At 40.1% G+C, this 117,468-nt stretch overlaps 5 protein-coding genes across 9 annotated transcripts; 3 read left to right on the top strand and 2 right to left on the bottom strand.

The window, feature by feature from the left end:
• Window positions 1-22,691: 22,691 nt before the first annotated feature.
• Window positions 22,692-45,436, top strand: tet2 (tet methylcytosine dioxygenase 2). Its single transcript, XM_086034189.1, has 10 exons — window positions 22,692-23,126; window positions 35,376-38,188; window positions 38,259-38,349; window positions 38,437-38,530; window positions 38,633-38,841; window positions 39,935-40,085; window positions 40,194-40,283; window positions 41,911-42,048; window positions 42,158-42,512; window positions 42,624-45,436. Exons 2-10 carry the CDS (start codon window positions 35,419-35,421, stop codon window positions 43,979-43,981), a joined length of 5,256 nt encoding a protein of 1,751 aa, XP_085890315.1. The 5' UTR covers window positions 22,692-23,126; window positions 35,376-35,418; the 3' UTR covers window positions 43,982-45,436.
• Window positions 45,437-46,623: 1,187 nt separating this feature from the next.
• Window positions 46,624-53,498, bottom strand: ppa2 (inorganic pyrophosphatase 2). 2 transcript variants are annotated; one of them, XM_086032327.1, is made up of 12 exons: window positions 53,078-53,415; window positions 52,050-52,114; window positions 51,916-51,960; window positions 51,774-51,827; window positions 50,965-51,084; window positions 50,606-50,692; window positions 50,369-50,495; window positions 47,656-47,783; window positions 47,498-47,583; window positions 47,337-47,406; window positions 47,174-47,213; window positions 46,624-47,094 (listed from the first exon to the last, which is right to left on the bottom strand). In XM_086032327.1, the coding sequence occupies exons 1-12, from the start codon at window positions 53,268-53,270 to the stop codon at window positions 47,072-47,074; spliced, it is 1,038 nt and encodes a 345-aa protein (XP_085888453.1). In that variant the 5' UTR covers window positions 53,271-53,415; the 3' UTR covers window positions 46,624-47,071. The 2 variants fall into 2 exon arrangements, with proteins under 2 accessions (XP_085888453.1, XP_085888454.1); XM_086032328.1 differs by lacking the exons at window positions 46,624-47,094; window positions 47,174-47,213; window positions 47,337-47,406; window positions 47,498-47,583; window positions 47,656-47,783 and adding an exon at window positions 47,801-50,130 and having other exon boundaries at window positions 53,078-53,498.
• A 3,133-nt stretch (window positions 53,499-56,631) lies between these two features.
• Window positions 56,632-70,000, top strand: arhgef38 (Rho guanine nucleotide exchange factor (GEF) 38). The gene is made up of 14 exons (XM_086032321.1): window positions 56,632-56,914; window positions 62,704-62,888; window positions 63,508-63,625; window positions 63,723-63,870; window positions 64,564-64,581; window positions 64,660-64,859; window positions 64,946-65,076; window positions 65,186-65,290; window positions 65,368-65,472; window positions 66,420-66,791; window positions 66,892-67,029; window positions 67,847-68,048; window positions 68,782-69,065; window positions 69,434-70,000. The coding sequence occupies exons 1-14, from the start codon at window positions 56,710-56,712 to the stop codon at window positions 69,614-69,616; spliced, it is 2,394 nt and encodes a 797-aa protein (XP_085888447.1). The 5' UTR covers window positions 56,632-56,709; the 3' UTR covers window positions 69,617-70,000.
• Window positions 70,001-70,059: 59 nt separating this feature from the next.
• On the bottom strand, window positions 70,060-75,148 carry ints12 (integrator complex subunit 12). Of its 4 annotated transcripts, none has more exons than XM_086032325.1 (7): window positions 74,850-75,148; window positions 74,488-74,642; window positions 73,764-73,913; window positions 72,357-72,538; window positions 71,827-71,986; window positions 71,557-71,703; window positions 70,061-71,305 (listed from the first exon to the last, which is right to left on the bottom strand). In XM_086032325.1, the coding sequence occupies exons 2-7, from the start codon at window positions 74,632-74,634 to the stop codon at window positions 70,733-70,735; spliced, it is 1,359 nt and encodes a 452-aa protein (XP_085888451.1). In that variant the 5' UTR covers window positions 74,635-74,642; window positions 74,850-75,148; the 3' UTR covers window positions 70,061-70,732. The 4 variants fall into 4 exon arrangements, with proteins under 4 accessions (XP_085888452.1, XP_085888451.1, XP_085888450.1 ...); XM_086032324.1 differs by having other exon boundaries at window positions 70,062-71,305; window positions 72,357-72,535; window positions 74,479-74,642; window positions 74,850-75,147; XM_086032323.1 differs by having other exon boundaries at window positions 70,063-71,305; window positions 74,479-74,642; window positions 74,850-75,146.
• On the top strand, window positions 75,019-116,434 carry gstcd (glutathione S-transferase, C-terminal domain containing). The gene is made up of 11 exons (XM_086032322.1): window positions 75,019-75,788; window positions 77,420-77,851; window positions 81,154-81,411; window positions 89,706-89,799; window positions 100,007-100,122; window positions 100,356-100,400; window positions 100,468-100,596; window positions 109,769-109,902; window positions 112,296-112,326; window positions 114,796-114,865; window positions 116,179-116,434. Exons 1-11 carry the CDS (start codon window positions 75,378-75,380, stop codon window positions 116,331-116,333), a joined length of 1,875 nt encoding a protein of 624 aa, XP_085888448.1. The 5' UTR covers window positions 75,019-75,377; the 3' UTR covers window positions 116,334-116,434.
• The last annotated feature ends 1,034 nt before the right edge of the window (window positions 116,435-117,468 follow it).

Below are 117,468 nucleotides of genomic sequence, written 5' to 3'. Positions count from 1 at the left end.
AAATCTGATTGGTGCTACTGTTAACGGAGATACATTGTGCTTTTTCCTCACAATTCAAAAGAGTTCCCAGGTTTCTTATATTCTTCAGTAAAAATAGACAAAGAATAAAGAATCAGACCACATGATATGCAGTTGTCATACTTTGGTTCAAATGACCAAGTTTTGGGTTATGGTTTTCACTGCCAAGATGACCGGAGGCGGAGTTACCCTACTTGGTGTTGCTAACTTAGTGACTTTACTAAACCCTCTAGTAGGGTTGAGCATCATTTGAATTTGGATGATTTCGGTTCTGATTCCAGTTCTTTGATTCGAATCCGGGTCCTAAAGATTCTCGATTCCGATTCTTCCCCAAAAAAAAAAAAAAAAGTTATTTTTGGACAAAACATATGAACTTCTCTGTTCTTCAATTTCATGAACATTTTACTGTTTATGAACTTTACCATGGATTATTCAAAGGGATGTTTTTAACCAATATATTTATTTCAATACATTTTTTGTATTATTATTTAGTATTATTTTTCACAAGAGCTTTATTTTTGAGAAGTTGAAGACAATACAATAATGCAGTTGTTACTGAAAGCATGCTACTGAACACCAATTGATTGGCTAACCTTGTCTTGCTTTAGAAAGAAAATATATATGACAAACACAAAGCTGCACTTTAAGGGCAAATTCGCCGCGGCCATTACAAAGCGTGCGGAGGGCCTGACCGAGAGGACCATGACAGTTCGAGCGGGGGCAAGCTTCCGTGCTATTGCGACACAGCTTTGGTGGCAGGAGCCCTGGGCTGCACGCCGTGCGCGCGCACACACTTACATTTTTTTTTTTTTTTTTTAAATCGGTCGTACTTCGTTCGTAGCTCTTCTGCACGGCTAACTAGGAATCAAAACTTAGCACCGACATTCTCAAATTTGAACGGTTCCGGGAGAACCGGAATGTTGGACCCGGTTCCACTTGATGCCGGGTTCTCGGTGCCCAACCCTACACTCTAGTGACTACTTTTTAAAACAATGAGCAACATCGACTGACTTTGTGTGGTATTACTGGAGACCTCTGGAGACTCAGAGACGTCCTTTAGAGCAGAGGATGTTCATCATCTCATCCAGGCAGCGAATGGATGTTGTGTACAAAGCCACCAATGGCTAATTTAATCATATACAGTAGTGTTATACTCGTACTATTAGACTCTGTCAATTTACCTACTTAATGCAATGAGTTCCAATCAAGAGCAGTATCATAAATTCTGCCTTTACAACAATAATATGGCTTGTTTTGATTGGCACCCTTCAGAGAGGTATTCATGTTACAACAGTTTGCAGTGGCTTATAATAAGAGGATAATAAAATATAAACATCGTTCTCAATATAACGTAATGTAGTACAACATTAAATCAACATCTCTGTGTTACTGTCAATCAAAATGCATCTTTGATACAGTTCTCTCAAATCTCAGACATTTATCAGCTATGGGGAAAATTAACAATTACTCTTTTGATTGGTAAAGAGTAACAATGCATGGCTGCAACTCAACAGCCCATATGCAGTGTGCTGTGGTCTTTAAGAGTGAATTAATCATGTGGTTGCATTTGGCATTCTCATATGTTCTCAACACTGTTTCCATGCCAGTGTCATATTGAGTAGAAAAACGCATGGCTGCAGTTCAACTTGTTAAACTTCAACTATGGCATAATACATTTTAATGATAACTTAAAGGGACACAGCTTAACATTGGCACTTATATAATAGGTTTGCATGTAAAAATGACATCAGTACTAAAGTGCCCCCCCAAAAGACTCTGTAGTGATTTAAGGTATTTTTTTGTGATTAGATTTACAACATATTTCCCCGCCCCCTTTTGGGGCGTAGCCTATGTTATGTTTTCGGTCTCAGCGGTCTACATCACGGGAGGAAGGCAAACATGGTAATATTGCTCGCTTTGACAGTTGTGTTGTCTAAAACGGCGACCGATCGCCACCAAAATGCAAATGCACATTACTACTCTTGTCCACTTCAACCTGTGGAAGTATAAAGGTGTTCTGCACAATAGTTTGGATTTATTGACATAAAACGTGATCTCATCGTGATCACCTCCACAAAATTAAAAATACAGTGGCGATTGCTCCTCCACTTTCACAAGCTGAAGCGGACAAGAGCATCAATGCGCACACGAACCCCGACTGGTTATATTTCGGATATTTAGCTACGCTAAACTAGTGTCAACTCTCAGGAGGGAGACGGCGGCTTGCAGCAGCAGCAGGCAGATTGGAGCTTTACGCCCCCCTCTTCCCTCCCAGGCTGAAGGTAGGATAATAGGACGGCTAATGGCAACAACTAGCTTCAGGTCGTTAAAACAAAAGGTGTTAGCGCAACAACATTAGCTCCTTACTCTCCGTCCAGCCTGCATCGATCTTCATGTCGCGGGGTTGCCATCCAAGCAGTCGTGTGTGTTGTCTGACACCGCTTGCAGCCGCCAGAGAGTGAGGTAAGCCCTCATTGAACAAGCGTCAATGTTCAGCGAACAAAAAGTTCCAGCGAGGCTGACTGCACAGCCAGGTGTGGCTGCATTGGAACGTAAAATTTCGGCTGTTTAGGTTCCAAATTGGATGGCGTGTTGTAGGTCGAAAAACTGGGGCCATTCCTCATCCAAATAAATGTGCACGTCTATTCATTCCCAATTCAGTCTCTGTAAATATCCTGACTGGTGTTTAATGCCTTGCCCGTCCTAACCGTGATCAGCAAAGAAGCAGTGTTTTTTTTTAAAGCAAAGAAGCAGTGTGCGCTCGTCCCAGCCTAAATCTATGTAGCTCTGCTCACTTCCACGTTCCCTCATTGTCATATAAATTAGCGACGAAGAGGTTAATCCTTTTGATATGCTGAATTGGGCATTAGTAGGGATGTCCACATACATTTTGGTGCCAATTGAACGCCGTTTTTGGACGTTTTGAGCAATGAAAGTACAATGATTTCCAATTGAGTGTTTGGAATCGGTTCCTCCCGTGACTCCGACCGAACATGGATGAAACGGTAGGGGGCACGGCCATTGTCCTTGTTATCAAGGGGCGTTATTCATGGGGTTACTTATTTCCTAATTTCTCCCAAATGTATTGATAAAATAGAAAATGACAACTCTTTTAATTTTCCCGATCAAAAAATATCTAAGATGAACTTGTTAGTGAAAACATGGCCATCCCGGCCCCACCATCCCTTTAATGTTTCTCTGACGGCGTCAATCAAAATAGAGATTTTGATACAGTGTTTTGTTATATTCAATTCTAAGGATGGGCATTTGACCACATTTCTATGAGAGCTATAGAGAAAATTAACAAACAATAAAATTTTGATTTTAATGTGATAGGAGAATCTCTCTCTATGATATTTGCTCAACTCCTACTTCCGTGCCAGTGTCATACTGAGTAGAATAATGCACGATAATATCATATTGTTCAGCTTTAAGCATACATAAGCAAACATACACATTTTTAACAGCTCAACTAAATTTTAAAATCACCACGTGAATACTTATGTCTGTATGTGTGTATCCTACTTTAGACAGCAAACAAGACTGACTCAACGGCGCCTCTGCTGCTTGCAGTTGGCCCGAGTTTGGTGGCATAAGCCGCAACACATGCAACGACGATGACCGCATCGCTACGATTTCACGTTTTGACAATTACATGCTGAATGTCAGCTTCGAAAACACTCCCTAAGCAAGAGAGAAATAGAGGGACTCTGGATCACCTGCTGAAATATTCCCTTGCATGTCTCGCATGTGAAAGGTGTATTCATGTGTGTCCCAGAGCCCTGATGGATGAGGAAAAAAAAAACAACAACAACAAAAAAAAAAAAAACAGTCCACGCGTTCCGTCTTTGCACTCAGTGTCAGTCATTCTGTGAAGCAGAGAGGCATGGAGGGAGGGCGGTATCTATAAAGCAAACAGTGGAAGGGCAGACGTGGCAGGAAGGGAACTGCTGCCAGACACATTACAAGGAGCTCTAATGAGGGAGCCCACGCCAACCGACCCCCAACCCCTCTCCCTCTACACAGAGGAGCACGAGGCGGGAATTAATTGTGAGGGCGATGATGGCGAGCGAGCTGTGGAGCAGGTCATTACTGCACGCCTCCTCCTGGAGCGCCGCGGGCAGAGCGTGGAACGCCACGCTGCTTGCACAATTCCCATGATCCCACAAGAGGGAGGGGGAGGGGGAACGACGTGGATGCAGAAAAATAGGGAGTGAAAAAAAATAGAAGAGGAGGCATCCTCTTTGTTGGGTAGAAGGGCAAAATTATGGTAATGGTTATTCCGTGGAGATGGGCACTAATTATTATTGGAACATTGGGGAAAACACCACATTTGCCTCAAGATTGATAGAATGTGTCATTTGTATCAGAACCAAAATATAGCAAACAGTAAAACAAAAATATATGACATATTATGTGATTTTTTTTTTCTTTAAACAGATGATGCCTTAGGTGAAGATTTTCAAATGTGCACATGCGGTGAGTGATAAATCACCCTTTCCCTCATTTCTCTTTGTCAGGTTTGACGCCCTTGTGAAACCTATGACATCACTTCCAAAGCATTGGACACATTGCCCTCTAGCGGCCATGGCGTGCATGGTATGTATTAACATGCCAATCTAGATGGAACCAAGTACTGTAAAACCTTGGATGAAAACCTCCTTTCCTCAGCAAAAACACTGAAGATGGGTCTTCTCGCCATGACAACGATCCAAAGCGTATTTCTGGGCAACAGAGGTTGCGGCACAAGATAAAAAAGCATAATAAGGTCATGGAGTGGCCTTGAACTACTCAAAATTTCAATCCGAATGACAAAAAGTCTCCAAGTAAAACCAGCTATTGTGATTTCTGATCACATGCCCTGTACTCTTGGAAGTGAGTTTATCCTGTGCTGCAGTTAAATCTGCCGCTCCTGTTCAGAGCCATAGGATTGTTAACACTCTTCTTGCACGTCAGTTGTCTGCAGCCTGACAGTGGTGTCCCCTCGGTCTTAACTTCGATGAACACAAAGGACCTTCGCTCTTAGTTTCGCTCCTGCCGATTCATACTGGACACAGTGGCTCCATTAAAAACTGTGCAGCCCAAAACAAAATATGAGCCCTGGTTTAATGAGAGCACACGCGCAGCTAGACAGGAGTGCTGCAAAGCTGAATGCAGGTGGAAGAAAGACAAGCTTCAGGTTTCTTACCAAATTCTAAAAGACTTAGTACAACTAGCAGAGCACTGTTACAGAGGCAAAAAAACATGTCAAACCTTATTCAGTCCAATAGTCTATGGTGGCATTCAAAACCATTGACTCTGTTCTTAGCACTCTCCGCCTGTTTACTTCTGTTCTTTTTTGTGGGAACCTTTGTTGTGAAAATGTTGAATTTTTGGTCAATGGGAATTTGGGGAAAATTATTTCTAAGATTAATTGAATGGGCTCAATGTGTTGAATTTCAAATAGGGGATAATGTGAATCTGCTATGTTGATTGTCTGATTGGGAATGAATGAGCAATTTTTGGTTGAAAATGTTGAATTTTGGAAAAAAAAAACATGAACTTTTAGAATGAAAATAATAGCTTGCAAGGTATACATTTTTGGAAAATATTGAATGATGTGAATCGGATGAATTGTGTGGAAGAAGACGCTGATTATGCTATCATGATAATGCCAAAATAATGGGCGGAAGGAAAAAAAGGAATAAGAAGTGAGAATTCTTTAGCATTCAAAGTATAAATGCCACTGAATTTGCATGTCTCGGCTCATCAGGCACCTTTTCTAACGTCGAGAGGCTCTGATGAGAAATACTCTCTAACCCTTAGTTTTCAGTCTTGACTTTGGAACAATCAGACAGCCCTCAACAGAATATCTGAGACCGCGGGCTGCCTCATACGTGTCCTAGCTGCGGCATTCTGAACCAGCTGGAGGCCACGGAGTAGTTTTTTTGCACTAACACCTGATAATAGAGAGTTGCAGTTACTGAACCTAATATTTAAAATTAGGGGGTGAATCAGTCGTTCATGGTCAGGTTTACTAAACACTGATTCTATCCTGGTCATGGTGCTTATGTGAAAGAAACATGACTGGATGACTTATTTGAGATGGGTTGTGAAGCTTTTAACGATGAATAAAAAATGGCTACCATGTTTCTGGCAGCCTATGTGATGTACAACAACCAAACAAACATAGAAACAAAAAGCAATCAAACAAATAAGTATTAAGGTAGGTAGGTAGGTAGGAAGGAAATAATGCATGTAATCAAATGGGAATTCTATCTGGATAACATTTAACTTATGCAAACGTAAATGAAAAATTATGCAAAAAAAGACTTTCGGTACAGGGCAAGGGGGAAGTTGTTGCTTTTTTCAAAGCCGCAGCACAACGAGACACACCTCTTTGATGATGTATTTAATGAACCGACTCTGGGCTACTACTTTCATGATGAGAAAACCTACTGAGTACAGTTGCTGTTGCCTTGGGGATGGTTGCATGAGCACAAAGCATCATTTATGCCATATCGTGCGAAGTAGCATCATCAGGAAGAGGAAGCTTCGTGTATAAATGAGCTGAAGGAGCATCGCAAGGAACATTTTGTCAAGGTTAAACGAGGTGGGAGATGACATGTAGAGATGGAGGGGACAACTCTTAGCTACAGTATCCATTTTAGTCTTGGCTGTTTTAAAAAGATAATTACAGGCGTCCTCAGGTGTCTTCCCGACCAAGTTCAAAGACAGAGCCCTGCTGCGCAAAGCGAAAATACATAATACCACCTCAAATGTTTATGATTATGATTGCAGTTTAGTTTAAACTGTAAATATACCATCAACTATGATACCAAAACAGTTAAATATTTCAAACACATCTTATAATATTACTCCTGAAGAAATGGTCTACAGTTGAGTTTGAAAAAAAAAAAAAATGCACCAGAAGAGTGCGGGTACATGCACATGCGGTGAAGGCTCTCCACAACTTCTAATAACGACCCAGGCTAAATGCGTCTCCTCCCTGAAAATCTTTTTATCAGTCAAAAATTATAATTTCAAACAGACTTTCTTGACACCAATTAGTATACTATTTTTCTATTTGGATAGGGTTTTGGCAGCATCTTGTGGCATGTTAGTGTTCCAGAAAGAGTGCAAAAACACAAATAGGTGAGTTTTCAGCAAATAGCTAACGATTGGTTCCTGTTACAACTGCTGCCACCATTCTTTTGGAAACTACAGCATGAGCGCATCTGGTTTGTGTTTTCTTGCTAGAGTGTAATGCCTCTTCTTATTTCGCCCTGCTGGTTGGCAGCTGCCAAAACATGGATTGTCGCGGCACCTGCTGAATGGCTGTTGCTGAGGGGACCAATTTCAGATGTTTGGCAGTGTCAGAGAGGCCCGTTTCGACAGTTGTCACACCCCTCCTCGTCAACAACAACCTGTGTTTGAGACCTGTGTAATTTTTCGCCGTTGTATATTTGTTTTGACACTATTTAAATAAAAGTGTATTGTGTTGTCAATGGTCAGATATTTTCATTTTCATTTCAAATGTGTGTCTCCCGTTGGTGAACTATTTCTGTTTTTGATCATTTATTTTCATTTTTTATTATTTATTGAAGGGTGAACTGCCACTGAACATTTGTTTCGTGTTTTTGTTAGCTTAGGAAGCATGGCTGAACGATTTTAGGAAAACATTGTAGTGCGATTTTTCTGACTGATATTGTTATTTCGATTTAATTTGTGATTTTCTTGAAATTAGCCTTCAGTGCATTAGTCACAATGAACAGTAACATTTACAAACCTGACACAAAATGCCACTATAACATACATTCAAAGCTATTACTCGAATAATGCAAGTACACTAAAGAGATTATGTGAGGGTAGGCAGTCCTTTTTCTAATGTACATGCTCTTTGTACATAAGTCAATATTTTCCCATATTTTTGCTAGAGACTTGACTGCTTAGCTAGAGACTTGACTGCTTAGCTTGACGCTCATGGTATTATTTGAATCTTTTGGTCCTAACAGTAATGGTGGGTGTAAAAATCACAATGAGAATATTTGAGATTGTGTTATTTAAGCCATTGGCAAGTTCCGGCCGGTGTTAGAGCATGTGCTAAATTGCTAATGTAGCCCTCGCCTTATTTTTTGTCTAGAAGCGTGTTAATTGTAATACAACATTTGTGTTCATAACTGCTGGATCTCCACCCTTACGCAGTTTTAGTCAGGCTTCAGTATAAAGTCTACTGTACACCTAAGCACTTATTTTGCTATTATCGACTCTGCATTTCACTTTAGCCATTAGCACACTTAGCGACCCCTCGTTCGCCTCGGCGGTGAAAACGCTACTTGTTAGTGGGGTCACTTTTGACTTTTATTTGTCACAATTGAGGAGATGATGCGCAGCACGCAGCTCATTGCTGCTTTGCACCGACTTGTATAAATAAAGATCCTGATGCTACAGGACACGCTAGCTTAGCGCCTAGCATTCAAGCAGCCGCGACAGCGTGTAGTAGGACAGAGCTTTTTTTTTTTAACCAGTTCGGCGCTGGACCTGCCCACAGTAGCATGCCACTAATGGTGAGCGTGGGGGATAAGTGCCCTTTAAAGAAACCACATCTTTGGTGATCTCAAAATGATCCCAAAACGATAAATCGCTCAGCGGTATTAGGAAGTTAGGTTTAGTTAATATACAATTGATTCTGTTTTGTTTCATGTAGGGTTAGTAGGTATTTAGTTAGTAGGTATTTAGGGATATTTGGCTTTTGGGTGAAAATTCAGGACGAGCCTAAAATGCATTCAAACCTTTACAGGTGAGTTTTTGAATGCACATGTCCAGCTGTTAAATGTTTCAGTACTTTTTGCACAAGTTGCTGTTCTCTAACGAGGAGTTTAACTTATTCAGTGCCATTGACGTATTTATTTGTCATTTCACAGTCCAGCCTCATCGTGCTGCTCAGGTGTGTCCAGTCGGTACAGAACCGCCCCACACTTTGTGACAAGCCCATACTACCTGAATAACATCACTAATTCAGTAAGTGTGTCCCTACATGAACAACACAGGCCTAATTTCCTAATCTTCATGGACGACAATACTCCAGTTTATCGAGGTCGCATCATCAGGGAATGGTTGTTGGAGACTGGTGTACCTCAAATGGAATGGCCTGCACTTCCTCCAGACCTGAATCCTATTGAAAACCGGTGGGATCACCTGAGTCATCGTGTAGAGGCTCAAAACTCTGCACCCCACAACCTCAATGACCTGAGGGCTACCCTTCAAGTAGAGTGGGATGCCATGCCTCAGCAGACACTATGTCGACTTGTGAACAACATGAGTCGTCGTCGTCAAGATGTAATTGAGGCTCAAGGTCACATGACTAGTTGTTGAGACGTTGAATTTTCTTTGTTGTGGTGTATCCACCATTGTTGTTAAATTTGGTTTCAATGAATTGTTTGAGATGAGGAAATCACCAGTGCATCTTTCTATGTACTTAAATGTCCTACTTTCATGATATGATATCACTGTAAGCATTAACTTTTTACATTCACCTGAAAGCCAAATATCCCTAACTTTTTGTTGTGCATCTTTACTGCACTCCTCCAACTACTCATTGCACACCGTTTGAAACCTTCAAATGTCATAACTTGGGACCGTCGTAAACCAAGCAGCACCTGTATCAGTAAACAAGGCGTATGGCCACATGGACATGTGGCATGTTTTATCCAGAGAGATTGGAGGCCATTTCTAAAACTCATCCATCGGTATCCCAATAGCACTTTCCGTTCATTTATCATCCTCTATGGTTCATGAAGTTACAAACAAGATGTACGAAAATACTGCCAAGGTAAGTAAAAAGTAAATCTAGAGGTAAAATGGTTTAAATAAATTGCAGGGCTGCAGGCTAACTTTTTTACTCGGAGGATAGTGGCCCCTAAAATATAATTTTAGTTGCACAAGTAGAAAATGTAGGGGCGCACATGAATCACAAATTGACTTGAGAGAAGTAAATATTCACATTTCCACTTTTTTTCACTATGTTACTGATAAATGGGCAGAAGTGTCAGGCAGCAGTCCACAACAAAAAATATTGAATTGAGGGAAAAAAATATCTGAAAATATATGGGTCACACATGTTTGAGTAGATGAAAAATGTAGTTGTACCGTCTCAAATTTTAGGAGCAAATGCAACCCTTTAGGGGCAGTCTGGACTCCCGAATTGGATTTTCAACTGGTAAGAATCCGTTTTTACTGTAGATATTTAATGTAGATATAAGCACATAATGCCTTGAGATATGAGTTTAATTTGTTCTGTGAGCACGCTCATACAGTATCTCAAAACGCTGCTATTTCAAATCATCGTTCTCATTACAATGAATGGAAATGCAATTAATCAGTTTCAGCCTTCCCCAAAACACTCGCATTCATATTTTTAGGCATGTTTTTTTTTTTTTACTAGGTACAAAAACCTAGTAAGAATTTAACCTGCAAACACACAAAATGTGAGCTTAAAACATGACAGTTCTTCATGCCCTACTCCACGTTCTTCTGTGTGGTCTATTGGCATTTAGCAACCAGCACCAGGAGTGAATGATAGGGCCTTCGGCGCTTATGTTTGACCACCCCCTGATGAAGACACCTGGTAGCTGTAAAATTGCGAATTAATGCACTTTACCTTAAAATGTCTTAAAACACCCATCAAAGTCATTTTTTTACTCCTAAATAAAATCCTTCTACAGCCTGGCAACTGGCAAATAAACAGAAAGATCTGCCACCGCACCAAACAGGATAATTCATGCATGTTTGTTTGCATGTTTACCATTGGGAGGGTTGAGGGCATATCGCATCCGTGCTTCTAAATCATGTCCAACCACATTGCCGCCTATCTCGGTAAGTGTGCACACGGATGAAATTGATCGTCAAACAACTCCTGCTCATCGCCGGCGCGGGCAGAGTGAGCGCAAGGTTAAAGTCAAGGACTCGCACCAATCTCTGATGATGGGTTGCACAGGGGAGCTTATGTGTCACGCCACAGCTGCCACCATGCTGCAAAACATCACCTTAATTACTCTCTGAGAGTAATTCTGTACGTAATGCCGAAAAGCTGCAGCCAAGCGTCTTTCTCTGTCACATAAACAGTCATACCTTAACTTACAAATAAAATTAAGTCTTTGATAATGCGTGTAACTCAATTTACACATAGAGCAAAACAATTTTCACAATTGAAATGAACTGAAATGCCATTATTCCGTTCAAGCCCCGTAAGAAAAACAACAAAAATCAATTTTTGTTATGTTTTCTTTTCAATATGGAAAAACAGCACCGTGTTGCATAAAAACATAACATATTATAAAAAAGAATGGAAAGAAATCAACTGGCCTCATTATGTTTAAATACTATACATTGGGAAAAGCTAATATTTGTGCTTGGTGCAAAAATGCGTGATGGTTAGATCCTGAGCCCTATTGAAGCTATCGGCCTTATTCACTGCAATTTACCGGTTACTTTCCACTGTAACATGCTTTCCAGGAGAGGACTGTAAAAACATCAGTCACGAATTCACTCCTTTTTGGCAGCCAGCCCTTCCAACGGAAAAACGGATCTGGCAAAAGTAATTACAGTGATTTCATTACTACGTACCAGCCCCTCTAAAACACAACTTTTTTTTAATGCGGACTTTAATTGAATACAGTTATAGCATAACAGTCAAGAATGTACTCTTTGGATCTCAACTCTACGAAAACAACTGACACCAAATAACCAAACACAATTGCTATACTGTACATCTGTTGAACTACCTCACTCATTCATTGCTGTGGGATCCAAGGAGAGCTCTTGTGCGTAAGCACTTGTGCCATATTGCAAGCTACACCACTTGTGCAAATAGCACTTGGTCACTAAAAAGATAACAGACACTGCCACCCTTATCGCTAACAGCGCTCGGGCACAGAACTGCAGCTACAACTACTACAAACAAATTTTTGTTCATATCACTTGAGCAGCAGCGTATCTAAAGCTTGCTTGTATCTCAAAATTTGCCACGCAAACCAAAAAAGGAAAAAAAAAAAAATCCATCAAGTTGTAACTGGAAAAAGTCATAACTAGGGCCACTCATAAGTCAAGGTAAGAATGAAGACGGGAGTAAAATTAAGTAAAGTATTTCCTGTCTTAGATTGAAGTGCTTTATGGCTCAGTGGATTCGAGAAAAGAAGTTTTGCCTGATGATAGACAACATGGCTGGAGGCAGCTGCGTCGTGTTTGTGAGAGCCAACTCGAGCAGGTGAACGGATAATTTCACATCTGCGCAATCTCAGAGGGACGCTCTCAGCTGCCTGCATATAACAATCAACAAAGATGAGGCGTCTGCTGTTCCTGGACAGCACTACGTCTGTTCCCAAAACACACGCAGTAGACTGGAGCTGTAACCAGGACTACAGTAGTTTACACAACACTCAGAGAGTACATCGTGGGTCACATTTTGGGTTACATACATATACATATATATACATATATGTACATACATTATATACTCTGGTTGTGTTCAGTTGTATTTCAGAAGTGCCATAACTACTCTGTACTAAAGTAGAAATACAGATTCTTGTGTTAAAAAAAAAAAAGAAAGAATAAGACGCTGGTAGAAGTACAAGTACTGATCCAACAAAATTGATCCAAGTAAAAAAGGGGAAAAAAATATCTATTGTCAATCATATAATATAACCGTTTGGATAAATTGCACTTCTACAGATTTGCAAAGTACAAGCTAGTGAGCTTTGACTTACATTATAAGGCTATCAAAACAATGTGTTCCCATAGCTATGCTAAGGGTGTAAACCAGGAGTCTTCAATCCTGTTCCTCGAGGGCCGGCGTCCTGCCTGTTTTCCATCTCTCACTGCTACAGATATTCACCAAAGGTCTGCAGAAGCTGGATAACGATCCTGATCATTTGAATTAGGTGTGTGTTGCAGCAGGGACAGATGGAAAACAGGTAGGACACAGGCCCTCGGGGAACAGGATTGAAGCCCCCTGGTGTAAACTGATGAACTAAAAAGGCTGAATGAAGTCATAATAAAATAATTAGGGATGCCCCGATCATTTTTTTTTTAGCCCCAAAGTCTGCCAGTCCACTACTACGCAAATGCGTAAAGGTCTCCCAACATGACACCTTTTTGTATGACTATAAGTCTAGTGTAGCAGTGGTTCAAACCAAGTACACAAAATGTTTTTTATAGCATATAAGTGGTGCAGCATAAAATAATAATCACACAAAATATATTTAAATTTTCCATTTTAAAGAAACTAAAATACCCCCAATAAAATAGCAAAAATTCCAGTTAGTGCAGTCACAAAATAAAGAACTTATATGGTGCAGCTGGGGCTCCGTTGGTAGAGCAGGTTGGTCAGTGACTGAAGGATGTGCGGTTCGAATCCTGGCTACCGAAACCCTGGTCAAGACACTAAACCTGATGTGTGTGTGTGTATAATGGTGAATGTAAGCCTTGTAATGATGTAGATAAAGCGCTATACCAGTACGCTCCATTTACCATTTAAATGGTTGATGCTCTGCCATTAAGTTAATGTAATTCTCTTACTGTGTGTCACCTACAAGTGATGCCATCATGCAGTGCCATTGGAAAGGGTGTTAGTAGATGGACACATTTGTGACCCGACAGAGCAAAATGAGTCAGAAGTCGCACAGGTACATTCCGACTCATGAGGCAATAATGGTTCAGGAGGTGAAACTTGTGATTAGGCTGGGAATCAACAGGACTTTCCATCAACATTTCACATGAACTCTAGCATAGCAACAATTGCTGTCATTTCTAAACAGCCTTTCATGAGTTTTACTTTGCTGTCAATGACAAAGTGTGTACTATCAATATATACCATTTGAATAAAAAGCCTCCAAAATAGATTTTTACCTGTGAAAGGCTACTCCCAGTGCCCTTGTAGTAATTGCATGGGATTGTACGCAACCGTTTGAAGCATAATGTGGGGCATCCTTGGTCTTTGGGCTTTTTTACTTTGAAAATTCGCTGACGACTTTGACCCTGCTGGCCTAACATCGCCGTAGGCCTCGCACTTCAAAGGGGGCGTGTTGTATAGACCTACATGTAATGAGTAATAATAATGACATGAATAGTGTAGCGCAGTGGTTGATATATCATTGGAAACTTTAGATTATTCTCTTTTCATGTCAAAACCTGATTTCTGAAATACGGGTCACTGTGACTCATTTAGCTATGTCAGATCACATTTGCTATAGCTCCTCTTTTCTTTTGCCACTCAACTCACCAGATAATACTAACGGTCTTCTTTTTTTTGATTGATGAATGAAAAAAAAAGGTGCTCTGCAAGCAGACTTAAAAAAAAAAGTTGTGCCTTGAATAAACGACGAGCATTTTTGTGGAATCCCAGCACACCCGTGAGCGTGGTTTTCTCTCGTTTTTTTCACGACACCACGTGAAGACGAAACGTTACATTGTGTAACCTAGACTTAAGCAATAGTTTAAGTCTAGGTTACAGAATGCAACGTTTCAACTGGGCAACATCTTTGTACCTCAGAATTATTTTGTCACTTCACGGCCTTAAGTTACTTTAAGTTAATTTTTTTTTGACGTGATACAGATCATCGGAAAACTACGCGAACAGCCCCAACTTTTGATCACATGGGACAAGCCTACAAAAAAAATAAAATAAATACAACTCACCTGTACATTTTTTTTTTAGAGTGAAGGTAGTGTTTTTTAGGCTGCCACATGGGAACTCATTTGCCACAAATCATTCTTGAAGCCAACAACATCAAACAAGTCTCTTAAATAAGACGATCAATGGGAAATATTTGCTTTTCAGAAATTGTTGCATCATTGTTGCTGATGCTCACGTTCCTCCATGGCACTGCTATCCCTGTTTTTTTCCTGCTTTACATCATGCTGTCATTCACTGGGGTATAAAAAAGTAATGAGGCTAGTTTGACAAACTAAGGAGTGTAAAGTGCAGATATCGGTTTTGTAGGGAGTTACAGTAAGTACTGTATAGCGAGCAAAGCTAAAAAATCCAGTGTTTCTCTATACACAAATGCATTGGAAACACTAAAGAAAATCGCATCAAATGGGTTATCAAACGAGGCAGCCACAGTCGAGTCGTTAAAATAGTCGCCTGCCCCCGTACGGACCCTGGTTGAAGACCACCCAACCGCAACATACATTGGACACACGGCTGTGGTGTCCTTGCATGACACTGATAAACCAAACTGATCCCGGGCGCTGAAGTAGCCCCCTGCTCCAGCGTGTGCCGCTAACAGTCTGTGTTTGTTGTTGCCACTACCGTGAAAGGTCAAATACAAAAGTCAAAATTTGTGTACATGTGTTTACATGACAAATGAGGATGATTCTTCTTATTACTTCACAAAAAGTGAAGAAAAATTAATATTAGGCTGATCAAAAATCAGGGCGACACGGTGGTCAAAACTGTTTCAAAAGGATAAAATGGCAATTACTGAGTGTTTCCACTTCTTACAGTTAAAGAACCTTCACTTTAACTTAAAGTCAATGTAAACCCAAATAATGTCCTTGATAATGGAACAGCCGACCTTCGATTTTACCTTGTCAAAATTACAGTTAAAAAAAAAAAAAATAGGGCTGACCTTAACTTCTATAAGGTACTGTGTGTACAAATGGTAATAAAATATCAAAAGACGGTCTTATTCATGATTATTTTGCAGTAAAAACAGCAAACCTAATCCAACAAAGTTAAGTAAAGACCCAAGCTGCATAGAGCCTGTTTACAGGACAGTACATAACTACAAATGGGTAAATACAATTTTTTTTGGCTTTTACAAAGATACCAATGTCAAACAAAAAAAAAAGAACGTGTCCTTATTTGAATGTGAGTGAGGGTGCCAAAACCTGGTGCTTGACATCCACCTTTGGAGGAAATCTGACTCAGAAGCGGAGAATGATAGAAGGCTTCCTGACTCACCAGCAGGGGTCATCATCTGCTCCCAAGCCACACCAAACTCAAACTGCCTCAATAAAGCTCTTTCTATCAGCATGAATTGCTCTTATTAATCAACAATTTGATCTAAATAAGGTGTGTCCTGGAATCCAGATTTTATTCATTTGTTCATTTTAAATGAGAAATTAATAAAAAAGTGACTGATTATTTTATTTGTTTTTAATCCAACACACAAAAAACTTTTTTAAATTCACTATAAGGCTCAGGTCTAAAATATAAAACTGAAAAAACAGGTGGGTTTTTAAATTTATTGTGTTTACATTGCCCCAAAGTTTGGTAACAAGGTTTAGTAAAGCTGTTGTTGTTGTTGTTGTCCGCCACAATCAGTCTGGACACTGACAAGCCACCAAATGAATCAGCCATATTATATCAATAATGTATTTGAAACATTATTGTAATCGGACTTCATCCATTACGTCTAACACAGAAGCTAAGCTTTGGCTGCAGTCATAAACAGCTTGCAAACGTCTACAGTGCATCCAGAAAGTACTATTCACAGTGCTTCACTTTTTCAACATTTTTTTGTTACAGCCTCATTACATGGAATGAATTCATTTTTTTCCCTCAAAATTCTACACACAACACCCCACAAAGATAACGTCAATTTTTATGTATGTATGTAGTATGTATTTATTTATTCATTCATTCATTCATTTTATACAAAAAAAATGTCATTTATCAGCCACCTTGACTACTAATCATTATCGGTATCAGCCCTGAAAAAAAAAAAACATATCGGGGTTCAAGTATTTAAAAAAAATACAACTAATCCAATCTCCTCAATCTTTATAATAGTTCATAACATTAATGGTTCTTCAAAACTTGAACAAAATTGGTAACCTTGATGCTCTCTCATCTCCCTGATACTTTCCATACTCCTCTGCCTGTCTAGATGAGAAATGGCACCTGATTTATTGAGCTCTGCAACTTTCTCTGTGCATTCAAAATATGTTGGAGTGCCCCAGTGTTCAACAAAAAAACATTCCGTCGCCTGTTTTTCTTCATGACCGGGACTGAGTGACAGCACATCTTTTTCTTCCACTTGGTGTCAGTTCAGAATTACATTTTGCAGAAAACTGTCATGTGTCTGAGTTATGGCAGCCCATATGTGATTTTAGAAAAAATAAAAGGTGGTAGCTGCACTAATATTAAACTTTGATGTCAAGTTGGGGACAAAATATCATTCCAAATGACCTCCAAACCGTGAGTTTTAGACCACTGCTCTAAACAATACACAATTGTCCATGTTGTAATATGTATCGTGGTCCTAGTTGATCGTGGCCATTGAGAAGCTGACGCCTTTTTACTGACATTCGTGACCCAAATTTTCCGGTCACGGAAAACAAATGCATTTAATATTATAATCAAAATCAGGCCCTGGCCAGATATCCCATTTTGAACTTTTCATCTCAGTCCAAAACTGAAATCCAATAAAAAACAGTACTGTAGTAACTGAGCTTGCCTTCTTATGCTGCCCGACAACAGAAACAAAAAAACTCAAGAAGCAAGTAACAACGGGGGCCAGGTTAAGTGTTTTCCTCCTGGGATAAACAGTTGGAAAACTGGGTGAGAAGCGCACAGCCAAAAGGGTTTCCCACTCCTAATAGCGGTTTGTCCCTAAGGAGGCTTCAGATATGGGCAGTGTAAGCGGTGGTAGCACCTGCAGCCTGAATGCGGGAACTAGCTCTTAAACCTCTTAGAAGCGGTGGTCTCCACGGGAACAGCGGCAGCTTGTGATTGGCCTTGTCTAACCCTGTTAGAGAAACTCTGTCAATGTTTAGAGGACACATGCAGCAATTGTGGGGCAAAGTGTGACTAAGGTCCAAGCAAGTGGAAATGTTCGGAAAATGTCAAACAGGGACTCCCAAAATGTTTTCATTTCGCAATTCAACATTACGGAATGAGAAATCTACATACTACTCTCACTTGCGTTTCCAATTCCTTGCACTCTGCCCAGATCCCCTGCAGTGTCTTAAACAATTAGCCTATGTGAGGCAGACGCTAACGACTCTCTCTTTTCTTTTAGTAACTGCAGGAGGAGGGGCAGCAGCGGTTAGCATCTTCTTAGGGGGGAACCAACGCTCAGATGGTTGTGTATTATCCCAGGCAGAGGGCATGTTGTTGTTTCCCTAAATAAAGAGAGAATGTGTGTGTGTTTAGATTGCCCCAGGTGAGATGTATGCTAATCCCGGGAGCGATTATGAGAAGTGCTGCTTTTCTCAGCTTCCCGCCAAGTAAAGGACCCACTGTCATGTGTCAAAGATGTCACTGTACTCTAACGTCAGGAAGATTGTAAATCATTGCTTTTATTACCTCCTACTTAGGTCCAAATGATTTACCATGCCAAGACAGTGAGAAAACTCTTGAGTTTTGATCTTCGAATTTTTGGCAAAAATATGTATGACTATTGCAAGCTTCACTTTATTTCACAGATATTACAATCCTTTGCGCTAATTGAGAAATCACACTTATATTTGATTTACTATGCAGTGATCCCCGTTCATCACGGAAATTGTTTCAGACCGACCCATAAATGGTAAAAAGCTGTGACATATACGGAAAATAAAGTGTAGTTTAAACCTTAAAATATCACATCCACACACTTAAAAAACCTTTACGCTTATTAACAATGTCTGTTTTAAAACCCACTGTAATCAAATTTGGACATATAAAAAAATTGCCAGCAACTTGGCCTCGCTTTACCGCGTGAGTATGAGTGTTTAAATTCACCTCCCCCACTTGCTTGTATTGTGACTGGCCTGAATGCACGTAAAGGAAAGTGCGCTGCATTTAACCCGGCGCATGCAGGTCACAACAGGGTTGATTACTGCTAAACCATCACTATAAACCACGTCGACTGTCTAATGAGAATTTTGCGATAAAAAATGAGGTATGTTTAACAGAAATATTTGCAAAAGAACAGGACTGCGATAAGCGAACTGCATAGCAGGGGATTACTGTACAACACATACTTAGCCCTGTATGACCTGACAGGCAAATCAGAATCTTGGGCTCTGTAATGCATTGTAAAAAGTGATATACTGTACAGGGGGTCATTGAATTCCATGGCAAAATTCACAACAGGTATTTGATCCATGAAATGACTAATACCTGGTACATTTCCTGGTTCTAATAGAACTGGTATTTAAACATTTCTTCATCATGATGTTCACATCAACAGATGGCACCTACCAATCTATGTATAGTACCTCACCATAGTGAGGCTTCAAACAGGATGTTCTTAAGAGTAGCAAAGGGTAGTGATAAAGGGTCTGCCATCTTTGTGGAATTTTCTAAAAAAAATGAGAAATAATACCGTTTTACTCCAATCTGAACGTTTTTTTTTTTTTAAACAGATTTTCTGAGGGTGATCACACGCAAAATCCTTAAAAAGGCTATTTCTTTTCCAACACCAAAAACTCAATTCCTCAGGACCCCTATTGTCCAATTTTCAAAATTCTTGATGCATTATACTCAGGTTGATGTGGCCAATCAAACCAGACTCAGTATTTTGACAGACTATTTTTTGGGGGAATCTTATCACATTGCTACTTAGAGGGTCGTGACCACTGAGTTTAAAGTGTCACAGAGTCACCAGTGGGTTGCAAGAGAGATACAGAGAGGCTCGAAGTCACAGAAAGGCATAGAAGTGGAGATCCTTGGAAATGTGTTGATAGATTCATGGCTTATAAACCTGACGGATATTTTGTCATTCAGCTCCTCGTTTGAGGACAAGTTGTGCAAAACGTACTGAACCAGTGAACAGTTGGACGTGCATTCAAATGTTTAGAGAAGGTCAAAGTATGTTCACCAGTAAATGTTCCTGTGTATTTCAATGCATTTCTATTCCTACCTTTGGTTTTCATGCTTCATGCTTACCTCCTAACCTTCTATTCATCTGGGCAACAAGTAACACTATACTATAAAACATTAACCACTTTTAGTAGAGCCTGAATTTATTCACTAGTTTGTTTTAGAAAAAAAAAAAAAAATCACCCAAAAGGGACATTGCTGTGACCGAACTAGAATTGGCACCATAACTTAAGACGACAAATTCTCGGTTAAACTAAATTCCTTATCCTGCATCGGTACCTTACACAAAGAACCGTGAGAAAAGAAAAAAAAAAAGAAGAAAATGATCAGAATGTAAGGTGCTATTACTTGGACTTGAAAAGCACATTTTTAGGGAATCAAATCAACCTAAACTGTAACAAACCTCAAGTCTTAAGATGAGTACGGACATGATGGGAAAAAAAAAGGTGTGTGTATGGGGGTGGATTAGATTTGGATACAATACATGTAAACTAAAGTGTAGTTGTTGTAGATCACTCTTCATTTCACATTTCCAACCACAAATTACCACCATTTGGTTTCCTAAAGCCATGATCACAGCCTTGTCTTTCCCATAACTGAGTCCAAGACATCACGACAACTTACTACTGACAAACAGATCTGAAGACCTGAATACCGAATGGGATCCAGTCTTTGTTGCAGCTGAACATCAGATTCAACTCCTGTTAGATAATCCTCAAGTGCGAAGTCAACCAAGTGACAAGTGTGCCTCCATTTTGATGACCCAGGGTCAGCATGAGGCCACCACGCTGTGTTTACAGATGAGGTGATGGCACACGCCTCCATTCCTTTGAAATGTGACAGGGTGCGAGGAACGACAAGATAATCTCAGATTTACGAGTTACAGTAGCTCTTGGGGTGAGACTCTGACAAGTTAGTTATGACTTCCATTTTCGAAATGACATGCAATATTTAAAGATATGACTTCATGGGCTTTCTCATTTACAGAACTTGGGGTAGGAAACAGAGCAGTACCAAACAATCCGTTAAAGGCCTGCAGCAAGAATCTTTGGGACAACTCATCGGTGTGGTGATCAATTGACTGCGTTTCTGGGGGACACGCTTTGTGACAGTTAATGAGAGGAGAACACAGGGATCTTTTTCATTTACAGCTCATTTGGCAATTACAATTTCCCTGTCATCTACTTTCTAGCATCAGCTGAGCTTGCTGCAGGTGACATCACTTGAGTCTATGGGAGTGATCGAGTGAAAACCCGTGAATGTCTGCAGTTTTCAACATGAACACCTGAAATATGACATTCATGTTTTCTGACACATAAAATCAATCCTGAAAAAGTGCCATCAGTAAAATATTCTTCAGTTGTTAAGCAACACTCATAACTCAACACATGTAATAACTGACCCCACCCTCACCAAAAAAAAACCCATCGTTCCAGACTCACTTTCTTCAGTTCTTAGCAAATACCCCTAACCCCTACTCCTGCTGAGTCATTTTACACCCCCACCTCTATTAGTTTTTATACCTTTATTAAGTCTGTTTGGTTTGTTTCACACTTGCTGTTAAGAGTCTTTTCCCAGAAGTGAAAGTGCTGTGATGCACAATACAGATGACTTTTGACACGCCTTACTCTGCCAATCTGACCTATGCTTCTCATGTTCGAGGCATATTTTCAAAAGCCAACTGTTGACTGCCACTATTGCATCATGCTAAAACGTTTAAATACAGCAAAAACGAAGAGGACTACATTCACACAATTACAGCAGGTAAATATGCATCAGAGGCCAACTGCTTCAGATGAAAATGATTGGTTTGACTTTTTTAAAAAGAGCCTATTTTGTCCAGGCAGAATGTTTAAGAGCGAGAGCGACTCCTCCTTCCTCTTCTGGCCACTTCCCCTCCCCCATTCTGTGTAAAAACAAATCTCCTTTTCTGCTCTCAGCCTGAAACTATTGAGTCAACAAATGTCACTGCAACCAAGGCAGTGGCTGGTGGAAAAGAGGAGGGGTCTACGTTTAAGCTTGAGCTGCATTTTAAAAGCAGATTATTTTCAAACCCACCTGTTAGCAGGGAGGATTAAAAACAAATCATGATAAAGCTTGCATGTTAGACTCAGTTGTTGTTTTTTTTGAATAAAGTGTGTAATGTAAAAGACTTCACTTTTTAAAATATAAAGTGTGCAATGTAGATCTGATTCAGGTGATTGTTCAGGCTGCTTAAAATTGTGTGTTCCAGATACAAGCTGTAACTCAAATTCGGACATTGCATGTGGTCATGTTAGGTGTTCAGCACCATTCATTATTAGCTTATTTTTGCAACTATCCATTGATTTGAAGGGTTTCACAGTGTCTCTTGAAACATCCACAAGGGCATTCCCTTTCTGCCGTCTATCTCTTACAAGTCCACGTGGCCAGTGTCAACAGGAGGAGGGTCTTGGCATGCACACAGAGCAAAAAATGCAGCCTGAATGCAGACCGGAGAGTTGCCTTACGCCACACTCTAAAATTGAGCCAGCCAGACAGCCGAGGCGTACCAAAATAAGACACAGCCTGTGAAAATGAGTCCATTGCTAAACTGGTTGCACTCCAAACTGGCCCGGTATCTGATTATTACTGCATTGCTCTCAAAACATTGGCACTGTTAAAGGGAAACTTGCGTAACCGGCGGCTGATAGACAGAAAATGGAAGGAAGTCACTTCACCAAGAGAGAAAAAGGAGGGAAAAAAAAACAAGCCACTTGGCTTCCTCCCTTAAGAGAGAAGAGGGGTGGAGACATCTTCTTACCCTGCCACAGTTAGACAGTTGAGACCAGTGCAATATTTAACAAAATGTGGGGGGTGGAGTCCTGTCCTGAATCCACTCCATTGCTTGAGGGCAGCCATCATAGTGTTCACTATTGTGCGCGGCTGAGAGAAGAAGAAAAAGAGAGGAGGGCGCATAAGGGGGGGGAAAGAAAACCTGTCCCTTTGTGTGGGAAAGACTCAGTAGGAAAGTGATTTTGTGACTATTTGAGTTTGCCGGCAAAACAAGGATCTTCCCCCTTGACCTGTACACATATTTTTGGACAACTCTGTGTGCTTCGTCTGCCTTAAACTAGAATCACCTTCGATTTGGATTCTCCAGCCGGCAAACAGCGACACCCCGGCTTCTCCTGATGATGAGAGCAGACGTCAGACTGGTTTGCATGAATATTGATGTGGAGGATAGTCTGTTTCATAGAAGAACAGAAGGAGGCAAGATGGCTGCCCTTTAGGATTTGTTACAGGGGAGATCCAGACGGTTCGTTGGAATTTATACAAAGTGGAGGGACGTGAAAAGGTGAGGATTTGCTGAGAGGGTTATTGCTCTGCTTGTGTTTTTTTCCCTCAACACTGGATGTATTTTAGGAGCTTTTGAGAGCAAAGCTAGGTGTAGCTAATGTCTCCACCGCAAAAAGCAAGAGCAAGAATAATAAGGAGGGGATTTTAGATAAAGCTACTCCAACATGGCTGACATTTTTCTTTCTTGTTCTGCCAGCTGAAACCAAGATACACATTTCTCGGTTTTTTTTTGTTTTTTTTAAGCTTTGTGTTTACTTATTTTGAATAGATATTGGAACATTTTCATTCTCCGGCTCCTTAATCTTAGTTTTTCCATAAGAATGAACTCCTTTCTGCTGCCTCTCCTTCTCAGCGTTCCATTTAATTTTTAAATGTGTGGTTCAGAGTGACTGCACCTTATTTAGAATGTTTACATTTGGACTATGAGAGAACCATTTTAACTGAATTCCAACTAACGAACACTCGTCTGATGTTAAATTTAATTGAATGAACCACTATCTGGAGCAGTCTTTTGCACATCTGTGTGTTTGTTAGCCTTGCGTTGTGTGCAGACTCAGTGTAAGAGAGCAAAAGTCCACGCTGGACATATCTTGCAGCCGCCTTCTGAACGGCAGTGCAGCTGGACTACCTTGTATATCTTTGTGAATCAGCTTTCAGTGCTTTTACTGGTGAATGACAAGCAGGCACAAAGGCAAATACCTTAGAGACGTAAGAGAAAGGAGAATATTAGTGGCAAGGGTGCAGTGGAAGCCAGGAAGGTCAGAAAGCTTTGACTTGAAGAAACGCAAACCTAATATACCATTGAATTTCTGCCCACAGGGATCTACTGCATGATTAATATCTTGTTTTTCTATATTTGAGATAAGAAAACAGTACCGGACATAACTCAAAAATCATAGTTTTGAAGGAAAACGGAAAAAAGATTTCTACTTTTCTTTTTTTTTTTTATTTAACTGTAGATTAATGGCACAAGAGGGCTGAGCTAGGATAAAATAACAAAAACACAGACCTAATATCCATTGATAGCATTATTCAAATCGATGAGTGTGACAATGGTTTGCAAAACAAGCACAATTAGTCCTGAAAAGTCACAATAACATGTCAATTCGGATGTGTTGGGCCTTAACAGCAAATAGCTAATTAGGTGCTATTTTTTCTGCATTCACTAAGTGCTACTTAATGATTAACATCTGGTCAATTAGAATCTAAGAGATCTCTCTCAGCTTTGTGTATTAGACTTGTGTATTCCACTGACACAGTGGAACTGATGTCACAATGTGCCTCAGGTAAAAGGCTAATGCCTACTTGCTTCAAGGTAGAGAATTTTGATTGGACCTTTTACCTGGTAATTTAACACACTGGCATTGGTTGGCTGTAAATGCAGGAAACAAGGCAACGTAATCCTCACCTATTTAAGTTAAGACTTGGTTAGAATGTTCACATAAATTGGACAATCAAAACACTATGTGGCCTTCGAGTCAGTTTTTTTTTTTTTTCCAATATGCTTCACTAGAAAATAAGAGAACAAATGATTATCAATGAGCTGTCAGAAAACTTTGGAAACGTATAAAGGGTGCACCGCTCCAAATGGTTGTTTTGATATGGTATTCAGACAGTGTGCTCAACATGCTCTATGCCTGTATTATGATTCTAATGGCCATTTATAATATTGCATTAAAAGACCAGACCAGAAATCACTTGAAAACGTTTTTGCTGTATTTTCAGCGTTAATACCGCATCTTTATGAGTATCTGCATTGCTGCTGTTAGCTCACCACCCGAAGAGGCACCGAGAGCTTTCATAGGCCCATGGGGGCTGAGTGGGGGAAGGGCCAAGTAGATCAATCACATTCACATTGTTGCTCTCATCTATCCACACCTACAGATAAAGCCGTGCGGTTGGATTGCTCCTTCGCCGAGGCTCTAAGTCCCCTTTATGTCACTTCCAGGGCAAAAGACAATTTCACCTTAAAGAAAGAATGTCCAGTTGCCATAGCACGCCACAACAATGCTGGCTTCTTACAATACCCAAGCCCTCACCTCTGACCCTGCTCTGTCCAGCCCACGCATCATATTTCCACCCAGAGGTAGTTGCACAAATAACACAGGAAAACAAGCCCAGTGGTAGGCTAGATGTTTCAGAATGCACTGCTTGCTTGCTGGTGCTAGCTTCACTGCTTTCCTGAAACGAAATGGCGATTATAGAGAGTGTTGTATTGATTTCTTTAGTATTGATTTTCCTTGTGTGTTATTGGAGGGTTGTTTTGCTGTATGGGGAAGCAGAGCAACACTAGAACAGAAAGTAATCAGCGAGGGGATCGTGCTGCAGCTTCATGACATTTGCATACTTTAGGACGAATAAACATGACAAAAAGTATTTATAAGTATCATATAAACTATGCAGCAAACGGGAGCTTGATGAATAATCCAGAATAAAAAGAAGTGAAACTGAATGTGTGACTATCATATAGGAAAATCTGCAAAGTCTTTATAATTATAACAGCAGATGACTAAGTGCAATGAGGCCCAGTTAAAACAATGGAGTGCGCTATGAGGTTCTGTTTCAGTGACCAGTCCAAGGTGAGTGATCCAGGCCTTGATTAAGTATCGATGTCCATATTTACCCTGAGGGTTGAGACAGTGAGGGCAGTGACGGAAAAACTTCCTCCGCATGAGCGCACGCACATGGCCGCTGTGTTTACAAACACTATCGTAGCGTTCGGTAACGTGGCAAGCACGAGGTTACGTAAGCATCCCAAATTAAACACCATGTTTACTCGCCTATATGCAGACTTCCGACGATTCGCTAACACAATTTTCTCGAATGTTTTTACGAGTTCTACTATCTGGAGTTTGAGTTAAAAGTTTAAAGTACAGTACTACTACCCGCGTAAGGACCGACATGAAAATGCTCTGAAAAGGGACTAATTTTTGGACCTTGGAACCTAAAAGAACATTTAAAATGACTAGGGAACAGCCTGTTAATACACGATTCTTTTAATTGGCAAATTTTGACACCCAATTTTGATCGTGTGTTGCATTTCCTGTAATGGTAACCAATTTCAAATGGTGCCCATAGTGACCTGAACAACTGCACGTGTCGGCTGTTTGCCCCTTTCCAAAATGTCAGATATAGAGGATTGCACTGCTAGAAGCTGTCATTGAAAAGGTTAGTCCCCCATTGGCCCCCTGTTGTCCACACATGAAGCAAAAAGACCGACAGCTGGTTCTAAATGGCATTCAGAAACAACCGAACTAAAGCCTTTGAATGACATCACCGACTACTTCTGTCAAAGTCAAGGCGTTTGAGCCCAAAAAAGGTTTCCGAAGTGGAACCAATCCAACAAGTGGTGCCTTTTGAATTGGATTGCCCAAGGAAAACTACAATGCTTTGCGTCCTAAAGTGAGATAATCGACGGGTTTAATTTCAGATCTGCTCAAGCCTGTCTGCATATCTTAATGAGGTGGTTACTATGGAAATGATGCTGGAACACAAGGATTGAATTGAAGGATTGAATGTAGCTCATTTTAGTCATTTTCTAATAAACACAAGACTTTGGTATTTTTGGTTAGATTTTCTTGTTTCGTTGATGACACTTTAATTGGAAGTATTGCCTACACTTTTTCAGAAAATGAAATTGCATAGTTTTGCCTATAACATACCAGCATGAACTCAGACTTTTGAAAAAGCAAAAAAAAAAACAAAAAAAAATCGAATAGGCTAAGCATTGTGTCTACTCAGAAATAGGTCTGTTATGCTGTGGGCCATGTTGATATTTTCCCTTTATAAAATATTTCCATTGCCTCTGTTTACTGTTCAACCCTATTTCCTGTTTATATTGAAGCTGGCGTAAAACTGGTCATGCAAACAGAAGGAAATGTTTTACAAAATGCCCATGAGTGTATCACAGCTCTTCATTTGAAGGCAAGAGGCTGGACAGAATCATTAACATTAAAAGGTGCAATTGTGAATCACTTGACTTCCCACTTGAATTCAGTGCATTATATTTATTGAAATAAAGCGGTACATAGGTTTCTTCTTAATCACTTTTCTTTCAATAGCAACAGCAATGTTAATTTTCAGATTTTAGTAATCATGAATGTAATTTTAGGTGTATTGTAGCAGGGTTGATGATACTGTATGAATAAGACATGTACATCACAGCAGTACAGCCTATTCTGTAGTCAGGAGCGCTGGGCTAATGTTCAGACCAGATGGTCTTTGGAGCTCTCATAAGATGGTAACCATGGCTACCATGTGGCCTGAAATAAATTAACTTTTCTCCGCGCACAGTTCATCAAGTTAGTCAGATATATTGACTGCTGCACAGACAAAGGGGTTGAGGGCAAGAAGACAAGCAGCTTGGAAGGAGACATGCAGCTTTGTGAGGGGTTTGGGGGCATGCTAGAGGGGTTGTACACAGTCTGAATCAGTCTCCATGCAATGAAGCCTTAAGACCAAGCAAAAGGATTTTGATTTATGTCTGCATGCTTTGCACAGAGTGTTTCATAAACATAGGGTTTCATCTGATTAAATATGATAGATAGATCAGTGATTAATTGGTTGACAGAGTTTGATATAGGCTAAGGTTCAACTGCTGTTTATTATCAGAAGTGACCTGCTCTGGAAAAGAGGAATGCGAAAACGACGACCCCCCCCCCACACACACACAGTTTTAGCCAATTCAATTGTCGATAGAAGGGATTCTCATACATTGTAGTCTCATCCACAGTGCCATGGTGCCAGATTTTTAAAAAACTTTTCTTACAGTTTAACAAAAAAACACACAAGATCAATTTTTGCCCTCATTGATAACTGTCTCCTTCAAACCTAAGTCTAAAAGAGAGAAAATACTGTATAAGGGTTTTACATTTTCTTTAAATGCTTTAACTTTGCTAACTTTATACAACAGTAAATTAATTGCAATTTCTATTTTTATAAAGGCTTGGGCTGTTAGCAGTTTGGCCAGTTCAGCAGGTTCAAGCAGTTCAGCCTCACCCTTCACAGGCAGTAAAACCACTCATGTCAATTCTTTTTATAAAAGTTTTAACAAATCACTGACTTTTAAACCCATAATGGTTCTTTCATTGACAAAATCATCTGGAAAAAGTCCAACATGACCAATTGTGTGGCATTTTTATGTTTATGTAATGGACACGTGTATGAATGGTACTGTTAGATGTGGTTTTTGGATGAGTCTTCGGTTTGCAAGGAAATCTATTCCCATACAAAAGAATTCTCTGGGGTCCCTCAGATTACTATACTCGTTAGTACATTCAAACGACCTGACCTAAGACAAAAACAAACGGTATGGAAAAACCTCTTTGGCGGAAGTACTGATACTAAATATAGAAATATATAAAAATACATATACAAATTTAGATAAGTCATAGTAATATAGAAAGTCATTTTAACAAAGTTGTATTGTTCAAATATAATGTATTCAGTGAAATAGAACAGGCAACTAGACAAGTAAAAGTAAAGAGACTAGTAAAGGTGAAAAAAAAAAACACATGAAGGCAATTACACAAAAAGCTGCAGGACAACAAAGACAGAAAAAAGGGGAATCTCCCGCCAAGTCGACTACATCTGTTCTACATTAAACATAAAGAACAGTGATGTTGGTGTGGAGGAGGAGGAAGTTCTCTTGGGAACAAAATTACAAACAGAAGAGTATTTCCAATGCATTGTGATTGGGGTAATATATTAACTTTACTCGTTGGCTTTCAGAAGAAAATGAGGATAGAGCAAATCTATCTGTTTGTATATGATGTGGAACATGTATATTGCCCTACATATTTGTAAGGCAAAATATTACAGCATTCTCACTATTCTCAGTCCTGACATAGCAGAACAAGAATTCCTTGTAGTAAAAAAACAAAACAAAAAAATAGTCTTTTTTTTTCCTCAATGGGTAAAATCTACCCACAGTGTTTATTTTGTATTTTATTAATTTATATAATAACCCATCATGTGAGAGGAAAAGAATACATCAGTCATACAGTTTCTTCAGGTTACCATATGGTCCAGATACTCTTACATCACATTTAACTAGGTCAGAATAACAAGATAGTGTTCTACTGTACCAGAATGGAAAAGTAGACCTGCTGTTGTTCAGAGAAGAGTCACGTTTGCTCATTCTTGGTTCCACCCGCCCCTCACCCCACAAAATAAAAAAATAAGAACATTTGAGCGGCATGAAAAGCGGCATGAAAACCTAACATGTCAAGTTATGACCTACTTATCATATAAACATGGTTTACAAAGAAGAGAGTAGCTACTTTCCACCATACACAAGTCCAAAATTGTCCCTATAGAAGAGGCCTGGTCTATGTCTTTTAAAGTGAAGAAAAAAAGTTACAAGCTAAAACATTCTCAACATTCCAACACAAAACCTCTGCCTGTTTCACAGCTAAGAATACATCAATACACAAACCTTAACCAAATGTACTTTTCCTTTTGGGACTAACATGATCATGTTTCATCAAATTCATTTTAAAGTATTCTACATTGAATTTATTTCTTCTGAACCCGCCCCCATATCAATTTGAAGGGTTAAGGAGATGACACAAGAAACAGGAGCCTTTTGTTTCTTAGCATATGTGGAGGAGTATCATATGTTCATACCGATAGTTATGAGTGACCATGTGAGGTACATTTGGAAGCATTGCAACAGTGTGCCATGTGACGTGAATCACAAGTGTGAGGGGCTGGACCAATTAAGTTGGTGAGATGTAGAGCATGAATGAACATCTGTCTTGACATGCGTGACTAGCAGTTGACCAGCAGTAGGGGCATATCAGGGCAACTGGCACTTTGTGATGAGGATTGTTGTAACCGTAGTCCAAACAACTGACTCTTTTCCACAGTCTATACTAGTGATTCTGCAAGTGTGGTACAAGTACCAGTAGTAGTACGCAGGCTCCTTCTAGTGGTACGCAAAAGAATCAATAAGTACAGTTAAGTTGTATTGATAAGTACAGTTAGTTTGCATTTAATCTGGATGGAATGTCAGGATATAAAGTTTGATTTTAGTGTAGTTAACAAAACAAAAATTCTGCAATACAGTTTGACTGAATCATTATTTTTTAAATTATGCTATATTTAAGCAAATTTTAAACTGCATGTTACAGTGGCATGCTTAATTATAAAACAGTCTTTCTTCCATAATATTACAATTGTATTCTTTTTATAATATTTCAACAATATTCGAGCAAAATCATGTCTTTTTTTGTTTTTATTTTCCTGAAAAACTGACGAGGATTTCCTCGTAATATTATGACTATATATTTAAGGAATTTAGAGGTTTTTAGGAAGCCATAAAATTGGACTTAATTCCTGCAAAGATCTGAGTTTTTGCTCATATTATTTGGACATAATTATCGTAAATTACAAATGTTTATCATGTAATAGTACAACTTAATTTTTGTTTCATTTTGAGTTTTCTTTCTCTTGGCATACATTTTTTAAAACTATATTTGTGTAGCATTCATATTTCAATTAAATTCCTGTAAACCTGGGGGTTGTTTCCCCATGATATTAACAACCTTACACTCCTATAATTTTGTCAGTCTTCTTTCTTGTAATATTTAAACTTTATTCAATTAGAATTTGAAGATTTTTTTGTAAATGTTATTTTTGGAATTCTTTTTCAACTACAGGAATAAAACCATTCTCGTTTTTGATAAATAATTAGGCCTAAGATAGTGCATATTCATGTTGGTTAACAGAGGTGGGCATTCCAGCAGCCTGACGGACGCCCGTTTTGCTGACGATTGACGTGACACCTTTTAAAAAAGGATGGACTGATGAATGACAGAAAAGTGTTTTCATCCATCAGTGTAATCCTCACTAACAGGTCTGACGGACCATCACTGACGAACTGTTAGTCTGTGACTGGCGGACGCCCGTTTTTCTGACGTTTTTTGGCGGGGACCGACTGACGGTCCAATGGACTTCTGACGGACTTAACTGACGGACTGACCATTAAAATTCAGTTCGTCACGAAAAATGACGGACTAACAAATGACGGAGGGGGTCCCCTGGCCGCTGACAGATGACAAATGACAGACCAACAAAATTAAGTAAAATGCCCACCTCTGTTGGGTAAGATGGTGGTACTGGAAGAGTTTAGTATTTTTTTAAGTGGTAAATGGAGTGTAACGTTTGGGAACCTACGGTCCATACAACAGAGTCTATACTGTCATGGTCCATACAACGTAGTCGATATTGTCAATTTTTGTAGTCACATATTGCCAATCACCACATGGCTCATAAAAATTAAAATAAAAAAAAAATACAAGCGACCATCTGGTGCAACTGGGGGGAAAAGGGAGTGAGTAGAGATAAAAGTTTGCATAGTCAGCTGGAATGCCAAGTTGTGTAAATGTTGTCATAGGTTGTGTGGTTTGCACAATCCATCTCTATAGTTAGGGGATGAATTTAAAACACTCCGCGATGCAAATAATCTGACCTAATTACAATTGGAGTAGCTAAGGATAAGATTTCACACTCTAACCAGCAACCTGAATCAGGACAGAATATTGTCTCTAATCAGATGACACAATGAATAATCTCCTTAATGGAAGTATAGCAAATTCTGATAGATATTTATAGACTATGCTAAAAAAAAAAAAAAAAAAAAACAGCAAGGAGGCTTGGCAAGCATTTGATTTATTGCGCTAGTCTATATTGTCACGTATTTTCTTTTACAGGAGTGCTCTTTAGCCTTGCTGCCAAGGTCTCAACCTGAATGATAGGAACTTGCATCTCCTAGCAGCTGTTGTGAGGGGTGAATGTCACATGCAAATAGATGGCATCAACTATGGACACTCATATTTCACCTAGTCTGGGGAGAAAAAAAACAAAAAAAACACGATGTGGGTCCAGTGCAATATATTGTAGTAGGGAATGAAACTATACTTTTTGAGAGCCAGAACTAACTACCTCAGAGCAGGACATGTCATTAAATTGGTATTTCTTTCCAAGCTAGCCTCATTAACAAATAGATTAGTTTTGGGGGGTTTTGGTGTACAGATTTGGTACATTACTGTTAAGGAGATTGTCTGTTTTAACATCACACTGGCCAAGAGTCCAACCTTACGGCAGAAATGTGCATAAAAGCCAATCGGAATCCAGCTTTTCCTTCTTACGTTGGGTTTGCACGTTGGGTTTGCAAGTTAAAGTAAACAGAATCCTAAGTTTAAAGAAAGAAGAAGCAGTAATCATGAAATAATAGTACAAATAACCAAACGTGCAGCTAAATGTGCAGCCGTGATTTGGAGTTATCTTCCGAAGATGAAGCTATTTTGACAAGAGAAGTTCCTTACCATCGCTTGTGTGGCAGTATCTCTAGAGCGACAGGGAGTGAATGAAGTTGTTGTGCTAGGTATCTCGTCAAAAACAAGGCAATACAACAAACCTGACAAATCATTCGAACAAGTAGCACCTGAGGGATGAAGTGAAAAGCATTCAAGTGCGAGCTGTAATTACACACCCTACCCACGTAAGCATTAGCCGTTCAGCCACAATTAATTAGCTGTGCACACACCGGACGAAATCAGCAACCGATCGTGTCAGATTTTGATATATTTGCAAGTAGCTATGATTTTAACGCTCTATGCAGGATCATGACTTCAAAATTATGTTTGCATTTTAAGGCATTTTATTCATTTTTTCTGAGGGGTCCATCTTTAGTAGTTCACTGTGTTATTTTCTATTGTTCTACATTTGTTGAATAAAAATGTTTGAAATCAATGGGGAAAAAACATTTTCATTTTGTTTAAAAAAAAGAATACTTCCTATGTTAATAAAATGTTCAATTACTCTGTAGGTATATTGGTATTCAGTATCAATGCTTTAAAACTGGCAATGTAAAGTCGATTTTTGGAGAACAGCGCTTAAAAGGACATGTTCAAACTGCACAGGCAAGATGACAGGCTTAAAACAAGAGTGATCTGGAGGCATGACAAATAGTAGTCCAGAGCAACCTGATGTGCAATTATACCACACTGACTTCTGGAGACAAACAGCTCCATACACGCCAAGTTGAGTCATGAAACATAAAATTGTGTGTACATGTTTCTTGTGGAAAAACAGATGCTGCTAGAGAGAAAGCCAAAACATATCATAACACAAAAAAAAACAAAAGACAGAAAGAAAAAACTTTTGTTTAAAGTCATACAGTCCAACAGGATTTTTTAATTTTTTTTATTTTTAAATCGCCAACTATCATTGTTTTACAAAATCAAGAGGTTGTATCCAACCCTCAGTTCCAATACAATAAATGTCTTAAAGTAATTACAGTATAGTCAATTTGGGACATTCTGTGCGCCTTGCCATTGCATGTGTTTGTATGCATGTGTGCAAACAGGCCTACATTCAGCTGGGATCTATGGCTTTGTCCTAGGTTCACAAAGATTATTTTTTTTGTTGTCAGAGTGGGTGTATCCAATTGTGACAAGCTGCTTGGCTCCGCTTGGTTCTTTGTAAACCGCGGAGAGTCCCAAAGGAATGGAGCTGCACTCATAGCAGCCCGGTGTTAACCTCTTGACTTAGTTGCTGATTTACAGAGCACCAGACAAAACAAAGGGATAGTCACACAGCATTAGGTAGTAGTCATTCAGTTACCTAATTGCAAAGTTTAAGAAATATCTTTATTTAAAAAGTTTAAACATTATGGGGGGGAAATCTTCACAAAAATAATGGCTGTTTTTTTTTTCAGAAATCATTATTACTGAACAGTTTAGAGACAGATGATTGTTGTTATTAGTGGGTTTATAATAGTGATGTACACTAGACCCCCGTTATTCATGGAGGATAGGGACCGACTGGTCGGCAAATAGCAAAACCTGCTTATAAGGTCAGCTGTGGCTCAGTTGGTAGAGCAGGTTGGCCAGTACACAAGAGGTTCGTATCATGGCTTGGACTGATCGCAGTCCAAGTTCCATTTCATTTTGGCAGCCGTGGCCAAGTGTTTAAGACTGTCACCTGCCGCCGCGGGAACCCCTGCTCCAGTGTGTGCCTCTTGGCGGCAGGGGGGCTGTTGGGTGGGGCGGCGAGTTTGTGGTCTGAAAAAGTGGGAGGGTACGCTGGTGATGTCAAAGTGAAGGTGTTGGGTCCTGTGCAGTTTTTTGTATGCATGATCTAGGAAATGCTCAGAAAGTGAGCTATCTTTACCCTAAATAATATCACTCTCTATCTACTTTGGTTCATTATGTTTTGTGCATTTTAGCTCACAGATGGTCTTAAAAAAAAGCACCAAGGGGATTTGTGGCCCTAATGCACTTTTTTGTGGATAGCAAGATTTTAAAAAGGTTTGTGGAGCTTGAGTTCAATTGTAGAATTGTAAGCAGATGTAAAATGGTTTCAGATGTGATTGTCAGGTCTAATAATGACGCTTATAATCATAATGAATAAAACGTGCCTCAATTTGCCAGTATTTTTTATACTTTCCCCTCACACCAGCCAATGTGCCAAATGGTGAACGACTCGCAATTTTGTGAAACAAGGCTCTGCTTGGTTGTACTCATGCTTATAAATGATAAAGGGGGGTATTTTGTCAAAATATCAGTTTAAATCATCAACACAGTGCACAACTTTTCTCCCATTGATGAGCTCTATGTAATTCCTATCACTAAACATTTTATTGAAATGCTCTAAAAGGACTGTCTAACGCGTCTCAGCTGCACTCTCTGTTGTTCCGTTTGCCTCTGTATGAATGTTCTAAAATAAATTAAACTGAATATCTGAAACTCAAATTGTGTACTGTATAAGTAATCACTTGTTTGCTAAGAAATCATGTAAAACATGTTTGGCAAGGAATGCAAAAATGAAACTATGAACTCTCTTAACCCTGTGTAGTAATCTTATTTTCCATACATCACTTTGAATATATGGCACTATTATCAGACACTAATATCAGCGAGCAATTTAAGATAAACCTTCTGGTATAGGTTTGTCTTGTTTGGAGCATTAGAGACCATCAAACATGTAAAAGATAGTGTATTGCTAACAAAGGCCTCAAAAACAAACTGTTGCTTACCATCTGGGTACATGATCATCTTTGATGAGCATGACTTTCTTTCAATAATTAATTTTGATATTGTGTAGGGATAAGCCGTTCGGATAATGAATGGATGATGGATAATACATTCAACTGAAAAGCCTGCTGAGTAAGAAAACAGAACTGCGTGAAGAAAAATACATGTACATTGCTAATTGTTTTTTTGTTACATTTGTTTTGTAGGACGAAGAAAGGGCAGCCTGTGAATGGACTCTGAGCAGGCCAGATGGAAACAGACCAGCCCAGACATGAGAAGGAAGAAAGTTTGACATTAAAGAAAATTGCCACGACCCATAACATCTCGAACAAACTCCAGAATGGAGGGACCTTTTCAGATGGAGATCCACTCCAAATTACTGGTGACAGAAACTGGAACAATTATAAGCCCAGCACAGAGGCCAGCTCTATGAAAAGGCAAAATGAAACCTGCAATGAACCTGGGTCAGTACAGGGGCTGTTGGATCAGGGATCCTTTATGATGAATGAAGAGTTGATGAATGGAGATTTCAAGCACGTACTCGCTGAACAGTCATTCATGGCAAGCCAGCCAAAGAAATTTAAAGCAGATTCTGAGATTTCTGGATTGATAAAAAGTACAGAATTTGAATGCAATGTTCAGGCAGAGATAAAATTAGATAACAGTAATTGTACAATTCCTAATGGAGATAATTTTGCACTGCCAAGAAATAAACAAATTTCAATTAATGGTGCTGTACTCACGACCTCTACAATAGAAAGTACACCAGGTGATCTATTAGAGAAAACTTTGTCCCAATATTATCCTGAGCAAGTATCAATTGCCCCACAGAGGTCTGGGACACAAGATGCTATGAATGGTTCTCTAACTAAAAAACTACCCGGTGAAGATTGTATGCCTTCCACTTTGACTTCAGAATTCCCCAATTCAACTCAGATGCTCAAATTGCAACGACAGCCTGAGACATCTGGTATCACTGAGGGAGTCAACAATTTTGACTCCGTAAACTATATTGTGAATGGATACTCGAACCATCATGAATCAGATTACCAGCAGAAAAAACAACAGCACCAACAGCTGCCACCATCTTGCTCTCACCACGAAAGATCTCTTGATCAGCTCCCTGGCGTAGTTCAATCATCAAATATCGCCAACTCCTTGCAACAACATAAAAATGGCCCACGGTGCTATCCCAATGACACAAATTCTCTACAAAATTCCCTACAAACGTATGAGAATGCCAACCAGACTTTTGATCACAACAATTTTAAGGAGCTCAATACTCTACAGACAACTGATGCTGCGTTGCTGAAATATGGATCATCACCCGACTCTGGAATACAGAACATGGTGCAATGTGGGAAATCGGGGTCTGGTCCTGCTCAGCACTTTGAGATTCAACCCAAGACTTTCCAGCAAAACGTTGGAAACATACATGGAGATGACAGCATGGGCACCAAGGGACCCAATACACAGCAGAGAATTCAGGCAGCTGGATTAGAAAATAGTCTAGATAACACAATACAGCAGACAGGCAACTTGTGTTCAACTCTCCATCAGGGCAGCTGGATGGAACAGAACCCTTTAAAGCATCAGACAAGTCGAATGTCATCCCAGGGAGAGCAGGAAAAGAGAGGGTTCGCTGCCAAGGCTCTGTCAGACCAACAGAGACGTAGCCTCCAGGTTCATGGTCGGATTTTGGAGGCAAACCCTGTACAAAGGTTTGAGTCACCTGGAATGTTTAAGGAAAACATTCAGGGGTCTAACAGCATACAGGAACAACAAATTACTCTCTTAGCCCAACCACATTGCGCTTCAGCCCCTAACAACAATGATTTGAAGTGGCAGCAATCAAATTCTAACACAAGTTTAATGCAGCAGCCTCAACAACAGACAAAGCACGATCAACAGGTCGGGGGGTATTATCACACCCCCATGCAGTCAAAGCACTTACATGACAACCCTGAACTACAGGACACATTGTCGCCTGAATTTTTCACAACACAGCAACAGCAGCACTGTAATCTTCCACGTCCACTGTCCCACCCGCCGCAATTTGAAGAACAACAACTTAAGTCTCCCATTTACAGACCACACAGTCAGCCTCAGCCAAGTCAAGTTCAACTTAACCAGCAACACAAAAACAACCCTGCACAGCCCAGCAGTCATTTATACTCCAAAAACACAACAGGTATTCATATACAACGTCAAAGATCATTTTCTCCAAACTCAGGCAGCGGTGATTCCAGACACTTTCAACTGCAGCGACCCAATAACTTCCCCCCACCTAACAATAAGGACTTCTCTCATAATTCGACACAGTCACAACCTTGTTTGCCACAAGGTACATTGAACCAACAGATATCAATGCATAGGTATCCCAAGACTGAACACCAGCTGAAGGCATGTTCTCAGTTCCAAAGGGGATGTCACCCGGGATCGCCACTTCCCCACGGAGACCTCCAGAAGCATGAAGCTCTACGTATGCATCTATTACAAAGGCAGGAGAGACAGGGCCCTCCCCATTCTACACAAAACACCAGGGATAGCAAAATTGGCCTCACAAATATAAAGACTGAAAATGGACCCATATTGAATTTGCCTAGTTCACAGCAGCAACTCGGTGGATTGCAAATCAAGCAGGAGACTCAACAGTCTGTGTGTGAGAATACTAGGCAGAACAATATCCTGGCCTCCATGGAACAAAGTCTAAAACAGTACCAACTGTCCCCTGTGTTTGAGAAGAAATCGTTTGTCATGAATTCACATAAAGTCAAAGTGGAATCTTCTGGGCCTGTCACAATTCTGTCAACCAACACTGATATGTGTAAAGTGGAAGCATCAGGAGCTGCTATGGCCATGACAGCTTTAAAAAGAACACCTGACTCCACGCCCAGGAAAGAGCAACTCCTACAGAGGTTCATGGATTCCCCAATGAAACTATTGGATACCCCGATAAAAAGTCTACTTGATACACCTATCAAAACACAATATGACATTGCATCCTGCCACTGTGTTGGTGAGTTACCTGTTGTTGGTTACATTTCTGATTAAGTGGTGTATAACTACTAAAACGTCCCTTTATTTAGAACAAATCAGTGAGAAGGATGAGGGCCCATACTATACTCATCTGGGATCTGCGCCAACTGTTGCTGGTATACGGGACGAGATGGAGAGAAGGTAAACAACACTTTTACAGAGGAATCTGCTGTATAATTACGAGGTACTCTTTGATTGTAAGCACTTTAATATCTATTTCATTCCAAGGTCTGGCTTAAATGGTCAAACCATCAGGATAGAAAAAGTGGTATATACCGGCAAGGAAGGAAAAAGCACACAGGGGTGCCCTATAGCAAAATGGGTAGGCACTATATTTGTTGTCTTAGTCTCAACGCAATTCTTCTGCAGAAAATGGGAAGCCTTAAAATATGTGTAATAAATTATTATATTCATCACAATTCAGGTGATCCGCCGAGCCAGTGTAGAAGAAAAGCTACTGGTGTTGGTTCGAGAACGCACTGGACACAAATGTGAGACAGCCTGCATAATCGTGGCAATCCTGGTCTGGGAAGGCATCCAACCCAGCCTAGCTGACAAACTCTACCTCGAGCTAAGTGAAACTCTAACAAAGCATGGAGCCCTCACCCAAAGAAGATGTGCTCTCAATGAAGAGTAAGTGACAACAAAGCAGAAACAAAAATACATAAAGGGTGCCCCAAAAGTCATAACGCACTAACATTTTTCTATTTCACCTCATGTAGCGTTCGGACAGAGTTGAGGCCATCAGCATTTTATGTCTAAGGCTTTACAGTTTTTGTAGGCAAATCATTCCTTTGCCTATGGCTTGCCGATTGACACTGGAAGCATAATTGTAAAATTAACGGCATGAGGTTTTACTGTCCTCAACTGCTGTTCAGCGCCAGTTTGAAAGCTTAACTGCCATCACACTGCTCCAATGCATAGTGATATTTACGCTATCTATGGCAGATTTCTCATAACAGGAGTTGTTCTTTACAAACCACGCAATGGTAGGCCTGCTAACAACACTACTGATGAAAACACCTAATTCCTAGAGTAAGTCTTCGTGCAAAGCCAGGGAAGTATCCAGGGGGCTGCACTAGGACACCGAATCCACAAAAGCTCAATTCATTGGATGCTTCTTAAGAGTGATAAAGCTTTACCTGTAAAGACCTAAGGTTGAAGACTCAGAAGAAGCTGAAGTTCGTATGGGTAAGGCTTTATCACTCCCCTAGGTATCCGCTTAACCAAGGTTTTTGTTTTTACTGAGTACCAGTACAACTCTCCGGATACCCTGTTCATGGTTTGTCATGAACAAATTCTGTATACAAGAAATTTGCCATGGATAGTGTAAATTGTACTACACTTTGGAACAGTGTGACAACCACAAAGCTTCTCAATCTGGCGCTGAACTAGAGTCAGGAACCAAAACATATTTTGCTTGGGGTCTATATTACAATTTTGTAAATTGAGGAATTATAGGCTTACAAAAACTACAAATTCTAAGATGTCCAAGGCTAATGGCCTCACGTCTCTCTAATTCAAAGATGAAATATAATAGAAAAAAAAAACAAGTGTATAGTGAATTTAAGGACACCCTGTATTTCCAAATATGTACTAATTTTTGCATTACATTGTGTGCTTGTCTTGAAAACAACAGGAAAAAGCTAGTGATATTCAACCTGTTTCCGATTGTGCTAGCACTTAATGGGCATGAGAACCTCAAACTCTCATTATTCCCTTTTAGGAGGACCTGTGCGTGTCAGGGATTAAATCCAGATGCATGTGGAGCATCATTCTCCTTTGGTTGCTCATGGAGCATGTACTACAATGGCTGCAAATTTGCCAGAAGTAAAATTCCAAGAAAATTTAAACTACAAGGAGATGATGTCAGAGAGGTATTCTCCACTGATATGTGTACTTATCACCGATGTTCCAATATTACATTTTAAATGTATATTTTATTCAATAATGTCAATTTAACAATGGCAATATTTGTCTTTTAGGAAGAGAGACTCGAGCAAAACTTTCAACGTCTGGCCACCTTACTAGGTCCCTTGTATAAAAATATGGCACCTGAAGCTTATGGAAACCAGGTGAGGACATTGAGCAATTTGTAGCCAATTAAAATGAATGAACAATTATTAAGCAAGACAACTAACCATCGTTGCACTCCAGCTGCCACAAATAAATTTGGGGAGTTTATTTTTCCCAATATAACAACACAAAGACAAGGAATCAAAACACAACAAAAATACTGAAAAAGAAACTAAAAACAACAATAACAGGTAGATTGTCATCATGTCATTAAAGCGGCAGAGCTTATAAGACTAATTCGTCACTGTGTGATCGAACAGTGTCAAGAAAGGTTCCCAAAATTTTGTAAAATGCTCAAAATTATTTTTCGTCAAAACGAATCTCCTTATATGAGTCATTTGATTTCGCCATCTCTTGAAGCATGGAGCTTGTAGGGATTTTCAATTCATTAATTTCTCAACGGCATCCGTGGCAAACTTAAAAGGATACTTCACATAGGCCATTTGCCGCAATGAAAAAGTTAATAATTGTCTATAATTAATTGAGAACTTCACTGTTTTACATGTATATTTAAGAACTTTAAAAGTAATTTCAAGAACAAATCATTAAAACGTTGCTTGATGGTTTGGCTGTGAATTCCGAAAATTATCCTGCACAAAAAAACTCATTTGGAGGAAGCAATAGAAATGTGAACGAGGATGGTGATATCAAGTTTTGGAAAAGACTGTCTTTTCCGAAGACGGTCTATTGTATCTTATTGTATTCGACGATAAGTCGACGATAAAGCTAGGACCTCACTGAAGTCTCGTCACTGTCGCATCACGACTGCTATGTTGTTAGGAAAAATTCAAACTTAGTTGCCTTTATATTCCAAGTGTTGACGCCGGCTGGGATGCAGTATGAGCTCCTTCTCCCTGTAGAAGTCAACCCGGGCCATAATAGCCTCGGGCTTAGTACCCTCTGCAGGGTACTGTGTGCCTGATCAATCACAATCGGGGCTTGGAAGTTGTCATCCCTCAATGTTGAATCAATGTTGATGGTTTAACGCTCTCCTCTTTCTAGAATGCCGATTATTATATTATTACGACGACAGTGCTCTTTGAGAATATCAACCTTTAGCTTAAGTATGCTATTCGCTCTTGTCAAGGTAGTCAGAGCTTGCTGAAGGCTGCTCAAACGGCTCTCCTGGTCCACAACCTTTTTCTCAATTGTGTCCACTTTTACAAGTAATTCTTGTTGGGTCTTTTGTACCACTTGAAGTATCAAATCCAGCTTGTCAAACCTTTCATTGACATGGTTGAGGATCTTGTTAGAAGTTGTTTTTCCCCACATCAGCAGTAGACTGTCCATTTCTACACATGATGTCTGGCTCGTGCTATCGCTAATCCTATCACTAGCATTGTGAGCACTTGCGCCCGATTCCTCTAACTTTTTCAGAGATGACTTTGCAGTATACAGTTGAGTGGATTAATACCATTCCCTTGACTAAAGTTGAGGCTTGTTAACAGCATCAAGAAACAGTCTAATTAATAAATAAATTACTACATGGCACAGAGGAGGAGGTCTGCTCTCTAGCGCCCATGTGTAGTTAACTGCGGTTGGCATAACTGCACATATACTGTATAAGTAAAGACAATACTTTCCAAAGAGTCTCTCTGAGTAAAATTTGTGTGTTCCTGTAAACAGGTGGAACATGAACACAGAGCACCTGATTGTCGTCTGGGGTTTAAAGAGGGGCGTCCCTTCTCTGGGGTAACTGCTTGTATGGACTTCTGTGCTCATGCTCATAGAGACGTCCACAACATGCAAGGAGGCAGCACTGTGGTAAGTTAAACCTGTTTTTCTAGGTTTGTTGTATTTGGCGCAGGAAAACGAAACGTCAAAATATCTTAAAACCCTTTCACGAATGTGCTAAATCAATCTGTTTTTGCAGGTATGCACGTTAACAAGGGAAGACAATAGAGAAATTGGAAAGATACCAGAGGATGAGCAGCTCCATGTCCTACCACTGTATAAAGTTGCTAACACGGATGAATATGGCAGCGAGGAGGGTCAGCAGGAAAAAATCAAATCGGGTGCTATTCAAGCCCTCAGTGCCTTCCGCCGCCAGGTGCGCATGCTTGCCGAGCCTGCAAAGTCATGTCGCCAAAAGAAGCTGGAGTCTAAGAAAGCAGCTGCTATCAAGAACACCATGTTAGACAACTCTCATGATAAGGCAGAGAAAGTTACCCCATCGAAGACAAGAACTGCGACTTGTGAAAACACCTCTCTAAGCACACCAGTGCAAGGTAAAACTAATTTCACTTGAGTCATTTTTGACAAGACTTGTTACACAAAACTAAATTGTATCCATTTGTGACTTTGTCTTTCAATCTGCTCATTATTGGAATTTATTCCAGGTGCTATGGGAGCCTCGCAACATCCAGATCAAGTGGCGGGACCCCTTGGAATCCATTCTCTGCACCCACAGCACCAACAGCATGAAAACATTCTTACCTCTTATCCCGGTGCACCAAATGCTGCCAAATATCCCAGGTTTCCTGGCTACCCAGGATCTTTCCCAAGCACTTCAAAGCCAGGGAGCATGTTTCATCATCAACCCACAACACCAGCAAACCCTTATCCTTCCCCGGTCCATGCACCCAACTCGTTCATTGATGGATCTAAACATTCATACCCTGTTAATCAGTGTAATGGAGGCATACCTCTTGATAACTACCATCCATACTATGCTTCAAACCAAAAGCAACTGGACATGTATCAACAACAAAGGCAAGTGTTGTACTCTGAGCAGCAGTACGCAGCACATCAGCGTTATGAGCTCAATTATCCGCAAAATTATGCTGATCATGGTTTACAAGTCAATGGCTATAATACATGCACCATGAGGCCAGTTCATCCCATGAGAGCTTTCAGTCACTGGAGTCCTAATGGAGTCACAGACCCACATTTCATGGACCCCCTTTCAAGAACACCCTCTGCCCACAGAGTTCGAGATTATACAGCTGCTGGGAGTAATGGCAATCAGTTTGGAAGATCCCCAAATCCATACTTTGGGAGTCCTCAAATGTTCCCCCCAAGCCAACAACCATTCCATATGCAAATTAAGCAAGAAATGGGTATTGCTAACCCAAACATGCTTGGAGCTCAGTTAAGTGGTGGGTGTTTAAACCCAGAAACACAGACGGGATTGGGTCTGCTTAACGGTAGTCCCATGGTGACTGGTATTAAACAAGAGCCTGGAGCCCCACAGAGACCCACAACCCCACAAAAGCCAGAGATTTGGTCAGACAATGAGCACAACTTCTTGGACCCTGACATTGGTGGAGTGGCAGTGGCACCGAGCCATGGCTCGGTCCTCATTGAATGCGCTAAACGGGAGCTCCACGCCACAACGCCTCTTAAAAATCCGGACCGTCATCACCCAAAACGCATATCCTTGGTCTTCTACCAGCACAAAAATTTGAATGAGGCTAAGCATGGTCTGGCCATGTGGGAAGCAAAGATGGCAGAAAAAGCTCGAGAAAAAGAGGAAGATGCAGAGAGAAATGGTGGTGAGGGGACACCAGGCAAGGGCAACAAGAAGGGGACAAAGCGTGAGCATCCAGAGCCATCAGAATCTCTTGGAGAGCCGCCTTATAAGCGTTTTATAAAGGCACTCATTGAGGGCTCATCATCGTGCACAACCAACACCTACGTCAGTACATCTCCGTATGCCTTCACTAAGGTCACAGGACCTTATAGTCACTTTGCTTAAAATACCCTCAAGAAAAAAAATGAAGGTGCTTTATTTATGCTCTGACCAACTGCAGCACTGGCCTCATAAAAACACTCCTAACCTGTTCAGGTGTTTTACATTTTTAACAACTGAGCTTTACTTGTTGACCCTGCTATGGATGTATTTATTTTTGTTTTGCGACTTTTGCAAGATACACACTGTTAAAACATCTGGTGCTCTCAATTGTACACACAGACCTACATTTTTTTTTTTTAACTGGAAAAAAAGCTTAATCTTTGGTGGCTTTATTTTATATTTTGAATAATTCACCATGGCATAGAATGCCGAATTTGAAAATGACAACTTTAAGGTGCTTATGATATGTCTTTTTAAAAATGCCTTGATACCGTAATTGATACGACAGATGAAATAATTCAACAGGAAATAATGGGAATTATTTGAAATCATTAGCATCAAAAACGTTGGGAGTTTCTGTGTATCTTGAGCACTTCATGATTATAAAACTTATGAGAAAAAAATAGATGTAACAATAAATTAAAAATGTGTTCCAAGCATCCCCAATGTAATACAACACAATATTTTTTAGAACTCCTGCAAAAAAATGTTCTTCAGAACACTTCTGTGTTGGTGCTTCTTTCACTACTTACTATAATATTCTATACATCGAGCCATTCAAATGGTGCTATTTTAACATTTTAAGGAGGAGAAAAAAAGCTTTTTGTTATCCAAGGTTTTCCAGTTTAACTGTCAGCAAAAATGTTCCTTTCAGCAGGTTCATGAGAGAGCCTGAATTGTGAAAATTAAGTGTAGTTGTATGTCTGTGGTGCTTAATTGACGTGCATTTTATACACTGAGGAGCATGGGACAGGGTAAGCTTGGTGTCAGAGGGCAGCTGGCTTGCTGTGGGTTTGTTCTTTGATTATTGTAATCTAATTGTAAGATAAACAGGTGAGATGTGTACAGTAACTTAAATTCCCTTTTTGGAATTACTGTTATAAGTTGTGTTTGTTGTAAAGAATGCGCAAAGCCTAATTCATTGTTTTTCCTTGTGTTCTCATGGATCTTGTTTCCTAGGGTGCTATTGAACCTGTTAAAATATACAATGTGAGACTCTTTAGGCAGTGAGAAGAAGGCTGTTAAATAATGTACAGTACCAACCAGTCATATACCTCAAAACCAGTTTGGCAATAGGAGAAAAAATATATCATATATTTCTTTGTTTAAATATTTTTGGTTACAGTTTAACTGCATGCCACCTAAAAGGCGGAAAAGTTAATTTCTTACTTTCTTACCTAACTGCTACAACATTTGATTAACTAATGTTACTGTAAAATCAGGGACATTTAAAAAGAAAATGTACATTATTGCCTGCATTTGTGTTCTCTTTTTCCTCATTCAGGGACATGCCATTGCAGTTTGTGTCCCAGTTCAACTTTTCTAAAATACGTCACACAGATTTTTTTTCAGAGGAAAAAAAAAAGGTTCAATTTTTTTGGGGGGGGTGGGGGGGTTTAGATAGTAAGATGGTGTTTTTTTTTTTCCTCAAATGAACACAACGTATATGCACTGATGTGACTAAAGGGAAAGTATGATATTGAATAAATTAAGGGCAATTTATTTGCTTTGGCTACGGGGCAAGATCAAGGCAATGAGTATCGTCTTTGTGCCTGTGTATAGCTCAATTTATTTATAACCACTAAGCAATTGTATGATTTTTCCTCTTTATTTTTTAATTAATTTGATATATAACGGAATGACTGTAACGTTATAGTAACAATTCACCCAATCTTATAACAAATTCGTTTTCTGAAAGCACTTCAAATTTTTTTCAGGAAGAAAATGTATATGTAATAAAGTACTAAATGTTTTATTTAAAACGGGGTGTAAATGAGTTTGTCACATTGTACAGTGAATATCAAAAATGAATTTTTCAGAACTTGAAGTTGACAGGTTCTCGTCAAGGCAAACTGACCCACGAATTATCAAATCTCAATGAAAACATACATTTTCCAGGAAGTCTTTGTAAATAGTATACTCTGTCACATAATGTTTACTGTTAGCTTGACAAACAATTATATTTTTGATTTTGTAAAATCCATAGTCATTATGTGTTCATTGTACAGAGCCCAGCAACAGTAGCAGGTTGTGGTGAAATTCAACAGATTTAGCGGGTATAAAAAAAAAAAAGGAAAAAAAGAAAATTAAAAAAAAAAAAAAAGCAGCACCATACTTGAAGTTATGTGTCAGCATTACTTGAATGACTTTCTGGGTATAACAAGAGTACTGCATGTACTTGGCTCAAACAGCTAGTAGTTAATATTTTTTATTTCTTTTTGCAGGCTGACACTAAAAGTCACTTATTTCCTGTTTTATTTCTCAAGGCTTACCTTGTTCTCCTGAAGCTTGGTATGCTCCAAAAATTGGGTTAAGGATAGGTATTAAGCTGTATGGCAATGTACTGAATGCAGTTTATTTCAAATCTGTTATTATACCATTGCTGATATTGCCAAGGTGTGGGTGTTTTTTTCCCTCCAATAAATTTATATTTATTTAAAGATATTTGACTTGTATAAAAATATCAATTTTACCATTATAAAATCCCTAGTTTCAAATATTTGTGTGTATGCTCCTTTAATGGTCTAAAAGGAAAACATGCTACATTCACATCAATCAATAGATTTATTCACACAAATGAGTGTTTAGTGCTGATATTGAAAGCCTTTGATGTGTCAAGAAACCATCAAAACATAACAATTTACAGTAAAGCATATAACTAGAGACCTCAAGGAAAAAGACCGCTATCTCTGTGATTACTAATAATGGCTGATTACAATAAAAGGAAATGACATGTCAGTCAAAACATATCTCATCTCTGATTGGACACTGAACATGGCTTCATAATGAATACAAATAACATTTTGCTAGCTTATGACATCAAAAATGTAGAATATGTTATACTTAGCTTTAATGAACAGCAAACATGGCATTTTAAAGAGATGACAATCAATCCTTACCATAAATTCCTGATACTGCGAAGAAAAAATGAAACACATTTGATACCAATGAAGATTGTTTGCATCCATGATGTCATTTGGGTTTCCCAATCACTCAAACAAAGTGCCACTTGTCCACTGTGCAGGTAGAAATACAGAAAGGCATTACATGTGCGTGGGGGAGTATAACAACTCAAATAAGTCATGATCTACCTACCCTCTGACGGAACACTTTGCCCGCAACCAAGTGCAGGGGCCTGTGTAAATAAAAGTTGGATTGAAAAAAAAAAAAGACAAATATCAGTGACTTACAGTTGCTCTGCCACTTTTCTGATAGCAATCATTAATCATTACTATGGAAAGCATATATAAAGTCTCACCGACTGAATCACATCTCTGGCCTCTTTTGTGTTGCATTTGAAAGGACTGCCAGAGCATGATACGTTTTTACTGAAAAGCAAAAAACAGACATGGATTTCATTTAAAAAAAAAAAAAAAAGAAAAAAAAAGAGGCTCTAAATTCAGCCCTTTGCCATCTTACCATTCAATCCCGCCACTATTTGTCTGTTTCTGTACTAGTGCCCTCCAGTGCTCATGTGTGGACTTGATTATCTCCACAGCAAAGTCCTTACGACAACAACACACAGCCTCAATATAACCAGGTTTTTATAAGTGTTTCTATTAAATCAGTTTTCATACCTTATCTTGAAACTGAGCATTGAATCCGAACTGGTTCTCAGGTTTCCCATCTGGAACCTTATATTTCCTGAACCAGTCCACAGTGGCCTCTAAATGACCGGGTCGTCTTTTGCGGACGTCATCTATGTCTAAGAAAAAACAAAATTGCTGCAGAAAATGAATTTGGTTTTATCTTGGCAAAAAAAATAAATACATTTTTTAAAACGGTCCCTTCAGAATATGCAGAGCATGTCATAATAAATATTGGAGCATGTACCTCCTTTTATTTGTTACAGCTAAAGAGTAAATACTAGTGACGTCCCGATCACGCTTTTTGGAACCCGTTTTCGAGTCTTCGGTTTTCAGTACGTGCGGATACCGAGTCCCTTGGCAATGCATTAAGAAAAAAAGAATGTGCATCTGATTATTCTCAAAATTAATATGGAAATACACATACATCAACGTGTATGTTATGTTATTGTATATATTTATATTGTATGGGCCATTCCACCGAATCAGTGCCAATTTCTTTTTGTAATACTCTCAAAATAAACTCAAAGTTCAAGATTTTTTCCTCTTTTTGAGCACAAAATTTTATGATCCACATATTGAACAAGTGAATGTGCATTGCTTCATCTCAGAACTTGTTTTACCATTTCAGTTTTTTGTACTGAAACTCTTAGTCGGTTTTAGCCATGACATTTACGCTAATTTGAATGTTAACTTTAAACACAATACATATCAATGTGCAGGACGCTTTATAAAAATGTATTTTCATGTAATTGCCTGGGGACGCAAACGGCACCAATTTGGTTAAATGGCCCATATAAGCAGTACCATAGAATGAGGGATTTCTCTGTTAAAGATTTGATTTAATGGTAATACATTCAGAACGTTATTTGAACAATTATGCAGCCTAAAATGAAGTGCCCACGCATGTTTGGGGATTTATCTCATCTACAAAGGACACTATTGATTTATGACTTCGTTATATGCAACCAGCGGGGAATGATGCCGTTTAACAGGAGCCTTCTTTTTTATCATGCAAGGCAGACTTATTTAACGAGTTAATCTTTTGGCTTGCCTGTCCCTATGAAGAAAAACCCACCGCTGTGCGTCAGACCTATGCGCAGTGGAGGAGACGTTTCTGTGTCACTGTGTCACGTTAATTACATCGCTACAAAAAAAAATACATAAATAACATCGTGTAATATCAAACTAAGCTACTATTGTTCTATTTGGCAAGATATTTGCACATTTAGATTATTTTGTAGTTTTGTGACCTTTAAATGTTCCGAAAATAATAAAACCGATCTTTTTCACCCGATACCGGATCAGCTGAAAACCAAGTGATCGGAATGGGACATCCCTAGTAAATACAATTCTTAACATACCACGTGAAACTATAGGACAAAACACATCAACGGACAGGCAATGATAGCAGGTTACTGGCATGTAAGTGAACATGATTCCTGCATAAAATTCAGTTGTGGATGTTTTCTTGAGTGAATAAAGGAGAAAATTGCTATTGCATCCTGAGAGAACCTTACAGAGCAACTATTTAAGGAGACTCACAGTGAACTGTTGACTGTACGCAAAAACTGTGTTTAAAATGAAAATGTCTCAAAGTCAGTTTGATGAACACAGCTTCGGCAGTCACTGAGGCAAAAACACTGAATTTCTAGGTGCAGCAGAGGCACTGACAGGGTCCGGTTTGGTGACCTCAGTATTGCATTTTAGCTTTTTGCAGATGATGTGGTACTGTTGGCTTCTTCATGCCACGATCTCCAACTCTCAATGGAGTGGTTTTCAGCAGAGTATGAAGCAGTTGGAATGCAAATCAACACCTCCAAATCTAAGATCATGGTCCTCAGTCGGAAAAGGGTGGAGTGCCCTCTCCGGGTTGAGGAAGAGATCCTGCCCCAAGTGGAGGAGTTCAAGTATCTTCAGGTCTTATTCACGAGTGAGGGCAGGATGGCACAAAGAGGTCGACAGGTGTATTGGTGCAACGTTTGCTGTGATATGGACTCCGCATGGGTCTGTCGTGGTGAAGAATAACCTGGCCGAAAAGCAAAGTTCTCGATTTACCAGTCTATCTACTTTCCTACCCTCACCAATGATCACAAACTATGGGTCTTGACTTATCTACTTTCCCACCCTCACCAAGGATCACGATCTGTGGGTCTTGACTGAAAAATGAGATCCTGAATACAATAAGTTTTCTCCGCACGGCGTCCGGGCTTCGTTAAGATACGGTGAAAAGGTGAAAAGCTCGGTCATCCACCGCTTGTCCACGTTGAGATGAGCCAGATGAAGTGGCTCAAGCATCTGGTTAAACTGTCTCCTGGACGCCGCCGTGGTGAGGTGTTCCGGGCATGTCCCACCAGAAGGAGGCCTTGGTAACAACCCAGGACACGACGGAGAGACTATGTCTCCCGGCTGGCCTGCGATCCCGTTGGAAGAAGTGGCTGGGAAGTCTGGACTTTCCTGCTAAGGCTGTTGCCCCCCAACCCAACCCAACATAAGCGGTAGAAAATGGATGGATGGATGTACTATATTTAAGATCTTACCACTGCTAAGAGTTGGTTCATAACAGACTACAGCATGTTCCAAGTATTTTTTGGGGGATACAGTAAGATACACACTACTACATCTGTTCAAACAAGCTTGTGTTGGATAGGGTATGAATTAATTCATTATGACTTAACTAATATGACCTGTAGTAGATACCCACCATTTAGGGTTTTGGCATCGGGGTCCTCGGAATTGATAGCAATAACCTTCCAGTCCATTTCTCCCTCATCAATCATTGCTAAGATTCCAAGCACCTTCACTTGAATCACCTGACCAGGAGAGCACACCTAAAGGACAAGCCAACAAATGGCAAATGACCAAAGCAATTCAACAACAAAGGCATATTAATTGGAAGAAAACTTCCCCCCAAAAGTGTCCATAAATGGAGTTTTCTTACCTGCATTCCAATGTCACAAATGTCAATTGGATCATTATCGCCGCAGCATTTTGTTTCTGAGTCCCTGTGGTTAGGGTCCTCCCAAGTCTTCCCGATGAACGATATAAACAAATTGAGTGATTATTTTTCACAAACTAACTGAAAAGCAAGCATTACCTCAAAAGATTAAGACTTAATTATGAGCAAAATAATTATAATAATAATTACAGTAATTTATTATATATTTTAATAATACACTGTCATACAAATGCCACAAATTCTACAAAACACTACATTAGTCAATTAAGTGTTTATGGTTCATCAATAGTAGTAGCACTTGCTAATGTCAATGAAGGATACTAGCAAATGACCGCCTTTACCTGCGGGATGGCGCCGTAGTTCCAAATATAACCTTTATGTGGAAATATGTTGGCAACATATCGTAGCTTGCCTTTCTTTACATCTTGCTTAATGGGATTCAGTGGTTCCATTGTCGCAATCTGGAAATTGTTGAAATGGTGAACGAGCGTGTATGTATGTGTGATTAAACACGCATTCCCCACGGTCAGTGCAAGTTTTAATGTATGTCTATAGTGAAAACAAAATTGTCTTAGTTTTGTCAGTATAAAAAAATACATTTTAATCATTATGTTTACATATGACTGCAGTATATTCATTCAAAATGTCAACAGTCCACAATAATTAGTGATAACATTAGTACAATCATACTTTTTTTTTCTTGGAATGTCTTACCTGCTTACTGGGATGAGGTAAAGTTTCATAGAAAAGAGCATCACTATATTTTCCAAAAATGTTGAAGAAATGCTCAGATATGGATATTTCAAAATGCAATAAAACCAACATGACATTTTGTACTCTTTCAGCCAATGACAAGAACAGTTAGTTAAACAACAACAACAAATAAATAAGAAAATACAATTCATATTAAAGAAATGAGTAAACTCATTCAATCCCAAAAACATATTTCTATTTCTTTTCACAGTCCAGCCATTCAATCCCAGGAATGTATTTATATTTTTTTCAATTTTTTTCAAACGTTAGGGTAAAAGAGGGTCTGACAATGTCTGAAGGATACATATTTTAGGCTAATTTATGGCAGTAATCAAACTTTTCAAAATGTTTACCTTTGCAACAAGAATGCAGTATTGTCAGGGTGACACCCACTTACCTCCATCTTAGCGTTTGACCAGCGGGGCACCTCCACGACCATGTTAAAGAGCACCTGAACATACAGACTTTATTTACAGTATATGTGGCGTATGTTCAGCTGAATTTCATAATGTGGCACTCTGATAAGAATCCGAACGTACCTCACTCTCGTTCCTCTTAGCCTTCTTGGCTGGTAAACCAATGTACTGGTACGAGAAAAACATTACACATAATGTACACATTATTTAAGTAGAAAGTGGCCATGGATTTAATCAAACGTAACTATGAGAGTTACCTGTTCTGCCTCAGCTATTAGGGGGATATCATGGAAAGGAGAAATGTAATTGCCATCTGAATTTTCTGGGCGAGAAAATCGCACAAATAGCACAATCAAAATATGGAAGAAAATGTCAACTTTTACATGTTCCTGCAAGCAAACTCATATGGTTTAATGACAGAATAAAACAAAAAAGCAATATAATTATCTAAACCGAAGATGGTTGTAGTCTAACGATGCACCCCTGAAATGTTACTTGTACTCCATTTTGACGTGACTTACATCCGTCACAATTTGGTAAATTCCATATTTTTTCACAGATCCATACTATTGGTCAGCCGACATGTGGCAAATTATTCACCAATCTAAATTGATGAAAATGGCTTGCTCTCTTTGAGGATGCAATGTTAATGGTTGAACTGATGTTGGGGTCTCCTGAAAAGTGATGATTTTGGAGGTACGAAGATTGAGCCTTATGTAAATTCTACGGAATCTTGAGCTACATCCATGCAGTCTGCACACTATGTCTTCTGTCTTCTATGACAAGAATAATCTGTGCAACATACCAATGAATTCCTCTGCACTACTTCTAGTCTATACCAGATTTACATTTAATTCGACCTACTGTGCTGCCTATCACTTAAACTGTATGCAACCCACTGTGCTTTTCAGAAAGCATGTTGATTGCTAAGTGCCATTGCTTTTGACAAAACATTTCACCAGTGGGATGATCACAAGGTACATTGTTAGGTGGCATTATTTCATGCCTAATAATTGACTTGTATTTTTTGCGTCAAAAACACTTGTGCATGCTTATTCAGTGATTGCTCCAACTCCACAGTAAACTCAAGCATCGCACATGCTCAAAGACTCCTCCGTACTTATTTACATAGCAAGTAGAACACGCTACAGGCCAACGTTGGTGGTGCTTTCATAGTGACGTTGCAGACAAGTTCAAACGTTAAGGTTGTTAGGAACGGTGCCACCATCAAATTAAGACGTGTGTGGGGGTGTTTATGTTATGACAATGGCGGTTCTGCACTTACTAAAATAAATCCGGTAATCTGGGGTGCTTGGGCTTCCTCTCTCCTCGGTTTGATAATGCATCGTTTTTCTCAACGTGTACAAAGGCGGCAAGGAGACTGCACGGGAGAGAAGTTTGTGTCCTACATCGGGAAACGACCCCAAGAGTGCCCGGAAGACGTAGCCTGAGGACCAGAGTAAAAGCGACGGTCCCATGGCTGACGCTTTCGCCTTCACTTCCTGTTCCTGTCTTTACGCCACAATCGTAAAAACACTTCCGGTAAAAGCCATAAAATTTGACTGCCTATGTAAGAGTTTGCGAGTTCTCCATTGCATTTCGATGTAGTAGTAGTTCGTGATGATGTACGTATTTCAGACCAACGGACACCTCGATGAATAAGAAAGGATTGAATAGCCGAGTCGCACACCGTTTAAGAAGACGCTTTTGATACGCCTTTAGTTTGACAATAAAAACCGGAAGCTAATCTAGTACTTCCCTTGTCCTGCCAGCGGACCAAACTCATCATAAATTGGGACTCACTGTATCGAAATACACAATTAAATAAATCAATAGGATTTGGGGGGGGGGGGGGGGGGGCTAAGTAGTGTGGTGACCTACAGGGGAAAGACATTCACCAGGGACCTGTACTTTAGGGAGGGAGTTTCACAGCGGATGATATACACAGGGAAATGGTTGAAAGGGAGTAGCTTGCTGCTTCAGATTTGTTGTGGAGAGTCATGAGCCATGACTCCCCTTTGTCTCCTCGTCTCGTCATTTACCACATCGCCACAGTACGAGTAAAAAAAAAATATGCCAAAATAAAATATAAATATCAAACTAATAAATAACATCTAAATTCACAGTGGAATTTAAAAAAGAAAAGACAAAAAACAATGAAAAATCCATCCATCCATCCATCATCGATACCGCTTATCCTCAAAAGGGTCGCAGGGCGTGCTGGAGCCTATCCCAGCTGACTTCGGGCAGTAGGCGGGGGACACCCTGAATTGGGTGCCAGCCAATCGCAGGGCACACAGAGAGAAACATCCACACTCACAATCACACCTAGGGGCAATTTAGAGAGTCCATCACACCTAGGGGCAATTTAGAGAGTCCAATCAATTTACCATGCATGTTTTTGGAATGTGGGAGGAAACCGGAGTACCCGAAGAAAACCCATGCAGGCACGGGGAGAACATGCAAACTCCACACAGGGAGGCCGGAGCCGGGATCAAACCCACGACCTCTGAACTGTGAGGCGGACGTGCTAACCAGTCGTCCACAATGAAAAATGTTTCAGCCAAATAAAAATACAAATAAACTATATATCTATATATATCTACATACTATAAATTATAAACTATAAATATATGTAGATATAAATTTAAAAATTGAAAATAAAGTAAATAAAAACATGAGGATAATTTTCAGGAGAAAACAATAAAATTATGAAAAGTCCATAGATCGAGATAATTGCTTTTCATTGGACCATAATATACAGGTAGTCACAATAAGGTACAAATTCATGACAATCAATCCCTAAGTTGAGAAAATGTTAGCCTGCTTGACATTTAATAATACTACTTTAAGTTACATTTTAGTTATTGAGGTTTGTCAACCCATTAATTGACCTGTGATCCCATTTGGGGTTGCAACTTTCATTTACAGCTTAACTTCAGACTTATACCACGCCAAATAAAAGCGAGTTTCCAAGAGTGTGAAAAACATTTCCCTCTTGACAGTCTTATGACTTTAATGTTGACACTGCAAGATGAGCTCAAAGTCCACCTGCACTGTGCAATGAACAAACAATCGGCCCTTGGCCTCCTTGATCTTTTATCTTCATATGCCCACAATGCACGTTCAAACAAATGATGTCATCTACAGATTGAGTCAGTGGGTTATTGAAATCCAAAAGTACATTGCTTTTTGCAGTCGCCAGAGAGGTGTCATTTCACCACAAACACGTTAAGATTAATACTGTGCGTGTGACAACATGCTTCAATTGGGATGCATCGGTACTTCAATCCAATGTCAATTTCATGGCGATCCTGCATTTATCAAGTGGCCTGTGACTGAATGTGTACAGTACTACTAAGGTATTCATTGAAAACACTGGTCTTGGGTCTTCCAGCAAAGCTGCACTTTGAGAGACATGATGTAACACTAAACCCCTCAGGGACCAAACATATGCGCTTGCTGACACTGCATGTTTGCATGAATTGCAATAGCATTCAGAAATTATGTTCTCCTCATAGAAGCACCGAGACTTTAATGGCGCACTCATGTGACATCATCACTATTTGTTGCCACGTACAGTATTTATGATACACATGGCCGCCCAGTGAGTGCGTTTAGAATCATGGGAGGGAAACTGGTGAGATCACATTACACATGCTTTCAAAAGGGAGTAAATGCATCCATTCATTGTGCTGCCCAAGAACCTGCTGGACCTGCCTTACATTTGATGCATAATTTCCTTTTTGACAATGAAAAATCTGTGTTCAACCTTCAGCTGCTTGCGACTTTTTCTATTCTATTCAACAAGAAGAATATCTATTTAATAGAAGAAATAGTACTTATAGCTAATATGTCTAGCATTATAAATGAAAATAAACAGCAAATACACATTAAAACAGATATTGTTAATTATATGGGCATTCATTAAATTGTGTCAAGCAATATTTCTTATATGCTATAAAATTCAATGATAGACATTTTAAACATTTGCATAAACACATACTGTATGTAGTTATACTGTACTAATAAAAGTAACAAAATGAAACATTTTAAATGAAAAACTTTCAAGTTAATCGTAAATGAGTCTTTCTAATGAATATTAAATTACATCTAATGATTTTGTATTATTTCAAGCTAATAACAATAAAACATTATCTTTACTTATATATTGTATCTTTAATAACTAATACTCACTTCATAATTCTGGACATTTGAAATATTACTTGTTTTACTATATTATGTATGATAAATTTAATAGTATTACGAATAGTAATATGGAATATGAGAATGGAATAATAATTGATTATTAACAATACTGTAAACACATACATGTATCACCAACAAATTATTGGTTTTTCATGGTATTTTAAATTATATAAATACCATACCATTCACAATGACAATTTCTTTATTAAGATATATGATTTTTTAACTCAGTCAATCCATTAATATTAAAAATAAACATTAAATACCATTTGTAGCTAATATACATAATCTTTATAATCATAAGTAAAATAATCCAGTGAAATAATGAGTATGTGGACTATTTCAAATGAATAACTTTTTATGTTACATCATGGTATTTAAATGAGTTAAATTGAAAAATAATTCTTTCCTATTTTAGTTACTTAGGTTTGTACGTACAGTTACATTTTTTTAATTGTTTACAAGCAGGGTCATGAGGGAGCTCTGACATTCTCTCTCAGATTTTTAGCTTGAAAAAGTTTTTTTTCAAGGGAAGTCACATCCCACAGCAGAGGAGAGGCGTGTTCACGCGGCTCTCATGTCAGCTGGACAGGGGTGGGGTGGAGCCTTGTTACCTGTGCAGAGCAAGTAGGTAACCAGCCTGGGGAAAGAGTGCACCTGTTCCCGGGGCTGCCTTCCTTACTGGACGAGCTACAGGGGAAGCTCACCATGGATCCCAAGGAGGCCGGCGGGGCTGAGAAGAGCAAGGAGAAGGTGATCAAGCGCAGGAACCGACCTGTGTTCCTGCGCTACTTGGAAAGGAGGAAGACCGACAGCATCGTGGCCGACGACACCTGTAATGGTGACATCAACCTGGGGACGCTGGTGAGGCGCAGTCAGTCTGACAAGACGGAGTACAGCGCCAAACTTAAAGGTAAGGTGGTTAATGACATCCCCAGAGTGAGTCACACAACTATGGCAACAATCCAAACACACTACGTCGAACATGCAAACCTGTCGGCTTGGAAAACTTTTCGATGACAACTAGTTTGGCACAAGAAGACTCAAACATTGCCGTGGATACTCTGCACCTGTTATGTTCCTCCGAGTAGGAGATACTCTCACGGGGACGGATCCACGTATGCAAACTGTGCAGATAAGTGTGGCACACACCAGCTGGTAAACAAGCGCTGCACTTTGACTTTCGTGCTTTTCACAGATGAGTTTCAGAGGTGGCAGCAAGTCACATATGTGCAAGTCATAAGTTGAGTTTGAACCTTCAAGTTTCAAACAAGTCCCAAGTTACTGTGGCCAAAAGCATGCATGTCAAGTCAAGGCCTCACAAAATTTCAAGCAAGTCCAGTCAAGACATTATTTGGGTTAAGCAAGTCATAATTCATACAAGTTTGCCATACATTCACACATGAGCCAAGTTTACACTCAGTGTCTTGTACTTGCATTGGTCAACTGTGCCAACACATTTCCACATAGTTTTACATTCTCCCAAACCAGTCCCTTGTATCGTCTATTAGTTGATTTTCTTCTCGACTGATCACATGACCAAATATTGGTGAACTTAACAGTGAGATGTCAACGTTAAGCTGTCAACCTTGGATGGTGTAATTCTCTCCTTTTTCACAAAATCTTTGTCAAAAGCATAATGAAATCTCTCCAGAGTGACCGCTATGACATCTGCTTCATGGGGTTACCTCTGCAATCCACATCTGAGAAAACTGCCTGGGGTGCCAGGTTGCATAATATACACTACACGCACACACACACACACACACACTCTTTCAAAACAAAATACACAGCTCACCAACTTCAAAATGTATATTTTCAAATGTAAACAGATGAGATGCAAGTCAAAGTCGAGCCTTTCAAAAGCTTTTATCAAGAAATTCCCAAGTCCTAAAATTGATGTCCTAAGTCTGACTCGAATCAAATCATGTGACATAGTCAAGTCATGTGACTCGAGTCTACGAACTCTGATGATTTTAGTTGCGCTAAAGAACAAGCTTATTATGCTGACGCAATGTTTTACAAAGACACGTTCCCAGACAACCAGTCTACGGGAGTCAATGGTTGGGAATGTCGCACTTCAGGCCAAATGAGTGACATCACCCCTATAGTCAAAACTATGTTGGCTTTCCTGCAACACTTGTCCTGTGTGTTGACCCTTTTCTCAAACTATCTTACGCCCCATTTGCGAGTCGACTGATAAGACAGCTTTCGCATATTCAGTAAACAAACTTACTCAACTTTTCAGTGGCTGTTTACAGTTCACTTGACTCCTCTCCAGTTGCTTTTGGCAATTTCAGTTTGGCCCCAACAAACCTGCACGATGGCAACTCTTGTTGTTTTCAGTAAACCTGCCACCCGCCCGTTTTGTCTGTGTCCCGCACACACATGCCGACAAAGCGTATTACATATTTACAGGGCTATTACCATTGCAAATATTGACAGAGCGATGACTTCACCAGAAAGAGGAAACACGTGAACGCGCCTGCTCGCAAGTCAAAAAGTTGTCACCTGCCCGCCGGACAGGTTGGTCAACCCGTGCAACGTGACCTCAGTGTGCCTAGCAATGCACTAGTACAACAAATACTACTAAAACATTCCTACTAAACCTGATAGACACATACTGTAGCATAAATCAGGTCAAATAAGAGTATTTCCCCTCCCTTGCAAATGATCAAAGTAAGCAAAAGCCTGATTGTCAGATACGGTATCGCTAAAATAAAATATCTTGAGCAATTATCTTGGAAGTGGGGTCTGTTAAGAGCCATTTTTCCTCCCAATATGTTTGAAAAATGGTTGAGGCCAACAATTCCATAAGTTAAGTCTGTTACAATATACACTTCTCCCAAAACATTAGCGATATTCGTCTTATCGGTCAAATTTAGAGATGATCCTAAAATGCAATAAAACCTTTTCATCTTACCGGTAACTTATTTGACCTTCTCTTTTCAACGCACATCCAACTGAATCAAAATCAGCATAATGTGCATTTGACACTTTATCATTTCACCACTCAAAATTGAGATTTTCCATTGAACTTCTTATTCATTGTATTGAGTAGCTCTATGTTAGAAATGCATGCTGATGTTAAGCTTAAAATAAACTTGTAAGTCAAGGTACTTAATATCGCGGTATACCAGAAATATAGTTTAAAAATATTCCAAAAATGCATTTCTACATTTCAACCCCCAACCCAATCTTGTGTAAATACGGTATTCAAAGAATCACAGCAAAAGTAAATAAATACATAAATAAATAATCTTGTGTAAATGCTCATCTCCAAGCATTGATCAGATCCCATTGAGCATGTTTAGAAGGGAAGAGCCAGTCTGACACGTACATATTTCTCCATGGTGATACAGGATACATTTAGTGTTGTATTCCTGCCTCTTGGATGCTCTTCAATGGGCCCAGGCAGTGAAAAGCCCTGGATCCACTTACATGGGAACTCCTGCCCTGAGAGCCACAAAAAAAGAAAATGGACAAAGAAGTCCAGATGTGATCTGCACTAGTTTTAAAAGACCATCTTATATAGTTTGCAATAGTGTAATATTGGGCATAACTTAATGCCATTTCAGATGATTAGCAGTTTCAAAGTATTTGATATGAGACTCTTTCAGAGAGAGCGTACATGCTGTAGACAAAGGGATTTTTGTTCCCACTACATTAGTTTAAGAGGTGACCTGGACGCCTCCCAGGCGAGGTGATCCAGGCATGCCCCACGAGTAGGAGGCCTGGGATCGACCCAGGACACTCTGGAGAGACTATGTCTCCCAGCTGACCTGGGAAATCCCAGAGGAGCTGGAAGAAGTGGCTGGAGAGAGAGAAGTCTGAGATTCCTTGGTAAAGTTGCTGCTCGCACGACACATGAGCGGTAGAAAATGGATGGATAGTTTTGCGACTTGAAATAAAGGTTGGATTCTCCTCTTTTTTTTTTTTTTTTAATGTTGGTCTTATATTATTTTGAAAAAAAAAACAAAACGAATTTATTAGAAGCTAAAGAACATTTCAACCAGAGGTGCTAATAATAATGGAGGGCAGTATATATAATTTCAATTGCAGCTGTTGATGAGATAGTTAAGCAAGTGACTACTTATCAAAATGTACACAGTGCTGGATGAAGCATGCCGGGTGCAGTCATTGGGATGAGGCAGCCCCTCAAAATAACAACACACTCTCCTTTATTCACACCCACCTCCTCTTTGTGGCAACCCACTGCTTCCTTGACAATCACCATGTTTTGTTCAATAAAAGTAATACAGTATATTATATCGTATGCAGAGGCTCAAAACTCAATACAACTGGCAATTTTCCACGATGGTCCATTCTAGCGTGGCTAATCCGTAACACGCGGTGCTTTAAGTAAAACAGATTTACAATAGATATATCTTAGGTTGGATATCGGACGATTTGTGCTATTATTATTGTGATTACTTCATTTACAGTCTATCAACGTAGAGTTACATTATTGTTGACCACAGCAAATAACCTGAAATGAGTGAGTCCACTACAGGTCAGATTTTTGTTTTATGCACTAGGTCACCAAGATGGCCACTGTGCCCTCTTGGAGTGTGTTTTCAAATAGTTTTGTGCGTTTATTGGCATCCGTATATGTGAAATGCAGTATGCGTGTGTGTTCTTGCAAAAGTGTGAGCTTATTAATGGTCGCCAAGCAGATGGAATGCCTGAGCACGTCGGCGCATTACATCAGCGGTGCGATTCGTTCAGTAACCTGACACGAGCCCCTTGCAGCCTTCCCCTTGCCCTCGATCCCGCCTCGAGCAGGAAGCCGTGTGTGTGGCATCGATTAGGCGGCGAGGCAGATTGTCTCTTGCCTGAAGTGAAGCGCACAGCCGTCGCAGACTGATTAGGCGGTATGAGCCGTAAAAAACAGCACAGTGAGCCTGACTGGCATGTTAAATGAGGCCTCGTGGCGCTGCAGTCACAATAATTAGTTCACCATGAAATGTTGCAGGCAGCTCAAACTTTTTTCCCCCCCAAAAAATGCCCTTTCCTGATGGATCAGCAGGCTAACGGCTTCCTGCATGGGCTAAAACTCTTTAAACGCTTGGAAATGTTGGAAGTACATACACAAAACCGTGTGCATGCAGTCAATTGTAGCCATGTATGTATTGGGAGTTGTGAAGTCATGGCAAAACAAGGTCACGATTACCTCTGCGAGCTTACTATGTGGCCGATGGAGGTCCTCAGCTATGTTCTGACCTTTAAATCACAATACTTAGTGGCCACACGCTAGCATAACTAACGGTACGATTGGAAAAGGTTTTCGCATAACACACTAAAAGAAGGCGCAAAGATTATAGGACAGACACAAATTTGACTCTGCGATTATGTTGGTGGATTTTTTTTTTCCATCAGGATCTATCCTGCTCACTAACAAGTAATATTAATTAGTCAGTTTGCGTTTTTTTCTTTTGCTCAAGGATGCTACTTTTTCTTTTTTTCCTAATTTAAAATAGTTCCCATTTCAACGTACCGGTATAACTTGTCTGTTACACGCTTTTGTCAAAATACCTCAAGGATCTTGAATTGCAGTTCATTTTACACCCTCTCCTTTAAGCCTGTTTTAAGGGTGCAGTTAATGAGCCATTACTCACCCCACCCCTTCTACTGCAATGGAGTGTGATTTTCGTTACCATGACGACTGAGAGCTGACCCAGGCGGGTGCGTCAAGGCGAGAGTTTGGAGGAAAAAAAGCGAGCATTCCTAAAGACAGAAGCATTAATTATACTTTCACTCGTGGAGGTAGCACTTCACCACAAAGATCTTGAATCACATTGGTTAATTCATGAAGCAGAGTCATGCATGTGGCGCATGCAGCAGACATATGCCCACAATAATTTTAGAGGTGTCAAAATTAATTAAAATAATTGATTAATCGACAATTGATCATCAAATTGAAACTATTTTCATCTAGTTATCGTTTTGCAACATTAACTTAAAATTGTCCAAATCTTCTGATTTCAACATCCCAACAGTAATTATTCTCTTATTTCTGTTGTCCTTCATGAAAGCAGGCTGATTATCTTTTGTGTTAAATCAAAATAAGACATTTCATTTCAACAATCATTTTTCATAAAGGTTGGTGAGTATATCAATCCCTCTTGTGCGATATTGCTTGTTTTTTGTTTGTTGACTAAACGGGTCTTATTAAAGTAATAAATTATATAAGATAGAACACTGATGCAGGGAAGGTGTTGGTGATAGTCCTATTAGATCTCAGTGCAGCATTTGATACAATTGATCATAGTGTAATGTTGAACAGGTTGGAAATTGGGGTGGGATTAAATTGAACAGTCCTAAAATGGTTCAGGTCCAACGAGTGACCATTGGAAGCTTTGAATCAGATCAAATGGCCAGCATTATCTTACAGGTAGACTGAATATGATCATCCTTCCCTGTCATCATCCAAAACCGCGAATCAGAAAATCCTGCAGATAGATTTTGCCCATCGCAATGGAGAATTCCCACCAAATTCACATTCACGTGAATGGGCAATTTAGAGTCTTCAATAAACCTAACATGCTTGTTTTTGGAATGTGGGAGGAAGCTGGAGACAACACACTCAAATACAGGGAGAACACGCATACGGGATTCTTACGTGGGACCTATCCGTGCGGCAAACGTGCTAACCACAATTCCACCATGCTGCCCTCACTAATAATAAGTGTTTTTCTGCAGAAAAAATGACACCGCACGACTTGTCCAGCCCTGCCTCGCCAGCGCTGGACCCACAGGAGATCCGTTCGAGAAAGATGAACCGCAGAGCTAAAGTCATCCAAGAGCTGATGCAGACTGAAAAAGACTACCTCACTGACCTGGAGTTGTGCATCCGAGAGGTGGTGCAGCCTCTGAGAAACATGCAGGTGTGTTACTGTGGATTGTAGTAGCGGTGCCCACAATATATGGCTAGCCTTCATATAACATTTAATTACTCTACAATTTCATTCTGCTCCCAATATCCTTAATTCACCTCTAAGATAATTTACACGTCCCTTTTCAGATATCCTAAATCAGGATAGGCGTAGGCGTAGTGAAGTTGTAGAGATCTGTAACTGGTATTATGAATAGTCAGAACCAAAGTGCCGATCTCAGACTGGAGTTACAGATACCAACAATTCAATTGCAGATATCTGTATTTCACCAGTGGATATTGGCATTTGAATCCCATACACATGAATAGCAAAATGACATCATTCGTCCTTGGTGAAATGACATTGCAGATATATGTAATTCGGTTGTGACTCGACACAACTTAACAGATTTAAAAAAAAAAAAAAAAAAGGTATAGATATCTTGAATGAAAATTCCAACTATTTGAAATCTACTTACAATTAGACAGAACGTTTTTGATACCACCAACACCACCAGGTGGCCATACACAATAAGCATGCTAGAATTTTTTGATAGAGTGCTTCTTGTCTTGGAGCTAGCTCATAGGACTGCGCAGATGAACCTAATGTTCTGTCCACTGTATTATGTTAGGTTGTGGATGTGGATCGTCTGTTCACTAACATGGAGACGGTGTGCGAGGTATCAGCTGCACTCCTAAACAGACTTCAGGAAGCCATGTCTGACCCGGATCCTGAGGCGGTCATTATAGGTAATCTTCACTGCCTGCCCCCTATTTCTCAATGCCTGAATGCTGACCATTTCAGGTTAATACAATTTGGGAAAATGTGTTTTCTTTTAATGTGAAGGAGAAGTATTCATCCAGGCAAAGGCAGCTTTAGAGGATGTGTATAAGATTTACTGTTACCATCACGATGATGCCAACACGGTGCTGGAATCCTACGAAAAAGAGGAAGGAATAAAGCAACATTTCACCACGTGTGTATTCGCAATGAAGTAAGTATTACTTCCTCACAATATTCATTTCTAGCTGCAACTTCCTGGTAACGTGGAACCTCTAAAGTTGACAATACAGGATACTGTAGGACCTCTGAGTTGTTTGGGTTTAAAAACAATTTTGACGTGCATTTTTTTCCCAATTCGAAACAGTCTCCAGGGATGTTAATAAGAGATCTCGGGCATCCATCCCTCCAATATCCAAATCACGTATCCTAACAAGGGTCACGCACAAAAGATTTGGTTCAAATCATGCCATTTTGGGGGGCAGTTGTGTGTCTCACGTAAATGCAGAGTACAGCTTTCGCTACCATAAAACAAGGTACTCAAAGCGCTTAACACTGACTCCTCATTCACATACTGATGAGGCAGCATCAGGAGCAACTGGGGGTTCAGTATCTTGCTCAAGGACATTCCAACATGGTCGCAAGGGCCGGAGGATCGAACCACTCTACCACCTGAGTCATGCCGCCCCATTTAGCGACTATTCTGCACCCTCCAGTAACAGCAACATTAGAAACAATAATAATGATATCTTGCTGAGGTCCCTTGAGATATGCTGAAGCCCGGAACAATACTGACAAATGCCAAACTCTCTCAGTAGCGTTCAACTTTTGAGGTTTCAGTATGTTATGAAATTAGCAATAGAAATGTCTTCTAATACCCAAATCTGTATCTCCTTTTAAATTGCAGGAAACTCTACGACCAAGAGTGAGTATCCCTAAAATGTCAAGGCTGAACTATCAGACTCTTTTGGGGTCCATTTTTGATGATTGCTTTGCATCACAGAGGGAAGCCCCACCTGCTTGACATGGGCTCACTCCTCATCAAGCCAGTCCAGAGGATCATGAAGTACCCGCTGCTGCTGAGCGAGCTGTGGCAGGCCACGCCCGAAGACCACCCCGATTCTCGGCCATTGCAGGAGGCCTTCACCGCCACAAAGATCATAAACATCAACATCAACGAGTTCAAGAGACGCAAGGACATAGGCGAGTTGATTACGCCTCCTGGACGAAATACAACATGGTGCAAAGTGATCTTATACATTGTCTTCTGTTACCATTTGGACTTTCAGTGATGAAGTACAAGAATTCTGAGGATGAAGGAACTCTGCGTAAACTTCACAAGTTCAACATCCACTCCATTAGAAAGAAAGGTGACAGGTTCGCAGGTTATCTCAAGATCCTCACAGGAGTTGAACCACAGGTAAGAAAAACAAACATCACAATTCACCATGTTATGTCTTAAAAATGCTGCCTACTATTTGGATTCTTCTCGGGGTCTGAAAAATTTTAGCATTTATTTTCTCCTGCAGGTGAGGGATGAAGTGTTTGACAGGGAGGAAAAGCTGTTCAGGAGCCTGGAGAAAGCTGTAAGGCAGCTGGTTAAGAATGTCCAAAGTTACTTGCAGTACACTCAGGTTGGTGAAAAGTCTTAAAAGCACAAAATGTATGCCTTCTTTGTTTCCTCATTCTTTAATGGTTGTGTCTAATTCAGGAGATGGTGTCTGTAGCTGTTAGCAATGTCCATGAAATGGAGAGCATCATCAAGGAGTCAAACGGTTCATCGCACACTAAAAGCGATGACCCCTATGAGCACTATGTGAGTTGAAAAGTTCAAAAGAACAGTGACATGCAATATTTGATGATTACAAATATTTGTATTGATTTGCAGTTTGACAAACTGTCGACACCAAATCACAGAAAAATGACTTCTTGGAAAAGTCTGACCAGGTTAAAGAATTTCCTATCGTTAGCAATTTTCAGGATTTGAGTGTAGAAAACAGTAAAAATAATATAAATAAAACTGAAAATTATGAACTCACCCTTTGAAGATGTGTAACACAACGACAAATGTGAGGCGAGAGGATTGAAAAAGACTCCATGGAACACACTCTCCGGCGTTCTCTGTTTTTATATTTTCGACTGATTTATTTTCCGTTCAGCCATAATATGCTGGCTGAGCTGCTCATTGATGCTTGTACCGCTTCCTCAGATTCCATTTGGGTTTTATGATCCTCATTTCATGTTTTGTCTTTGACATGAGTGGTACAGTTCCATGAGGCATTTGGAATAAATACAGTATTACAAAATGCCAAATAAAAAGTGATTTCATGACACAATGCATGAGTTTGCTCTGGATGACTGCATACAAGACTTCAGAAAGATATTTCTACAAAATTGTACGCCGAATTCCTACAAAGTAATTGATGGACTTAAGAGTTTTGAATTCCTCCGTAATGTGACATCCCATTGTCCACGAGATAGTTTGTCCCTTATATCCTATATAAAAAGATTGAATATGGTCCACTGAAATACAAAAAACTGAAAGTCACCCCTTCCCGTCTTTAGCTCTGATAGATGGAGGCTTGTTGATTTCGTACATGAAGTATGTTATGTCTGCAAAAGCTCGCTAACACGCTAACCTCCTATTAGCTACTCGTGGAAGCAGTTCAGCAGTGTTGATGTTTGCTTTATGTGACTCCAAAACGAGGCAGCTGCCTGCATACAAGCCACCCACACTCAACTTCCAATGTTGTCTTCTCACAGAAAGACAACATGGAGCGTCTGGTCCTTGCCCCACTCTCATCTCTTCAGGGCATGTTCACTGCGCCCCAAAAGCTCATCCAGAAACGTTACGACAAACTGCTGGATTACTGCAGCCGGCTGGAACGCTCGTCATTTTCTTCCTCATCCTCATCATCTACCTCTTCCTCAACCCCTTGCCTGGTATCCGTAGACCCGCCCGGTCCTGCCAGGAGGGACTACGAAGCTCTCAACGCATTGCTCGTGGAGGAGTTGCAGCGGTTCAATATGGCTGCTTATGCCATCCTCACCAACTGTGCGGTGTATGTTGTGACCTTGCTCAGAGACCTGATGGAGGAAATATTACTGGGTGCGCCCTCCATACAGCAACTACCAGTGAGCAGCACCCTCCCCTTCACCACACACACAGAAATGTGATGGCTTCTCAAGCATATTTTTATTACATTAAAATGCTAATTTGCAACATCTTTCACAGGCACCGTTGTCTAACATCACTGAGGTGCAGAGCAGTATCATGGATGAGCTGAACAATCTGGCGTTTGTCAAGGAGAATGCACAGAAACTAATGGAGCGGAAAGTCAGCTTCGAAAGGCAGCGAGACAAGAAAATAGCGGTACGATAAGTGGTTGCAGAAATAATTTGCATGTAGATATTCCCGTCTTGAGGTTGGATTGCAACGCTTCCACCAATTTCTATGCCGCTTATCTTGTGGAAGGTGGAGCCTTCTCCGAGTTGTCAGTGAATCTACCTAATATAGGCCACATTTTTCAAACTTTAAAGCCAATTTAGAGTCTTCAATTAACCTCAACATTGCATGTGGTGGGTAAATACTGAATACAATCTTGAGTCTTCAATGTATAATGTCTGCTTTCATAAACAATGAAGATAATTATAGTGCCTTCAAGAATTTTTCGTCAACACTGATGACAAATTAAAGTCTTGAATGACTGATACATGTGCTCTCATAAACATCAAATACGTCAAGTGTTCGACAGACTCATCACATGTTTTTGGACAGCGGCAGAGCAAGCAAATACCACACAGAAAAAGCCAGGAGATTACCTTAGATTCAAACCCGCAACTTTACTATGAGGCACCAGTGCTAACCACTCCTGGCGGTTGAGAGTCTTCAACAGTTCAGTGTCAAGGTCGTCTGTCTGGATGTCAAGTTCAAAGTCCCTCGTTTTCCTCAAAGAGTTTCACAGTTTGGTGGAAAATTCCAAGTGATAAAGATGAACACAAAGGACACCCCCAGGTGGTGATTAACTGGGGCAATTCCATGCTCCATCAGGTCTCAGCCATTTACACTTAAAAAGCTTTCTCTGCGATGTTTCAAAGTATCCCTGGAAGAACTCCATCTACCTGAAGCTTTACACAGCATGCCAGCTCACATACTACAAACATAACGAACAACACTTGTTGCCTTCCAGACGCCGGAGGTGGAGCATCAGACAGAAGAACAACGTGCCCGACTGCTGTCCGAATACCCCCCGAGTCGTCTGTACCAGCTGAAGAGGAAGTGCAATGGGTGCCAGAAGGAGGACCTCAGCCTGCTGGAGGGGGAACTGGTGGCCTTGCTGGAGGACACAGACCCGCTGGGCAGCAGCAGCCGCTGGCTGGTTCACACCGGAGGCAAGTGTGTGCTCATGTATGAACATAAAGTCACAAGACAGCTAGAAAACTACTGTAAAGCAATCCCCCCAAAAATAAAGAGTACAATCCTAATTCCTGAATAGGATGAATTTACCACCTCTGCTGACCATCGAGCACATACTGTACTCCTTACAAAAAACGTTCTTACAAAGAGTGAGTCCCAGGTGCTCTTGTGACAGTTGCCGATAGCTTCAGTCTTTACTCTGAGGACCTGCTCCCTCATAACACTCTACAACAAACCAGTGTGCGCTTGTCAGCAGTATTACTCAGGAATAAAAAGACTTTTAACAATTCCAAAGTTCTGCCAAAATATATTCCGCTCTTAAGACTTTCAGGTTCTCTGTGTGTTTTTGTTTTTTGTGAGAGCTATATACAAAAAAGAACAACAACGGACTTGTGTTTCCCCCCCGGGATGACAAGAACCCCCACAATTTGAGGTTGAATTTGCTTGCCTCACAGGATCGTGATGTTCTTCTCTGTACCTGGAGAATCAGTGCGGCTTGTAGCTACGACAGAAAAACGAACAATTCTTAGAATATTCATTAGTGCGCTGTACTCTACTGTCAAATACCCATCTTTTGAATAGAACCACACATTTGTGCTTGAAAATAATAAGCACCTCTGTTCCACACTTTAGAAATGTCTTAAAAAAATGTCAGCATGTTGTTCTAAACTGTACATGCAGTCATAATGTTCCAATGTCCTAAATTAGGTGAGCAGGGATACGTGTACTCCACCTTCCTAAAGCAGTACAACCCTCTGAGGGACTCGCAGAGGGGAGGCCAGGTGGCCAAACAGCACCAACAACAGCAGCCGCCCGCCATGGCCGACGAGGACTTTGACAACCTGAGCCTTTTCGTATCGGGCAGTGGGAGCAGCAGCCTGAGGAGCTTTAGTCTCAACACCGCAGACAGCAGTTCCAACCTTTCGGGCCTCATGGGAGAACTAGACACAACGGACGACCTGGAGGCTTCGTTTGACACAGACGCTCAGCAGGTACGCATAGAAATAGGCAACTTGCATGACACAGTTAAAGCTCTTGAGGGAGTCAGGAAGAGCTATCACGTAAACAGCAATGCTGGTGCAAAAATCCAGCGAACAGTGCCATCTACTGGTTTAATTGCCATATTGCGGACAAGACAAGCAAAAAGTCAAAAAGACCAGATTGATCTCAGACCTGTATGTGAATATATGTATATGAATATTTGGGACGTTTCCCTTAGAATAGAATGACTATCTCTTTGTCTGTACAATATTCTGGTTAAATTGGGCACCAATAATAACGGTTATCGTGACAATGCTATGTCTGTACAGGCGTCTATAGTAATATGGTGTGACAATATGCTTCTTGTCTCTGTTCACAGTACTACGCTGTGTATGCATTTCAAGCCCGTTGTGACCAGGAGCTGACGTTGCAGGAGTATCAGCATGTACGTATCTTGCAGTTCAGTGACCTGGGCGGTAACAAGGATTGGTGGCTGGCGGAGGTTGATGGCCAGCGAGGATATGTCCCGGCCAACTACCTTGGCAGGATGTCCTATGCATAAAAAAATACATATATCCTGACTTCAAGCCAACCTGCGGTGTTTCAATCTTAAATTATTGTTTCACTGGCCATTTCAGATGAATGTCAACCATTTGTACTTTATGAAACCAAGCTGTGGATTTTGTCATATTGACAGCGTGACCTAATGAAGAACATGCAATGAAATGTTATAATACAAGCTGCTGTGCTGAGCACTTTTACCGTTTGTATGACAGTGTTGAATATAGATGTCATATTTGTGAAGTCAAATTTTATATGAACGCATTTTTGGATGTAGTAAAGACTCAATGTGAATAATTTATCAAAGATGTTTAACGTGAAAAGAAATATTCTATGTGTTGTTTATATTTGTTAGATCATAATTAAACAACCTCTATGAAAATGACTATTGATATGTACTTTTTTTTTCTCAATTAGATCCACCATTTTAAATCATATCAAATGACTCCTTGATGCTGTTCATGTTGAATTTTAATTACGTTTGCGGGTTTAAAAAAACGGACACTTTATCTCAGGTTCGATTAATTGGTACAGAATGAGGCACAGCAGACCAGCAGCATTTACACAAAGATTCAAGTATGAGAATGTATGGTCTCACTCCATAGACATTAGATCACAGACAACTCTCTGGCACTACATCTGCAGAGGTTGAGGGTTTGGTTTACCCTCTATCAGCCATGCTTCCACAAAGAGGCACAGTTCAGTTCAGTTCAGTTAAATTGAGCTTGTGACAGAATGCTTTCGAACGGTGAATCCTTATCTGGCTTGGGTTTCCACTGCAGTTTGTAGGTGGAGTGGTGGTATCACAGTATGTAGACATGTACTATTATCCAGTATCAGAGCAGTGCGACAAAGAAGAATGTGACACAGAAATGCATTACCGCAACAAGAAACAAGGGTTTTCTGACTTGGTCTTCCATTGTATGTCCTTGCCATTCCATTCGCACACCTGCACCGAAAAGACATGTCTTCGATTCTTCGTCCAATTAACGGGCAGTGGTAAGGTATGCACTGGCTAATAAGGTACTCTTCACAATGGAAAAGCAAAACATTCAGTACCGTACCAAAGTGAACTGAACTGTACTATGTGGAAGACACAAGGCTTTACTGCCTCTGCTTATTTCTTTAGCTTTTTCTGTGCTGCTTTTTTCTTCACCAACTGCAACCGTTTCATGGCATTGAGCTGCGACTCTTGAGATGTTGGGGCTTTTTCCCCCGGTTGAAGCTTGGACCCATTCCCATTGTTTCCGTTATTCCCTCCGTTATTATTTCCACCTGTGCCACTACTTCCTGGACTCGTCTGGGAGCTGCCTGGGGATCCCGCCCCCGATGACAAGGCGGAACCCTTCCCTTGGCTCTCGCTGCTTGATGAACGGTTGAGTGGCTGCTTGCCCAGGGTCAAGGGCGGTGGTTTCAGAGAGACCTGGCTGGAGCCATTTCCATTGCCGCTCCCGGTGACCTTCGCAGCACCCAGTCCGGATTTTGTCCCGGCTAGACCAGAAAGTCCTACCAGTTTCTGGCCGGGTGGAGTAGTCATTGCCTTGTTGCTCCCACTTGGTCCCGAAGAACCCAATTTGGAGCTGACGGGAAGGGATGGACTTGTTTTTGCACCAAACGCGGCCCAGCCTGTTAGACCGCTGCCTGACGATGACGAGTTGTTGCTGGTGGGATTGGCTGACGTTGTGGAAGTCTGTAAATGATGGTATATTAGTCATCATCCACCCATTAGTTTATTTTTGAAACTGCATATATTTTTGAGAGTGACAACAGGGACTGGCGCTTACACCAGTAGGACACCCTGGATAGGCTGGCAGTCGTTATACCATTGTGAAAGGTCACTGGAATCGATTCTAAATACAACTGCACACTGCTAACGGCAACCGTTTTTGACAAAATCCCCCAAAACATTTAAATGATTAGCAAACAGCTTTTGGCACATACCTTCACTTCTGTCCGTTTGAAGGCCTGGAAGGTGCTAGTGGTGTCCGGCTTGGTTTTAAGTTCTGTCTTTTTCACCAGAGTGTCTTTTATAACAACCGGTGCTGACGAGGCAGAGGCCGGGGAGGGTTTCTGCGCAGGCTTTTGGGCCTGGTGCAAACAAACAATAAGTGCGTTATAATTATACCAAAAAATGAACTAACCAGGAATTGATTTCCCAGACAGGATAGTACAAATTTGTGGATGCGCTGGAGTAGAATGGATGTTTCTCACCATACGCTTCATTTGTCTGGTGCAGCGAGCACAATACCAAACCAGCCTAGGGTCATTGACTTCTTTGTCAGTTACTTGGGGCTTGTGGCAGTCCTGATGATACAAATTATGGCACTCCTGGCACTCTACCAGCTGGTTTCCCATGGACACTGTCATTTGTCTTTGGTGAAATTGTTTAAAAAAAACAACAAAAACAAAAAAAACAGACATTTCAACAAATGTGCATGACTACCTATTCACTATGACTGAGGATTAATGGGAGTTATTACTGGATGACAATTACAGTACACATAAATTAAGGATGGGGGAAAAGAAGTAGTGATATGGTGAAATACTGCAGAGACTACTACTGGCAATGTTCGCTTGACCAGTCAACTTACACGTACGACACACAACAATAAACCATTTGTCATTTGTGTCGTGTCCCCACAAAATACATTGCTGTGAATTGGATTTTTTTAATAATGGTTCTGTATCTTTATTACCACTGGATAAAAGCAATACAAACCACGGTAAGAATGAGTACGTACCTGCAAACCACGCATGCCAGGCCCATCTCCATGGCAAAGTCGTCAGCGTTGGTTTCGTCATAGTCATTGATGTTAGGTAGGAGGTCTTTGCTCGTCTGCACGGTAACTGGCGACGAGCGATCCTGCTTCTCTAAACGAGGCTTTTTCGGAGGCTCCACGTCACCAAAGTCAATCCTAACCTGCTGTTGATCATGATGATCCCAGGAACAAGATTTGCGACAACCCCCATCAAATAATTTTAGTCAGCGATGTGGTTATTGTTCACATATTTACTTTCAAACTCAAATTGGTGGAAATTGAACCATCAAGCAATCTTTGATAGTGCTTGTCCTCATATGACTTGTAGCTGAGCTGGAGCCTATCCCAGCTGACTTTATGCGAGCATTCACACTCACATATACATTTATGGATACTTTTGTGCAGGCGGTACCAACCACGGTCATCGAGGGCTCCTGTTCTGTATGTTTTAAATATTTCTCTCCTCGAACACACCTGATGCAAATGATCAGGAATGTTATCAGGCTTCTGCAAAACTTGCTGATGAGCAGATCATTTGAATCAGGTGTGTTGAAGGAGGGAAAAATCTAAAAAGCAGGTGTCCAACTCCGGTCCTCGAGGCCCCTGTCCAGCATCATTTAGATATCTCCCTACTTTAGCACACCTGATTGAAATTATCAGCTCATCCACAAGCTCTGAGAAGCCTGATAATGTTAAGATAATTTGAATCAGGTGTGTTGGAGGTGGGAGACATCTAAAAACATCCTGGATAGGGGTCTCCAGGACCAGAGTTGGTGAACCCTGAATTTAGAGTCTTCATTTAACCGAACATCTTTGTTGTTTTTATTGTTTTTTTTGTTTGTTTTTCTGGAAAACCAAGTACAGTACCAACAAAGGTGTTTGTTTCACTTTCCCCAGGTCAAATTTAAGCACTTTTAAACTAAATGTTCAAACTTTTCCAGCAACTAACGGTCGCGGTAATTTACATCACTATACTGTACACAACATAAAAATTTGTATTTTTCTTACCACAGGAAGACAGCAATAAACAAAATGAAATAAATAACTTATCTTTAAAGTAATGATATGTTCATATTCTAAAAAGAGTTGGGAAAAATATTTTCACACAATCACGCAATTAAGCTGAATATAAGCAATTTTTAAACCTAAAAATATGCTGTTAAAGTTCTAGAATTTGAAGAATTTCAAACAGAACCATCGATGAGGAAAGAAAAACATACAAAAATAAAGTATGATACCTTGAACAGAGATTTATAATTTAAACGGTAAATATGGGACAAGACTTTAGGAAGAGTTAATAGAGATTATGTTGTGCTGTACAATCTATCTATCTAAACCATCTCGATTAAACACTGTAGAAAGTGTGCAGTACATTGACATTATTCATACCTTGTCAGAAGATCTCCTATCAGTGTCCTTCTTGCTCTTTTCAGAGCTGGATTTGCTGCCTATGCTAGAGGATGAGGAGCTGGAGGAAGACTTGGAGTCCTGCTTGCTGAAGCTAAGTTTGGATACAGACCCCTTGGACACTTCAAGATCCTAAAGATGCACAAGACAAGATACTTATTAGTCAACCCAGAAACGTTCCGTACGTATCGTACAAGGCCTCAATTCAGGAAGCAACAAAGGAATAACTGCACTTTTTCTTTGATCCCTTATTTCAAAAGTATCAAAAGGGGTTGTTCACAGAAGAAAGTACAGCAGCAAGTTACGAAAAGATGACTAGGGAGAACCAACCCACTAGCTAGCCACCGACAGGCGTTCGACCACAGTAGGTGGATTGACGACTGAATTCCTACAGCATTGACGTAATTTGTACAGATTTGTACATAAATTGGAACGCGCCGTAGTCAATTACTATGATGCAGCAGTAAATTCTCCACCACTTGGCCTGCCACAACTCTTGATCATTTTTGCGTACTGAATGATGAGACATGCTGATTTGATCGTCTGTCCCACACTGAATGGGAAAACATGTAGTTTGAATATTAAATGCATTTTTTGTGACACCAGTCCTGGAACTTGTCTGACACACCTCATATGGTGATAACAGTTTGCCAAATTCTCCTATGGGGGAAAAAAGGGATTCCCAACACCGACATACTTTTTGTACCAAGCGATAGGATGTGTCGCTGCCTCTGGAAAGGGACTCGTCGAGTAGCGCTTTGAGCTTCTCTGCGGAATCTTTGCTCTTGGAGTGCAGGTAACTCAGGCCCTTCAGGAAGATGGGATCTAGCTCCAGACTGACAGGACCAGCCATGGTTTATACTGACCAAAAAGGAAAAGTTCCAGCAGTTATCAACACTGCTGAGATCATGTGGAACAGTAACTATATATTACTACATAACTAATTCATCATAGTCTTGTGGGTGGTATTTGTAGTTCACACACAGCACCAAATAGTATCAAGCTCTGAATAACGTTCGTAACAAACAAGTAAGCTAAAATGTACAATTCTCCCTTCAGCCTTGTTACCTGGTGTCCACTCCCAAAAAGAAACTCGTCGGCTACACCGGTATGGCAGTAAAATGACGATAAAGTAGCTTGTAGTACCCAGGCAGAATCTTCTCCTCCGAAAATGTTGCCGGTGCTACAATAAAACATGTCCGACATGCTTACAAAGGCGGAATGACACATGAGACGTTGTGTCGCGGCAAACAAAAGGCGTCATTCTCCGCGACATATTATACGACAATTGATGAGTCGATATATATTTTTAAAAGTTTTAGTGCATCGTCTAGTGTGACTTTGTCGTTAGTGTGGTTATTATATATTCTTTATTTTCCCCTTTTAACTAATGGCAACAGGTGGCGCTGTGGTATCAGTAGAGGTCAGGAAAGGAAAGGAAGAAGAAGCAGGTGTTTATACCCGGAAGTTTTTATTTACAACGTGAGTTCATAGGAATGCGCGTTTTGTATCATTAGTACGTGAATGATCATGTAATTTAAACGGTGTCAAAAGTTAATATTTTAGCCAACATTGTTCCAACGGCCGCTGTTTACAATGAAGGACCTGAAGCAGAGGCATGCCTCCCTTTTCCTGGAAGTTAGTTTCCAAGATGAGGCACCATGTCTGCCTCTGCACTCCTCCATCGTCTTATTCCTCTTGTCCTACTGTGAGTGCAAGTCTTTCAAAGTCCACCTTGTCTCCGGCAAGATCGACGGCTCTCAGACCCTTCGGGGTCAGCTGCCAGAGTTCCTGGACGTGCGAGACGTCCTGCCAGATGATCTGCCAATGCTGGTGCGAGGCTGTCGGCTACCCACCGTATTGGATGAGACCGGGAGGCTGTGCAGGGCTGGACTGGCTGTAGTTTTGAGGCACATCATCAACAAGAGCGTCGAGGCTGAGCCCTCCAGGAACGATGTGCAGGAACTTCTGGGCTTCAAGAAGACTTGTCTCAAAGCTTGTGCTGAGGTTCGTGGCACCCACGATAGCAAAATACTAGTAATAGTAAACAAACAAGAATTGCTTGTATGCAATTAGTTAGGGCTTGCCCAAGCATAACGTTTGAATTTAAACAAGTCAAGTCTGTTGTTTGCTCCTAATGTCAGAAAATGTGCCATCATGTGCCAGGCAGTAAGGTTGAGTAAAGAATTGTTGCCCGAGTCCGCGGCCACCGCGTTACATGTAAGAACTGGCATGTCAAAGCCAAAACCTAAGCACAACTGCACTATTAGTGTTAGCTTCTGACAACTGACACATCAAATATTCAAAGTTGTTGACATGGGTGTATGGAGGGGGATGTGTGTTTGGCTCTGTGCCTGCTGCATGCGCCACATACATGGATCCACACGCTAATTGAAGTGGGTTTTGGTGACTTGGTGGTGAAATGCTTCCTCCACGAGTGAAAATACAATCCTTGCTTTTACATCATATGTGGCACATGGACCCATCACAGAACATATTTGAGCTAAGCCGCCAAGAACAGTATTTTCGTCTGTCTCTTTGTCTTACACTGCCCCCAAGTGGTTAAGACGGGCATGCCAAACTGATCAGAAGAATGCCAATGTTGTTGTTATCCTTTCTACTTTTCCCCTCAGGGGTCGCCACAGCGAATCAAGTGCACGCACGATTCGCATCATTGATTTGACAAAGCATTTTACGCCAGATGCCCTTCCTGACGCAACCCTATTAGCAGGGCACGCACACAGACACCATCACTGAGCGGGAATCGATCCCAGGCTGCCCGCACACAACTCGGGCGCGTGTACCACTACACTATCAGTGACTCTAGCAGAAGAATGCCAATGAATTGATGAAATGGGTGACAAATACTGTTGAATTTCTATTTATTTATATCATCAACGGGGAATCCAAGTAAAAAATGTTCTTTACAACATGCTTTATGCGCCCCACTCTTCTAAACACAGCATTCTGATTAATATTGTGTTCATTCAGAATTCAGATTATATATTATTGGAAACAAGTTTTTTACATGAATTCCCCTCTAAGGTATATTTAAAAAAATGTGAGTGTTGTTTTTATCATTCCAAAAACATTACAATATGTTTTATATTTTTGCAGAGGCTGGAACAAATTAATTTGAATTCACATTAATTTCAGTCCGCTGATAGTGTAGTGGTACACACGCCTGAGTTGTGTGCGGGCAGCGTGGGATCGATTCCCGCTCAGTGACAGTGTCTATGTGTGCCCTGCGACTGGCTGGCGACCAGTTCAGGGTGTAGTCTGCCTTCGCCCATTGACGGCTGGGATAGGCTCCAGCAACTCCCCGCGACCCTGTATAGGATAAGCGGTTTGGAAAATGACATGACATTAATTTCATTGGGGATGATTTGAGATATGAGTGATTTGAGTTATGAGTCTGATTACAAAATAAACTCGTATCTCAAGGCACCACCGCATTAGTATACAAGTCTTAAAAAGGCAATTTTATATATTATTTACATACATACAGTACATATTATATTTACAAATACATTAATTTCCTCTTTGATCAGTATCACATTTTGCCTCCAGTCAAGTTATTCTTTGGTGGAACAGATTACCGGTGATATAATATTTCTGTTTTCTGTCCATTCTCTCAGGTGAGCAAGTGGACCAGATTGTGTGAAATCTGCATCCCGTCTGCCGTCGAAGAGCACCTCCGAAATCCTAACAGCCAACAGCCTCAGCTGCCACCTCCCGCCATCCTCACCCTGGAGCAAAGGCTAGCCGAGCCCGTCAAAGTCCACAACGATGACAAAATCCGCAGACAAAAGCTCAAGCAGCTCAGACGAAACGGAAATAATGACTCGAGTGAGGGAAATGTGGATTCCAACCAGGGTGATGGACTCGAGCTCAAGGCCGCTCTGGCTAAGCTCTCTGTAGCAGCAGCTCCGACTCTGACCACCAGGGAGAGCTATGAGATCAGAAAAGTCAAGACCAACGATCTGCCTGTGCTGGAACATGTGTTTGCCGAGGGGCTGTACTTCACTCTGACTGATGTGGTCCTGCTGCCATGCATCCATCAGTACCTGGTGAGCTGCCTGCTAATCATTAAAGTCTGTCTGTGCCAATGCATAACACAGAGCCTCTTTGAATTTAATGCAGCTGAACAAAGACACAGACACGAAAGGTCTGCTTGCTCGAGATAGTTAACCAAGAACCTTTAGAGCACATTTAAATGAGACTTATAATGTATTTATTTTCCACAATTGAAAACTGCTCCCAGGTGCGCTAATAAAAAGTCTCATCCCTGACATTCTTGTGTCAAAATATACTTAAGGGATGAAGAATTTCTACACAGTAGTCAAACGCTGGTTCAAATCACCCATTTTATTTTTTTATTTTTTTATTTTCTTAAGCGGGGGGTTCTCTCTGGCTGAATATGGCTTTCATCACCATGACGACCAGGATGGAGCTAGGATGTGACAGAGCCTGCGGCACACATTGTTGCCAACTCAACTTAGCCTTAGACTCTCTACAGTTGACCCCCGCTATTTGCAGGGGACGGTGAACAGGCCCGTCCATGGGTAGTGAAAACCATGAATAATTGAAATTCGTTCGATGGAATTGGTGGCTGGGGACTGGGGAGAGTAGTTGATAAACATTTAATGTTCATTTTCTATGAAAATTCTGGAGGATGGGGGGAAAAGAACTGGGAAAAAAAACAAGAAACCCCAAATCCGCGGGTGCCAAAATACCACTGGTAGACCACGGACTTCTGCCAAGTTGACCGGGAGAGATCTGAGGGGGTGGATGATACTTTTCTGGGTGTGTTTTTCTATTATTGGTTATATTAGGGCTGCGCGATATTGAAAAAACATGCGTGTCGAATATTGCGATATCCAGTGCTGGGCATTCCGCCTATGTGACGGACCGGTCCGCCTATCCACCTATGAACATTTTGGAGGCGATAAACGATAGACGGGGAAACAAATAGTCGGATCAAGTATCGTCAGAAGCCCATTTTTTTCCCCCACCCGCTGGGCGATATTTGAAACGAAAGACTGACCGTGGCATGGAAGCCTCACCGTGGCCGGACTAATAGCGTATCCTTTAAGAGTGGCGAGGTTTCTGAGATCCTGAAAGGTACATAAAACAAAAAAGGACCTAGAAGGTGCTAAAAGGCGACGCGTTTAGTCCGGCCACGGTGAGGCTTCCATGCCGCACTGAGTCTTTTGTTTCAAAGGGGGATGTATATGTGTTTGTGTATGTGTATGTTTATGTATATGTATGTAACGTCATTTAAAACAGAACACGCGCGCTGCGCTACAATGGAAACATTCCTGCACTCTGTGTGCTACAAAAGTACATCTCTGCCTTCGCCTCCCTGTGTCAGGTCTCCCGTTCTGATACGCAATGAATTCCTTTTCCAAACTCAGACATCTACCTGACATGTTTCCGGTTTATTTTTCTGTTTCGTTCATGTTAGGGTCAGTAATGGCAATGGCTTAACATGGCATCCGTGCATGTGTGTGCACTGTGCATGCGTGTAAGAGAGGAACAGAGAGAGTGATGTGATGTCTTGTGGTTGTACTGTATGTCAACAAGAAAAAGTGTTATGCGGTTAGTTACTCCAGGATGGAAAAGGTGTGTGGGTTTGAGATGTTGACAAAGAACTGGTCGATCAAGGCTTGCTGCTTGAAAAGTATGGTAGATCTTGGTCAAAAAAGGTTGCTGTGCAGTAATGCCCTGCATACTCGGGGTTCAATATTTACAAATTCACCAATTCCGTTTTTTTTCTGTCAAACCAATCCCGTTATGTTAATTGAAAAACTCACCTATTTGCATTTGTAGTGCTCTTTTTGAAACAACCTAAGATCCACAGAAACGCCCTGTCCTAATAGGAAAGTGGTGCAGTAATTGGTGTCAAGGAAGAAAGCTGAAGTAATACATCCCGACTGACAGACAATCTTTATGTCAGGAAGGAGCCAAGTTAAGCCTGGGTGTTACAGAGAGTTTTTGAAATGTGTGCAGTACACACTTCTGAATATGTTTCTTTTAAATCCATCTTGTAAGCCTTTTTAGTTATTTATGTATTTTACATTTTCAAAGGTAATGTTGTCAGATGACTTTTTGAAATGATATTTACCTGTTTTGGAATAGTTATGTTTTGACCAATTGGCACGAAACATGGTGTCGGGGCTGTTATCCAAACAGTCAAAAAGTCAATTTTCCATAATGGGTCCCCTTTAAAAAAAAAAAGTAATTATGCATTGTGGCACAGAAAACCGCGCAACGCTTTTAAAATTCCGTGAATAATTGATACATTTCACATCTTGGTGCACAGTGCAGAGGCTTGTTTTGATGCTTATTTTGCCATTATTTTTAATAGTGTTGTGATGGCTGGAGGATGATTAGACACCCACTGTGTTCTCAAGTCTGGTCAAGAGTCGCGTCGCAAAGACTTAATTGAGGATTTTCTCCCTGCAGCAGTGGTTGTTAGACTTAATTAAACATGTCTGGTTTAGTATTGTGTTACATTCCGTACCGGGATGTATTTGTTTTTATATGGAAACCATTTTTCTCATAAAGCAGTGGTGAGCATGTCTGTCTCTCAGTTTTGAGCTTCTGTCTTCATCTCTTGGCTTTGGCTTTCCTGCGTTGTTTTTTCTCCAGTACCGCGAATTTAATTAGGACATAGCCTTGTCTAATAGAGAAAGGTGCTTTGCAGAGTCTATAGGCAGGTGCGAACCTTTTTGGGCGGGCATCAATTGTAGATTTTCATTGTTCGTGACAGGGCTCGATCCCATTTACTGTACAGGTATTTTCTGTAATTGTGACTTTACTCCTGCGTCAGTGTAGGTTAGTGGTAGACTATATCAGACTTCAGGTACAAATTCAGGTTATGTTGCCACTGTAAAAAAGTAGCTCCTTCGTAAACTGAGGAGAATATTTAACTCAAAATGTTGTTTTTGTGCACTCCACCAGTCAGCCTCAACATCTATTTCACCCTCCAGCCGTCACCAACTATTCTTCCGCGTTGGGAATGAACCCAAGTTCCCACGATGAGCCTGTTACAAGTCAGCTGTGCTCCAGTGGTTTCCAGTTTCACACTCAGCCTAGCATGTCTCCTTTTGACAGTCACCGACGTAAAGTAGACACAGCGGATTCTTTTCACACTTGCCCCTTCGTTGTATCGCAGAGACTCGCTCTCTCGCCTTGTAATCGTGGCGACGCGGCTTCTGTGTTTCTTTTTGGGTCTTTACACCTTTTATCCCTGGTCGCTCGCGGGGCCTGTTGTGATGTGACCCCTGGTGAGGCCGTGTGACGTGAACGTCAATCTGACGTCTGACGAGTCACTTATTTAATTTCCCGCTGCTGCTCTCTTTTACAGTCTTCCATCCGAACTCATTCTGCCAGCACTCTGCACTGCCTCCCCCACCTGCTTCGCTGGTACAGCCACGTTCAGGAGGTGCCCGGGGTCCTTCGAGCTGCCGAAGCCTGCAGGATCACTCTTTCAGTCCTCGAAACGCCCCTCCCAGCTGAGCCACCGGTCGAAGGCAACCTGGCGAGTCAACTGGAGCAGGAAGTGGAGATGACCAAGCAGCTGCCGTTTGTTGGCGGCCCCCGGCCCACCATAACCAAACTTAAAGTAAAACACTTTGTTTTCACTTTGACCAGTATTGGGTCATCATTAGAATATTTTGTTTCAGAAATCCTTCAATTCTGTGTTTTCCGTTTATTGAGCCAAAGCACATAGTTTACATTACCGTACATTACATATTTCACGGCATGCCACCAAACAAAAATTTCACAAAAAGTATATACAGCCACCAATCAAAAATGACGAAAAGTACGGTATACACAGAATAAAAAAAAAAATGTCCATCACAAAAATTGATTGACAAAAATTTCTGCCGTAATTAAAACTGTCCCGCGACCCTTGTTAGGATAAGCGGTATCGATAATGGATGGATGAATCAAAACTGTGTTTGCGGCACCCAGAATGGCCATTTCGGTGTTTCCGCACGGACATTTGTTCCTGCGGATGCTCTTTTCCAGCGATAAGATAATCGATTCTAGTAAGATTCCTTTGTGACAGCCCTACTCAAAACATTTCAACACTGGCACTACTGATGACACCGCATCCGGAGCACCTGGGGATTCAGTATCATGCTCAAGGATACTTTGGCATTGTTACATGGGCTCAGGATCGACTACAGACGACCACCCTCCCACCTGAGCCGTGCTACTACATAAACAAACACCGAGCACACTCAAATTTAGATCCATTGACAATTTAGAGTGTTCATTATTTGACTTGAGAAGTCCAGTCCATTGCATGGCACATAGGCGAACAACCATCGAACACTTAAGTCATCAGTATTAACCTAATATCCGTGTTTTTGGAATGTGGTAAGAAGCTGAAGGACATGGAGAAAATCTACGCAAACACAGTGACAACTTCACCACACACTTCACACTGGAGGTCTCTAAACTGAGATTCAAACTCAAAACCTCTCGTTTCTCTCTGTGAGACAGATGTGCTAAACCTCTTGTCCGACATGGTAAACCTTTTGGCCACTGTGTTGCGCTACACAGATCCTCATCAAATACAATGAGTTTGCCATGGTTAATACTATTAGGGCTGAACATCTCCAATAAAAGACGATTCGCTACGTATTTCGTGCAATACGATTCAAGGACGGTTCGATTTTAAAGTGGAACAATTTGCTTCGGTTCGTTTAAGTGTGATTACAATTCGATTTGATCTGGTATGGCTCAGGTTGAGAGTTTCTTGTCATTATTTTACATACGGTGCATGTGAATTAACTTTTCAGTGTTCTAAATATGGAATTTCCTTAAAGATATATCTCTCAATAAAAGACGATTCGATACGTATCTTGGTATATTTATAGCAATTCGTTCGATTCGATGCACTCGCATCATTTTAATCAACAACGATTTTCTGATTTAAATCTATTTTTTTTTGTTATACCCTTATTAACGATCCTATTTTACTCTGTTAAAGTGACTGCAGTGGAAAAAAGGTTTGCCAAAGCTGTTTGCCCTACTTCTAAAGCTTCATGAGGTGACTTTCTTGGCAAAGATAAATTCTACTAGTGTCTGCTCATTTACACATCTCGCTTTTATCATCTTTCATTTTCACCGACGCAGACGTTTTTTGCCACAGTTTCTGCTGGTTTGTACCTTCAAGGATGAATCTCTAATGTCGTGTTTTGGCTCCTGGCAGACCTTCTTTTAATTGTACAATGTTTCCTCCCTCAGGCAAGCTCTTCACATGAGCTTTCAGTCATCAAATTAACATTTCAAAAGGGCGTTTTTTATGGGCTGTTTTTATGACGGCAAGAATATTATTATTCTTTTTATTGGGCCAGCTAATAAAAATTACCTTTCATAATAGAATAATACAATCCACACACGCACTTGTAATTCTGCACATTTTGCAAATTTACGGCCATATTTTCACATGTTGTGAAAGCAGTCCATTCCAGATGAATACATTAGACATATAATGTATGCTGGAACACATAGAATCAAACATTCATATGCCTGCTTTCCACTTCATGGAAAAGTGGCGCCTTGAGGTACGAGTGACCCAACTTACGAGTGCTATATGGTGGCAGGTGACTCAAGTCACGTCACAACAAGTGGCAGTTTGGTAGAAAACAACCTGACGGCCACACAGCACCACACCACCCCCACCTCGTCGACAAATATTCCCGGGCTGAATTTTGGTCCCAGCATGTCCCCGAGATAAAGAAAATTTGAGAACGGGATGTGTAATTAAAGCAACCACATGGTTTCCACTACGTTAATGCTGACAGACAATGGGAAACTCCATTTGCACACGGGCTAACAATTAGCATCTATTGTACGTAGCGAAGTTGTTACCCTTAAAGCATCGGATATCGAAACACAAACGTTTCAGCAATACGTGGCGACAGACCGTATAACATTACTCACATGTATCTATTCTTTATCCTCTGTGATGAAATACTACTGCTGTACTGAGACACCGAGAGAGGAGCTGACCCTTTGGTTCAGTATATCTGTACGTCTGTCGTAGACTGTCCTCAGGTGGCCAAGGGGCGCACACCAGAATGAGAAGCACAACTGAAGGAGAAAGAGTGACAAAAAAACAGTTTAATTCTTTATTGTATTGTACTGTAATTATGTCATTAATTTATGTTTTTATAAAGTATAATTTTATAGTGTGCCAAGGCAGAACTAAGCCCACCAGATTTGGAAAAATCATGACGTGCTCCCAATTTCGTGGACTGTAACAGAATAATCTACTATCTTATCTAAAATGATATTTTCGAAGGAACCATCAAGTGATCCATTGTTACTGTTCTCCATAGCGCCCACGTGTGTGTGTGTGTGTTTTTATTTTATTATTTTTATTTTTTTGTGCGTGTGCTTGGGACAGATAGTAAACACACCAAAAAAAAAAAGATTTACACATTTAGACTGACTTTTTGCCGGGGCACTTCCTGCTGGCGAGGAGTGTGTAACTTGATGATAAGTGGCGTGACAAGGGGGACAGAGTTGGGTGCTTGAGGTTGTGTTTCTTTTTACATGACACCGGATTAAATTTAATTGGACATTTGACACGAAAGATTGAAATCACACATTCACGCTGCGAGGTATGCGCGCTTACACAGACGCACAATGGCCACCATTCTAAACCATGGACGAGGGGGATTACGGGGATGGCTCCGTGCCGCAACTGTCATGTCTGCAGCTGTTGTGCCTGTTGTCGTAAGTGAGTGAGTGAGTGAGTGAGTGAGTGAGAGAGAGAATGTCAATTAGACTTGCTCAACAGTAAATATTCTCTAATTACTATTATCCTCCATGAAAATATACTGATTATCGTTGTGATTAATAAAATAAGACGTTTGCAAACATCTGCTTTCATTTTGAAAAAATGTTCCCTGTTTTCTGAAATGTTACGAACCAAACCAGAAACCGGATCATAATCAATTTACAGGATGGGGGGAAAAATTTGTCAGTTTAAAAAAAAATAAAGCGTTGAAAAAAATAATTGTTTACAATCACAGTGTGAATAATCAATAGAATATTTGAAAAATATTATAATACCGTAACTGCCCAAGTGTACAGTACTGTATGTGTGTAAATGTTTTTTTAATGTGTGTGATTGAGGGTGAGTGGTGAAATGAGTCAGTGAGTACTGTGAAACGATGAATGTGAATGAAACAAAAATAGAAAAAAATGTTTTCCTGAACTAAATACGAAAATGCTTTTAGAAAAACTAAAACTAACTGAAACTGCAAGTTACGTTTCCAATTATACTATATATTAATTATAATTAAAGCAAAAATGGCCTTCATTTTCATTTTTGTCAGTTAATCATCATATATACATGCAGGTCCTTCTCAAAAAATTAGCATATTGTGATAAAGTTAATTATTTTCCATAATGTAATGATAAAAATTAAACTTTCACATATTTTAGATTCATTGCACAGTCAGGTGACCCATGAATGCGGTTTTAAGTAATGAATCAGACTGGGAGTTTTTAAAATCCTCAGGAATCTTTTGCAGGTGTTTAGAGTTAATTCGTTGATTCCGATGATTAGGTTAATAGTGCGTTTAGAGTACCTTTTCATGACGTGCAAATTTTTTGAGATGTGAATTTGGGGTTTTCATGAGCTGTATGCCAAAATCATCAGTATTAAAACAACAAAACACCTGAAATATTTCAGCTGGTGTGCAATGAATCTAAAATATATGAAAGTTTAATTTTTATCATTACATTATGGAAAATTATGAACTTTATCACAATATGCACATTTTTTGAGAAGGACCTGTACATCATATATAAGTTTTCGGGCTTTATTTTAAATGTACTTATTTGGGTATTGCTGTACATCTGTACACAAGAAGGAAGGTCAACCAGCCGTTTGAGAATTTTTGTTTACTTTTATATTATGCAATACTTAGTGGCTTTTTTTTCATCTTGCACTCGACAAATACGTCATATATTAAAAAAAAAAAAGTACAATTAATACATAACTACTAAAACCTCAACTAAAATGAAACATTTTAACAAAAATAAAAATTAACTGAATTTAAAGATCAAAAGTCAAAATTAATGTGCGTGTGTGGGGCTGTGGGTGTGGGGGGGGGGGTGCGTGTGTGTTCGTGTGCTTGTGGGTGTGTCGGGGTGAGCATGTGAGTGTCAATGAGTCTTTCTGAGAGCGTATATGAGCGCATACATCCTGATGCGTGTGTCCTGCGGCACACGTACAGAAGGACACGCAGACAACACGATCCTTCCAGAGGCTAACCAGGTACCTCTGGTTTCTGGAGCAGCAAACATCAATGCCTAATAACCTCTTTCTCACCTCACTTAACACGCACTGATGATACTTGCCAAATGCAGTCAACAGGCAGCCATCCAAATGAAAACAAAACTGCAAGCCAACTCTCCAAATGTAAGCCCCGGGGAGTAAAACTCTGTTTTGTATTACGGCCTTAATAATTGAAGTTATTTTTAATTCAGTCACTTAATCGCATCTATCTTTTTCCGAATTAATCAAATGATGTCAAGATGCTGTTCCCCAAGGAATTTAGGGCCGTCCCTCAACAAATGTTGCTCATTTCTTGCGGCTTCACTGCATCGCGGTTTAGTTAACATAAGTACATTGCGGATTATTCACTATAATGTGGGATTTTACAGTGATTATTTTTCCACATGGACTGTTACTGCAGAAAATAAGCACGAGCCAGGAAGCAAGAGTGCCTAATAGATAGAGGATGGGATTATCTCATGCTTAATTAAAGAAGTTAAAGTGCAATGTGCCTATTGCAAAGCACAACTGTCTTAAAGTTGCACAACTGCACGTCTATTGGTAAATGAAACATCACTCTCTAATTATATAGCCGACCACTCTCAGATAGAACAAGTTATAATCCCTCCACTAGTAGACGGATCGACACAGCTGCCGCCGAACTTTCAATTGCATTTTTGAACAAAGTTCACAAAATAAATACTCAAGTACATATTCACTCACAGCCTTGGATTTGCTACAGATGAGTCTAAGTCATCCAACACTCTGAGTAGCTAACGGTTAACCAGCCAACTCCACACTTAGAGTCCCATTTCATTTAACAGGCCAAGGCCCACCTTTTAACTCGTTCAATGCCAGACATTTAAAAAAAAGATTATGATTGCCAGCCAATGTAGAGCATTATGACTGATCTTTCAAGGCTCGCAGAATATTGTGTTTTATGTACACATAGAAACTACCAAATGTATACCAAAGAACGTGTCTTATTTATTCCTTTTTTAATGATTGGCGTCCGCTGATAGTGTAGTGGTACACACGCCTGAGTTGTGTGCGGGCAGCGTGGGATCGATTCCCGCTCAGTGACAGTGTCTATGTGTGCCCTGCGACTGGCTGGCGACCAGTTCGGGGTGTAGTCTGCCTTCGCCCATTGACGGCTGGGATAGGCTCCAGCAACTCCCCGCGACCCTATATAAGATAAGCGGTTTGGAAGATGACATGACATGACATGATTGGCAATAGAATGTGTTGGTTTCACCCAAATCACCTTATTTTGGACCAAAAAAAAAAAAACACAGGAAATATACTTTTTGTGAAAAGATATATTTTATGCACAACAGTGACTTTTATGTTAATATTTTTTGTGAATCATCCTCATCATCTGAACAGTTCTTTTCATGCATATAATACTGATAGAAACAATGGAAATGTGCTTTTGGTGGCAAAATCGTGTATTTACAAATAATCACCACAGTGTAACAATTTAACATTTGTCAAACTTAACAAACTATTTGCCCACTATTTAGTAGTATTAGTAGTAGTGGTAGTAGTGGTAGTAGTAGTTAGTAGTGTGTGTGCGTGCATGCGTGTTAGTGTGTGTGTATGAGTGTACGTATATGTATGTAAATTACATCATCTCTTCTAATTCTGAAGTTAAATAATCTTTGTCATTTTTTCTCTCTTTTGTGACACTCTTTGTAGTAGATTTTCCAAACACGTTGATCACAATGTCACAAGCGCCTTGTAACAGTTGAATTTCCAATGCTCCGCCATTTCCGCAATCCATTGCTGCTCTGTGATATCCAAAGAGACACAATGCTGCCATCTGCTGGCCATATGTAATGTTTTCCTTTTTTTTTTACATTCCTAGATTACTGGCCAAGACTTTTCTCCGGCCATTAGCATAATAAAATGTTGTTGACGCACATTTCCGTCACTGGCACTGCTTGTTAGGTTTTCAGTTGACGACATGTCTTGCGTCGTCGCTCAATGTATTAAGGTCACATGCATTCAGTCACAGTTATAAATACAGTACTATAGAACATGATATGGTAACCCCAAAGAGTGATTACTGTATTTCTTTATAATTATCGAAAAATTGATTTTATAGATCATGAGTCACTGATGCTATAGTGCCTCGCCTGACTTCTGTATAGGCAGCGTGGGTTCAGTCGCCAGACAGTGACTGTGTGAATAAGAGTATGAATGATTCTCCATCTTTCACCTGTGATTGACTGCTGACCAGTAGTGTAATGTGTAGTTTGCCACAAATGATCTGAAATGGGTTGCAGCTCGTCTGCCCTATAATCAAAAAGATCTCTGTTGCTATCTCAGTTCCTACTTGCCTAGGCTCTCTGTGGGTACTCTCACATATTCCCCTCATTCGTACGAATGTGAGTATGCATGGTTGTTTAATTGTTTGTGCTCCATGACCGACTAGCGACCGGTTGCGGCTATACAAGGTATCTCTCTACAAAATTCTGCTGGGATACTCTCCATCTTACCTGTGACCCTGAACAAGATAAGTGGTAGAAACAGGATGGATGGTAGGATGGCTTCTATGCGAAAGGAATGCAACCACTAACTTTCAACATTTTCAATTCAGAATGCTGTCTGGTGGCTGAACTCGCCCTTACATTTACTGCATTTGTGACATTTGTTTGAATAGACGCCATGTTTCAATTAATTGAAAACAAATGCCTGAGCAGTGCCAGTAAGGTGAGATAGGTCTTTCTTTAAATCGATACAGGCATTGGCATCTACTCACACAATTTAAAGTGTCGTGCGCTTCAACTTTCATCGACCTTCAGACACAATATAATAATGTAATAAACCATAGTACTGTCAATATATTGCATGTCAAGTGAAATGGGTAGATTAAAACAGCATAAAAAGGACTTTTATGCAGAGATGCATGAAAATGGCAAGAACCGAGGCAAACTAGACAAAGGTGCTCGCCCTACAGAACAGGGGTGTGCAAATCTTTGGACTTGCAGGCCACATTGGGATGTAAGATTTGACAGAGGGGCCGGGCCAGGAACCTTTGCATCGAAAGCGTTGGTAAGCACACGCAAATTAACGAACAAGCCGATTGACTACTTGTGCACTGAGGGCTGCACCTTTCAAACATGCAAAAGAGCTCTCAGGTAGTACGTTTGTGTCAATGACTATGCAAGATGCAGCCTTTATACACCTTTTCATACAAGTTCTCTCCTCTCCTTCAGCGACACAATGCTCAAAAGCTCCTCAATTACCGGTAGCTCAAAACTTTACATACTTTTTGCTGTTATTTGTGGTAATGGTAAAACTAAAGGTGTAACATTACTATTAATAAAGAATAATAACGTAAACAATAGATTAATAAAACTACCTGTAGTATGAAGCAAATTTCTGTGAAATGAACAACGCAAGGAACAAACTTGACAAGTAAGGAACTAAGATGCCCATGCTTGCCCTAGAAGATGCGCAACCAGCACAGGGAGAGCACAATAAGTAAACATTTTATCACCCCCCTTTTGATGAAAGAAGGATTCTGCCCCTTGGGTGTAGCTAGAGCCTCAAGATTGTCAGTGGGTTTCCATGGTAACGGGTATTTCTTCATGTCGCCATAGGAAAATGGCATTGAGGCAGCCTTCGCTCATCATCCTTGCCCGGAGTGGACACTCCCATGGGACAGCTTACCGAATGCCATCAACCCCACGGAAGGTACCCGAGAGTCTAATCGCTTAACTCCACCGCTATGTCAATACGTTCTCCTCTTAGCTTTCGCCAGAGTCAAACTGAGTGATTAAACAGTAACTGCCATGTACTTTGTAGTTAGAAAACAAGGCCACACCTCTTTAAGGCACACATGCTTAACTTAACTTGTTGTGACTGTCGGCTTGTCCCACTCCCAACGTACAATAATTACACTTTATAAAACCAGTTATTTCTTCACATTCACTTATGTGTTTGTTTTATCATGTGGGTTTTTTTTTTTTTTTACAATACAGTTTATTTATTTATTAAAAACACAAAAGAAAACAGTTGTGGTGTTATGGGGGCGGTTGTAACTTGTAACTGTAATTGGCTTTTAATTTCATTGCAACAGGGAAAATGTTTTTGATATACGAGTACATTGAGTTAGGAGCTTGGCCATGGAACAAATTAAGCTGCTAAATCATACAATGATGAAATACATATTGCTCAGTACGGAGTGACCATGGCCAACTGCAGTCTGATTCCTACAACTTAACTGAAACTACAGCATTATGTATAAAATAAGGTTTAGCTCTCAAAACACGCAACACACTGCTTCGGACATGTTTTTTTCAGCCACTTGTTGCCTATTAATCTCTTTCAATAATAGCAGCTCTGTTAACATCTCCCTGTGCAGCATCACTGTGTTTAGCACCATGTAATTAAACCGGAGACAAAAGGCAGCCAATTTGCCCTGAACCCAGTGCGTGGGTTTTCTGATCCAGATGCTGCTATGGTGCACATAAACGGCCACACACACGCCTACACATGCAGCCCAATTCTAGCATCAGTTCCTATATTACTCCAACCAATCTAACACAAGCTGGTCCTTGAATCATTTTCATTCATTCATTTCTTTCTTTCTTGAGGGCAATAAAATGTATGAATATATTTTTGTCTGTGGTGCCAGATTACAAACAATAACTTTGGAGGAGAAAGTGCTGACTTACCGCTTTAATTTGAGTGTTTACATCGGCAATCAATGTGGTTTATAGCCGCACCCCCAAAGGGTGACAAATCCGACATTGTGGCCACGCCATGTGATTGCAAATATCTCTTTAATACCTCGAAGCGGAGTGGCCCCATTTAAACTTTGGAGTTGTTTGGTTGGAAATCTGTTTTCCTATTGGCCAGCCAAAATGGTTTCACAGTACTTACAGAATCTACCTACTAATCTACTGTTCATAAAACTCTAAACAACTGTGAAATATTTCTACTGTTTAAAAAGGCACAATTAGGTTAATAAGTTATTACTATTATTATTAATATTAATAACCTGCAACAACACATATGTGGTAACATTGCAGTCTTATTGCTTTGAATAGAATGGAATAGAATAGATTGTCACTGCCACAAGAACAATGAAAATAAATTAGGAATCCTAGCTAGTTAAAAAAAAATACAAGCATGCATGTATCAAAAAGACATTTACAAAACATATAGGTATTAATATTTGGGAGAATATCGACAGTATATTAGGATATGGTAGTACTGTACATCGACATGTCCACTCATGTATTATATGTTGTAGGGCTGCAACAAGAATTATTTTGATAACACACAGTCAATAACACAGTTTTTAATCAGAGTTGCGAGTAAACTTTTAGAGATTATTTTTTTGTGCTGATTTGAATCGGAAGTTAAGGCTTAGGTTCCGCAACAGTTGGATTTTTTTCTGAAACCTCATGTAAAGTATTTCAATTTTCTAAAATACAAAATAAAAAAAAATGCGTGTGAACGAAAGGGCAACAAATAAGTTCACTCTATGTTGTAAGACTTGTGTGTTGTTTATCCTCTTGTGTAGAAGCTTGTTGTGCAAAACACACTGGCGGAGGTGTCTTGTTGATGTAGTGTTAATAGAGGCACCAGAGCATGCAGTGCAGATATAGCTAAAGCGGGCAAGAACGATGGAGCGACATCGGTAGATGACATGAGGCCCAGATAGTCTGACAAGAGACAACCATTATCAAGATAAACAAGGCCAGCGGTGAGGGCAGGGCAAAACGAGGATGATGAAGAGACCACATACTTGTCATAGTTGAGGCATGCTGCGATCGCCTCCTCCGGGCTTGTTTTTGGAGAGCACGTTCAATTCCCATGTCTTCCTTTTGCTTCTATGAGCATGACTCAAGTTGAACAGGCAGGGCTGTCGCTCTTTGTCTGGGTCCCTCAGTTTTCAGATTTTAATCAGAGAAATGCGGAAGCTGAAGATTGTAATGGGTTGTACAACAACACGGTTCAACGGCAGTGCAACATGCACTACTAGAATTTACAGCAATTGTGTGTGAATGCTGACAGATGCCAATAAATCAATTAATTGAGTGATATATCAATATCAGGTTAATACCTCGCATCTCGGGCGGCCACAAGTACACCGATGACCCTCTGTTGGAACCAACGACCGTTACGTTGCGCTAGAATTTCTGTTGAGTGCATTTCGGTGGCCGTGAGTGAGCCCATGAGACGTGCATCAAATTGGCCTGCTATTTATTTTTGTTTATTTCTTTTACATATTTTCCCACAATAGGTCATGCCACTCACACTCACAGATGTGTCTCAAGCTATGCTAAGCTAAGTTTAGCATTCTTGGAGTTTGAGAAAACTGTGAGAGTGGGTGTGTTCGGAGAGGCAGAGTGTGCTTTTCTCAGATTCATATCCGAATACAACCAGCACTGGCGCACTTTGTTCCCGTTGGAGCACTGAGTGCCCACATCAAAATTCCGTTTTGGTGCTGTCTGAATAACCAAAAGGCGAATTTGACCATTTATAATACTTTGGGATTTTTCATTCTTGTTAGTTTTTTATTTTTTATTTTGACTTTTGTTTTTTTTTTCCATTTAGTTTTCCTTCTTTTTTTTTAGGGAAAGTTTGTTCGCTTTTATTAATGTTTACTTTTTCCCCAAATGCTTCATTTTTGTTTTTCATTTTTAGTATTAGTTTTATTTTATTTTATTTTTATTTTTTTTCAATTCTTAAATTAAAAGTGCAAGATTAAAAGAAAGGTCTCGAAGTATTAAGTAATAAAGTAACGTACAATTCTCAAACAACTGTTTGGCTTTCATTGTTCTGTATGGCTGTCCAGCTTTGCCGAAATAAATAATATTATCAATATCTAATATTGTAGTCAACATTATGGTATCGGTAACTGGTCAGCTTTATGGGGAATCAAAGGTTGTTTGATGGGGAAATCAAAAAGACACGTGCGGTGGGATTGATACTTCATCACCTGGTAAAGTAGAACTGTAAGCCACATTAAAACCTCAAAATACATCTAATTTAGTTTCCAGACAACCCGGTACAATGTGTTACATACTGTCTTGGGAATGTGAGGATGGATTGTTCAAGAGAGTTAGGCCGTTCATCGGTCATTAAATAGTTCCGTCTGAAAGTAGCAGGCGTGATTTCCCCATAGGCATGTCACCCCTTAAATCGGCGCTTAGATAATTACTGCATTTCATTCAAGTTGAGTTTTATGAATTTCCCTCAGATTATCAGTGCCTTGGTGTTGTGATTCCCGCAGGGCCTGGTACAAATTACTGTCATCGGAGCTTCAAACCAGTACTTTGTCACCATGTATTGAAATATCTTCCCACTTGGTGAGACATGTTTCTCGCGAAGGATCATGAGATAAGATTGTTCTTTCATTGTAGTTTCTTTTTTCAAGTGAAAGGCATTTGTAGACATAATGCTTATTACTTTTTCCAAGAAAGTGTTGTTAATTGCCACTGGTGCCTTTCTAGGAAACTCACTTTTTTTTTTTTTAGTTCTGTGTTTAGAATTGCTGAACTTTGGTCAGTGAAGGCACTTGTGCTGACACCGTGGCTCCTATTCAAGCAGCTAATTTGATAACAACTCACTCATGGTCCATTCTATACAAATTGGACGGTCCTGATGATACCATTAATGACGAAACGACCACTGTGGCCCAAAAGCGCCATGAAATGATTAATCGTGGTGAATCCCTGGTCTGCACTGCTGTTTGTGGTAAGCACTGTCACAATCAGGTTGATGATGGGTGTAATGGGCTTTAGGTGTACAGGTAGCTCTCACAGTCTGGTTGTTCATCATTATCTACACACCCTCATGGTGTTTTGTTACACGGCCAGGGCTGAGATGGCATTCTACGTGCAGTATGTGTGTTTGTTGTGTCTGCAGTTTATAGACGCCCAATTCCATGATTCAGGTATTCAAGATTATCTTAACTTAACTGCTTCTTTCCCAATTACTGTCCTCCGTCTTGATAGACAGCCATCCCCTGCCCTGAATGTTTTTTCCATTTATGCCTTCCCCACCTGCAGTTGAGTAAATAAACACTGGACACTGCATAAGTATCGGTTTTTATTCATCTTTTAACCAACTGCCAAAACAGTCATATTTCAAGCATTTTTTTTCATGGTATTAATAACAATACAAATAATAATAATAATGCATCAGATTTATATATATGGAATCAGACATACTAGCTCAGTGTCAGAGCTTGAGAGTAAAAAAAAAAAAAAAAAAAGGCAAGTGACATTATAAATTTGAATCTAATTGCTCGTTTAATCGTCCATATAACACACATAATGATTGTAGCTAATTAGTAAGCCCTTGATTAATGCCTCATTTTGAAGCCAAGTGCACATCATCCATGCAGTGCCAAAGCAATTATGTCAGAGCCATATTGAGTGTGTCATTGCGTATTGTAAGTCACACTAAAGTGATGAGTGTAGATCTATTCAAAGGTTTATTTGTGGAAACGAGGGATTTTGGGGATTGTGATCGAGCAACAATGGAGTCATCGAGACCTGTTGTTTTAAATGGTGGTGCAAAAGGTGTGTTCATTATGTAAGAATTATTTCATTTATGATGCTTGATGAAATTAACAAAAACATACATAGTCTTACATTAAACATTAAGTCAATGTTTTCATTTCATCAACTGTGGTTCAAATGTTGAATCGCCTCAAAACCACTGGCCAAGATACGGCCACTCATGAAATGTTGTGGTGGCAGAACCCCGTTCACCGTGCCAGTGTTGAGTGGAGTGCGGAGGCCCATGTAATCCATGTAATAGAACACACCTGGGCAACAAAACACACTAGTCACGGACCAACACTTACTTTCTTTTCAGTTGTGTAGCCATCCCAGATGTGAGTACCGGGAAGTAAAAACTGAAATGTTGGTCTCACGTCCATCTGATTGATTGTTAAATCTAAATGTCTACAGTAAAAAATACATTGTTCTATCACCATGCATTTCTATTGTTTTAATGTAGATGTGACTCTGTGTCGTTCCCATTTATCTCCCTCTTTCAACCGATAATGCTGAATGAGCAGGATATATATATATTTTTTTAATTATTCATCACGCTGCAGCTCGGTTCAGGAGCCCAATATTGCTTGAGACTTTCTCAGGCTGCGCTGAGAAACCCAGTGAACATTTTGGCCACTTTATACTACCCTTTGCAGCATGTTTACAGGTAACCGTGCTGTCCCTCTCAGGTCCACAGACAAAACCGTTTTCCCCTCTGACCTGGTAAACTGACACATTTTGATGAGTCTCTGGCCATTTGTTTCTTTAAGGGGGAGAATTAAATGTAGTGCTGTTCAGTGTAAGCGCAATCCAGTGACACATTCAGCTTCACTGACAGGATGGATCGATTCCAACGCCAAAAATCGAAAGTGTGTTGATGTTTTCGTAACGGCACTTCGTGGACATGCTGCCAGACAGACTGAACTTGGTGTAAACGGTCAATGTCAGCCAAATGTCATCTAGTGACTGATTTCTTGGACATAATGTTGCCTATTATTTCATGTAGAACAAGGCAGAAACAGCGTGTTTGCCGTGGCGATGTTTTTGGCTCACACAGGCCTATGTCCTGACAGTGTGTGCAGTTTAAGACTCTTCTACTGTGGAAGGGTGTCGGACAGGCATTCCCTGTGTTTGCTTGTCTGCTAATTTGACAAGAAAAATAACCCCAAGGGAATGAACGACAGCTTAAGCTCTTGACAAATCATTTTTAGACATTCTGGTATGTGACAGTGCATGTTTGCTTCGTGCCATGACGCCTTGAAAGTTTCATGGTCATTATTGTCCCGAACCACATAGGAATAGATTAGGGATGTAACTGTGTGGAAATTGAATATCATGAACCCAGTGACCAAAATTATGATGGTAATATATATTAGAATTTACACTATATCCATAAATCAAGGAAAACAGTATTTTTCTGTAATTTATTTCCACTACTAGTACGAATAATAATAATAGGCGGTTCAGAGAATGAATGAATTGGTGATTTCAAGTCCATCCCAAAAGTGAATCTACTCAGTTTTGCCAACTTAGCCACTTTTTCAACCCCCGCTAGTGACCTTTTTTTTTTTAGTAACCAAGAACAAATCTAAGACTCCTCACAGTTTTAGGACTCCATGCCGACCAGGAGACATTAAGGCCTGCGCGTCAAGACGGCAAATGAATGGCGTGGGCCATTTCTACAGTGGCTATGTAACACCGAAGTCTTTCACTAACCAACACTTACAGTGTAGAATCATAGATACAATTATCTGTATGAAAAAAAGGTATTTGCTCTAAATATAAACCAAGCAAATGAAAAACAGCAAGGAGGTCACCGTGGTAACCGAGCATACCTTCTTGCACTTCGTGATGACGTACTACGCCACTGCCCAAACTAATGTGTGCTAATCATAAACTTGAAACCACAGCTGATGGAACAAGTGACACTTGGAGCGTTCGGGTATTCACTCTGACGCCCGTGCACCACTCTGACAGTGCGTGTGTTCGGAGAGGCAGAGCGCGCTCCCCTCCCATTAATTTCCAAACACAGCCTATGTTCTAAAACAATCAGCATCTCGTGTTTGAACTGTTTGTACTGCCTGACGCACTAGCGCACCATGTTCCTATTTGTAACGCCGAGATCGTGTACCGACACTCGGTTTTGGGCGCACACTGAATAACCGAACGGCACATTTCAATAACGCTTGAAATGTTTCCGAACAGTTGGAGGGAATCAGTGCGTGCTCGGACTGTATTTCCGCACTCATCCTTTGTCAAATGAGGTGTTCATTTGTGCATGTGGTGCGGCAGATACATCGCCAAACACAAATATCACCCACCTGACATCAACAGCTCAGCCGACGAAATTGATTACTGTTTAAGCGCCACAAATTCGGTGTACCTAAAAAGAATTTCAGTTTAAATTTTCATTAAGGTAATACTTACTGACAGTTAGTAGTTCCATCTACAATTTCATTAATTTGGCAATCCTAAATGGACACGACCGTTTTATACGTTTTGGAGGCCAAGCTAGGCAGACAAGCGAGGTACACGCTGGAACCTGCACGAGCCAACCTCTCGCCCACAGCTCCGTCTGGTCATGTTTTGACAGACATTCCTCAGCCGCTGAAGGATGCACGCTGAGGAGTTTTTTCCTCCTCGGTTCGACTACATTAGGGTCCCATTTTTGCTGTCATCGCGGCATTTCGCGAGTACACAAAAAATGTCAGCGACAGCCTTAGTGAAAGCAAACTTTCTGGCGCTTCCACAATCGAGGCTTTCTCAAAGAAGTGACCTCTTCTCCTTTTAAAGTAACCAACTAGATTCTTTTTATTTAAGTACTCCGTGTGACAATGTTGAGCATTTCTGGAGCTTTGAGTATTTTACTAGATATTTTTATGGAGAATATTAACCATAACTTTATTTCCGCAAATTCTTTGGAGTTTTACTGTTTTAAGACGGTATACAAATCTCCTGTATATGCTGTATACAAGATTTGCATGACTGGTAGGGTTACCGCATTTAAACAGCCTCGTCAAGCATGGCATCTTTTTTTGTCACAAACATATTTCTTAGTACTGGACAGGTGACACTTATGTGGCGATACTTGTAAGGAGCATATTTCCACTGTGGCAGCAAAATGTGTAACATGAACCAGAAACTGTTGCACGTTGAGGGGGCTCTCTTGGAGGCTAATAATCCTATACTACGGTTCAACTCAGTGTCGTACTGGTTTGCAGGCCATTTGATACTAGGCCGCACAGATAGATTGAGAATTTGAGCGTTTATTTTTACCTTTTTGAATTTTTTTTTTTTAATTTTTATTGTTTGGTAGCATAGCGGATGCGGTGCGTCCTGATTGGGAATATATTCCATGGCCACCCCCACATCAAGAGGAAGATTTTGATACCTGTGACTTTCGTGCCATTTTCACATGGATGCAGTATTCTTCGATCAATTGATACTCTGCCACAATAGATTTATGCTAGTTAAATATTTAAAGAAAAAATCACAAATGACCTGGATGTAAATGCTAAAGATTAATCTGTCTATTAAAGAACATTTGTTTCTTAAAGTCAATGTGACTCAAAATCATTACTTACACACCATAGCAAATAACCTACAGGTACATGGCCGAGAAGTCATTGTGTATCTTGCCATCCACAGTCATGGTTTCATGAAATAAAAAACACACGTTTACCAATCTTGCCCAGCACACTTGTAATGCAAGCAGGAACCAACCTATCGGTAAGTAAAAAGATTAGCAAAACCAGAGTAAAGAAAATGACATTTTAACATGTTGCTTTTTACTAGGTTCTGAATATTTCAGAATTTTATTTCATGAAACCCTGACTGCGGATGGTATGATTAACACCGGCTTCAGAGGGAGTTACAAGCATGCAAATGAGCGCGCATGTGCATATGCATACACATGGGTGTATGCGCTTTTTTTTTTTTTCAAAATACGTAATTCAAGGAGCATACAATATTTTACTTTCTCCCAGAATTATCATCAAACTAAACCAGTGCCATCCAAAATACAACTGGAGCATGGCCTAATCTTCAATCTTCATGCAGCCCTCCTTGTGTTAACACCAGCATTTCCAGTGAGAGAGAGACGGGAGCTGTCGGATCCTGCAGAGCTTGTGCTGGAGCGGCCCTTCGTCTCCGTGCTGTTTACATTCTAATCTGGTGATGGAGCTCGCCGATAAATCCCTGGCCAGTCCTGCAGAATCAAAGGCTAATGGAGGCACTCAGGGTTTAGTGCCAGCAGCTGTAGCTGGGGCTAATGGACCTTCCTCCTCCCCTCCCTCCTCCTAACTCATGTACAAACCGTGCAATGGGTAGGCTGCGTCAGGGAAGCTTCTCGGAAATCTAACGCTTTGTCATCAATCGTATGTTCTTTTCAATTGGAAGGAGCTTGTGGAAGTTCAGAGAAGAAAATGCTTTCGTAATAAAACACCTGGGGCAGGTTAAGGAGCAATGAAGTCAGTCGATACAGAGGAACATTTGCAAATCTTCCAGATTCTTTAATGACGATAATGACTGTAATGTTGTTGGTGGTAAATACACTACCCTTACATCAGACTGCATTAAGTATTACATTGCACTGCTTTTACTCAATGTGTGTTTTTGTTTGTATTCCACTTCTTTTGTTACTTGTGATTGAACTTAATGACCATTTTCCTCCCGCTCATTTCTCTCACATAGCAAGCGAAAGCAGTCAGTCCACAGGGGTTCAGGAAGCCTCCCCCTCATGTTTTATATTTGTAGCATTTCTTCAAACGAGCCTGTTGTAGCTGTTGTTGTTATACCAAACAGTAATGAAAGTGCCATACTTGTTGCTGTCCAACCGAAAGAATATACCTGCACATTGCTGCAAGTTTTCCCTTATCATCCAGAATAGACATGGAAAATTATTTTTGTTTTGATTTGATTTGATTTTTCTTGCACTTTTTAAAGGTTTCACATACAGACAGTTCACATACCCTCAGTTGTGTAAAAAAAAAAACAAAAAAAAAAACATTAGCATCAGTACAGGGTATCCTGGAGTTAAGAGAGAGTTACGTTCCGGTAATGTGTGCTGCTAACCAAATGTTGTAAGTCATAACTCACCCTAGTCTCTTTCTGTAAAGCCCACACATAATGATCATTTCGTATTTGTTTACAGCATGTGGCAAGAATCTGCACTTTTAATTCATGTGGGATGCTTTTTATGTGTCTCTGTCCTGCTGTTTTGGTTAGCAACATAATTCAAATGGACACATTTCTTTCCACTAGTGTCCATGAAATGAAAGAATTCATACATACTTTTTTTCAATTATTTTTTCCCCCTTTTTGATTTACACTGTGTAACATCAATGATCATCAGCTTATTGGCCTTTTGTGCTCTCTTGCAGGGAAAATGTCAGACATCCGCACAGTTAGGAAGAGGCAACAGCTGAATAATTTAGTTGCCATGGTGACGCAGCTAGCCAAACCAGGATACACTGTGGTGGATTTCTGCAGTGGAACGGTGATTTTTATTTTATTTTATTTTTTATTTTTTTATGTTTTCATTCTGTCAATCCAGCCTTATCTGTGTCCCCCACTTTTCTATTCAGTGTGATTGTCTTTTGTTACTGACTGTTTAGCTGGTGGAGAGTATTTGCTCAGAGCAAGTCATAGTACCACTTGAGGGCCAATAATACAATTTAATGGCATAATTGTACATAATTTCTTTCCCTCTTCCTTCTTTTGTGTTGCCAGGGCCACGTGGGCCTCGTTCTGGCTCACGCCCTCCCACTGTGCCAGGTAACGTTACATATGCTTTGTGGATAGGTAGCAGTGAGTGGCCAATAAATATCGATTTTTGTTCCAGGTCATCCTCATAGAAAACAAGGAAGAATCTCTGATCAGGGCTCACAGTCGCAGTGTTGAGCTTGGTCTAGAAAACATTGGCTTTATTCAGGCCAACTTGGACTATTTCAGTGGACCCTTTCAAATAGGGGTGAGTATAGTTTTTTCATTTTGTTTATTCCGTCATGCTTTTTGTTTTTTTGAGAAACTAATGCTACTAATATTTTGTTGTTTTGTTTTTGTCATTTTCTTCATAAGCGGATCAGAAAATGGATGAATGGATGTCATTTTCTTCGGAAATTGTATGATTAACGGAATAATATTGAGCGAAGATTGCTTAGCATTAACTGGTAGAATAAGTTAAGTAAGCCACATTGCACGGTCAAAACACTTTTTATTGAATCACCTAGCACAGAAGTTGTTTGACAATTCAAGACAACAATCATAACGTTGAGCACATTTATTTTCCAAATCCATTATATACCCTCCAGTATATAACTATGTACTTAATGTGTGTTCACAACAGATTGCTGCAAACAATATTCCACACAAACTATGCACTACTTGTTGTTGCTTAGCAAAATTACTTTAGTTGGTAGTTAGTTAATTTGTTTGTCAGTTAATACTTTACTTGACTGCTAGGTAGTTAGGTTGCTAGCAAGCAATATTCCACACAACCTAAGCCACGACTTGTCGTTACTTTGCCAAATTACTTAAGTTGGTTAGTTACTTTGTCAGTCAGTTAGTTACTTTGTTCCTAGCTACCTGCAAAAAATGGTTGGTTGGATTGTTTGTTTGGCTGCTAGCGAGCTGAATTGCTGGCAAACAGACATGCAGGAATCCACAAAATCTGCTTATTACAACTAAGCACTACTATTATTTCCACTAAAAATTCCTCAGGCAAGACGGGGAGAACCAAAAAAAAATCCTTTTGTTAACATTACAGAAGAGGTCCTTTTTTTAACTTCTCAATGAATAATACATGAATCTTAATGCCGCTGCAGCCAAATGCAAGAGGTGGGTATCAGTGAAGCAGTACAATTTGGTGGTGATCCAAATAAGGATTGTTTGTCCTTGGCGGAGGTCCTTGCTTGACTGAGTGTCATTATAATTATGCAAATCATCTAAGTGTCAATGCATGAGACGAATTGCCTCACATCCCTTTGCTGAAGATGTGTTTTTCCACTGTTATGTGTGAAAATGCCATCCAGTGATCATTCCTGTTCGAAAGCACTCAAGAGCTTTTCATTTCCTGAAGTGGCGCTTTAATCGCGAGCCTCTTCTGTCAAGCATAGCATGCCACTGTTATTAAAGAGATGAGAGGCAGCTTGGCCCGAGAAATAAAGACTGAAGGAGTGTCAGGTGTAAAGTATCGTAGAATCCTTGCTTATTTGAAAAACTTGTCCCTCTGGAAATACAAATAACCCCTTCCATTGCCGGGCTAAACTGTTACCATCATGTGACCTTTATTGCAGTGTTAATGTTAAGAGGTAAAAACAATGCAACTTTTGGAGCTTTAATGACGGACACATCTAGTTTTTGAGCATTCTTAACTGTTATAGATGTGCAAAAAGAAGTTCACCACTGGAAAACCTAAAAACAATTTCTATTTAAGTGAAAAAAAAAATAGTTAGTCCGCTGATAGTCTAGTGGTACACACGCCTGAGTTGTGTGCGGGCAGCGTGGGATCGATTCCCGCTCAGTGACAGTGTCTATGTGTGCCCTGCGACTGGCTGGCGACCAGTTCGGGGTGTAGTCTGCCTTCGCCCATTGACGGCTGGGATAGGCTCCAGCAACTCCCCGCGACCCTGTATAGGATAAGCGGTTTGGAAGATGACATGACATGACATGACAAAAAATAGTTAATGACTGGTAATGATAAGACAACAAAATATCAAATAAGTCTGTCTCTTGATTGTTTCTTTGGCATACCAAAATTTGTTAATGGGTCAGTGTGACCTGCTTGTTGTGTAAAGACGAATGAAGTTTGACGGTATTGTTATGTTTTCATTTCGTGAGGTGCAAACTAGGGATGGACTGATTATCGGCTGGGCCAATTATCAGGGCCGATATTTGGCACTTTGGCGATTATCGGCATCAGCCTTTTTTTTTTTTTATTTTAAGGCCGATAAATTTAAAATTGCTTTATTCGTGCTTGCTGCAGCGTGCTTCTCTCTCTCTGTTTGCTGCACAACTGGCCCTGCACAGGCAGATTGGCCCGCCCAAAGCACCATCTGATTGGTTCCTTGTGAAGTGCGTGACAGCCAATCAGCGTAAAGCTGCGTGTGTGCTCCCTGCTCGCTCTCTCTCTGTGTCTCCTGGACGAGCCAGGCACATACACGACGGGAGTCGGCGAGTTACTAGTTCAAGGTAATGCAATAGACTTTGCTGAAATTTTAGTAAATGTCAGTCTACTATAACTCACTTGTAACATTACTATGAGCCCTTCTATGTCATATAAACACAAAGGGCAGTTCTGCTCGCCACAGTAAGCTGCCTTGCGGCTCAAGCTAACCACTCTCCCGATGTCACAACAGTTCATTTGCTTTGTGAATGACATGGCTCCTGAGAGAAGTTGCTGATAATATCGGGAAATGGTGAGAAAAGTAAGACGTGCGTGAGTGCCAGTGTGTGCGTGTCTGTGTGTAAGCCACGTAATGAAAAGCTAAAATCAACTTTATTTATAGAGCACTTTAAAACAACCACTGCTCCAAGTGCTGTACATGGTGCTAAAATTGACGGCAAAGTACTGCATGTGAAAGTCCGGTCTTGGAAACATGCTTATTTTTCTGGCTAGTAGCTGCATTGAGGATTCACTTTTATGTTTTTGAACTTTAAAACAAAGATGTGTGAAAGAAACATTTCAGTTATAGTGGATTTTTAGAAAACTATTTACTGTAAGGAGATATTTGTTAGACATGCAGCTGAGCCTGGGAGCTCCTTGCACTTTTTTGTGAGACTTAAAACAAAGTTGTCTATTTTTTAAGATCTAGAAAAGCTTTAACATCTTGTAAATCACTAAAGTTGTTTAATAAACATGGACTTAAAGGCATTTAAACTAAGTCAAGTGTTGAAGTTTTTATTTTTCATAAATTTGACACCATTTTACCCCTTTTTTCTACAAATAGATATCGGCTTCAAATATCGGTTATCAGCCGCCTTGACTACTAATGATCGGTATCGGTATCGGCCCTGAAAAAAGCATATCGGTCTAACCCTAGTGCAAACCATGCGTTTTGGCATCCTATTTGTGCCAACATCATCCACAAAATAATACATTAATTCAATTTAACAATCCTCGGAGTTGCTCACGTTGCCGTTGATGTTTAGATCGCCACTTCACACGAACAACAAGTGATGCTGACTGGGTTGCCAGGTTGGTACAAATGAAACACAAAACCCTCTTTACCTTTCTTTCTTGCTTTCCTTCCTAGAAATGTAATTCAAGCTTAAGTCAAGTTAAATCGCTTGGATACCAAGTTCAAAGTTAAGTCAAATCGGTCACAAGTTTTTGGCAAGCAAGTCACAAGTCTCAAAAATGCCAACTCTGGTTGTTAGTGTACCGCCCATACGGTATGCGCACTCTGATTGACAGGCAAGCAGTCCGCGGTATACAGCACATCTCACCCAAAGCAAGCTGGAATTGGCTCGAGCTGAAGCTCATCCAACAACAAACCTTATAGAAAATTGATGGACTGTTGTGATGTCAGTAAAGCAAACTGTTTTTTAATTGTGGTTGGAGTTAATGTGGTTGCTAGGCAAATCAGCTTTTATGCAGGCAAGCTGGCCACCATTTGTCTTGCATCTGCATTTATCACATACACATTTTCCACAGCGACATCGCTGCCAAGACTGCAGCTCTGCAAGTGTGCGATTGTTCGGCGGAAAGATCTGCGGCCAAGTGCATAAATTTAAAACATAAGGCCTTTGGCCACACGTTACTGGTTTGATGACTGAGAAAGATGTCTTAGAACGTTTGTATGCTCTTCACATACGTGCAGTGTGTGTGCGTTGTCTACAGTCTGGTGGAGATAGAACATGAGGCCAAGGTTCAGTAGGAATTCTCTGTTGTGAATTGTCTGTTTGTGATTGCAGAGCCGACCTCACCATCCTTACCTTCTTCCTCGTCAGGGTTTTTATATGCAAACAGTTCATTAAGCGAGTGTTTATATATATGATAAGTGGCCTATGCAGATGCACATGCATGCAACATATTTACAACAAATTTGCCTTTTTTCATAGTTTTAGTCTTACATTGCGTCTCGAAAGGCAGTAGGATGGAAGGTCGAAAATCATCCAATTGTGTTTGTTAAAGTTTTGAAATTATTATAATTATCGAAATCAAGGAAACAAGGTAATCCAGGGTCAGACTTGCAAAACCTTTATTAACTGAACAAATGTTTTTGCAAAAGGAACATATTAATGAAAATGTACTTTTTAATAGTTTTTGTACAAATAGTTCTCTGGAGTGCCTGCCCACCCATCAAGCTTAAAATTGAACAAGTAAATCTTTAATAAAATGCCTCCTTCCAAAAATATGTCAGTGATCGAGAACATTATAATCTAATTTCCATAATATTGCCGCCACACTGAGCACATTCATACCCAAGCCAAAGGGTAAGCAGAGCTGCAGTGTTGGCAACACACATTAGCGACAGCTAACAGCGTTGGCTTCTGATAACTCACATATTCATAAATTCAACAATTCACAGATATCCTCTGTTTTTTGCTGATGCAAAAGCAATAAACATATTTCTTTGAGCCATGTTGTGGCATCTTGGTGGCAAGGAACTATGTTGAAGTAAATTGAGGAGCTTCAATTAGTCAAAATCAGAGCTTTTCCACCATCTTGTGACATCTGCAAGCAATTATAAACTTTTTTTTACTGGAGGCATCAATTACTAATGAATTTTTCCCTGTTTTTGGCGATGTATCGGGTAGGGCTGTGCAATTAATGGAAATGAAATTACAACTACGATTATTACACTCCACGATTACAAAATTGGCATAATCGTAAAAACGATTATTAATAATCATTCATAACCAAACCACTGTTTGTTTACACAAATGAATCATACTTGAATTTATACGTTTACACCTTTTAAAAATTTTATAATAATAAATTTGATCAATTTTGTTTGGTCCAAAAGGAACTTACTTACATTGATTTGTCTTTATATTTTTTACGTTTAAACAATTTCTTTTGTACCAAAATAAGTGATCGTTTAAATAATCGTGATTTTACTTATTACCAAAAATAATCGTGATTAATATTTTCTTCATAATCAACCAGCCCTATTATCCAGTGCCTGCGCCACATGCATAGATCTGCTACTCTAACTGACAAGTGAAATTCAACGATCAACACAAGTGAAAATACATTCTAAATGGGAACTCATAGGTCTTCTACTGCTTTCTATGTGAGTGTGCTTATTTCTTCTGGTGTGTATTGTTCTGCTTGTCTTTTTATGTTTTTTAGTACTCCTTCTTGAGGTATAAAAAAATACAAGCCAAAAAAGAAAAACAGGCATAGTTAAACCTTTGACACTTACTAAACTGATGGATCTTGATCGAATCCCGTATTGTATGACTTCCGGGGCTTTTTTGGACTTTTGGACTTTTTTGAGGTCATTTGAAAATGTATTTAACTTTTTAAGTTCCCTCACTGGCACAGATGGATGTTTTGTATTCTCACGCAATCCTCGTTATGTGCCATCTTGTTTGACCATCTGCTGTTTGTGTTCATTGGTCAGGACGGAGACCTTCAAAGTGTCATAGCTCAGCCTGGAACATTCACCATCCACTTGCCTTAATTTGAAATACTGTGGCTTTTATTCTGCACTTGTTCCGCTTAGTGGGCAGTAAAATACACACATTATTCCTCTCCAAGCACGTGGGTGTTGTTTTAGTGCCTCGTAAGAATATTTGTGCCTCCACACATTTATAGCCAGCTGGTTTGCCTGAGCTTTTTCCAACTTGAATGAACTGACCATCACATGACAATTCTTTTGTTTAATTTAATTACAGCGTATACAGTATATTCTTATTTTATTAGATAATCCTGTCAAGGACCAGATTATAATCTGCCCGGCATTAGTAGAAAAAAGTAATGTTGTCTGTTGACAAAGCATTGCTTTTCCCAAGTGGCAAAGGAACATTGTGATTTAATGTTGTCCTTTTGTTTGGCATGATTATGACATCTACTCAACTGTTTTCGATTCGCAACGCCATGTTAACTATAACCGCTCTCATATCTCATGCCTGTCTGCAACGCACATGCGCAGTAGTGGTAATCCGGGTCATCCGTGATGTAAACAGAAGCATTGTGGGTAATCAGTGTCCGGGCAAATCCGTGTTAGCGTTAGCAACAGAGTCCGAAAGTCCAGGGGGAATTTCTCAAAATTACTTAAAACGATGTAAATCTCCCTTTCATAGCAGCACTGCGGTGATAAACGAGCATCTAAAAATGTCATTTCTCATATTGGGACAGTCTTTTCTCAAAATTACTTAAAACGATGTAAATCTCCCTTTCATAGCAGCACTGCGGTGATAAACGAGCATCTAAAAATGTCATTTCTCATATTGGGACAGTCGTTTCTGGAAGGTAGCTGTAGTTAGCAAACACAGAATCCATGTGCGTCTGATCGAACGCTACACGCATGTCCTGTTGTGGTATGCTAACATATTGTAGCATCTACTACGGATTATGGAGGCATTAGTGAGCAAACTCACGTTTATTAAAAACTAGGGCTGTCAAAGTGTTAACTATGGAGATTAGTTTAAATGTTATAAAGTGGTAAGAAAAATAATTTAGTTTAACTCAGTTTTATTTACTTCCTTTGGCAGCTGACCTCTGGTCACTTTGCATCCAAATTTAGAGGAGAGGCACTGTCGCAAAGACATACTTTTAGTAGTAGTGGTAGTACTACCACTACTCAACCCAAGTCAACCCAAACATATTTTTCCCCAGAATATGTTCTATGCAGGCCCACTAGTCTAAACATGGCATTCTGATTAATTCTGTGTTTGTGGAATATGAGAAATCCACTCGTTTATAGCTAGCTCAGGGGGCAGCCATTTTGTCACTTCTGTCGACTGAAGATCGTATCAAAGTTGCTCCGGGCTCAGATAACGACCATTAATGGCTCAGCTTCAGAAAACAGGTGTTACTGTTAATACTACCATTTAACGAGGCCACACAGTGTGTATTGAAGATTATACAATTTGATATCGAACAAGGTTCCTGTATTTTTATTTTGTATTTTAGTAAAATAGGATTTCACAAAAAACAATAAATAACTATAGAACACATGTAAATACTGTACTGTACTGTATTGTACTGTACTGTATAATATAAAATATTTTAAAAAATGTTTGTTTGAGGCAGTGGGGGGCATGATAATTGCACTCGTGCAGATGCTCAGAATGGTATCACCTTCGCCTCAATTTTGGACAGGAAAAACTCTACTTGTGCCGATTTTGTGGGCTCTTTGCATGAAAGAGGCTTGGCTGAAGCTTGACTTTGTGGGTTCTGGGCATGTTCATGGTGTTTGCACTGTTGTTCTCTCACTGGCTCTAAAGTTGTGCTCCTTGGCATTGCTGTCAAGACAACTTCCAGTCGTTTTCAGACTCCCGGACGCCGACTGACACATTCTTGGAAGCTTCTTTTTGTGGCTGTGTGAGTGGAATGGGGCTAATTTCAGTGCAGGAAGAAAATAAGCTATTGATAATCACAGGTTTTCTTTTAGAGAATGCACAAAAGAACCACCTGGAGTACAAACTACCTTTTGTGAAATACTCATACTGATGCAATGCCAATTGTCAATTGTGGTTCACAAAAATATTCATAGGATTTTCTGGGGTGTACTGTCTTGCTTCTGGAAAATTACACTAAACACAATTAGACATCAGATCTGTTTTCTATTCAATGTCAAGAAACATATTTTCAACATCTTGTTCCCCCCCAATTTAAGCAAATTCTGAGATGTCTTAGTAAACACGTCTGTGAAATGCTTTCGTCAAAATACCCTAAGGATCACAATTAAAGCTGGCGTTGGCCTGTTTTGATGGGGTGGTCCTGTCTCATTAAATGAATACACTGCTCACCCCACCCACCCTGTACTACAGGTCCACTGCTAAGTGTGGCTTTAGTTACCATGGTGACTAGCTGCAGAGAATTGGGGTTGGGGTGGGACAAGTGGCATATGCTTATAGAACCTTACTTAATATTAAATATTTTGTAAATAAACTGGTAAAAAACAATTACCACTTTGCTGAATATATGTATGTTTTTGTCAGCTGGTTCCATGTAATTGAATTGGCTTAGGTATACAAAAATAAAAGATTCACCTACTCTTTTTACTTTTTGATGTGGAACCAAACTGAAAAAAATAGTTTTCAAAAAATTACTTATTACTTTATACTAAATTAATTTATCTAAAATATTACTTTAAATTATTTTACTTGAAAAATAGATCATTGAAAATTGATGTATTGTTTTATAACTGTCCAACAAAGAGCATATATTGCTACTTTTTGCTTTTTTTTTTTTTAAAAATGGAAAATTATGTAAAACTGCCATTTGTACCTTTTTGGGGGGAAATACTGTGAGGATTACAGACTGAGTCTGGGCATTGATTGCTGACGAAAGCCGTTGGATGATCTTTAGTCTTAGTGTTTGGGCAATATCATCTGCTCACATTTAGCCAAATACTTCATAACACCTTAGGCAGCACTTCACAGTGCAGATAGACAATTACCCAAAGCATACTGCGAAAGCAACCAGTGGATTTTTTTTTAAGGCAAAGAAGTGGAATGTTGTGCAATGGCTAAGTCAATCACCTGACCTGAATCCGACCGAGCATGCATTTTACTTGCTGAACATAAAACTGAAGGGGAAATGGACCAAGAAGGAACTGAAGAGGAAAGTTCCAATCTATTTTGGAATAAATCTGTAATATAGCAAAATGACGAAATTGAGACAGGAGCATCATTATTCCGGAGTTTTGTGACATTTTTATTTGGTGTGCGGTCATGAGATTTTCCTAAAGTAAAATGTGTGCCTTGAACACATCACTAACAAATACTCCCCTCTCCAGGCCCCCCTAGCACATCAACAAATTCACTGAACAGTCAATGTAATTGCTGCTTATCGGAAGCTAATCTGTGTCCGCTTTCAATATACCTTCTTCAGTTTCATCGCTCATATTACGATTCACCACCATGCCTAGGTTACAGCACTCTGGGGCTCCACAAGTAGCCATGCCTCATCGCCTGCATTCAAGGTCGACACTTTAATTGCATTGTTTTTGTGTTTGCGGCAGGTCGCCCTCCACGCGTGCGGCGTGGCGACAGACATGGTGATGGAGCACTGCATTCAGGCAGGCGCCGCCTTTGTCATCAGCCCCTGTTGCTATGGCTTCATCCAGAACGCCGTAAAGTTCACCTTCCCGAGGAGGTTTGTGCCTGCCGGCAGCTGCCGTGCCTGAGGATTTCCATATTTTACATGGGAAGTGCTTGTTTTGGTCTTAGAAATTTGCAGGTGCAGTGAAACCTCAGTTTACATAACCCCTTTTTCAAACAATTGGGGTTCCAAGCTAAATTTTCAAAGTAAAAATTACCTTAGGCAACGATAAACATACTTCATTTACAGTAGCAAATGGCATGTGTCACAATTGTTTGGTCCACTGTCTGTTCCTTGTCAAGCTCAACTGAGTACAGATCGCGTGTGGACTGTGGAGATTCTGATGCTGCTCACATCAGGGGCGGATCTATTCTATTGGGATATAAGGCCGTTGGCCACCCAAAAATCCTTTACTTTTTTCTTTATGAGCTAGCTGTTAAAACCTTTCATATACCCCTCGTATTTATAAAAGCAATATATAAACTCTTCACTTATCTTTGTCAACACTGATGAATTGATTTTAAAATGTTTAATCAAGTAAAGGTTGACATTTTCAAAGTGGGCTTTGCATCCATATTTTTTTATGTATGCAGCCCTTGGAAGAGAAAGTTTGCACTAGCTTTCTTAAGATTCTCAATCACTGAGTTTTATGAGCTATCCTGATTTGTTGTGGCAAAAAAAAAAAAAAAATCATCCTCTTTACCTTTAACCCCCATAGATGAAAAGCTCATATGATTTGAAAGACTGATTAAAACACTTCACCGCACCTGCCGGACTCAATCTCACTTTTATATATATAATTTTATTTATTTCTTTTTTTTCTGGTACTGTTTTCTTACCCCCAGGTCACCTTCAGGCATCCCTTCTCTGTATTCTGCAGGTGTAGACATTCCAGACACTTCACACACACCTTTTTTATGATCTGTGAAAAGGCCCTTCTTCTTTGAGTTCATTTGAAGACTTTCCGCTTAACACGAACAGTGTTTGTTTTTTTAATTCGCCGCAAACATGTGGAACCATCACAAACTGTCCATTCCTCCCTGAGGTCTGAGGGGGTGGGGGTGGGGGGTCATATCGGACCCAAGTGTTTACACTGACACAACAAACAACCCGCCTTTGCAGACACCCAAGTTGCACATAAATAACTTTGCAAGACTGTGTCAGGACTGGGCAGTGATAACCCAGAAGTAAACAGTAATACATAAATAATAGAAATATTAACCGTCGCATAGCGTTGAGTTGGTCTGGGGTGACTCTTCCCCTCATTGATATACAGGAAATGAGGGTAACCACCACATTACTCCACTGCAGTGATTTTGCTTATTTAATAATGTTGCATAAAATTATTAATGCCTTCACTCTAGTTTAGGTTTACCGTTGGTGTTTTTAATACGGGTAATTGTATATTTTTTTAATGTAGACGTCAGTTACTCAATTTTTTCCCCCTGCTACTGTGTACATTTTTCTTTTTTTAAATGCTACGACCACACATATCCCAATTGAGCCACTTGAGAACAAAACAAAAATGTGAATTGTGTCCCTTGGGCCTTGCAGCATAAATTAGGACGCACAAAAATGAAAATTCTTGGCCAAAACGGAAAAGAGGAAACCAAGGCTGAAAATTGAAACACATAAAGAAATTATATAACCTTAAGAAAAAATAATCCTCGGCTGGATTATTTTCTGCTCTTTACCAAATTTGTCTAAGGCTATGTTCATATTTTAGGTCAATTCCATCCCCCACCCAATGTGTCAAGTATCTGTTTTTTTTTTATGTGAATGTGAATAGTATAATTCCAATTTATTCAAATACGATCCAGGCCTCTTTCTTATGTGGATGTATGTAAATCAGATAAACGTGATCTCACAGGCATGAATAGCAATTGCAGTCCAAGGAGCAGAAAACAGTCAGTGGGGAAAAGAAGATGCTTTACAACTGATAAATATATTGATGTACTGGTCTGTTCAAACACAAACGCCTTGAAATTGCCACAAATGCGTCAGAATTCAGACTTACACTTGGGGCCATATTTACAGTACTTGCATGTGTTTTGTGTGTATGCATGTCACTTCACGGACGCATTGCGTTCACATAGAAGTTGCATTTATTATTGTAATGTGAATAACAAAATAAAAAGATCAGATTTAACAAACAAAATAAATTCCCAATTGGGCATCATGCCCTGAACTGCTCGCTTTCTGCTGCCTTCTCGCCCCGGGCCAATGGCTTTCCATCGCTGCGGGGGAATATTGGGCTTGTTTTCCAGCCGAAATCCGAAAATGCACTTTTTGTGCAATTTTAATCCAAAAACCGAAAATGCACTTTTGGGCCTTTTTCAACCAAAAACTCTCAGTGAATTTGCAGTGCATCTCTAGTATGAATCCAAACTTATCGTCTCAAACATTGACTCCACTAACGTCTTCAACTTCCTCTTGTTTTTTTCCAGCAAAAAGTTCCAGGAGACGCTGATTTATAAGGTAGGTGTTAAGATGGAGTGATGTTTCCTGCCCCCGTCGTTGGATTTGTCATTCATTTTCACTGGAGTAGAATATTAACTACACCCTGCCCAACTACTTTTCTGGCTTTATAATGTTACACTCCTGCCCAAATAAATGAAGCTCCACCACCGGTGAGGCTCTCTCTCTCTGTGCTGAGCGAGGCCCCTTTCACATGATGATGAATAGCCCCTGTCAGCGCCTCCGGGCACTAATCTGTGGAAAAGACGTAGCCACAGGTGCTCGCCACGGCACCCTCGTGTCGCAACACAGAACCGCCTCTGACTTGCAAGCGCTGTACGGAGAGACATATTTTTGCTGCTGGAACTTGCTGAGGTAGAACGTTAATTAGCAGCCGAGGCCTGCGGTAATGAGAAATGACATCCTTTTTGACGATGCATATGAAGGACGAAGGTTGTGTTGGGGCTGCTATCTTTTACACAGGAATTCAAGCCACGAATCCACTTTTTGAAGTTGGCCACTTGGCAAACAAGGGATGCAAAGTGAAACCATCCAGGCTTAAGATTAGCGTCTAACTTGAGAAGCAGTATTATGCGCTGCATTTACTGTACTTCAAAATCTGTGGACTTTTTTACAGTACCTTTATTTGATTTGTGTATGGTTGTTTTTAAAATAATATTTTTGAATTTTTTACTACACAATACTTGCCGTGAGTTTTTTTTTTTATCTTTAAATAAACTAATAAAACCATTAAAAACTAAACTGAAACAAAGCACAGTAATACTCACTAAATTAAAAACGAATTGAATTTAAAAAAAAAAAGAAAACAAAACTGAAAAAAATGAAAAGAAAACTAACGTTAACTAGCTACAATTGCAAAACTATTATAACCCCGCTCCTCACTACATCCCCCTCTCAAATTTTTGTTTCCACCATTGTTACCTGTCACCTTAAAAATCTTGAAATAATGTGTGCACACCCTCTTCTAACTGGGGAAGTGGCTGATGTGGTGATGTTCAGAATTAAAGCGGAATTCAACCCAAACATATTTTTTTCCAAGAATATGTTCCCAGCAGGCCCACTAGTTGAAACACGGCATTCTGATTAATTTTGAGGCAGTTTAACGACATTCTAGGTTTGAGGACCTGGAAGCGAGCAAAAGCTCTGTTTGGCCCATTAAATAAGTTAAGCAGCAAAATGCACTTGTTTTTGGCCATCTCTGGGTGTGGCCATTTTGTCTTCTGTCAACTGAAAATGACATCACAACTGCTCACAACGACCAATCACGGCTGACCTATTTTCTGAATCTGAGCCGTGATTGGTCGTTGTAAGCAGTTGTGATGTCATGTTCAACTAGTGGGCCTGCTGGAAACATATTCTTGAAAAAACTATGTTTGGGTTGACTTCCGCTTAAAGTATTCACATTCAAACTGAAGTTTAAATAGTAGTCAGCGCACACATTCCTCCATTTAAAGTCTCTCTGATTAACCCCACGTTCAGTTGTTCTAGTAGGCTTTTCTTGACTTTTTTGCTTTCTAGCAGAAGCTTGAAGGTTTTGTGCTAACACTGACCGGTATGTGGAATGGTTCATAATTGTCTCCACATTGATTAAGGCCCCACTTGCAGCTGATGCACCATGCTTCACTGTATGTATGATGTTCGAGTGGTGAGCAGTGTATGTGCTGAACATAACTTTTGTAATTATGGCCAAAAAGCTCCAATTTGGTTCCACCAGGAAAGGTGTTTGCTGTCTTATATAACATGCGTTTGAATGTGATTAGTTTATTCTGAACACTGCCACATCCCGCATTTTAGGAGCTTGTGTGCACTAATGCAACTGCATAATCTCAGTTGTTTGCATTTACGTCCCATCTCAAAAGATGTATTTATTTTTTCAATTGAGTTGAACAGGGAATAAGTCACATGTGGTTAAAGTTTTGAAATGGTTGATCTGTTTTACAATTTTCAAATCACACAAACCTGGCCTTTGAACACCCCACTATTGGTTAGATGCATAGGTAAATTAGGTAGGTAGGTAGGTAGGTAGGTAGGCAGGCAGGCATCTAAGTAGGTAGGTAAGTAGGTTAGATAGGTGGATTCTCTATGTAGGTTAGAGAGATATCTTTCTATGGCAGCGGTTGGAAGTTCATTTTTTCTTCAGATTTTTTAAAACATTTTTACCCAGTATATATTTCTATATTTCAAAAACAAGACATCACGGATCGACGTGGTTTTTAGTGGGTATCTGAAGGCGTCGCCTCTGTAGAACTGGACAAAAATCTTCACACAGACCTCCAAAATCATGTCAAAAATCCTCCCACAAGAGAGGAAATTGTTAAGTTGCAAAGTGGGACCAACTCTATTTTCTTCCAAGGATGACTTCCTGCAGGTGTACTGGCCCTTGTGTTTTGACCATTTCATCCGTTTTGCTTTCATATTGAATACAAATAAGTGTAATGTAGTGGATTTTTTTTGGTTGTTTTTTTTCAGGAACACATGATGTTGTGCCGCTTCGCCGACCAAACTGCTCCCCAGCTTCCTCCTGAGAGGCGACTCATAGGTACCGCCTACGACATGTTGACACCATCCAACTTTAATACTCTGACGCTCGCACAGTTCCGCTCTATTGGGACTACACAAAAGGACACATTCAGTGACCTCGCTTTACGGGTCGATACCGACGCCGTGAGGCAGCTGCGGCGAACAGCTGCCACTTGAGTGCTGTCAGATTTGTCCCAGTGTCACTGTACAGCATTTGTTCATGTAGAGGGGAGCAGGATTGTTTTACATGGCCTGACGACTACTGTTTCCGCCATGATTGACTGAAGGTAATCTCTGAAGTCCATGAGCATTTTTCTGAACTCTTGTCTTCGTAGTCCCCAAACACACAACTGTTATTTTGGCAGGTAGCCATCTTTTATTGACGACAAAAACACTCTTAGTGTGCATTCACAAGAGTTTCATTGTCTCCAACTTTGGATAGCAACTAACTAATATCACCCAGTTACATTTAACATGGTCACCAAGAAAAACGCATACTGCCGAATGAAAATCAATGAATCATTGTTTAAAAAAACATAGTACTTATAAAATTAATTAAAGTTTAACCATTTTACGTGTAAAATGCTAATAAAATAAGTACTAGATATATTTCAGTTACCGGTAAATGCAAACATTTTAAGCAATCTAACAAACTTTAGCACTAAAAGATGTAAGATTATTGTTATTATGAGTTACATTATGCTTTGCGATCCTATGCCATGCAGTGTTTCATTTAGGTTTTACACAATGAAGATTTAGGAGCCGATCACTGATCAGCGAGTTTTAGAAAAAAAAAACGATAACCGATCTCTGATCCAATCAGAAGATGGACCAATATATTTAAAGAAGTTGTACATTTACTGTACAGTTGATCCCGCTCTTCGCAGGGGGTTTGGACCGGCCCGGCCCATGAATAGCCAAAATTCGCTAAATATCTGCAGATTCGATCCAGACGATGAGATCTGTATAAAGTCAAGTTTCATTTGTACCTGCAGAAGCTACTTCCTCCTAGCTCCACCCCTTGTCACCATAGTAACTAAAGCCATACTCGACATTGGCCCAACAGTAGTAGGCAGAGCTGAGCATTTTACTACAAATTGAGTGTCCGTTATTCGTCGTCCGTCAGCAGTCTGAGAAAAATAGTAACAACTGTAGGCCGGTTAACCTAATTTTAAAGGGGCGCCCGTCGGCAATTCCAACTACACTTTCACATTTATATGTTTAAATGTAAGTCAAGTAGAATCGTCAGAAAAATAGATTCCTGTGTGTTAGCCAATGCACATTATTTAAAAACAATTTTAAATGCACTCATTTGTGTTTATTATATGGCAGGGAAGCAGTGCATGGGCCTAGTAGACTTGGACCGGTCGTGGGGCGCGGAATCACATGGCTACCAGGTGCAGGTGATGACCATGGAGCCGGAGACATGCTCACCAAAGAACAACATGCTGGTAGGAAGGCCCAGTGTTGAAGATGGCCCTCACTAAGCGTGTGAGAGTGTCAAATGGAAACTTGATTTGCTTTTTTTATGTTAATGAGAGACACGGTCGTCATATTTGGATTAATAAAGATGGAGGCTTGTTCTTAATGCTGCCATGTTTCATTTGTGTCTTATCCAAATATTCAATCAGTTGAAACATTTATTGGGCAAAAAAATGAAAAATAGTTTTTCCTCCATTTGGTTTTGAAATCGAATTTGAAATCTACCGGGAATTGATGTCGTAGTTTTTGCCAAACCATGCTACCTAACCAACATCTGTATATGTGAAGTAAGCAAATGCAAGACTCCAGGATCACAATAAGCATTAACTAACATTCTTTCTAATGGGGAAAATTGTTTTGAAATTCATACGTTAAAATTATTTGAATTACATAGTGTATTTTTAGCCTGGTCTGTATAAATTAGGTTAATTGGGATGCAATTTTTGTTTATCATCTATTGTTTGCTGGATCTCAAAATATAAAAAGACCCCAAAACATTTCTCCTCCCCCTCGAGGCTTCATTATAAAGGAAGTATTCACCCAAATAGCAACAATATTTCCTCATTTTTCCCTGTGAGAGTTGAAATCAAGTGCTGATCCAAAATAACCAGTATGTGATGCCCGGGGACGCGTGGCACTGATTTGGAGTTTCACAAATATTCATTGTAATGAGGTTTGCACCAGAAATGTCAATCAGCCCACTTTGGGCCGGCGAGTTGATGAATTACGTTGGTTGGTTGAATAAATCACAATGCGTATTGACTCTGGCCCGGTGATGAGATGTCTCATTATATGCAAATGGCATTTCTGGATTTATAGTCACACGTGTCATATGTTTCAAATGACTGGAGCGAGTGTCAGCCAGGAGAACCTTTCAGTTCCATTACTGACACTCACTGTCGTCCTTTTCTTTCCCCGCTTTAATAGTGGAGAATGTATGTATCTTTTCAGCTTGTCAGGGTTTTTTTTCTTATTGCTTGAAAAAATGATTGAAACCCACAAAAATTTAAAGATACATGCATTTTATTGGATATCAACGCCAAAAATGTCATTACATATACACATCTCTGAGGAAAAGATTTTTTTTCAGCGGGAGGGAGCCCCGCATTGTACTGGTGCAGGGGTGACCAACCGTTTTGA

This window comes from Filicampus tigris, chromosome 6, assembly GCF_054856515.1.
Source record: "Filicampus tigris isolate MCC_2025a chromosome 6, RoL_Ftig_1.0, whole genome shotgun sequence".
Classification (NCBI taxonomy): Eukaryota; Metazoa; Chordata; class Actinopteri; order Syngnathiformes; family Syngnathidae; genus Filicampus; species Filicampus tigris.
This window is presented reverse-complemented; position numbering and strand designations above follow the sequence as displayed.

Bases quoted from the DNA above. Each gene is read 5' to 3' on its own strand.
- tet2 (XM_086034189.1), top strand. From the start codon at position 35,419: ATGGAAACAGACCAGCCCAGACATGAGAAGGAAGAAAGTTTGACATTA. The intron at 38,350-38,436 runs GTAAACAACACT...TTTCATTCCAAG, and splicing joins CGGGACGAGATGGAGAGAAG to GTCTGGCTTAAATGGTCAAA. The intron at 38,842-39,934 runs GTAAGTGACAAC...ATTCCCTTTTAG, and splicing joins AGATGTGCTCTCAATGAAGA to GAGGACCTGTGCGTGTCAGG.
- ppa2 (XM_086032327.1), bottom strand. From the start codon at position 53,270: ATGGGACCGTCGCTTTTACTCTGGTCCTCAGGCTACGTCTTCCGGGCA. The intron at 50,693-50,964 runs GTAAAGGCGGTC...TTCATCGGGAAG, and splicing joins ACTACGGCGCCATCCCGCAG to ACTTGGGAGGACCCTAACCA. The intron at 47,095-47,173 runs GTAGGTAGATCA...CTACCTGCACAG, and splicing joins GCAAAGTGTTCCGTCAGAGG to TGGACAAGTGGCACTTTGTT.
- arhgef38 (XM_086032321.1), top strand. From the start codon at position 56,710: ATGGATCCCAAGGAGGCCGGCGGGGCTGAGAAGAGCAAGGAGAAGGTG. The intron at 64,860-64,945 runs GCGAGTTGATTA...TTGGACTTTCAG, and splicing joins CAAGAGACGCAAGGACATAG to TGATGAAGTACAAGAATTCT. The intron at 65,077-65,185 runs GTAAGAAAAACA...TTTCTCCTGCAG, and splicing joins TCACAGGAGTTGAACCACAG to GTGAGGGATGAAGTGTTTGA.
- ints12 (XM_086032323.1), bottom strand. From the start codon at position 74,634: ATGGCTGGTCCTGTCAGTCTGGAGCTAGATCCCATCTTCCTGAAGGGC. The intron at 72,539-73,763 runs GTATGAATAATG...CATGATCAACAG, and splicing joins ATAGGAGATCTTCTGACAAG to CAGGTTAGGATTGACTTTGG. The intron at 71,987-72,356 runs GTACGTACTCAT...ATTTCACCAAAG, and splicing joins CTGGCATGCGTGGTTTGCAG to ACAAATGACAGTGTCCATGG.
- gstcd (XM_086032322.1), top strand. From the start codon at position 75,378: ATGAAGGACCTGAAGCAGAGGCATGCCTCCCTTTTCCTGGAAGTTAGT. The intron at 77,852-81,153 runs GTGAGCTGCCTG...TCTCTTTTACAG, and splicing joins CATGCATCCATCAGTACCTG to TCTTCCATCCGAACTCATTC. The intron at 100,401-100,467 runs GTAACGTTACAT...TTTTTGTTCCAG, and splicing joins ACGCCCTCCCACTGTGCCAG to GTCATCCTCATAGAAAACAA.